The sequence below is a fragment of the Citrus sinensis genome, chromosome 2, assembly GCF_022201045.2.
Source record: "Citrus sinensis cultivar Valencia sweet orange chromosome 2, DVS_A1.0, whole genome shotgun sequence".
Taxonomy (NCBI): domain Eukaryota; kingdom Viridiplantae; phylum Streptophyta; class Magnoliopsida; order Sapindales; family Rutaceae; genus Citrus; species Citrus sinensis.
Window position 1 is genome coordinate 16,475,222 of NC_068557.1, and position 144,179 is coordinate 16,619,400.

Below are 144,179 nucleotides of genomic sequence, written 5' to 3' on the forward strand. Positions count from 1 at the left end.
AAGATTCATACCGAGGCCTCGGCGGTGGCTCTCGCTGATCCGGTGGTGGCGATCTTGGAGGTTGGGGTACCCTTGAGGCACCCTGAGGGTTATACCCTCGTCCCCGCAAGGCAGCCCGTGGAGGGTTCCGTGCTCGGGGTACCCGCGGTATTGGGGCCTCCACCCTCTTGCGCTTCTCCTTGTTCTTTGTAACATCGGCCTTATCTTCTTGGCGCTTCAATTGGCATTTTTCGTCCATCTCCACTTGTTGCAACGCCCGAGAACGGGCTTCCCCATATGAAAGTGGACGCTTCTTTTGAAAAGAACACCATAACTTGCCCAACCACAAATTTTTCTCAAAATGGGTCAATGTGTATTGGTTTCCAAATGCTCCGGTTCGCAGCACCTCTTGGTGGAAACGACTTACATACTCCGCCAAAGGCTCGGCTTCCCCTTGCTTGACAAAGGCAAGTTTGGAGGCTACCCTATCTTGAGTAGAAGCATAGGAAAACTCTTTAGTAAATTCAGATAACAATTGGTGTAAGGAAGATATGCTACCCGCTTTCAAAGAGCGAAACCATGACTTCGCGGGGCCCGTGAGTGTGTGTGTAAACATCCTACACATGGCGCTCTCATCTACACCCTTAATAAGCATTTGGTCACGATATAGCTCAGCATGCTCTGAGGGATCAGTGGTACCCGAGTATTGGGGTATCTGAGGCATAGCGAACGCCTCGGGGAGAACTGCTGTCCTAATCTCCATAGTGAATGGCGATTGGTAGGTCATTGGCGTTGGTACAGCTGTGATGTTTTGCTTCTCGGAGAGGAGCTTCACTTGGGCTTCCAGGTTCTCCATCTTTTCCACAAGTTCGAGGGGTACCCTCGGTGTACCTGATGATGTTGCCGCCATTTGAGAAGCCCTTTTGGCGTTTAACTTCTCACGGAGATCCTCGTGGGTACGCTTTGCACGCCTCGTACCCTGGCTACTGCGGTAATTGCAAGAGGCGGTGGAACGCTCGTCGCGGGAGCCCATGGTTTGAAACTTAGAACGGGTACCTGATGGCCTAGGCTGTGGCTTGCTGGCCTCAGGTACCCCTCTTCTGACCATAGCTTGGTCATCCGTTTGAGGTGGTGGAGCATCTAGCGTCACTAGTGGAAGTGAACTTTCGGGTGCTCGAGATCCGACCGCCCTAAGTATTGCGTGGGCAAGATCCTCAAAACGCTTGTGCGAAATAGGTTCTTCTTCTTGGCGAACACCCGTCGATTGCTTGACACCCTTGCCCTTACTGATGCGGGCTACCCTTCTCGCGGGATCACTACCTTCACTGTTGTTGTCCTCTCTCATCCTTGTAGGATCCCCCATTAAACCTTCGGGAGGTACGTCGGGTGCCATGTATTGGAGTACACACAACAACTAGTTTGGTAACCGTGGAGGAGGCTTTTTGTGCGTCTCCCCACAGACGGCGCCAATTGTTTTCAACTGATTTTGGGGTAGGAAAATCCAAAATCAATCTAGAATAATAAATTTATATTTTTGGGGGAGATGGAGTACCTCACTAGTTTATTTTGTGCGGTGCGGTGTATCTGAAATTCGGGGGAGGTGAGAAGGAGAGAGAGAGTGGTAACAATGGTGAAAGGTCAGAAACGAGAGAGGTGTCCTTCCAAATGAGTTTCACGCCTGCAAAACAGTGAAATAGAGGTTAGAGGTGAAGCCGGGGTACCCCGGCGTTCACACTCCGACGCTCAAGTTAGCAAACTCAAGCTTTAATGGTAAAGAGAGCTGGCCAGTCCTCTGTAAATTTAGGGTTTAAGGTTGAAGAAAACCTATTTTTTGGAGTGTGAGTGTTAATGGTAAGTGAGAGCATGGTGGAGAGTGAAACCTAAGCGCCTTTATATATGGAGTACCTTAGCTGCCACGTGGCGTACCCCTTTTTGGCTAATGTCCTTTTACCTCTTTATAATTTTTTGGGCCGTTATCTGCATGTTCGCGGCATATCTCATCTTTTGAAAACGTGGCGCGCTGGAGAGTGGTCCGGGGTACCTCTGCAGTAGCTGTCGGGTAGGCGGCTGGGGACTACTGTCCTTGGGACAGTGTCCTTCACTTTTGGCAGAGGTAGCAGGCGGCTGTCCCCCCCCTTTTGATACGACGTTCTTGATTCCTAATTCTGACAAAATCAGATAATATCTTTTAGGAGGCGGAGACGTTTCTCATGGCGGATATTTTCGGCGGATTCTCTTACATCCGCTTTGCCGGGTACCTCAAGTTACGTGGGGTACCCCCTATTACGCGGGGTACCCCTATTTGTATAGGGTACCTCATATTATATGGGGTATCTCTATTTGTGTGGGATACCTCTAATTGTACAGGGTACCTCTATTTATACGGGGTACCTCAAGTCATGCCGGGCACCTCGGATTATGCAGGGTACCTCCGATTGTGCTGAAATCATTCCATTGGCTGACACGTGGCGCTCTATTACCTTTCCTATTTTCCCTCAAACAGAAAACATAAGTAGTTACTATGAGTTTCGGATATTCTCTCTACTCCAAATTCGTGATGATTACTTGCATTTTCAATATTTTTGAGATGGCTGGGAGATAATTTCGCTATTGTATAACCAATAGTTGTTGTCTTGTTGATGGGTGTATTAAAAGGTTAATAAGTAAATTCTGAGGGAAAAATTGAGAAACAAATTGGGTATCGTTGAGAAGATGGCTGGGAGATAATTTCGCTACATGTCAAAATGGGCCGCCTCTCAGCCCAATGGCGTCTTTTATATTTGGGGCGATGCCAGCTGCTTAACTTGATATGATTCACAAACTTTTTTTTTTCTAATTGTTATTGACCCAACTACTACCCACCAAAATATATTGTTTAAAAAAAATAGGGGAAAATAAAGAAAATCACAATTACACATAAAGCATACAATATCACCAAAATTCCTAATTTCTTCTTATGGTAACTATCTTTTGAGAAAAATTTTCTTTATGTCAGAGGCAGTATAACCAACCAATGACAATATAATAATAAATTTACTAAAATCGTTAAATATGTACAAACACTTATGCATGACATTATTGAGTACGAACATATCTAATGTACATAATATTTTCTCCCTTGTTAAATATTTAGATAAATTACATATATTATTGTTAAGTGAAAGCAAGAGCTCTAAGATTCTAAGAGCTCAATTTCACTATAATGAAATTGAGAGGAAATTGTTCTTTATTATTAAAATTACAGTGTGAATTACAAGGCTAGAGTGCCTACACTTTATAGTGCAAGCTAAAGGTAAATGTTCGTTTAATCTCTATATTTCTAGTTAAGTATCCGTTTAGTCCTTATATCTATTTTTAAAAAATTACTTTAAGAAACCCATGTTGTTGATTATGTTACACTCCTACCCTTATTTTTTGTTTCCTCTTATAATAATACCCTTATAACAATATTATTGGGGATATTAATGAAAATAAAAAATAATAATTGATCAAATTAACCTTCAAACTAACATAAAAATTTGCTCTACTTTTAAATTATTACTTCACTTTTAAAATTAGTTTATAATTATTTTTTTATACAATAATTATTAGTAAGATGTTGTAAGAAATATATAAACATTGCTTTAACTTGGCTTATATGAATTTATTTATAAATGATTATTAGTAAGATTGTTTCAAAAGTATAGAAAATACTAGTTCTTTCACATTGATATTTATTAGTTAATTTGCTCATAAATTATTGTTGGTTAATTTGTTGATTAATTCTTTTATAAATAAATTAATTAATGTCAAAAATATTGTTGGAAGGGTATTATTATAAAAGAAAAGAAAAATTAAGTGTAAGATTGTAACATATTTAATTGTAGTGTTGTTTTGAGGTATTTTTTTAAAAAAAAAGACTAAATGGGCATTTAAGTTAAAACATAAAGACTAAACGAGTATTTATCTTAGAAGCTAATGATTCTACGATAAATATAAATAAGTTGGAAACAATCAAGCTAACTGAGGAAAATTGATTCCCATTCCCTTGATTGACGATTTCAGGCTGCTCTTCCACAACTGCATGGCAAGGCAAGTTGTCTTTCCTTCACAAAATACTGAGAGCAATGACCTTCTTGGCAAATCTTCCCAATTAATTACTGAATTACACAGGTAAGATTTTTGCCTTGGAGGGTCTAGAGAATCCTTAACAATGTTACTGAATCCATGCTTTTCAATTCGATCTCTACTAAAACAGTTGGATGAATCAGCTTCAGTATTAAGTTGATCTAAGTTTATTATTTATCAATTCAAACAACTCAAAGCATTTGAAAAACACGACCTTTATTCCATCATCATATAAACGTGTATCGAGAGTTACAAAGCACAAGCCCACTGACACCAGCATGTCTAACAACACCATCTCTACGTGTAAAATTGCAATGCATAACATTCACTTCATCCCCAATGCCACGCCACGTGTCAGCCATTGTGGTTACATAATCCAACAACTGACAGGATTTGAGGCAGATTCATTTTCTCCACAATATAATATAAGTTACTTCTGCATGTTGCAGAATTTCATACTCCAGATTTTAGATACGATATCTGCCTACGTCGCTTAAAATAATGTGCATGCAATGCATTAGAAATTAGGGTTTTCAAATCTTAGCTTTCATCACTTTCTACTTATAAACCCCTTTATAAAATAATATATGTGAACTCAATTAGAATTCAGAATGGTACCTTGCAAAGATTAAACAAAACTCATGAATATTCAAAGTTTGTTGGAGCTCTCAGACATATCCCAACCAGAATTTAACAACATTTTATAACTACTGTGGCTCTATAAAAAAAATATTTATCCCAAGTCAACTCCTTAGACGTCGATGACTATATTCGGTAAGCCATGCACAAGTAGATGCCCTAGAATTGCGACAAGTAATTTCATAGACTATGTAAGCACATATATAAAATTATGAACCAAAGGAACTAAAGATTATACGGCAACCACGTAATCGAGAAAATTGAGGATCATAATCTGCATGATCAGAATCATGAACCATTTTATTAATAACAATGTCGTCACGGTAAAAAAGATAAAAATAAAAAATAAAAAATAAATTTCCAAATCCTTATCTCAATCTATAATTTATATTTAGATGATGAAATGTCTCGAGATACCAAACAAGGGGACAACCGATCAAGAGATTATGAGCTTGGTTTAATATAATCTCTTGTATTGTAAATATTATTAATCAGTAGAAACACTTATAGAAACAAATGTAAATCATTCATATGTAATACTGTGGTTTAGGGTAATAATAATAAAAGCCATTGACACTAGTCGCATTTCTTGGATTGCACGTAGCCACGTACGATAAAAGAATAAAGGTGGAAATGTACCACAAGCAAGAAGCAAGGTGAAAGAAATAGTATTGTTGACATTATTAAATCAAATAAATTCGGTTGATAAATATAAAAGCTTTTGACGAGTGACTCAAATTGTTAGATAGAGTTGGATGAAACAAGCACCAGAATTTCAATGGACTTTGAATTGAGTTCTCAGTTTCCCCGTATCGAAAGATAGATGGCCCTTATATGTTTTTCCAGAAATAAAGCAATTGTCAAAGCAACACATCATCGTAGATCAGAGAGCAGAGGATGGTTGACTTTGTTGTTGGAGGTAGAGAGGACACCTGGCGTTGCGTGCTACGTGGTGTGATTGCAGTGGTTAGAACTGTAATAACTGTTCCAGATTGGATCATTGGCTTCTATTTATGGAAAAGCACGTGTTCCCCGGAAGCTGACGCGCCTGAATTAAAATACAGCATCGTTAAGACGTTCGATAAAATTGTAGAATCAGTATCATATGCTATAATCATTTTTGGCATCATTAAGTTTATAAATGCATGTGAATGTGAGAATATGTAATATGTTAAAGATTTCTCAGATAAAATCCTAATTAAAAGTATGATTGGGATTGCTTTGAATGGTCAAATAATCACTTATTTGATATTTTAACATTCAAAAAAGTGTTTGCCAAATAAATAATAGTTTACTTACTTTAGTATTTGTTCAATATGTAATTTAATGACATTCTTACTTTGTTAAAGTGATGTTGTCCTCGTTAGAAAAGATATACACACACATATATAAAATGAAAGATGCCACTAAAATATTAAAGAATAAACATATTTTAACATATTAAAGTTTTATTTTATTGTTTAGCATATGGAAATTTGTGTTTTTTGTCTATTAATGACATCCTTATTTTAACAAAGTAATAATGTCCTCATTAAGTAAATTTTATTTCTTTTTATAAATAACAAAATTGGTACATTTTAATCATTTTGTATGAATCCCATAATTTTAGGATTAATTTACCAAACATATATAACTAATTATTTTAGAAGTGATTGTCTAATAATCTAAATATATTAAACATGTTATGAAATTATTTTCAAAGTTGATTATTTCAAAATTTAATGTGGATGTGATTTCTTGAGAATCCATGCAATCTCAAACATACCCAAACTATGTTATAAACCCATAATTAATCAGGCTCGTTATGCCAATGTCTGTGGAGAATTTCGGATCCTGATGTCGTTTTTAAGTAGAGCTGGTGATGACAGCTAAGATTGCAGATAATTTCAATTTTCAAAATTTGGGAGAAACGACATGAATCAAAAACAAGATTTGGGAAAAGTTTGTCCTACGTTACCGTCCAATCATTCTCATTTTGGAAGATTTGCGGTTAAAAGTCAACCCCAAGGGCATCACTTTTTTGGTCAACCCAATAGTGTGAATTCGCTACTTTTATGATGAAGTTATGGCCTTTTGAGTCTCAAAAAATGGTTATATAACCAATCCATTAAAATATATATATATATTTTCAGATCGAAACTACAGATCTCATTTAAATAGAGGTGGGTAAAATTAAATCAATGTTTTAATCTTGAATTTTAAAAATTTAAATTTGAGTGGCCCTTCAAAGAAATATATATACTTAAAATCAATCAGTTAAATTCATAAGAGAATCATAATAATATTTTTATTTATAATTTTTTAATATCTACCTTCCCATAATTTAAACATGGATGATTAGCTAAAGAGAATTAAAAAAAAAATCACCTTAAATAGTCTCTCTCTTTTAAAACACCTTGGCTAGTACATGTATGTAGCCCTGCAATTTCATAACTCGTATTTAATTATAAATTTTCCCCAATGAAAGAATCTAATAGAAACATAACGATATCAAGTCATCTACACTACAGTACACGAGCTAATCGTAATAAACCCAGGCCGCAATTTATTTTACGTTATTTGATGAGATATTTGGGCATAATTGACTTGTGAAATAACAAGATTAGAAAGAGAAACTGATAATAATTTTTTACAGAAAATCATTTTTATTTAACACAGGTGAACATTTCAGTAACGCGTGGCTTTCTAATTCTACACGTCCCTTCTTATATTATAAATAATTACAGTTATAAACCAAAAAAAATAAAATGCATGTACAGCAACTACAAATACGTATTAGACGCCCGCATTATTATTAATATTTTAATGGGGGAAAAAATGACATGCAGAGAAGAGGACACTTGTACATGAGGGTGAGGCCGGCGCCAAATACTTTTGACTTGAAAACAAATCTGGTGCTTTCTTTCTCAGCTGTATATATATAGATCGAGTTACCGTCCCCAATATCATCCACAAGTACACTTTTCTGTTTGATTTTCAGAGCCCACAATTACTTCTATAAAGTCTTTCACAAACTCCATTTTCGCGTACCATCTTTTGAGTCTCAAATTTAATAATAATAAACAGAATGGGAAGAGCTCCCTGCTGTGATAAAAATGGACTCAAAAAAGGTCCTTGGACTCCTGAGGAAGACCACAAGCTCATCAGCTATATCCAACTGCATGGACCTGGCAACTGGCGCAACCTCCCAAAGAACGCCGGTAAACTAAGCATTAATCTTTATTAATAATTTCACTATATATATCCCAAATGATTTTTTTCTTTTTCTTCTTTTGTTTTCTGTTCTAATTAATTCTTTAATTCAATGGTCTAGGGCTTCAAAGATGCGGCAAGAGTTGCCGTCTCCGGTGGACTAATTACCTGAGACCTGATATCAAGAGAGGAAGATTTTCTTTTGAAGAAGAAGAAACGATAATTCAACTGCACAGTATTCTCGGAAACAAGTATGGCTCTAGCTTCTTATATTAATATTTCAAATCATCTATGTATAGTTGGTTAGCAAATTGAATTTGTTGGTTTTGGATATGAATTAGGTGGTCGGCTATTGCTGCTCGGCTGCCGGGACGTACCGACAATGAAATCAAGAACTACTGGAACACTCACATCAGAAAAAGGCTTCTTAGAAACGGAATTGATCCTGTGACTCACGCTCCTCGCCTCGATCTTCTTGATCTTTCCGCCATTCTCAGGTCGACTCTCTGCGGTTCATCGGCGTCACTTCTCAATATGTCAAGCCTTTTAGGCGGCAGCACTCATCAGGCTCTTCTAAATCCTGAACTCTTGAGGCTTGCTTCCACACTCTTGTCACTCAAACAAGACAACCCGGAAATGCTTTTGCAGTATCTTCAGCAGAACCAGCAGCTCTGCAATTCTCAAATGCAAAACCAGATCCCAACGATGTCGAATCTAAATCAGTTTCATCAAGCTCCGCTTTCTGACCAAAGTCCAACTTGCACCACATCCGCTGCTGCTTGCACCTCACTTCCAGATCAATCACAACTCACGCAAGCTGACTTGGATGGTTTGTTATCAAACTTGACGAACTTCAACAGCCAAAATTTATCCCAAGAGAATCTGATACCTCCAAGCTTCGATGAAAATTTTGCTTCACAGCCGCTGCCGAATCAAATGTACAACCGCAGCTCCAATGGGAATCAACATTTTCGCTTTGATTCTGTAATGTCGTCGACGCCATTATCAAGCCCGACTCCGTTGAATTCATCGTCTACATTCATCAACAGCAGCACCGAAGATGAGAGGGAAAGCTACTGCAGTAGCTTGTTGAAGTTTGAAATTCCTGAGAGTTTGGATATTAATGATTTTATGTAAATTAATTATGTTTTTTTTTAATGCATGAGAGTTGTAATAAACTATATCTGTGTTAATTAATTGGTTTTGTAGTTGTTGGTATACATATAAACGTATTTAAATATGGGATTCTTTTTGTTATTTTTTTTTAATCTCCTGCAGTTCCGAGCATTCCTTTAATTAATTGTGATGCATAATCTCGTTTTGATCCCACAGATGGAAAAGTGATGCTTCAGCTATGCATTAATTAATTAATGATAATTTTCTGTGTTTTTTTTCCAAAACTGTGTAGATTCAGGTCCTTATTCATTTAGTGTTTGTCATGTGGGTTCGCATACTATCATAATTAGTTAAAACATACATATGATAAAGAATAAAAAAAAAATTGTGCTGTAAGAGCAATTAAAACTTTTTTAGATCAAGGATCTTGACATGCTATTGTTAACAGAAATTATTAAGACATTTATTGCCATCAGTTTCACTGAGCAAATAACATAGTGCATCAATAAGAACCCTAATGTAATATTGTATGAATCTGATAGAAAATATAATAAGATGAAAAAAGTAGTTGTGATCTCTCTCTCTCTCTCTCTTTTTCCTTTAATGGGACATTTGCTTTTTCTAATTTTGTTTAATAATGATCAATGGTCTAATTAATGGACAAAAATTGGCTTGGAATATATTCAATTTAATTTTGAAGGACCACAAAAAGGGACTTAATTAAATCTAGTGCTGAGTTGACCTATGCTCAACTCTTCATAATTTTCTATCACAAATGCATGGATAACAATATTCAATTAAAATTTAATAATTCTGTTGAAGCTATGAGCATATATATGTAGGGGACTGATCATTAATTTAGAAAAAAATAGTGTGCATTCTAAATTTTCTATAACCATTTTAATTTGTTTTCAAATATCAAATCACGCGGTCGATAACTTTTTAGTCCTTTAGACCAGAGTTCCACACGTTGTATAATTTGGAGGTGTTCCTATATGGCGGTGTATAAATTCTAAGCAACAGTACATTAATGTTAATATTGGATTTTATGAGATGAAGACATTTGCACCTAAGAATTAATTCTCATTAGATTTATTTTTTCATTAACTTTAAATAGAGGTCACTTGAGTTTAGCAATGAGAGACCACTCTTCAGGGTGAAGGAAGTCCAAAAAATCCATTTGTTTATTAGATTAATTTCTCTTTAGTCAAATCAAAAGTACTGCATAAATTTGATTCATGAACAAAATCCAATCATATTTATTTTTTTTAACTACGCTAATCACATTTATTGAAAATCCTTAATTGGATTAATTTTAAGAAAACTCGTTATGGTCAATTTGATAAACAACATATATATGATGCTATACCTCAACTTGTTCACCAAATGGCACAATTACTTCCATTATCAGAAGAAGAAGAAGAAGAAGAAGAAGAATAGTAATAGAGTATTCAACGAGGCAAGTATATATTGTCGGTGTTATGGTTACTTTAGATAATTGAAATATTATTTTGAACATAGACAGACCCAAACATGTACTAATTAATAGCAAAGTAATTAACTTTTTATGGGCAGTTCACTTTGGTTACGCAAATTTATCATCATCATTTCGTCATTATCAAAATAATTTCTTCTTCTTCTTCTATATTAGTTACTTTCATTATAGTCGCCACCGCCCACCCAACAAATCAAAAGGAAATGTGAGCCACAAACAGCTTTTGCTGCGGAAGTGTTATCCATTATATCCTATAATTTCAAAGCACGAAAGTGTTTTGTTGTCCTTACATGCGTTAATAATAATAGCAAATAGCTGCTGAGTGTATTGAAAGAAATTGAGTAGTGGGAATCTATATGCTTTTACATTGTACGTTTACAAAGACAAATTCATCACATGTCTATAAATATGAGGCTGCTTTTGTGGGGACTTGGCATTGTCTCTTACACTAATACACTTTGGCCTTGGCCACCATATGCTAAAAGGGAACAATGAGCTTGACCACGATATACCAATTATTCATGGTCTTGGCCATGATTTCAAACAATGAGCTTTTAAATCAAAGAAAGAATGCTAAAAGGGAACGAGCCAAAGGGGGGAAAAAAATAAATAAAAGGGCTTTTAGGTTATTACGACTAGGATTGTGTCGGAATCAGTCTTAATAAGCACAACGATGATTATGATGGGAGAAAATTAACTATAACATCGGAGCTTAGAAATCCTGCAGATATATATACTTATAATAAAATTAAAAAAATTATTGGAACAACTAAAATCAAGTCTATTATGATATAATTTACATTTCTATCCTCATAAATATTATGTGAAATTTGAGAAGGCAACTATTCTTACCTAATTTTAAAATTAGGAGCAAATAAAGTCTCGTCATATGATGAGACTTTTCTATTATGATATAATCTAAATTTTTATCCTCACAATGAAATTTAAAGAGACAATTATTTCTATCTAATTCTAAAATTAAGAGGAGAATAAAGTGGCTTCGCTTGGTATAGTTTTTCATTTAGAGCTTATTTAAGTACAACTTTTATTAGTATAATTTTTATAAGTAGAGTTTTTACACACAAAAAAAAAATTAATTATTTAGCTATCAATAAGAGATTTTATTAAAAATCATAAAATTAATTTAATAGACAAGTTTTTTTTAAATTATGTTATGAAAAGAATAAAATGAGATTGTTTAATAAGAGAAAAATATTTTAGATATTTTAACATTTAAAAAAATTAATCTCTACTCACAAAAAGTTTCAAATTTAAGTTTTTACTATTAAAGACAAAATAATTTATTTAATCTTCAAACAAATGCAAAAATTCTATACGAGTTTTAGGATTAAATAAATATTTATAATTATTAGATAAGTCATACTAAACAAGCTATTAGAATATATTTAAACTCAGGGTAAAACTATAGTATTATTGTAGTACCATACCACAGTTGGATCCAGCCCACAATTATCACCATAATTAAATTTAATGGTTAGATTCAAATATGGTATGGTACAATATAATACCATAACTGGACCCATAAACTCAAACATTGAGGAAAATAAAGTTTCGGTATATGTTCAGACTCAAACCGACACACTCGAAGTGGGATACGTACAACGGTGCAAGTAACCCATTGGCATGTTTACTTACAGGACTTTGCTAGCTTAAAATTGAGTACAGTACGTTTAGAAAACTTGGAACTTGCAATCGTCATCATATGTTATAACTTATAAAACAGCCTTTCCATTCTACTCGTCGCAGTTATTTTTCTTCCATTTCAGATGCTCACGCCGCCGCCAGTCAAAAAACCTAAAAGAAGCTTTTATTTGGGAAATGCCAAAAGCCAAAAAGTGCCCAATTTCATATTTATGGACCACCAAACGGCGACGCATGTCAATGGATGATTGCTAGAGAGAGATTTACGAGTCCATTTTATATTAACTTATTTATGAACCAAAATCCCACGTTTGTAAAGCTAATTGCTTGTACTGAACGTCAAGAAGATCATTTAATCTTCATCATTGCCCACGAGACTGCAACTAGACCAGCAGCAGCACTATAGTCCTACAAAAAGAAGACACAAGGTATACGTTCAAAAGCAAGAGAAAACTCCCAGGCAAAACTTGGAAGTTGGAAATTATTGATTGAAACCGAAGATGGAAAAGTTTAATGGAGTCTATTTTGGGTCAAAAAGCGCCATTTTTATTTATTTCCATTAGCTGTTAATTTCTTTATGGTTGGACATGTATTTTGTGATGGCTTAATTATGAATTTTTCAGTTTCCAGGTCAAAATAGAAATAATGGGTGATCCGTAAATGAAGCAAGTGAAGTGATGGTGACATTCTCATTGCCTTACTCGGAAGCATTGAGACTTTCAGACTGATGCATTTTCAAAGCAAAATCAAATTTCTAGATGAAATTAATCAAAAGTCATGAGCGATGACGTTCAAATCCACATTTTTTTTTATCTCATTAGACTCTTATTAGAATTTTAAATTTTATTTTGTATGCAATTAAAATTATTAAAAAGGATTTTTCCTCAACTCCCTTTGTAAATTTACAGACTTGAAGTTCCATGAGAATCGAAGATATATTTAAAGGCAACCTTAATGAAGTTTCATGATATAAATTCGAAGTGATTCCTAGAATTAGATTTACAAATATATGTTAAAAAATAGATTTTTTTAACAAGAAAAATGGCTGAACAAAATTCAACCATGGGTAAAAAAATAAAAAAAATAAAAAATTATGTTCACAGTTGTTCTTTCACGTGTCTATTACTGCAAGCACCTAAAATTCATGTATTCGTGGTATGAGAAAGTTGATGCGAAAGGCTCTGAGGCTGACTTCAGAGTGAATTGAGGAGTAACTAATTCATGTATTTCTTGACTTTAATTTTAGTGCATATGTTCAATCTCCATGCATGGATAAATCTGCAAATTACATGCAGAGAAATGGAAGAAGAAGAAGTGAAGAAGTAGGGAGATGCTGGGTTAGAGTATTCTAAGATAAGACGCTGAAGGACAAATTGGAAATTATATGGGGTATGCAGAGAAATTAGATTAATTTAAAATTTTTAATAAATTTTTTAAAAATAGGGTCAGATGAGATAAATAGAGGAGGTTTTTGTTGTTGTTTGATTATTTTTTTAATATAGTTTTTGTATACTAAATAAGTTATTTTGTCTCTATTAACTAGTAACTAAACTCAAATTTTGAACTTTTCAGAGTAGAGATTTAGAAACTTTTCTAAAACATTAAAATATTTAAAATATCTTTTACTTATTTCATTATTCTCATAACATAATTTTAAAAATCTTCCATGTTTAAGTAATTTTAAAATTTTTAATAAAATTTCTTATTGACAACTAAATAATTAATTTTCTTTTATAAAAACTCTATTAACAATAACTCTACTTAAATAAATTTTACTTTAATAGTTATTCTAAATAGAACCTTAATACCACCGAGTAAAGTCATAACTTACTCCAATTTGAATTAAATAGCCCATGTTTCGGCCCATAACCCATACTAAAGCATATGTTAAATGGACTGCTACTAACTTGGGCCCGCCAATATAGTGCATTAAGCCGATTTTCAAAAATTACATTATATGTATCTTGAGTTTCACATCTCGTATTAAATAAATTACTAAATGATTATATCATCTAAAGGAGTCTTAAAGGAGTACATCATCACTTAAAATCTAAACTTTTCTTTTGCTTTTTCTTCAAATTACATGCATTGTTTCCTTTAACTTGAAAACAAAATGTTATTATCCTTTTCATGATTATTACTTTCACCCTTGTGCCCTTAGGCTTTTGAAAATTGCCTTTCCTTTCTCTTGAAATTTAGTAGCATTACGTAAGTAGTAGTGTTACTTGGATGTTAGGATCTCCTCTTCATAGGAATTAGTCTCTGTTGCCTTTCCAGTTTGATTCAAGACCGTTTGGTATAAAGATGTTATAGTTTTTAAGCCATAGTTTCGATAGAAAAAAAAAAAAAAAAACAAAGTGTAACTATAAAATAAAAGTTGATAATGTATAATAAATATGATTTTTAAATAATAATTTTTATAAAAAAATAGTAAATATATTGTAGGATTTTCACCATATAATTGTGAAAATCAAATTAACCTATCTTTTAAGTCATAGCAGTTGATGTTTACCAAACATTTAAGTGTTGGACCTGCCTATCCTCAATACTAAACAAGCCATTAGTAAATTGTACACTAACTATTATTTGTTGAGATTGCCTTCTTTAAAACTTTAGTGCAATTTGCAATGTAAATTTAATCATTAAGTAATTTATGATCGTGGATTAGGATTAATTAATCATATAAAAAATCCAAACACCAAGTCAAAATATTTTTTTTTATAATGTTTACGAGATCCAAATGTTTCATATAGAATTATAAATCATTCGATAATGTTGTTTCCTTCTAGAGAACTTTTGAAAGTAATTTATAAACCCTAATGGAGCACATAATCGCACGAGTGTGTAGTTAGTTGATCCCAAAAGGATTTGCATCTATAATTAATCTAAGAAAAAGTGTCTCCAAAATAATATTTTTGCCTTCATTAATAATCCACATTCTCTTTTTTTTTTTTTAACATTTCAAAATTAAAAAAAAAAATTGAAAAGTTTGCTAGTTGCGTACATAATGAATTGGAGTGGTTGAAAGCAGCTGCTTTAATTTGTTTAATCTTGGCATGCCTTGAAAAGTTAGTAACTAAAGGAAAGCCACTTTGATAACTTTCCTCCTATAATTTCTAAATTATTTTTACTTTGAGCATGATTGATGTCTTAACTTTGTCAAAATTATTTTGATAAAACGACCTGAAAATTATTACTTATTCTTCTACTCTACCATAATACACACTTACCTGTGACTTCTCAATTCCTTCTTCTTCTTTTTTCCTTTTGGTTGCTGCAATTATGCAGATGTTGAAGCTTTCAGTTTCAGCCTTAGGTTGTTACACTGTTCTTTTCATTCTTGGTGTGGACTCTTTTTGGAAAGATAAGACAGGAATTCATCATAAGTTAAAAAGACAACTTACATAAAGCCATAAATGATATTAACATGGACCACTCGCTTTCTTTCAGTTGTCTTATGGTAAAATTGCCTTTTTATTCAAAGTTATTTTCCCAAATAATTGATCAACTTTATCTTCCCAAATAATTGATCAACTTTGCCAGAAGATATATCAGCTCTTTCTGTTTTTTATTTTTTTTTGAAAAAACACTGATGATAATACTGACAATCATGGTGCTATATTGGGGCTAAGGTACATGTAAACTTAAGATCCATCTTAAGGTGATTTTCAGTTAAACATAATGTATTATTAAGTTAAAACATAAATTAATTTGTAAATATAACTAGAAAACAGAGAATGTAATAAAAGGATTTCTGATTAATGCAATGCAAAACTCTTCTCTTCCTCCCTACTCCTCTCTCTTGCTCTTGTGTCTCAGAAATTTTCTCATTCAACCCATTTCCTTGCTTAGAAAACCGCTCTCTCTTGTTTGTCTTGTTCTGTTTTGTATGTTATAGTTTGATTTTCTTTCACTTTACAAGTTAGATATGTGATTTTCTTCCATGATAAAAGAATCGAGGGAATATCTTCTAGAGCTCAAATTGGATATGTGCACTATGCACAACAATTATTGGTGTTGCACAAAATCGAGATCTTCAGTGTGAAAATATTATGATTTGATCAACTGATCATTGAAATATTAGATTATCTATAAACTGGTCTTGTCCATCTATGGGTCAGTTTGGTAATTACGCAGTTTTTAAAATAATTAATGTCAATTGTACTATAAAAATAATTAGTTGTGAAGACAATTAGTTAAACGTTTAGTAAAATTTATTGTTAAAAGTGTTATGAGTTTTAAAAATAGTTGCATGTATTTAATAAATTTTATTGTTAACTTGTTGTAGGAATGTAAATGATTGAATTAGACATAATGTCAAATAAAATTTATTTACAAATTTATAAACATGTAAATAGAATAGTTTTTATCGTGTATATAAAATAATTGATAATAGAAATAAAGATTTTTTATTATTTTTTTATTTTTTTATTTCAATATAATAATAATAATAATAATCCTTTAAATTTTGTTTCTTTATTAATAAGAATAATCTCATATTTGTATAATACGTAGAAGAAAATAAATGGAAATATATTAAGTAGAAAATTGATTCTCAAAAATAAATTTTAAAAAATTACTTTTTTTCCTACTTTTTAAAATCTACTATAGAATGGAGTAATTTTTCTAAAAGTAATTTTTATAAAAAAATTACTAAATATTAAAATTACTTTTAAGCTTTCTAAAAATAATCCCAAATAAACCTTAAATCTTATTGTAAAGTGACGTAATATGTTTTCATGTGTTTAAAAAATATGTTGTATCCTGTAAAAGAACTCTTTTTTTTTTTTAAATTATTTCTGTTGTAAATTTGTAATCCAAGAAGAAAGCAGCCGATATTGGATCCTCGCTCCAATAATTCAAAAAATGGGCAACAATAACAAAAGAAAAACTTTGGCAGCCGAAATGTCTGAAAAGTAGGCAAAGAAACTGGGGGTCTACAGGCTCATACTCACCAGTCACTACTGAGCTGTCACAATTTACAATTTACAATTTCTTTTCAGGGCTAACCAAAGTGACCCGGCAATCGTACAAACATGGAAGATTTATCATGGGTCCGTTTACTCTCTAATTCACAACTCCATCGTTTATTTGTTTTTTTTTTTAATTGAAAAAATAAACTTTTCAAGCTCAATTACCAATGTCTGTATAAAACATCACTCTCTCTTTTGATTTCCTTTCCATCCTTTCTCATTTTGATGCTCCATCGTCACTCCCTTCCTTTAATAATAAAAAAATTTGACTTAATAAGTAACTTTGATATATATATATATATATATATATATATATATATATATATATATATTACAATTAAACTTCTACTAATATTTATAATTAAAAATCGGTCAAATTTTTTCTTAATAATTCTATTATAACACAGTCTAAAATTCGACCATTACTTAATACTGGAAGAATATCTAATATAATTTAAATGATGGGGAGACGAGTAAACACCTAATTAATTTTATTTGGAGGAGAATCGAGTCCCAACTTTAGTGCATGGGTTGCCAATAGGTTACAAGTCCATTGGCAACTTAATAAGTGACTCTAAGTGTAAGCAAATAAGGTGATTGCGTAAGATTTCATATTTTAGGAAGACCTTTTTTTTTTTAGTATTTTTTAAAAACAATTATTTAGTTAATAGAGACTTTTTCAAATTTCGTATTTTGGAAAAACTATTAGATATCTCTTTAATTAATAATTACACTTCAATTAAGAATTTTTTTATATAGAAAATATATATTTAGTAACCTTAATTTAAAAGAAAAAAAATCTTAATATTAAAGAGATATAATTAATAATATTTTCTAACCATTAATTTATTTATTATTATTCTTTCACAGAAAAAATTAAATTCTTTACATTTTCAGTTTCCTAAAGAATTTAATTATTTAACGTTGGAATCTTTAACTTTTAGTATTCCTTTTGATTTCTGTTACAAACCCAATAATGTTAAAAAATTCGGTAGACAAAAAAATTTCTTACTACCTTCTCTACAAAGAAAATTAAAAAAATTTATTGGTTCATTTAAAAAGATAATTTCTTAAAACACAAAATCCATATTCATTATATGATTATCAATTTATCATCTCAACTTTCTATGTGCTACAATTCAAATTATTTTATTTGAAAATAGTAGTGATCTTATTTATTTGTTCGTTTATTTTTGTAATGGTTTTAATAAAAGTCAAAAGGATATCTTCTTAACTAATGCTTTTTAGATTTTGCTTTTGAATTCTTTTAAGATTTTCTTATTATTATTGAAATTCAATAATTAAAGATGAAATATTTTTTTTGAGTTATTTTATGTTTCTTTAAATATTAAAGTTACAGAATAAAAAGAAACGTCATAGAAAAAATTCATTTAAGACCCTAAATATTCAAAAGCAGACTCTAAATGTAACAAAAAAAAAAGCTAGGAGCTTGAAGAGCTTCCTTTTTCCTGTAATATTTACTGAAGGTAAGGGACCAAGCCCAGAACCCCAAGATAAAAAAGTTGACATATAAAAAGAGAAAGAAAATTGGATATGGGTATTCGAGATTGTAGAGCTTTATGTAAAGGTGCTTTTTGCCGGAATAATTTTGCTTGATTGACGCTTTATGTTTGTCATTAAACTAAGACCCCTCTTTCCTCTGGTGACCATTTCTTTAGAATTTATGTGTTTCTTCTCTTCTGTAATGGAAGCTCCTTCTGTGTGTGTTATTTTGTCTTTTGCACAATTGGAATATGCGAAGAGAATCAAGATTCAAGATTTGCTTGAAAATCGAAGACATTGGTAGTGGGCTTGGGCTCTTAAATAATAAAAAATTGTGAAATTTGCATAAGTCGCTATTCCATGTGGATTCAAGGTTCAAAATTTATCAGCATTATATTATATTATATGTGTAGGCATTAATATAATATCCCATTATAATAGTTTTATATTATCTGTAAAAGCTAGCCATTTGGTACGAAGATAAAAAAAAACGAAAAAAACACAAAAAAAAAAAAAAACGAAACAAAAGGTTGGTGCTTTGGATTGGCTGTCACGCACGAATCGTGTCCGAGGGCTTAGGCATTACAGTATTCACTTTGGTTTCATGCAGAAATGAGACAATGACAATGCGTTTAAAAGAAATGTGTGAAATACCCATAATGCCCTTTTAAATTCTATTAAAGATAATTAATACATTTCATTTCACTTTCACTGCAATTTAAGTTTCACTAAACGATAATGCTAGAATTTCATAGTTGGAATACATGAATTATATTCCAACCTATGTGTCACCAGATATGAATTTATGACTTGGTTATCTTTTAGGAGTTAATGGAAGGATAAAGTGATTTTACCATAAATAATTTTTTAAAATTTACTAAATTAAAATTAACTTTTAATTAGAATTACTTTGAGTTGTATGACAGCAGTTCCAAATGTATTCCTTAATGAAAAAATAATTTTAACTACTAAAGAAAAAAACTATTCATTACACACATTCTCAAAATGATAGTACAATTACATAGGGCCAGCTTGGAATTAATTTTGAAAGGTAAAACTTAATTTTGATGTTTGATAAATATTTTTAGAAGCCACTTTTGGCAAAATCATCCCATCATACAACATAAATTAAAAAGTAAGGAAAGAGTAGATTTTCAAAATCTGATTTTGAGAATTAGTTTTATACTTAAAATAATTATATATATATATATATATATATATTCATATATTTTATAAAAATTTAAAATTACCCTTATTAATTAAGAAACAAAATTATTAGCTTTAAATAGATTATAATTGTTATTACCAATTATATTGAGATAAAAAAATAAAATTAATAATATAAAATATTTATTTTAGTTATCAATTATTATATATACACCATAAAAAAATATTTTATATACATATTTATAAATGTGTAATTAAATTTTATTTATATTATGTCTAATTCAGTTATTTATACTCTTACAACATTTTAACAATAAAACTTACTAAGCACATATGAATGTTTTTAAAACTCATAATACTTTTAAAAATAAATTGTACCAAATACTTTATTAATTCTTGTATCAGTTGATTATTTGTACAGTACAACTAATAATAATTATTTTAAAAATTATATCATTACCAAAATTACTGGTATAAGATTTCTTACAATGTAACAACTAGCAAGAGATAACCAATCTCAAAAGAGATTATAAAATTAAAAAAAAAAGGATAAGGAAGTAATTTCGGATAAAATTAAAGCGTATAAATTTTTTTTTTTGTTAATAGATTTGCATCAATTATCAAATTATACAAGGGTGTTATTGGTTCCTAGAAAAATAAGAGGATGAAAAGGTTCTCTCAATGTGGGAAGTGGAAAATCTAGTCACCTAATGATAGAGTAGTACACGTGCCCAGGGAAGAGTGGTGGACCAGTCTTAATTGGACTGTCGTATCATCTCATATACATATGTGATTAAAGAATGGTCCCAGTTTGCTTTCTGCTCTGTGATTCATGCATCCACAAGATTTTGTTACCGCAGTACAAGCGAACCGTGCGATTTGTGCTGATTTTGATGAACGTTATCACGCCTTTTTTCTTTGCCCACCTAAAAGATGAGAAAATAACAGGAAAAAGGCATAAAAAAAGTTTTAATTTTATCAAAGGGGAAAATCTTTAAAACGTTTTTGAGATAGAAAATTGTAGAGCGCCTCTCAAATATCCTCTGAAAATCCACTTTTCAGATATATTTCATTTAATTTCAAAAATATCCTTTTAATTAACATTCCTAATATCATTTCAAATCTTTTTAAGTGGGGTTTTCACCCTTAAAATTCATGCTCTCCTATTTATTTCTTTTGCAGCATTCAACAAAAAGTTCTTTTATTTATATCTTGATAATTATGGTTTGAAAATAGTTTCCAGTATAGAAATAGGGATCTAGCTACGTCCAGAGAAATAGTTAATCTACAATCAAAAGAAAATAAATTTGAGAAAAAAATTATTTTAGATTTAGGCAAATAAATTAGATACTTGAGAGGTCATGTCTCAACCCACAAAAAAAAAAGGGGGAAAAAAAAAGCGAGAGAAAGATGGACGATGAATCAGTTGGCAAAAAGTTTTGTATAACAAGTTTCTCTGGCTTTAAAGAGTTAGAAAAATAAAATAAAATATTCATTTGTTTAATTGAATTTAGGTTTGTCTTTAAATGTAATTTCAATAAACGAGGGGTTTTATTATAATATCGAATGGGTGCTAATAGCTCCACTCAATTGTAAAAGAAATTTACTTATTTAGGTTTAAAGTAAAAATTTTAACATTTAAATTATAGTTCTATTTTTGTAAAAAATTAATTTAAGGGTAAACTTCGTTTTACCCATTCTGAAAGAATGGCAATCAATTTATTCTGAAAAGTGTGAAAACATAATTTTTTAATTATTAAAAAGCGTTCTTCATTTATCCTCTTCTTTCGAACGAAAATGAAGTAAAATTAAAAATTTTCATATTATTTGGGGAAATTGAAAATTATCCTTTTATTTATGGGTAAATTAAAATTTAGCCTTTCTACATTGGTGCTTCCTTTTTTCAAATCATGAGTTTCTTGCTCAAACTATATCCATAGAACATGAACTGAACATACACTAGTGAACCAACAGCTTGTTGTATGGAAAATTATAAATCTCTAATAATTGGCATTTTGCCGTCTGCACTTGCGGGTATAATATTGACGGATCTTTTGATTCTCTTTTTCTTGCCGTTATTTATTTGTTTGTTTGTTTTTGGTTCCATATCTTAAAGGCTGAGGTATTATTGTAGCTGTCAATTTTATCATTTTATGCGCAGAGACAAATTACCAAACAGATTTCGTTTTTAAGAAAGCAAAAACGACGAGCGAGTATGAGTTGTAACCAAACACTACCAAGTAACCAAAATACAAAAGTAAATAAATAAAAATAAAACACGCAAAAAGAGAAACTTTGCATATCATATCATACACTGTGACGGTAGGAGAAGATAAAGAATGAAAAAGAAAAGGACGCCACCAGAAGCTGCCAAATCCTCAGAAAGCTTTTCCTGTCAAAACGCAAGCCCCTTGCCTTGCCCCTCGTCTTGTGCTTCTTTCATTTCTGATTCCCTCTCTTTATCACTCGAGTCTCAACCTAACGAATCTCTCTTCATGGACCCCTTCGCCCGTCTCTCTAACCCCCACCAGGGCCACCACCCCTCCTTTTAAAATTATTATATAAAAATTAGTGAATGATGATTACTCGGCTTTATGAACTTGGAGCATCTCCGAACTCCGATCCAATCCACTCATTTTATTGAGAAAATTAACGAAACACTTTCTCGTTTAGACGATCAATGCTTAAACACTTGTTCCCCTTTCCATTTTCTGCATAGGCGCTTGGTTTCTAGATTACTACAAAACCCTTTTGAAAAAAAAAACAAAATATAAAAGCTAGAAAATACTGCTACTTTGAATATCTCCTGTATCTGCTGTCTGAAAAAAAAAATCATTTTGGAAGCAGATTCACAAAAAGCAAAAAACCAAACGTCAACGTTAACGTTCAAAACCCAGTAGAAAAAAAACCCACTTCTTTTGCTTTCACTTGAAAATGCCACCTTTCACCTTTATTTTCACGTTAGTGATTCTGGTATCCGCTTTTCATCTCTCATTTGCCGGTTTACTTGCCGAACCGGCATCCGGTCACGACCAACCGTTGAAACCTGGAGAGTACGCGTCCACCAACACGGTCCCAGCGTTCCCGGCCCAGACCCAGGCAGCCACCTGCCGGCTCGACCTCTCCGCCGAGCTTTTCGGCGGGGTTAATGAAGCATGCGGCCGTGACCTTGACCGGAGCCGGTGCTGTCCCGTACTAGCGGCTTGGCTGTTCGCGGCTCACTCCCGGTACGCTCTCCAGGTCCCGGCGGCGGCTCCAGCCGCTGAGCCGGACCAACCCATGATGCCTGATGACTCGCAGAAGTGCGTCAACTCGCTGCAAAGCGCTTTGGTGAGCAAGAACGTGAAGATTCCGCAACCCAATGCGAGTTGCGATGCGATTCTGTGTTTTTGTGGGATTAGGCTTCATCAAATCAGCTCGCTTAGCTGCCCGGCTGCGTTTAATGTGACTGCCGGCTTTCGAAATGTGACGCCCACTGCTGCTGTTAAAAATCTGGAGAAGAATTGCAGAAATTCTTCGTACTCAGGCTGTACTAAATGCCTTGGTGCACTTCAAAAGGTAGGTTTTTCCTTCATGTGGGTTTGCATTTATTAGCTTATTTTTTGTGTGATCTAAAATTCATAAAATAAAAGTAATTCATTTCAAAGTACTTATTTTATTTTACTGGTATTTTTATGTTCTGTGGAAGCTGAGCAATAATGAAAATGTGGGTATTGAGTGTTTGTGTGATTTCTAAATCATTGGCTTTTAATGACAAAAGATGAAATAGGGGGTGGGCTCTTGCCTTGAGATTATTCTTTTGCAAATCAACCTCATACAAAATTATTTGAAGGATATTGTTATGACTAATTTCATTTTATTTTTCCTATTTTTATGGCCAAATCCAGATGAAACCAAGCGATTGAGAGATTTTTAAACTTGTTCAGAGATTTTTTTTTTTTTTCAATCCAATTTTACAAAATGGTTTAAGCGGTTTTGCTGAATTTTGAAACCTTATCGTGTATTTGTTCATTAATTTTTTTTTTCAAAGAAAAAATATTAGTGGAGAACAATAATTAGTTAATGACTCTTACTTAGGACAAAACACTTTCACTTGTCTTTTTGATATCTGGTGGGGAACTCTTTGTTACCAAATTAAAGCTTCTCTTTGTTAACAAATAAAAAAGAAATTTCAAAATTATATAGAATAAAGATGAGTTCTCGTTAGCTTTTAATAATCCTGTTCTATGTGTATTTAAGTAATATTATATAAATATAATTTTATTTTTTTATTTTTTTTATTTATTAACTATTAATCACCCATGCATATTTAAGATAGGAAATCATAATCCATTTATATGAGCATTAGCATAGTATTTACCTACTACTGATAATGGCTGGCACATAGATAGCTAGATAGACATAGCCGCGAAAAGTGAAGTTGACGCTTAAGGGTGGCACTTTAGGGCTGTGTTTTTGCGGTTTTTTGAAATTAACCAAATACGTTATGCTATATAGACCGTAGAAAACGACGTCGCCATGTGCATTTTGCGCTTTTACATTGGACGCAATTTGACCAGTTTGTCACAAATTTATTTCTTGGTCCGAAATGTCCTTTCATGTGCTCGATAAAATTATTACAGCTAAAAGGCGGGAGCAAGAACGGAACAGCAGAACACGAAGACAACAGGGCAAGCAAGATGTTCAGCAGGGACTGCCAGCTGATGGGGCTGACGTGGCTCCTGGCGCGCAACAAAACGGCGTACATCCCCACCGTTTCAGCGGTGTTGCGGGCCATAATGTACAGCTCGCACCCACCTCACGAGTCCAAGTGCAGCCCTGATCAAGAGAACATGCCCTTGGCCGTTGATTCTCTTCAGTTCGAAAAAACCCAATCTTCATCGTCTTCACCATCACGGCCGCAAAATGTTCGTGCTGTTTTAGTTCCATTTTTATCCCTAATCATTTTGTTTTCTCTGCTGGTCTAGCGGGGTCAACGGCAGCGGTGGCCTCTGGCCTGGCTGGCATCTGTGTATTTTTTTGTTAATTTTTGGGTTTCTGTTGAGGTCACGTGAAGCTGGGAGACAAAGTCTTTTTCGTCATTTTGGCCACTGTAAATTTCAGACTCCTTCTCAGCTTTCTTTTAACCTGTAGTACGAGGACAACGAGTAGTTTACCCCAGTTACCCTTCCCATTTATATTTATTTTTGCTAGGTATATATATATATGAGTCCACATATATATATAAATATTATATATCGTTGTCATATGCTTATCCTTTTTACTGGAAATTTTCTCATGTGCCTATTTTTGTTAAGGCAAAACTTTATGGGTCGAGATTTATTTGAAATTTAAATAAATTCATTGAAATTAGTTAGTTCCAATGGGCTTTGCCAGTTTGTCGTGAAACGAATCCCTAAGACTGAGTATGTTGGTCGCATGGAAATGGGTAATTGTAAAAAAGAATCTATTTCATTTGGTTAAAGCAACAAGCATAAAATATGCTACAAATTAGATTAAAAAAAAGAGCTTTTTCATTGGAAGTCTTCATGTTAACGAATTTCAAAAAAAAAAAGAAAACTTGTATGATTTTCACATGATCAAGGGAGAGAATCGCGGTTGAATGTTTGTCGTTTATCCCCATTTTTCACGTGAATGGGCCGCCGTTCCTCCTCGAGAAAATGAGACTTAAGAGGACAAAATTGAATTAGTAAAACGTACACAAATCTCTTTCTCAATTCACTTCAAAACATATGACCCTGACTTTGCTTCTTTGGGCCTTATATTTTTTCGCCAGTACTTTAAAAACTGTACAATTTCTACCAAGAGTTGGAAAGAATAGCTGATACTACTAATTTTTAGATACTTTCAACAGTTAAATCTTCTTTCAATTTAAAATGTAACGGCTTCCTAGCTTGAAATCGTCCAAAATCAAACCTTACCATCCTTTGCCGATAAGCCACAGCCAGTCAAGTGTAGCACCAGCGAAGATACCACCTAATAGAAACAACACAAGCAAATTTCCCAGTGCATTTTGCTCTGGTCCCTACAAACAAATGAAAGCCAATGGTATTTATTAACCGCCATGGTTTAAAAAACTCCCACGATATGGATACTTTCAAGTGAATGTGTATTGGACAAACCTTGTAGCCTTTTGGTGCAGCAGTGAGTACACAAACAGTGAGGTAACCGTTGCTTAAACCCAGAAAAGATGTTAGCATTATCATCCATCCCTGGTCACCATATTTGGCCGTGAAATAAAATGCTGGTACTAGTAAGAAACGAGAAAGAGTTGCAGCCGTGATATATTTTCTTGATTCTAACTTGAAGAATTTCAAAAGTGGAATGTATCTCCCAATTAGATCCCCTACATTATACATTGCTATCAAAACAACTGCATACCTGAGATTCCACACATTATGTCAGAATATCACTCTAATAGATGTTCACACATTCACTAATGAATGGATATTGAAAAAATTATGTGTGGTAACAACAGATACCACTACAGAACAACAAACTATTTCCTTAAGTCATTTACCATCCACCCAAACTGTGTGATCCAGTATCTTCAGATAAGAATCCAGGAAAGATAGATAATGTCAGTGTATAAATGACAAACATATCAATTGCATAGTCAATATTCTGAAGCAATAGTTGTTTGTTGCTAAAGCGCTCAGAGCATTTCTCAACCTGTATAAAATGGCAGACAATAAAAAAAATTAGTAATTGTGCCTTACAAGGAGCTAGTTGCCTATCAGTAAAGAGGAAAATACTTCTTCTTTGGATAACGTTTGGATGCCACCAGCAGCAAGGTCTGCTGCAACTGTTTTGGATCCTTCTGAGGCTGCCTTATTGCGATAATACTTCACGATGGGTATTTTAGGAAACACAAACGCATAGAGAATAACACAAAGAAACTCAAAAAATGATGAGATGGCAAAGAATAAAACTGCAAAAAACAGTGAAGTCATCAGTATTAACCAAATTGATAACAAATAAAAGCTGTCTTTTTTTTTTTCCCCCTTCCTGAGAGAACAAATTAACAAAAAGAATTCGAACTTACGGGCACCCTTGCGAAGACCATCCTTTGAGTTCTCAAAAGCTGCTTTTGTGATTAGCCTCAAAGCAGAGGTTATAGCCCCTGATGCAGCCAAACCAGCTAGGAAAGACTGAAGAATGGAGAACAAGAGAGAACATTACAAATTTAAAATCAAAATATTAGAATGTCAGAACAGATAAATCATTGGAATATAGCAATAATAACAACGTATACCGACTTGAATTAATTCAGACGTCATGAAGGAAAGGTCTCCAACCATTCCTCCTTGTACATTAGCATCTGCAACTCCAAAAGCACCACTAATGACACAAATTCCAATGAAAGTTCCAAGTCCTCCTTTTCCAGATGTAGCTAAATCCAGCTAACACAGAATAATGAAGTACAATGATCAGGGATAATGAATTAAGCTAGTGGAAGATATCCAATAAATGTTCAAGTGTACACTAGATAGTATAATTTCAGAAAGGATGGATGGTACTTACAACTAAAACTAACAAAGAACTTGCAAAAAACAAAATATATCCAAAGATAATCCTTCTTCTAGTATCGATTTTTGCCTCATGGTATGCCAGAATTGCAAGTGTTATAAGGGCAAATGGCTGATAGACAAGTGTGAGGATTCTTGACGGGTGGTATTGCTGCAAAAATAAATTAAAACTCAAATCAATCTCTTGCTAAAGTAGTAATCAGAGCAAACATCACAACAATTTGTAACAACACTTTAGGATACAATATAAAACAAAGTTAGGATGTGATAATAGATCCTGAAATTCAGAATCCCATAGCTGAATAATGTATTTAATGCATCTTAAGAAAAATTCAAAAGTGAATTTTGGTTGAAGCAAAATGATGCCTATTAAATTAAAAACAAACACCTAAATATGAAACAGAACAAAACCAGATGTATGTGAGGCAGAAGTTAAAAAAAAAAAAGGGTAGAGAAAATGAAGATCATTTGAGAAATGATAGGCTTTGCATTTGAATGAGTGGGTTTCTATTTTATGAAAATGCTTACAAAGGGAACTTTACAACACACTTGAGTATCAAATCCATGCTCATTTTGTGCGGCACTTGTTGAAAACACTCTTTATTTCACTGGCCTTTTTTGCCCTATAGATTGCTATCAAATGGCAAAAAAGTGCAGAAGTCGAAATAAACTATTTTCTCAATGGTCGAATTCAACCTGTCATATACAAATGATCAATAACATGATCTAATTCGCTTATATCCTAGAAAAGTAAAGCAGAGTACTAAAAGAACCATTTTAAAGCCAATCTCCAGGTTTTATATTACGGCAAAATCAGTTCACATTACATATTGTATATGAGATTCAGGGGTCATTACGATAGTTACAAGTCATACTATGAGTGAAACCAGGGGATGTGATGTGAAAATTACCGGGAACAAAAACACATAGTAATCTACGACTGTTAGCATACTGTTCCATGAAAAGAGGCACCCGTTTCCGAGAAGCCAGCACACAGCCATAGCAGCATACTTTCCCTGAATTGCAGCAAAAGTACATCAAATATAACAAAATTTTCGTTTCCTAGTCAAGAATCAAAAGGGTTTAATGGCTAACCTCAAGCCTATCTGGAGCCCGATCAGGTGAAACCATAATTACTTTCTTCAAGGACCCTAAAAAGACAATTGCAAATGAGAACAACTATATAGCTCAATCCTGTAGAGAAACAGAGAATAGAACATAAGAGTTCCGGTCTCTCTATGCACTTTTAATAAGATATCTGAACCGAAGAATCTCATACAATAAAGGACAAAACAATTGTAAAATCCTTTAATATTATGATTTTATGATGATGGTTTTTGTTACCGTTGTTTCACCATTACACCCGTTAATCATTTTCCTTTGAAAAAAAAATTGTTAAAAAAAAAGAAAGAAAAAAAAAAGAGAAACTTTGAAGTATTAATTTATTAAACTAAACTCACTTTAATCATTGCCAGCACAGAATTTCGGCAACCAAAAGGCTGGACGATCATTACTTATTTACACTTATTAAGAAGCACTCTTCGAAATGACAATGCATTGCACATGGGCAATTAAAAAGCCGTACGAATTCAATCTATGAGTACCTTTTACTAAGTGGGAAGCTACGTACGCGAGGGATTCTTCAACTTTTCTTTTTTTTTTTTTTGTGTAGAATCTGGGAAGCAAGTGAAACGAGAAGAGTATGAATAAAAAACGACTCTTAATTTTTTTAGTTAAATCAGAATCGTAGAAGAGAATATTTTATGCCTATAAGCTTGTGCCAGACATTAGGTTTAGTTTAGTGTGAACACTCTTTCTGCCTTGTTTTCACACCCGCCCATTAATTCTATTAAATTATTATAAATGTATAAAGATAGTGTCACTGTTACCACTCTAATTATATATATATATATATATATATATATATATATATATATATATATATATATATATATATATATTTTATATACTGAGATATTACAAATCAAAATTCTACTAATAATTTTCACTCTAGTAATTTTATTATAATACAATCTAAAAACCGACCTTGACTAAATAATATAAGGAGTCTCTTTTATCCTAAATAGAGATTAGAGAGAGACAGATAAACTCCTACTAAAAAGACAATTTGAGACTCAAACCTGTACGCCCAAAGTTTTGTGGGCGCATCCGCGCATGGAACGCGAATGGGGTACGGCACTCTAAAAAGTTTTTGAATTTGACTAGCATACAATATAATGTTTAGGGGTGGGCACGGTTCGGTTCGGTTCGGTTCGGTTCGAAATTAAGTAGAACCGATTTAAATCGGTTATTTTATAAAAAGAACCGAATAAGAACCGAACTCAATAAGAACCGAACTCAAACGGTTCTTTTCGGATCGGTTCGGTTCGGTTCGGTTTTTTCGGTTCTTGGCCTATTGAGCTTATTTTGAATTTTTAATTTTTTAGTCCATTGGGCCTCATGAATGTAATAATTTTTTTCAACAATTAATTTATCCTAATTTTATTACAAATATTAACAATAAATACAAAGTATTCAAAACACATTTTATCACTAATATCTTACTAACTATTAATAAGATACTCCCAAAATATGAAATATTAAAATTTCAAAATACATAAACAAACTCCAATACTCCATCTATATAAACATAATCATAATGTTATAAAGAGAAATAACACATGTTTGATTTGAATAAAATCATGTTTGATTTGAATAAAATTATTAACACATGTTTGATTTGAATAAAATAAAAAAATAATTCGGTTTTTCGGTTCGGTTTTTCGGTTCAGCTAAGTGAACCGAATACCGAACCGACATTTCGGTTTTTTTTACAAACGGTATATTCGGTTTTTTTAAAAAATAAAAACCGAACCGAATTAGAAAAAACCGTCGGTTCGGTTCGGTTTTTTTAACACTACGGTTTTTTTGCCCACCCCTAATAATGTTGGCTTAGGAGATTTGCAAAAACAAACAAAATATTATAGAATTTAATTGCAAAATGTAATAACATTGAATGTTGCAGCACCAGTGGTCTAGTGGTAGAATAGTACCCTGCCACGGTACAGACCCGGGTTCGATTCCCGGCTGGTGCACACTATTTTTTATTTGTTTTTATTTTTAAATATTTTTGATAATGATGTGAGCAAATAATAATAATAATAATAATAATAATAATTATTATTATTATTATTAATTCTCCTACAACCCTTACCTGTTGGAAATTAAAGTCCTAACAACTCTTACCAATAGGAATATTGAAAAGAGCCTTCTTCCATTTTTGTAAACGAGCAGGCTTAATGGAACTAATGACATTGAATATTTCAAGAAATCCTTCTCACTGGTCGCATATCACAAATCACCTTCTCACCGGTCACAATGACAAATCACCTGTCAGACGCGGGGCCTGGCTTGACAAAGCTCGAGCTTGTCTTTTGTTGGACCAGACTTTTTTTGGGCCAAGCCAGAAAGCCCAAATTTGATATTCTATATTGTTTTAAAAAAATTAATTATATTTACAAATTTATAGTTTACAAAATTTTGTTTTATTTTATTAAACTTTAGAATTTGGGCTTCAAGTACTTTCCACTTTAAATATAAGTTATGAATGGGTTTAATGAATATTAAAATATGTATTCTAATTAAAATAATTTTTTTTAAAAACTTATTTATTGAGTTTTTGGACTAGGCAAAACCGAAGCCCGATTTGAGTGCTGAAAAAGTCACGCCCAAATCAGGACAAATCAAGGCCCAAGAACACCGGACTCCCGTCGAGGGCATTTCTTCCCTAGAAGATAATCTGTACTTCACCTTGTGTCGGCTTCTTTAATGTTGAGATCACTTTTTGAAGGCCCATTCTAATGTTTGGGCTTTTGAATGGACGACTCCAAGCCCTTCTTATGTAGAGGAGCTGTTAGTAGGAGTGGCAAAAAAAGCCCGGCCCTCAAGGTGTTGGCCTGGATATGGGCCCAAAAATTGCAAAGTCCACATATGTTGGGCCTGGACAAGGGCTTAGCAAAAATGTCCGGACTTGGCCCGGACTTTTTAAATTTATAAATAACAAATAAATTTAATTTAAATAAAAAAGAAAAAAACTCAAAATATTAAATTAGTTTAATTTTTTATATTAGCATTTGTTATTTTATTATGTTGTATTACTAATATTTTATGTATTGGACTATTATTATATTATATATTTTATGATTATCTTTAATTTAAATATTTTTTCTTAATTAAACAATATTTTATAATTAATTTAAAAAGCCCAGGCCCAGCCCGAGCCCAGCCCGTCCAAATTTGGACAAGCTTTTGAAGGGCCTGAACTTTATTTGAATGATGTGGGCTTGGACTTCAAAAAGCCCGGCCCAAGCCCGCAAATTGCCATACCTAGCTGTTAGCACGCCGCTTTATTTTTCTCATTATAACTTCACTTCTGCATTTACGATATTATCCCTGAATTTAAATTGCATAACATGATAATCAACATTATTATAGCGACGCTTATTATTTTCTATTGTCACTCCATTATCATATAATGGTCGCCGTAAAATATTTTAGGAGAACACATTGGACTATTTGATATCTTATGCGCGTGATCACGCACATTATAATGTGTGACGGCACGTGTGTCAAAAATTTATTTATATATTTTATAAATATTATTTTCACAAGTTACATAAAATACATCAATATCAATCATTTTCAGTTTCTTCGTTTGACTGAATTGTAAAAGAAAAAAAAAACTGAGTAGGTTGGAATGTTGGACTTGTGGCTGTGCAGATGACAAATTAACGTATTAGTTAATGTATATCATTTTGATTTTGATTTTGATTTTCATCGCTGACGCAAAACACATTTTTGTATGTTCACAATGACAGGGCCGCCAGACCGGAAATTTATTAAGTCTCCTTTATCATGTATATGAATAAGTCCATATTATTGTTTTTTTTTTCTTTTAATCTTAAAATTATATTACTGTCTACTGATATTACAAACAATCTAGCAGTTATGGGAACCTAAGTTGATATAACTATAGTATGGTCAGAGAATTTATTGATTATAGATTTTAAATCTAGAATAATAAAATGGATGAGTATCTTATATATAAAATTCTTCACAAAAAAAAAATTAATGTTCCTTTTAAAAAAAATGACTTCATGATTAAATTTTTTTATTAAATTAAAAAAAAGACTTAATTAATTGAAATTAAGTCAATTTAGATTTAATATGTATTCGCGATTGAAAATTCAAAATATTTTTCTCGTACAAGAAAAAAATAAAATAAAATAAAATAATTTTATTATAAATGTGAATAACATTAATTAATTAGTTGACTAGATTTTAGGAGACTTGCTCTTTTGACGGATGGGATGGTCTTGGTTGATGATACGTATGTGGTGACGTAATTGGTCTGACAGGTCGGCACGCCATTTAATTTTTTGTACGTGTTTTTGTTTCTTTTAATCTGTGGTTTATAAACGGAGAAGAAGACAAATAAGCAGTGTGATTCAGATTGCACAGAGCGAGGACCAGACTGGTAAATTGTTGGTTTGTTTGTTTACTTTTGAGAAAGTTGAAGTGATGATAATCAAACTCCTCCAACTTTAGCTAAAATGACTTTGCGGAGTACAATGCTCAAACTTATCCCTTATATTTAAAAGTCCATTAAAAAGTTCTCTTGGTCTTTGCTATTTTATCCCCAATGTGGCCAAACCTGCCATTCATCCAAAAAAAGAAAAAAAAAATTTCTAGAGTTAAAATTGTAAAAGCAATAATAAAAAATACGAATTATTTTATTTCATTTTTTTAAACAAGAAAAAATGTTTTGAATTTTCAATCTTGGGTACATATGAATCCTTACCGTATTAAAACGACTCCCTATTAATTGTATCACATCAGTATCTAGCAATTCATACATATTAAATCTTATAGTTGAAAACTGGATCCATTGAAATACTTTAATTTAATTAACTGATTTTTCTATCTATCAAGATTTTCTAAAATCCAAAACGTGATTGCCGCTATTTACATTATTAAAAAAAAAATAGATTTCTCCATATGACATTTCGATTCTTTGAAATGAAATAAATTAGCATGACATTTAATGGGGTTTTTTTAACTTAATGACCGAATCGACTTAATTTTAATTAGTTAAGTCTGTTTTTTAACTTAATAAAAAATTTTAGTCATGAAGTCTTTTTTTTAATTTGTTGTTTTATTTGAAAAGTATAAAATATTGACTTGCTAAAAGATATTCTCTAAAGTATCTCTATTTAATTAATTAATTTTTATCTATACTCAAATAAAACTTACTAATTAGCATTTCTATTCATCTACATAATTTGTGGTTACTGGTTACGTAGTAGTACATTATTACTATTTTTACTTTTGATCCTCTTGAAATTTGCATTATTTATCTTTACAAGTTTTTTTTTATGAAAAATTTTCATATAATATATCATAAATTGCAATATAATTGATTGACGCGTTCTATTTTAGAATATCAAAGGATTGTACTAATTTGAACATGATTTATATCATGATAAAATATTTATCTTATTTATATTGGTTGAGATGTTTGTTATATACTTATCCTTTAAGATTTATAAAGGCAAAAATGTGAAAGTGCTGGTTTTAAGACTTTTTAAGTTTAAAAAAAACAACTTAATATTTGTTATAACAGATGAAGACAAAAAAAAAACTTATCATTCAAATTTGAATATTTAATTCAATTAAAAATTCAGATTAATTTAAATTTATTTAGAATTCAAACCAAAAAAAATAAATAAATAAATACCACCTTAGAGAGGATTCCCCTATCTTACAACTAATGTAAGATACACCCCTCACATGAACAATGAATAGGTCTCACACATATACTTTTCATGTAAGAAGAATGTATCTTACATTAATTGTAAGATAATGTTTGCCCCATAAAAAATAAAATATTTTCAAGAATAAGCAAATGCCAATCATAATGATTTCGGTTTCTGTTAACCTACAAAAGATATTCTTTTATGATTTTTAAATGTTTGAAAGATGGGGGCAACAATATATGGTACTTCTCGACAGGCCGCCACCTCTTTGAAAGCATGGTGCCATGGCTTTCGAGTACTCGAATGGTTAATTCACTCGAGACGACCTGTTCTAATGCGCTCCTCTAATTATACTTTCTTCCAGTCCAAGTTACCATAATTTTTTCTAAGTATCTTGATTCCAATTCTAAGTTCACTATCGAAAATATTTAGAAATTTTTAAGCTGGCTAGCAGGGTCAATGTATATTTACGTATACACTCCAAATTAGTCTTTAATTGTACCATCTTTTTTTCTCATGGTTCATATCTGGCTGAGATTTCCACGTTAATTAACCCATTTGAAAGCGATATTTAGAAATATTTGTCCCGAACTTAGATGCCGACTAAGATCACTTTGTCTTGTCATCCTCGTTCATTATTAATAGGAATCTTACTACCTTAAAGTTTTCTATAAGGTACAGCCTGGGAAATGATAAGATAGCCACTAATAATTTGATACATGGATTTAACATTAAGTTAATATCAACGACTTGACTGGTTGGAGTCGGTTGCAAAATTAGTTTTCCACTGTTTCTTATTCGTTCTCGCAAATCTTCTCCTCTGCATCCTTGCTCCTGTTGTTCTTATTCTCCCAATATAAACTCCTAATTAAATATAATAACTTAAAGTAATCGAACACTTATATATATATATATATATATAGAGAGAGAGAGAGAGAGAGAGGTGCGGACACCAACATTTTTTTAATATAGACACACTTTAAATTGTGCAGTTTAAAAATTTTAATTATTGAATGAACTATAAAACCATACAGTTTTAAAGAGTTAAAAACTAACTCTCTTAAATCTCGCGGTTTTAAAATGTGTCTGTATGAAAAATAAATGAGGGTGTCAATACTAAAAAAAATATATATATATATGATCTCCAACTTTTCTTTGTATTTGATTTTAAAGTTTAATTAATTATTTTTGAATATTAATATTGGATAAGAGCTCTTGTATCTTGTTTGTTAATTAATTTTTACAGTACGAGGTCCGCACAATTTGATGGACGAAATTAGGTTTAGAGTAATTAATTAATTTAATGACACTTTGTAAGAAAAGTTAAAAAACTAGAACAATAAAATATTATCGAGAAAAATCACTATAAATTTAATCAATCATGCCCTTTTTCATAGTAGAATTAGCGGAAATATGAAGCAATGTAATTTGTTTAGGCAATATTTGCCATCACATGTGCATCACATGTGCATATGTTATTTTCTGCATTAATTTGCTTTAAGCCTTTGAGAAAATCAGGAATTTAGTTATTTATTTACGTAAGGGATGATGAAAAGGGAAAATTCGATGCAGCTGAGATCAAATGTATCTGATCAGCAGAAGCTAAGGTGGCGAGTATTTGCGGCCATGAAGCAGCGGCTTCGGGTGATTGGCGATTTTAGTGGTTCAACTGGTTGCCCATCACTTTAAAACTAAAAATGATTTCAACCGGCCTGCCCTCTTGTTACTTATTTACGTTATATTCTGTGTAAACCGTTGGATTAGATTATTCTAAATCAAACGCTCGCGATTGGCTAAACTGTAAGTAACAGAAAATGTAACTTAGGCGGAGCCTATTAATAGATACGGATCAAAATCAGTCAGTCCTCTTTATCTTCTTTTATTTTATTTTTTTCTTTTTAAATCGGGGCATCAAGTCGTTTGCGCCATAACTTTCAAATGCTTACCTATAGTCACCAAAATATGAGGACTCGTATCTCTTTTCCGATTAATGGGTAATTTTTAAAAATCTCTCCTGATGTTTGGGCTTGTTGCAAGTAGATGGTGAGAATTGATTTATTTGTAAAAAATCCCCTACCGTCAGTTAATTTTAACATTGACAGTTAATTGACTGTGCAAAGACAATATTACCCTTAACAATAATTTGTAGACGGAAATAACTAAAAAAAATTAAAATTATTAGTTATTTTACCCTCTTTAAATTATTGATATTTTCTTAAAGTTCCTACAAGAAAGATAAAATTAAAATTTTAAAAAATTCTCTTTAAATTATTGATATTTTCTTAAAATTTCTACAAAAAAGATAAAATTAAAAACTTGAAAATAAAATAGTTATAATCTTTACCTATGATATTGTAAATTTTTGGAATTGACAAGGATAAAATTGTCAAAAAATAGGGTTTGTGCTTTTCGCGCCAACAATTTTAATTTTTTTTTTAGTTATTTCCGTCTACAAATTGTTGTTGAGGGTAATATTGTCTTTGCACAGTCAACTAACGGTCAATGTTAAAGTTAACTGACGGTAGGGGGTTTTTTTACAAATAAACAGATTCTCGCCATCTACTTGCAACAAGTCCAAACCTCAGGGGAGGTTTTTAAAAATTATCCTCCGATTAATATGCTATCAAATTAAGACTCGTAATTTTCAAATGCTTACTTGTATATATGTATGTACGTATGTATGTAATCTTTCTCTAATGTGTGTATTTTTTTTTTATGTGAGCATTTTATTAAGTTATATGACTTAATAAAAATTTTTCAAACACGCTATTAAACTGTATAATTTTACAGTGAATATTAAACAGTAGTTCTATTAAATTATATGACTTATTGTGTGTTCACATAAAAAATAATGAAGATGTTCATATCTAAATAGATTCAAGAAACACAAATATAAACGCAATTTTTACAATAATTTTGAATCATTAAATTTAGGATTTCTTTGCCTTACATTTAATGTAAGATACATCCTTCATAAATTGAGTTATGAATCTCACTCAAACCCAGAACTAATAAACAAATATGTATCTTAAATATAAGGTATCAACTCCCTTAAATTTAACAAAAAATGAACGAGTGAAGATAAAATGACATGCTTTTATTAGTTTCATTAATATTTTTTTCTCTCTGTCCTCATTAATAGTTTCATTAATATTTTTTTCTCCCTATCCTCATTAATGCTCTATTCTCCCTTATCCTTCTACCGAATTTGTTTTCTCTCTCTCCTAGTTCTTCACTTATCGAAAACAAATCACTTTTCCTTTCCGAATGACAAATCTTTTTGTCCAAAGAACTCTTTCATGGCACACAACTCTTTTGCAAATAGAATTCCTTCACTGATTAATTTGACCATCAAAATCCGAGGCACACGGAAACCATGAGTAAAGAAAATAGCCAAACAATCTGTGGACGCTTCTTCATAAATCCCATTCTTATATATTATGACCATTAACGTGACTAGAAAATCAGTATTGGCTTTGCTGTTGCTTTTTCTAACTAGTCAACTTGGTATGATTTTAAGATTTTGAATTAAAATCTGTAATTATTTTGAGTGATATCATCTATATTGCTATACAAGAAATATATGAGTAGATTTCGATTGAATAATAGAGAAAAAAAAAATAGAGAGATGAGAAATTCTGTGGAAGGAGGAGAGAGAATAGAGCATTAGCAAGGAAAAAGAGAAAAAAAATATTAATGAAATTAATAAATTCATGTCATATAATCTTTACATCTATTTTTGATAAATCCAATGATTCGAAATTATTATAAAAACTTGTGTTTACATTTGTGTCCTCCACCTATACATACGTATAACGTTTGTCTTTCCTAATTTTTGAATACCGTAATTGTTCCCTACAACATAAAATTATATATATATGATCGGGTAAATGCTCATTTAGTCCTTATATTTTAAGATTAGTGTCCGTTTAGTCCCTGTATTTTTAAAAATGTCTCGAAACATTCCTACCGTTAAAGTATTGATACCTCTACCGTTACTTTTTATTTCTTTTAGTTTACTTTTACAATATTACCCTTTTATAATTTTTTTTGTTTGGACATTAATAAAAAGAAAATAATTGAATTACCAATTTCACCCTAGAAAATAAAAAAAATCATATTAATTTTTTTGCAAGCAACATTTGCACACTTGGTAGTTTGCATACAGTTTTTGACAATTAAAAATTAATATATTTTTATTTTTATTTTTTAGGGTTAAATTGATAATTTAATTATTTTATTTTTATTAATGTCCAAACAAAAAAATTATTGTAAAAGGGTAATATTATAAAAGTAAGCCAAAAGAAATAAAAAGTAACAATTTAATTTTTGACAATTAAAAATTAATATAATTTTTTAGGATTAAATTGGTAATTTAATTATTTTCTTTTTATTAATGTCCAAACAAAATTTTTTTATAAAAGGGTAATATTGTAAAAGTAAGCAAAAAAAAAAAAATTAAAGTAACGGTAGGAGTATCGATACTTTAACGACATGGATGTTTTGAACTATTTTTAAAAATATATGGAGTAAATGGATACTAATATTAAAATACAAGGATTAAATGGACTTTTACCCTATATGATCCACCAAAAAAAAGATAAAAATAAAAGTAAATAAATAAGGTTTTATTTTAATTAGCCAACTGACGATTTGTTATATTACAATTTCAGCCTTTTAAAACGTTACAGCTATATCCTTTGGTTGGCTGGAAGTCGACAAATTATTATTTTGTATTTTTAACGGATGGGAATCCTTTACTCTTACTCGTTTGTGCCGAACAAAAGTTCTCCCAATTATTAAAAAATTAAAATGAAAAGGTATATATGGCAAAAATATATGTTGTATGAGATTAAAGAAATTTACCTTCACATAGTACAATCAGAGAACGAGAGAAAAATATTAAAGAAAATATAAATATTTAGAGACTTTTAAGATGACTTTATTATTAACAATAGTATATAGATATATGCACTAATTTTTTGATATATTGAGCTTGACATGTCTCATTAGTAAATTATTAATGGAGTGCATACTTTATCTCTATATCCTTGCACTAAAGATAACTAAGTTAAAGCAATAATTTTTCGTAAGCATACTTCTATTAAGTTATAACATCTTCATAATAATAAATTAGTTTTGTCCTAATATTATAACTATATAGAGGTTTCACTACAATTAAGTCCTTTAAAAAATTAAATAAATAAATTATTTTAAACGAAATATGTATATTTACGGAATTAAATAATTGCATATGTTAGCTAGATGGATAATTTTGGGTAAATGTTCATGTAGTCTCTAGATTTGGGGTCAATTACTTTGTAATCTCTTGAATTTTTTAAAATTAATTACCTAACTATTATTTTTCCCTTGTCGTTATTTTCGTAATTGTTGGATCAAAGTTTTTCAAATATAAATAGTGTTTATATTAGTATAACCTAAAACTCAAGTAAATTTGACATGTACCAAGTGAAAAATAAAGAATAACTAATATATATACAATGTAGACCTTTTGAGTGATTTTTATATTATTTAGACTAATTGAATAATCGGCTCAAATGAGAAGAAGCCAAGAAGCATTTACACATCATGTTCTTTCTGAGTTATTTCTGTTTGAGTAAAAAGTAGTTGATTACTCTCTCTATTATTCTATTCCATACATGCACCAAACAAAGGAATCCAATGTCAAAATCTATTCCGATTCTTTTTCGTCAATATTTTTTTTTTTAAATACTAGTTGAATATTACCGGCCAAGAATGTCATTTTTGTAGGTATTTTCAATACACATAAAATGTGGGCACGATCTAATAAAGCGACTGTTTATAACACCTATCAACAACTTTGCTTTGAAAGTCTTTTAGTTGTCACTTTATATCATCTTAATTAGTTTAAAGTCTTATATATTTCTCAATAAACAACGATCAATATTATTAAATGACGATTCATCTTTAGCTAGCGTTTTGTTATGATAGTCTTACAAGAATTTCAACAAACGTGTGCACATTTTTTGTACATATGGAATGGGGATGTCATAGTTTCATCTTTTTCTTTAAGCTTGTTTGTTTGTTTTAAATTTGACACTAAGATAAAGTTCACTCGACCACATATATATCATTAGAGAGTCAAATTATTAGCACTCCTTCAAAATCCTATTAAAATCCCTTTTTCAATTATATTTCATTTAATGCCAAAAATACCTTCTTCTTTTTTTTTCTTTTTTTTTTCTAAATGAACACTCTTTGCATTTATGAATTTTTTAGTTTCTAATATTTTTCTCACTCTTTCAGTTTTAATATTGGTATTCCTCTCTTCAAACCTTATTTATTATTTAATTTTTAAAGAAAAATCTAAAAAAAAAAGTAAGAAATAATTATACTTAGAAAACAATGAATATTTTATGGGTCTAATATAATTTTATTCCACTTATAAATTTTTGTTTAGCAATTAGTTTGAGAATCCTTAAAAAAATATTTACAGTGGGATAAAATTTTATTTAACTTATTTTTTCACTGTATTGTATTTTAATTAATTTGTTATGTTTATTATAAGAATTTTGTTTTAAATTAGAGGATTACTTCTTAAATTCATATTATTTTATTGATAATAAAAGATATTTATATTGTGCAAGCAAAATAAAATTGAAGAGAGAAAGAAAATATAAATAATTTTATTTTATTTATATTTATCTTTAAATATAATTGTAATATAATAGGGGTTTTATAAGATTAATGAAAGAGTGTCTATATAGTCTAACTTATCATTAGAAAGACAAATCCAAACATTTATTTGCAGACATCCTGGTCAAATCGTACTATGATTACATGGACGAATATTCCATAAGCCATAACGTATAATAGATACCTTTTCAAGATATCTCTATCCAGATATCTTTTTAGTTTACCTTTTACATTAGATTTGGCTCTACCCAAAAATCAAAATTTTCGGCTTGAAATTTTTCAAATTAAGTGCATGTTTGAGATTATAGTGAATTGTCAAATAATCACTCATTGATTATTTACTCTTTAACTTATTTTCAGTAATTTGATAAATGATGATTATTAGTAAATTAGGGTCCAAATGAACAAGAACAACCCAAATCAGCTATACTTGGTAAAATAATTTGACAATTTAAACATAATTTGAGTGTTAGAATCTCAAGTAAGTGATTGTTTAAAATTTGATAATCCACAATAATTCCAAACATGCACTGAATCTAGAATTTGAAATTTCTAAATGTAAAAGATAAGTCATCATAATATAATCAGCAGGACTCTCAAATTAATGCACCTCGTGTTTAAATCCTAGGTCAAAAAAAAAAAAAAAAAAAAAACACCATCAATTATAGATCTAGATAATATTAACATTCCCGTTTGAAGAAAACGAGAAGTAAAAACAAACTTTAAAATCAAACAAAAATTCCAGCGGAAAGAGGTGGGAAGGAGCTGTTAGATTGTTTTCATGTTTAGCTAATTTTATCTACACCTAATTATTTATTCAATGCAATTTAACACTAGTTATTTTATTTGGGGAATTCTCCTTTAGTTTGCATGGCTTGAAATAATTATCCAGCTGTCTTTATATTTTCAAAAATTACCCAAAATATCATTGTCTTAATTTTTATAACTGTTGGATCTAATGTTTAACATTGAAATAGTTTTTTTTTTTTTTTTGGATATAAGAAATTCAATTTTTTTAAAAAATTTACTACATTTAAATAATTTCTTAAAATACATAAATTAACCGGATAAATTACTTAAAACTTTTAAGACTAAAAGAAGCATTTACAATATTTTAAAAAATCACCATACCGCTGGAAGAGCTCTAACAATAGTTTCTATGTTATATATATATATATGATGTTGGCATGGACAACGTTTTCATCGTGGCTGCGGCGCATCGAGTGGAAGTTTTTAAACCGATGACCAAATCCAAATGTCCCGTGAAAGCATGAAAATCCATAAAAACATCATTAGATTTTAGATTCAATACTCCTAATTAATACGGAAGTTCAGTTCGCAAATTATTCATTGGTTCGCAGAGTTTTCAAATGTCTTATATCTGGATTTCAAACCCCAGAATAATTAGTGCCCACATCATAAATAAATAATAATAATTAAATAAATTTATCTAATGGAAAAAGAAGAATAATTTTAATAAATAATGGAATTAAACGAATCAATAACTTCTGATATAAGCAATCCAAGTCACGTTTTTTTGAAGTACTGCTACTTATTCATTCAGTATTTATCTGTATTCATATTATCATGACTGATTAAAATATATGCGGAACAAAAAATAATTAGAAAAGAAATAGTGCTCCACGAGCATCCAAAACCTTTTTCTTTCAAACACTTTGGAATGCGCTTGGCCCATGCCTCCTTTGCATGGCACTTGATGCCCTAGTAGATAGGACTTGAATCTAGTAATTAAGTATTAATAAGAATTCGTGAGTGGATTTGGAAGTCACTTAGCCCATGCCTTATTTGCATGACATGAACATTAAATGTCTTGTAAATAACACTTGGATTCCGTGCTAAGCTTACCTGTGCTAACTCTTTAAATTCTTTTGCTATATGTGCGTGTGTAATAATATGAAATTATAATTAAAATTTAATTAATTTTATATTCTTATTCCATAATTACCAATTACATCTCTGTCTAAAAAATGAGTGAAAATGCGAATCCTAGCAAATAATGTCATGGGAAAAGGCTCGTCAAATCAAGCACATGGTCAGTAAATTTAGCGACGTGAGTGTTCGCAGCACTCAATTCAGATCCTAAGAAATAATGTCAACAAAAAAGGTTTGTGATATCAAGCACATGGTCAGCAAATTCATGATTGTTCCCCGTAAGCAATCGGAGGTAGCCACGTTTTCAACAAACAAGCATTAATAAAATATTGAGGAGGGGACGGGGCTCAGGCAATTCAATTGCTTCACTTGGCAAGCCCTAGTACCAGCACTACTTCAGAAACAACGCCGGCAATGTATAGTGCAAGAAAAATGAGCATGACTTAGATGATTACCCTCTTACAAGTAAGCGAAACTTTGTATTTGAAGACGGAGAACACGAATAATAGAAAGAAGTGAATGTACGGCATACTTTTATAAAATTAATTTTTCATTATATATATTCAAAGACGGAGAACACTATTCATCAAATAATGATAAAGAGGTGAACGAAGGGCGAAGGCAAACTTCGATAAATTCAAATATACACAATCCAATCATAACAAAAATACAAAAAATATCTTAATCTAATTTATATGCTCAAATGGTATAATTTATGATTACAATATGTTGTCATACAACTTCTACAACTTTCTTTAGTAATTAAATTGAATGTTTGATTTGTAAAATGTTATAGATATAAGTTTCGTTTGGGATTGAGGTTGGACGGTTATTACTTAAAAGTTATAATATTAAAATATTTGCTAAACATAACTACTATAACTTAAAAATTAAGTCGATTTAATTTTACATTTATATGATGAAAAATCTATTATATTTTTATTAATTTTTTTCAAAATTATATTTATTATATAATATTAACTTTTATTTTATATCTATAGCAATTTTAATTCAAAAACTTAATCATCTTAATACTAAACTTGGCCATAGTTTAGAAAGTGATGCGGCACTTTACGGCCTTTTACCATGACTACAGTGAAGAGATGGCTGACTCGCGTATGCGTAACAAAATTTGGTTAGCCTATTTATGACTGGCTTCCTACACACTTTTCAAAATGAGGGAATAGGGCATAAATTTTCAAAATGGTTGGCCAGGTCATTTGATCCTTAATAACAAACGGCTAGGTTTTATTGAACCACGGTTTTTTTTTTTTTTGGCTTGCTTCATTTTTCCACGAATTTTTTCAATCAGCTCGCCAATATCAAAGACAATATTTTTGACTTAATGACAACATTGTTTTAGTAAAGGAGCACGTATTTCAGTGCACAATTAAAACACGAAGGGTGTGATTATCGTGAATCAGCTGCGGCTCTGCGCGACACACCCGCAATCTTAATTATAAATTTTTATACAAACTAATATGATATCATAATTTTAATCAGATACCAACAAACGCGTAGATGAAACTGTTCTATCTTAATCAAAGTTTTCGATTCGAGTCTTGAAAATATAATTGTGTTAAATACTTATTGGGAGAGCTTTGCCACCCTAGTGGTCCTACTCGGCTCGAATCTGAATTACTCGAGGCCTAATATAATTTTCAGATATTAAATAATTTAATACACTAAAAAAATAATTCTAATCGAATGAATTTAATATTTCGTGATCATATATTTATTTTTATTATTTTATATTTTTATTTAATTAATAAATTTATATCACGTCAGCTTATAATAATAATTTATAGCTCTATCAATACTTTTGTTTTTTCAATTGATAACAATGTTTTCATAATTGATAATAACTTATCTATGGTACGTATATTTATATTTTCTTTAGCATTTATATTAAAAAATTAATAACAATAATTAATCCAATGACTGTAAATTAATATTTTATTAAGGACAATGAAAACCCTAGGTACCGCGGCACAGTATGCGCCGTGACAAGACCGTTGCTTTAAATTTACGAAACCACCAATTTTCTTCGATTTGTTTGACGGCTGGGTTGATTTATTTTCAGCGGTCCAAAATAAATACGACTTATTCATACAGTGCAATTAACTCACGTCTAAAATCTGACTTCACCCATGCCAAGTTCTGGTTTAATAATCGTAATAATGTGTTGTCAGTGATTGGTTTGCAAGTTTAAATATAAAGATAAATATTAATTTTACAGCAGAGGAGGACTCTGATAAATCATAAATGCCGGATCTAACTCATAGCCCAAAAATACACTATTTCTAGAATAATGATATTTGGGTTTTTTTTCTAAAAAAAGGGGCACAGCCACAGATAATACTAAGGACAGAGTTTCTTTTGTCTTCTACTTTTCTTTTTTTTTTTTTTTTTTGGTTGTTGTCTGTTGTGAAATAGATTTTATCTTTTAAGGATTATATATTATTTTTTTAGTACTATTTTTCATACCCATATGACCACCCAATTTTTTTTTTTATTTCTAAGAATCTGTTTAATAATGCTATCACATAATTAATTTGAATTATTTGAGTAGATTCATATTTGTAATGTAATTTTTTTTTTTAAAAAAAAATTGTTATGATTCAAGCAAGAGTCCTACTATTTTGCAACTGGTGTTTGGTACCCCTATTTTATCATTTAGTGATTTAATCATTAAATCTAACTAAAGAGTTGCATGGCCGTGTAGATGGGTTTGTATGGTTATTAACATTGTCATCCCTGATGTTTTCTGAAAAATTAGAAAAGTTAAAATTTTCTAAATGTTGACATATATGTCCAGATTGTTTCAAATTTTTTTACAATTAAATCTATTGACCTAGTTTGACTATTTGCACGAGTATAGTGTATGGACAATAATGTAATCTCATGTAAAAATTTTAAAATACATGAAAAATTAACACGCCTTAATAAATATTTTGTTAACATAATATCTATTTAATATACAATAATTATTTGAATATGTCAATTAAAAAAGAATACATGATAAAAATATATTAATTTATTAACAATAATAATATATGACCATAACAAACATGCACATGCCTAAATTAAATGTTTCCAATAATATTATTAATGAACAAGTTGCGTAATTCGTAATGTATATTTAATTAAATATTTTTTTATTTTGATATTATTATCTTCTTTGTGTACAAAAACTGAATTTCATTTATTTCTTTCTTTATTCCTAATTAGCAGTTTAGCACCCATGAACTCTATCCTCTATTTTTGTTTCTTTCTTCTAACTTAATAAAATAGTTTTAATTAAAACCATCATATTTTAGAAGTAGAGTTTTTGATCGACAAAAGTCATACTATTGATTCTTTGGTCTATGCAGTAGTGTGATTTAAAAGAAGGGTCCAGCTACTGTGCACTTGGTGCATGGTACCCCACATTTTGTCCATATATGAGTTGCCCATTAGATCTAACGCAAAATTTACTTCGACAACATGGATGTATTCTATTTGATTTTTAACATTAACAGCTCTATTGTTTTTCAAAAAAGTAAAATAATCAAAAGTTTGACAAATAATTTTGGATAATTTTTAAATTTTATATTTTGATCAATTGATCTTTTTTTTTGAAAATAATATAATATTAATTTAATCTGTAATAAATAATTTAAATATATAATAAAATATATTAATTTATTAATAATATTAAACAGTTTTTATAAACAATATAAAATATATTTAATCAATAATAAATAATTTAAATATGCAATTAAATTTTAATTTATCAATAATAATATGACCAATGTTAAAAAATTTCATAATAATCAATTATGGTTTAGTATTCAAATATAAATAATAGAAATATACTCTTAAGTGTAAATAGTAGAAATATGTTGGACTTACATATTAAAATTTTAAAACTTCTAATTTTTTCACTTTTCAGCAAATATGAGGGACTGCACAGTAATTTACCAAAAACAAGCGTACCATGACCCGGGGCACTGTAGCTTCGTCCGCAAAAAAAATATTACTCCCGAGGACTCAACTGACATGATAATTAAATACGATATGGATTTGTTTAAATTAGGGGTGGGCAAAAAAATCGTAGTGTTAAAAAAATCGAACCGAACCGACGGTTTTTTTTAATTCGGTTTGGTTTTTATTTTTTAAAAAAACCGAATATACCGTTTGTAAAAAAAACCGAAATGTCGGTTCGGTATTCGGTTCACTTAGCTGAACTGAAAAACCGAACCAAAAAACCGAATTATTTTTTTATTTTATTCAAATCAAACATGTGTTAATAATTTTATTCAAATCAAACATGATTTTATTCAAATCAAACATGTGTTATTTCTCTTTATAACATTATGATTATGTTTATATAGATGGAGTATTGGAGTTTGGTTATGTATTTTGAAATTTTAATATTTCATATTTTGGGAGTATCTTATTAATAGTTAGTAAGATATTAGTGATAAAATGTGTTTTGAATATTTTGTATTTATTGTTAATATTTGTAATAAAATTAGGATAAATTAATTGTTGAAAAAAATTATTACATTCATGAGGCCCAATGGACTAAAAAATTAAAAATTCAAAATAAGCTCAATAGGCCAAGAACCGAAAAAACCGAACCGAACCGAACCGATCCGAAAAGAATCGTTTGAGTTCGGTTCTTATTGAGTTCGGTTCTTATTCGGTTCTTTTTATAAAATAACCGATTTAAATCGGTTCTACTTAATTTCGAACCGAACCGAACCGAACCGAACCGTGCCCACCCCTAGTTTAAATACGACCCATTGTGCAATCTAGTTGAAAAAGATCCATGATAATTAATAATGCAGACGGTGGCTAGCAGCCAGCCAGTAAATTATTTCTAGGGATGGAATTTATATTACGCACATGACATAATTAATTTGAATGGTTTGAATATATTTTTTATCCGTAAGATAATTTTTAAAAAAGGAAAAAAAAAAAGGCTATGATCCATGCAATATTACTCTCGAAGTCCCCAGCTAACACGTCAATAAATCTTTGTCCGGCGTGCACCTCTCTCCCCTTCACCTCTATATATATACACACACACACACACACTGATACAAACGTTCATACGTTTAGCTTCAACAATCCTCTTACACCACCACTACCAACTCTTAGTATTTTCATCGGTCGTTAATATTAAAGTAAAAAAAGAAAAAAACAAACTTGAATTTATGGGTAGCCTTGATTCAAACATGGCGGAGTCTGTCCAGTTCAAGCCTTTAGATGCTCAAGAATTCAGAAAACAAGCACACCAAATGGTTGATTTCATTGCTGACTATTACCAAAACATTGAATCATACCCGGTTCTCACCCAAGTCGAACCCGGGTTCCTCCGTTCTGCCTTACCCGACTCCGCCCCGCACCGCCCCGAATCATTTGAAACGATCCTGAAAGACGTTCAGGAAAAGATAATCCCGGGTATCACTCATTGGCTGAGCCCAAACTTCTTTGCATTCTTTCCCGCCACCGTGAGCACGGCGGGTTTTCTCGGAGAAATGCTGTGCGCTTGCTTTAACTCAGTTGGCTTCAACTGGCTTGCCTCCCCGGCTTCCACTGAGCTCGAGATTGTTGTCATGGACTGGCTTGCCACCATGCTCAAGCTACCCAAAACCTTCATGTTTTCAGGCACCGGTGGTGGCGTTATTCAAAACACCACCAGCGACTCCATTCTCGTCACCCTCATTGCGGCCAGAGACCGAGCTCTTGACGCCGTTGGTGCTGAAAACATGCACAAGCTTGTCGTTTATGGCTCCGATCAAACCCATTCTACCTTCGCTAAAGTTTGTAAATTAGCCGGCGTTTCTCCAGCCAACATACGCGCCCTTCCCACTAGCGTTGATGCAAATTTTTCTCTGTCTCCTCAACTTCTCCGTAGGGCTGTGGAGGCTGACGTGGAGGCCGGGCTGGTCCCACTTTTCCTTTGTGCAACTGTGGGGACCACGTCAACCACAGCTGTTGACAATGTTGAGCCGCTTGCTGAGGTGGCCAACGAGTACGGCATTTGGGTCCACGTGGACGCTGCCTATGCTGGCAGCGCATGTATTTGTCCCGAGTTTAGGCACTACTTGAATGGCATTGAAAGAGTCGACTCCTTCAGCTTCAGTCCGCATAAGTGGCTGCTCAGTTACTTGGACTGTTGCTGCTTGTGGGTCAAACAACCGGGTCTACTAGTCAAAGCTCTGAGTACTGACCCGGAGTACTTGAAAAATAAACCGAGTGAGTCGAATTCGGTTGTGGATTTTAAAGACTGGCAAGTTGGTACGGGTCGAAGATTCAAGTCGCTCAGGCTATGGATGGTCCTACGCAGCTACGGTGTGTTCAACCTCCAAAGTCACATCCGGTCTGACATAAGGCTGGCCAAAATGTTTGAGGGGTTTGTAAAGTCGGACCCCCGATTCGAAATCGTGGTTCCCAGACACTTTGCTCTGGTGTGTTTCCGGTTAAACCCGTATCCGCATTCTGGTTCGGCTGACACCGAGATGTTGAACCGGAAATTACTTGACTGGGTCAACTCAACGGGGCGGGTTTATCTGACCCACACTATAGTGGGTGGGTTATACATGCTGAGGTTTGCAGTGGGCGCTTCTCTCACAGATGAGCGCCACGTGGTGGCCGCGTGGGAGTTAATTATGGAGGGGGCTGATAGGTTGTTTAAAGGCTCCGCTTTCTAGTTAGATGGTCATTGACGAAAGTTGGAAATTGAGGAATAAAAAAGTTAGAGCTTTGTAAAAGACTCTTCTAATTTAATTTTTTAGATATTTATTTATTTATGTGATAAATAAAAGAGTGAAAAAATAAATTATTTTTTAAAAATTTCTGTAAATAAAAATAAATTATATTATTTTGATCAAACTTTTTCCTTAACTAAAAAATAGTAATTATAACATCTTTCTCTTTGCAAGCATAATGAAATAAAAAATAATATAGTACTAAATTAAAGACTTAAGATTACGTTTGACATGCCGAATTGGATTAAACTAAATTATTATGATTGGATTAGATTAAGTTGGATTATATTATATAGTCTTATGTTTGGTACGGTACCGGATTGGACCTATGTTAAATTATATTTAAATAATATAAAATAGCATTTAAGTTGGTATTTTAATATAAATATCAATTATCCATGAAATTTTATAATTATAATTAAAATAAATTTAAAAAGCAATTACTAGGAAAATTAAATATATTGCAAATAAATTATTGGATAGTCATAATATAATAAACAAATTAAATATTTAATTACTTTTTATCAAATATTTAAAAATATTATATAAAATTAATTATTTAATGGTATTATTAATTTTCAGGATTATTTTTAATATCATATTAGTGATTTTTAAATTTAATACAATCAAATAATGCAATAAATAATTAAACATTTAGTTTTATCAATTAATTATTAAATATACAAGTAATGAAAATTTAATCTCAAGAGTTGGTACAAGTAAAAGTACCAATTTAATTAGACCATAGATAATAAATAAAAATAAATTTTAAGTAAATCATAATAAAAAATTAATTAATTAATTAATCAATCAATATTAGGTGTAAATAAAAAAAAATCTCATAAATGAATAACTTTTTTTTTAAAATCTTATCCCAACTAAAACCATGTGTAAATTAGGACTATTAATCTCATGATTTTAGGATTAAATTCAAATTTAGTCCCCCTTAATCCAATCCAACTAAGCTTGCCAAACATAGGATAAAAATTTAATTCCAAAATTAATCCAATCCCATACTTAATCCCAGCATCCAAACATGGGCTAAAAGAGTCTTCATATGACACTCATTTAAAAAATTCTTTTAGAACTCTTTTCGTTGACGTGACTATTTATATTAGTAGTAAAGTCCCATTTGAAAATTTTTTTTTGTGATGCTTGGCTTTGAATTATTATGCTCAGCTCATATTATATTATTATTATTATTATTATATATTTGCTTGGCTTTGAATTGGTCATATATTGAACTATTATCAGGTGTTTTGGTACTTTGCTCATGCTGTATTTGTACGACTGACAAAATAGGTGTGTCACATTATGTTGTGAGATTATTTGAATATTTTTTTCCCCTTCTTTTGGTCATTTAGTAGTAGAAATACAAATATATGTAATAACTATGCCCAATAGTTATTATAGGTGGCTCTAATGGTTTGTGCATTATAGTTTTCGATAGCTTGGGGTGGGCGCCTGTCGTGGGTTTGTCAATAAATCGCCTGAGAGAGTGGTTTGCTATGGTTTTTCCTTTTAGCATTTTGTTGTCTTGATAATATCTCTGGATTTTAATTCAGATTCAGCCATTCAGGGGTTTTATTATGTTAAATTATGTTGTATTGTTTTTGAAGTAGCAATTGTGGGTGCAGTTGTAATTGTCATGAGTACTATTGTGTCTTTTTTTTTTTTTTAAAAAAAAAATTGGAATGTGGATTCACCTTTTAAATTTGAGCTGGGTAGCCCAAGCCCCGTAAAAAGCTCTCCAGTGCCTCGTTAGACTTAATGTGTAAAACTACTCTCTAATTCGATTATAAAGGAAAAATCTGTAGTGAACAAGACTTGATGCTTAGGTTATCCTATGTATTATATTTGAGCTTATGCTAGCATTGCATTTAGTCCGCAATGCAAGATTTATTTTCCTATGAAAAAAAGAAAAAAAAAATACTACGCCCTCACAAGTGGAATTGTCATAATGATATAAAGAAATTGATTGATTGTATAAGAGATCTTGTAACACGGTAAGGGAATAAATTAGACCACCCGTAAAGTATTCTTGAAAACTGTAATACATATACAAAATTGGATGACAATATGCCGCACATCAGGTTTCACATGACGTGTCATTCAATAGTGCATACTAATTCAGTGGCATGTTATTGATGAGATAATAGAATTAATTTTTACTTAATAAATGATAAAAACTTATATCCAACGTTGAAGCTGTAGCATTACATTGTTGAGCGTATGAATTTTTGAGATACAAAGAATGAATGGATAAGAGAAAATTGTCAAGATTGCCAAGATTACAAGATAGCATGATTCAAGCCAAGTAGCTTTACATGTTGTAAGCTTCATTCTGATAAAGCATGTTCCGTTACAGTATGTTTATGCAGTACGGCAAAGCAAACCGACCGGCCAAAACTTGAATATTGAAAGCACAGGCACCGGAACAAGTTTAAGCCCACCATGGAGCTTCACCAGTTCTGAAATCTGTTTCCGTCCATGGAACGAAGACTACCTTACCATTTTCAATGTTGGCATGAGCCAATGCCAATGACTGTACCAAAAAAGTAGAATGGAAGTTCATTATTATCATCAGTTCTGCTATTATGAAATAGAATATATGCCATACTTGATTGCCAACATAACTTGGAAAGAAATAAAAAACCATGAAAGCTAGCTAAAAATCCATGACAATAATCTAGTCAAAAGCAAATTCAGACCAAGCCAAAAATGAGGGGATTCTAGTCAGTTCTTGTCAGTCAAGTGACGACCTTGTTAATTCCTTGTTTTCTCATCATTTCTAGTAATTCTCTAAGTGACAAGAGTCTATTGTCATAAACAAGATTCAAATAGAAACAAGAAGAAAAGATAAAAGCTAACTTAAAAAAATAAAAAAACGGTGACAACAACCTCATTACAAGCAAAATTCACACCACAGCAACATGAAATGAATATTATATTTGCTAAGCGTTTCTGAAGCATTGTAGAATACTAAAACTCGAAGGGTGCATTTCCTTGTCTATATGACTCCCCCAAAAATGAAATAAGCGAGGAGGGGCACTTCTAATAATGTTCCGTACGAAGAATGGCTCTCAGGTCTTTGTAAGCATCAAAATAATTATCATTTCAATAGCATATTCATATGATCCTCTAACAAAAAAAGTTAAGGGGATTCCATCTTGCTAGAACATACAAGTTCTAACCCGTTCTCCCTTATAAAAAGTGGACCACATAAAATTTCAGGACGTTGCTTTCAACAGTACATGAAAGAAATACACAAAAACTCCCAGTTACCATCACAAGTAATTTCACCAATGAATGTGCATCACTCATGACATAATTGTCTTCTGAAGAGAGACAACTGATATAACCAAGTATAACGGACCCAAGTTATGTATTACTCACCAATGGAGCAGGCCCTCTCACAACTCTTCCTTGGTTATTGTATTGGGATCCGTGGCAGGGACAGATGAACTTGTTCTCAGCTGAATTCCATGGCACCACACATCCAAGGTGAGTGCAGACAGCATTGATTCCATATGATGCAAGTGTTTTGTCTTTTTCCACAACAAGGTAGGTTGGATCTCCCTGAAATTCATAATCAAATTCAAATAAGCTTTCATAATTCTGGTTCATGATCTCACAATAACATAATATTGAATGGCAAGAAGAAAAAATGTTTTGAGTTCGTATTTTTTTAAAACCTATGAATCTACTTGTAGAGCGACCTTTCACGTACGAGAAAACTCCATGCATCAAGGGAATGAGTTCACAATATGAGCTACAGAATAAGTTGCAAATGTGAGAAATCCTGCTTCACGTGTAAACACAACCAAAAATTGAGGTTCATGGCAATTGCAGATTATCTCATGACAATTTATTAAGTTTTTTAGAACCAAGAGTCAAGTTTGCAATGAACTAAGCAATAATTTTCAAAGAAATTGATTTGTACCTTCAATCCTTCGGTGAGGGTTCGGTCCCCAGGGCCGTGCGTGTTAAGCCAATCAGCGGCAATGATGTCATTGCCAATGGCATCCTTGGCAGTAGTACCACCACCAGCACTTCCTAAACTGTTATCATATTTTAACAGGAGTGGGTTAAATCAATAAAACAGAACTTTTCCACAGCAAGAAAAGCAGCATATTAATGATCGATAAATGATGGCAAACTATTTGAAGCCTAATAAACATCCAAGGCTTGGGATCATTGCCAACTATAGAAGAATACAAGAAACCAGTGACAAGATAAACCAAAATTGAGTCTAAATTATTAAGGCAATCAAAGAGTATATTCTAATATTCAATCTGTTTCATCTCCCCCCTGTTGTATCTAAACCAATTCTACACATAAATAAGATACTTCACCAAATTTTACTAAGAAAATCATTGTGTCATCTCTTTTAAAATAGATGAATTTTATGAGCTCCAAGGACCAAGATCAAAGTAATCTAGTCTTCTTCTTAATATAATAGAAAACTTTCCAAAACAATTGGAGGCAGTAAGAAAAATATATAATCCAGCCGGTCCCCCCAACAGACACACACACACACACACACAAAATAAAAATAAAAATAAAAATTCTTTCCAAGCCAATATTGATAAAATTGAATTGTGTTATTTGCCCACAAAAAAATTGAAGGGGGGGGGGGGGGGGGTTTTTTACATTGTCCCTGCCAGTTAAAGCTTAAACATAGTTTCCAAGAAAAATTGGGAATACATTTTCTCCAAGTTCATAGAAATCTTGGGTTAGTTTCCTACTTACACAAAAATATTTGAAATAAAAAGGAAACTAAGAAACATATTCACCATACCACTTGTAATTCAGTTAATGTTACAGTGTAGCTTTTTGAGCAATGATCAAAATCAGCTAAGAGGTATAAGCTTTGATAATTGTCATGAACCATAAATCATAACTCACCCAGGTGGGGCAAAGAAGGTCGCATAAGGAACCAACATAAATCCAGTGGGAAGAGAAACAGCACCCAAGAGAAGCAAATTCATGAGCTGCCTCTTGCCCATATCAGGCACTCTATCAGCTGGAATACTTGTAGCCTGGCACTTGATCTTCATTCCCATTGGATTCTTTGTCACCATCTGGGTCCTTGCTGGTTTCACAAGAAAAGCTCTCGATGGACAGAACATACCACTCTTGCTTGAGCATAGCTATTTCAAGAAGCTTGGTAAAATTAGTATCAAAAAACGCTAGGCACATTGTTTATAATTCAAGAAAATTTATTTTCTTTTTTTCTTTAATGGGAACTTACCTGAGAAGGAGTTGCTGAGGAGAGAGAAGAGGAGGAAGCCATTGTGGAGAATTATTGGAGGCAACCGAGTGAGACTTTGTATTTCAGTTGATATCATGAATATGATTCGAGTAATAACGGCCACAACAAGGAAATGGATAAGGCCATCTACCCCTTCGCGCCACATAGCCACAGGTTTTAAGCGATTGTGATTTTATTTCTCTTCCACACGTGGCTCCTCCCTCATCCCAATGCTTGGGCCCGCTCATAATTTCCAGAGCCTGCTAATATTCAATACAACTACAAATCAATTGGGCCTTTGAAGAAAAGCGCTGTAATCTAAGAGTGATACTATTAGCACCCTCAAAAATCCCTTGTAAAGCCCTTTCATAGAGTTCAATTTTATTCCTGTTTAAAATAACATAAAAGGACGTCAATGAGCTCTTGGCAAACCCTGTGCTCCGAGTCCCACTTTAAATCTTTATAGATCCTTAACTATATCATGATTCATGCATATAGCTTGATATTAACAACTTATTTTATTTTGAATGGACCTCAACAAAAGTCAAATTAAAACGAAAATAAAAAACTTGAATTAAAATTTAGAAGAGCAAACAAATAATTAGATGAAAAAAATGCAAACCCATTATTTCTTCTTTCTTTCATTTTTCTTCTCATTATTTATGTTACATGTTATATTATTGTTAAAACTAAATAAAAAATAATTATTAGATTCCTTACAATCAAATTCAACATGTTGAGATATTATGATAAGCTGGTTGTGTCAGCTAAGCTGGTTTTACAAGCTTGATTCAGCTGCTAACTACATTGAAGAATGTTGATCAAATGATGATGATTTGTGTGTACAAATTGTGAGAATTTGAGTACCTAGCTTATAATATCTGATGTAGCTTAGAGTATATAGTATAAATGAATGACAACTGGCAATTCGTAATTGGTTAAAATGATTCAGTTAGTTCAGATTTTGTTATTATATCAAAGTTAGTTACAACTGGAGTGTATATAAATAGAGCTGTACCAATCAGTTTGCATGCTTGATTCTTATTCAATAAAATTTCCAGATTAATTTGGATTCTTCTTATTCATTTTCTCTCCTTCCAAATAGACTAACAATTCTAATATGGTATCAAAGCATGCAAATATGAGTGATCTAAACAATAAGCTTTGTCCTCAATCTCTATAAACTTCATTCAACTTGTAAAACTCGATCGATTGAATTATCTCGTGTGGAAAGCTCAAGTTTGTGCTTCAATTATAGCTAATGGACTTGAAGGTCTCATTACTAGTGAAAGTGTTTGTCCCAATCGTTATCTTACTTAAACAGAAGGAGGTTCTACCAGGTCTGCAGCTTAAAGTTCACAGAGGCAGTAGAATTTAGAATATATCTCCTAGATGAAAATAAATAAGCTTTTATTGAGTTGGATGCTCTCATCAATGGTGGATAATGTATTGATTATGGTGATCCATTGTGAATCTTCATTTGAGTAGTGGGAGATGCTTGCTCAGATCTTCATGTCACAGTTAAAGGCAATGTACATCCTCTGAAGATGCAGATCTAGTCTATTAAGAAGGATCTCTATTTGTTGGTGATTACTTTAACAAAATGAAAAAGATAGTTGATAGTTTGACCATTGGTGGTAAGCACTTCTTTCTAATGAACTGATCATGCATTTACTTACTAGACTAGATGATAGCTATGAGTCTCTTAGGACAAATATACTCAATAGGCTTGAAAAAGAACAACTCATTGTTGAAAAAGTATATTCAATGATGCTTAGTCATGAAAATAAACTTGAGATGAGTAAAGGAAAATTTAGCATGAAATCTTGCATGATATATCTGCTAATTTTGCTAACAAAGGATATAATTTTAATAAAAATGGCTATTGAAATTGAAGGACACTAATTCTGGAAATGTTGGAGGATATGATGGTAATAATAACCCTTATGGTGTTGATTTTATTATGGAAAAGAACTCATCTGTCAAATATGCTTCATTCTTAAGCATGGATCATATAAATGTAGAAACATGTTCAATCAAGGCCTTGTTCCTAGAAACAGAGCCTTTGGTGGATTTAGGGCTAAAAGAGGTCAAAATTATAGAGCATTTGGTTTATGGTCAGACTAATTTTGTTAGAAGTTTTGGTTATCTAATGCTGTTGGTTTAGGATCTGTGTTTCCTACATAGAGTGGACTATTATTTCATAGCTATGTGGCATATCAGGCTCCAAATTTTATTCATCCTCAGGATGTTCTAGAGTTTCAAGGAGTTAATGGCAACTATAGTAGTGGTGTTTTTCATGGACTTGAAGCTACTAATATGTTTGCAAGGAATGTCAATGTTCCTAACAACATTTCTGCACCATTAGCAAATTATAATATTGTTGATGATTCAACACGGTATCTTGACTCTGGTGCAACTAATCATGTAACTTAGGATACAAGTATATTCATTTCTTGCTTAGCTTATATTGGTACTGAAAAGTTACGTATGGGAAATGGCATCGGGCTGTCTATTCATAGTATTGGCTATGCTATTATTCAAACTCTATTTGCGTCATTTTGTTTATCAGCATAACATATTACATGTCCTTACTATTATAAAAAATCTTCTTAGTGTTTCAAAACTACTTCTGACAACAATGCTTTTATTGAATTCTATGACATTGTTTGTTTTGTCAAGGCCAAGAATACATGAATCATATTGCTTAAAGGGATTGTTAGAGGAGGATTGTATCAGGTTAATAATCTAATTTCAGTTTGTGATGATTAAAAGTTTCATGCTTCTATGTCAAATTTGTTTAAACCAATTTCAGTTTCAAAAATAGATTTAGTGTCCATGAGTTTATTGTCTATGTTTACTCAATTTAATTCATCTAGAAAATTGTCTTAGTCTCCAAAGTTTGTAAACAACTTGGAATTCAATAAAACGACCTCTATGACTTTTGTTGCTTCAAATAACAAATCAGTCGATTATAATTTACTACCTAAAAGAATCGGACATCCCACTGTGCATGCACTAAAACATATCATGAGATGTTAGGTTCTATCTTAGTATTGATCAAGTTGTTCCACTTGAGTTTTGAGATGCTTGTCAATTTGGAAAGTGTCATATGCAGTACTTTCCTTCTATAGAAACTTCAACCACACAACTTCTTGAACTTCTCCATGCTGATCTTTGAGGTCAAGCTCTAATTCTATCTTCTCAAGGCTATTATTACTATTTGTTTATCTTAAATGATTATAAAAGGTTTACATAGATCTTTCCTCTCATGGTTAAATCACACACCTTGTTAGTATTCATGAATTTAAAAAATATGATTGAAAATAATCTTAACAAAAAAAATAATAATAAAGTGTCTACAAACAGATTGGAGTGGTGAGTTTAGGTCATTTACATTTTATCTCCCAAAACAAGAGATTTATTTCAGGTATCCATGTCCTTATATACATCACTAAAATGGGAAAATAGAAAGAAAATATAGGCATATAGTTGAAACTGAGATAACCCTCTTCGATGAGGCTTATCTTCCTTTGAAGTTTTAGTGGAATGCCTTTCACACTGCCATATATCTCATTAATAGACTTCCCACACCTGTCTTAGATGATAAGTCTTCTTTTAAGATGTTTTTTTATAAGATCCCTAATTATATGACAATGAGGGTGTTTGATTGGTCTTGTTATACATACGTTAGACCTTATAATCATCACAAACTTGCATTTAGAAGTGAAAGATGCATATTTCTTGGCCACAACTCACTCTACAAGGGTTATCAACGTCTTTATTCTTTAGGAAAAGTCTACATTAATAAGTATGTAATTTTTTATGAAACATTTGCTTCCTTTTAAGTCTGGTGTTGATTATTTCTCATCTTTAAATTCTTGGTCATCATTATATTCGTGTCCTATCAGTTCTTCTTTTACTTTCTCTTTCACATAGCCTGCAGTTCAACTTGATGATTCTCTATCTCAATCTTTAGCAGCATTTGATTCACCTTTACCCTCACCCCATTTACCTTCTCCAGAACCAAATACACATATTCAGACACTTAATCAATCATTTCCAGTCCATTATCTATCTCCACTTGCTCCACTTATTATAAGTCATCCTATGATAACTAGATCCAAAGCAAGTATCTTCAAACCCAAAAGAGCTTATATAATAACTTGTTCACTTAAACCAACTAAGTCTTATTCAATTTCAAACATTGTTGGACAATCACACCTGGACTCTGGCTCAACCTACATAAAATGTTGAAGTTGTAGGAAGCAAATAGGTTTTCAGAGTCAAATACAACTTTGATGACAGTGTTTCTAGGTATAAGGCTAGACTAATAGCCAAATGGTTCCATTAAACTCAAGGAATTGACTATAATGAGACCTTTAATCTAGTGGTTAAGGCATCCACTGTCAAAGTCGTTCTAAGCCTAACTATTATGAATGAATGTTCCCTAAGGCAAATTGACATTAACAATGCTTTTGTTAATGATTTTCTGATAGAAGAAGTTTATATGTGTCAGCCCAAAGGCTCTATGGATCAATCTAAGCCTAATCACGTATACAAGCTTCAGAAGGCATTGTATGACCTTTAATAGGCTCCTAGAGCTTGGTTTGACAAACTTAAGCAAGTCTTGAAATTTCAATGGGGTTTTCAAAACTCCAAGTTAGATATTTCTTTCTTTTTTAAGAGGGTTAAAGGTCAATTCTTGCTTATTCTTGTGTATGTAGATGACATCATTGTGATAGGCTCCGGTTTTTATTTGACACAGCAGTTTATCTTTGAACTTCAATCCACTTTTGCTCTCGGACCTTGGAGAGCTGAACTACTTAGGATTTAAGTTACTAAAAACAAGTCTGGTCTCCATCTATCACAAACCAAATGCATAGTTGATTTTCTTCATAAGGTCAACATGCAAGATCATACTCCTTGTTCAACTCTTGTGGTGGTAGGTATTCCTCTCACTAAAACTGATAGCAAAACTTTTGATGATGTTACTCTATGTAGAAGCATTATTAGTGCTTTGCAACATGCAACTTTAACAAGGTTAGAGATAATTTTCCTAGTAAATAAATTGAGTCAGTTCTTAGCTGCTCCAACCATCAATTATTGGCAGGCATGTTAAAAAATCCTCAAATATTTGAAAGGTACTTCACATATAGGCTTACATTTCCACAATCATGATATGTTGCATATTGATTGCTTTAATGATGCAGATTAGGCAAGTGAAAGAGATGATAGAAAATCTATAACTGGATATTCTGTTTTCTTTAGTCCTAATATGGTTTCATGGTGTTTTAAGAAGCAAACAGTGGTCTCTAGGTTTAGTACTGAGTCAGAGTATAGGGCCCTAGCAACGGCTGCCTCCTAGGTTATATGGATCAAATCCTTACTCATTAAACTAGGTATTTCCCTTAATTACAACCCTTATTATCTAGTGTGACAATCAGACAATCATAATGCAGATGTTTTATCCAGCAATCCCAAGTTTCATTCTTGTACCAAACATATTGCACTTGATGTTCATTTTCTAAGGGAAAAAATTACTAATCAGAGTTTTCAGGTGTGCTACGTTCCTAGCTCTGACAATACATCTGACATTCTAACATTTTGAGCTTGTGAGGAGATGTTGGGCTGTTATGACAAGCTGGTTGTGCCAACTAAACTAGTTTTACAAGCTTGATTCAGTTCCTGATTATACTGAAGCATGCTGACCAAATGATGATGATTTGTGTGTTTACGAGTTGTGAGAATTAGAGTAACTAGTTTATAGTATATGATATAGCTTAGAGGATATAGTATAACTGAATGATAGCTAGCAATTTATAATTGGTTAGAAGGATTCAGCTTGTCTAAATTCTATTAGTATACCAAAGTTAGTTGCAATTGTGAGTGTATATAAATAGAGCTGTACCAATCAATTTGCATGCTAGATTCTTATTCAATAAAATTTCTAGATTCTTCTTATTCATATTTTCTTTTCATTTTTCTCTTCATTTTCTATCATTCCAAACAGACTAACAATTCTAATACAACATAAGAATGGAACAATAATAATACAATATTTTTAAAGTAATATTATTAAGCATAAGTCTATTTGGTCATGTTTGATTCTTTTCAAGTCTTAAAATTATTTATTCAACTTCAACAAAGTTACGTTTTTTTCTTTTTCCCTAAGAAAATGTTAGTTCTCAAGAAGGTGTAATATATATATATATATATTACGCTTCCATATTTCAATGCTATTTTAGGGTTTGTTCGGTATTGTTTTTGAATTGGTATTTTCTGAAAATAAAAATAAGAATAGTGTTTTGCAATTGATATATTTTGAATTTAAGTATGCTTCTGGTATCTTTGGTTATATCCAATATTTTAAAAATGAAAAAAGTAATATATGTTTGGTAGACTCAATTCAGTAGGATAAAAATAGTAAAGATATATATTCGGTGATACAATTTTCAAAAATAGTTTTTACCAAACATTTAAGTCATACTTATAGTTAAAAAATAATTGTTTAACTAATACACATACATACATACCATAAATAATTTAGTATTAGCATTAATGAAAAAGGTTTTACATTGTCATTGCTTTTACACTATAATTAAGATATACATTACAATACATATAATTCAAATAAAAATAATTATAAAAAATTAAATCATAGACATCATGCATTACATGTATAATTATGCTATATGGAGGTTGTAATTCTATCACTCATGGCATTTATCTCTAGAGCACTTACTAGACATAAATCAATACTAATAAGTGACATACGAGTATCTCCTTTTGTAGATCCATATCTTGTTACTAAAAGTTGAAAAAAATAATATATATCAAATTTTAATCAAATTAAAGAAACTGCTTTTGGAGTTAATCAAATTCAACATAGCATGAAAGTCATTTCAACAACGTGTCATAGATTAAATGTTGAATACATCAAAATTAAATTTAGAACATTCTATTACAAATTGACCAATTCCAACTAATCTTTTGCTGAAATGTTTTTGACTCATTCTTTCACAGCAAAACAAAAATCTAACAAATAGAGGTGGAGCATTAACCACAGTAGTGGAGACAAAGCAAAGATAGAGTGGCAGCAACAACAGAGACAGAGCAGCAACAGCAACAAAGACGGACCAGTTGCAGTAGTAGAGACAGACTAGTAACAATAGTAGAGACGAATGAATAGCAGGGAAGAGAATATGTATAACATGAGCCGATTTTACCCATGGAAAGAGAGAGCTGTGATAGTGAATTGTTGTTGAAAGACATGTGTAACAGCTATAAAGAAAGAGAGAGAGAAAGCTATGAGTTTAAATCACAATAAAGAGATAAGATTTTAGGAGATAGAAGAAAGATTGTTTGGATTTTGTTTTGTGATTTATTTTAGAGTCTAGTTTGGAATTCACTAAGAACGTGTTAAACACATTCTCGATTTTATAACTATAAAAGAGAATATGTATATTTATTTATGAACGTGTTAAGCACATGTTGCCGTTTCCTGTCCTCTCTCTCTTCAGTTTCCTGCATGCGTGAATTCAGTCATGGGCCCACAATTAATTTAAAAAATAAATTTAACATGGCGCGTGAGCCAATATCTGCATTTAACAATCAATTTTTTTAATTTTTTTCTGCATTTAACAGTCAGTTTCTTGTCCTCTCTCTCTCTCTTTGCATCTCTCGTATGTCTTTTAATTGTGCATTTAACGTGAGCAAATATCTGCATTTAACAATAAATTTCCTGTCTTCATTCTCTCTGCATCTTGCATCTCTTTTAGCTGTTTATCACACAACCAATATCTGCATTTCCAACCCTACGTTTGCTCGATTTTAGCAACAACAAAAAAAAGCGTCCATAAGGAAAAATGAAAAAAATTTGGTGCATTTCAAAGCCAAAAATTATCACAAATACAATATTTCCCAAATCAACTTATCACATAGAAATTATCACAAATCACGTTATTAATTTTTTTTTTTTACAGAATTATCATTATTCCTATCACAAAAAATATATTTTTAATTATTTGACAAAAAATGATACAAATTATTGATTATGTACGAATGAGAGATAGAGAGAGTTAAACGAGACTTTAACGATGATTCAAACAGAGGGGACGTTTGTTCGTTTCCGGTTGTTCTGCGGGTGGCAGCTCCATTGTAGATCGATCGTTAGCAGGTGTTGGGGACGAGTTCTGTTACCGCCTACAGCATTGGATGGTGATAGGGATGAGTGGAGAAAGGAACACGTGAAGAATAAAGGGGACAAAGTAAGGAATGCGTGAAGAACGGAGGGGACGAAGTTTTGAAAACGAGAACAAGTGGAGGGGATTAAACAAATCTGGAGAACGAGTGGCTGGGGAGGGGGGAGAATAAGTGGATAATGTTTCAAAAGAGGAAAATGATAAACGAAGATATTTGAGCTGCTTTTTTCCATTTTTATTCTTTATTTTATTATTTATTATCGGTCCCACAAATAAAAAAATTGGACTAAGGGAACGTGTGAAACGACAGCCCACGCTACTGTTTCTGTCGTCCTTTAGTCTTGCATTCGTTCGTTAATCATTTTCCTATTTTTCCTATTTATTCTAAAGAGTACGTCAGCAAGAGAGAGAAAAATATAGAGATTTTTGTTCAACTATGGAATGACAAATAGAAACAGTGAGTGATTAATGATGGTAAGCAAATGATTTAAACAGTGATCGGTTGCTTCTGAACAAAAAGAAAGAGGTGAGATGCAAATGAAGGGCATTTTTGGAATCAAAATATGACGGCTTAAAGATAATATTATTTGTTTAGTTGTTTAGTAGAGTATTTGAAGTGAAGGGGGTAATAAGGACAGTTGATGGGTGCTAATAATTCTACTCATAAACTAAATAGTGGCTCAGTTACATGTTAAAACGATAGCATATATGTAAGTTTTATTTTGGGCCAACTCGAGTATTGTTGATAAAGTTCATATTTTTTTAATCTAAAATCTAAAAAGACCAAAATTTGATTGAAATCTAAATAGATATCTAAATATGCATGAACAATATTTTTTTTCTTTTTTTTGCTTTTTATATCTCTAAGACTTCGCCAAATTGATTTATCTAATATGCATAAATGTTTGCTTACATACATGGAAAAGATTTTCTTCAAAATATGTCTTTGAAGGTAAATTTAGTTCATTCTTGATTCATATACTTAGGATGTGATATTTGTATATTTAGATAGGGTCTCGTTAAATTTTCAATTACAAATATAAAAAAAGGAAGTGGGGTAAGTCCAAATCAATTTTTTTTAAAATTTTTATCCCCTAATTTCTTTTAAGATTTGAATTAGATAGTTAACTAAATAAAACAACTTTAAAACAACTCTGCCTATCCTTTTCAAAATCAATATTGGAATCAAAACAGTCTCATATGTTTTCTAACCTGATTTGTTAATCGCCATGAAATGAACGGATTCCATTAGACAACGCTATTAGCTTCTTTGTATGTGCTTGGGAAACAAAGTGTAATTTTTAGCCCCAAGCAGGTAAGTCCTAAGCTAGGACCTAGTACAGGTACCTTGATTTGTAGCCCAATACTGAAGCTATATGGAAGTAAGAAGGGGAACAATTGACAAACAAGACCAATTCAGTGATAATTAATTTGTTTCCCGGCCGTAATCACGATTCAAAACCCCAAAATATGCATCAATCATATGCCATAGAAAATAATGGTATAATCATCTAACGATTAAACATGGGAATTGCATAGTACTTTTCTCGGCTGAATTGGCACAAGAAAAGAAACCACCAAGTACCCCAGTACACAGGATCTCAGATTGGGTTATTCGATGCTCAAATTGTAGCTGCAGTTAAAAAACACATCCTTGTGAATTGTGATCGAGAGTCATACAATATATATGGATAAAAATAATAATACACGCAATGTTTCTCTTTCTCTCTGGCTCTCTGCTATATAGCTGGCAAGTACCAAAAAGACAGCCATTGCCTTGTAAAGAACATAAATAATAATGATGTAGGTTTTTATTTTGTCTCAAAGTAGCGAAAGCCCCACTAGCTATTGCTTGTCTACATTCTATTATAAACTGAAATGTACAATCATTTTGTTATCTGCATGGGTGTATGGCATCAAACATGCACTTATCATCATGTGCTTCATTTATATCATATCTCTCCAAGCGTGCAGGGTGCAAACTAGCCCTCTGAATCTTATCAATTCCCCTTAATCTATTTGTGTAAGCAAGTTATAATATAAAGAAAAACTTAATTTAGGCTTTCTCTTGCACCAATGCAGAGAAAGAAAGAGAATCCATTATCACCAAAGAAGGGAAGACACCCAACAACAAAAGTGAAGGGAGAAAAATTAAATAAGTTGCATAGTCTATTGAGAAATAAATGAATTAAGAGTACGAGATGAAGCAATACTTTGAATTTGAAGCAAAAGCCCTTAAATATATATATATATATATATATACGTTCTTCAAAGGCACTTCGAAATGATGTAAAATTTAAAGCTGTTTGGCTTCTTCTGATATCTCTAGCGAAGCTTTTTGTCTCCCCACAACTCATTTCTAAGTATTTTATATAAACTTCCCAATATTCAAGTACTGAATCGGACTATAATTTATTCATCACAAGTAAGGAAGTTGACTCTCTCACTTATTAGAATCCTATGGAGGTACCGTTTGTTTTATTTTATTATTCATATCGTAATTCTTGTAAATTATATATATCTATGATGCTGTTTCGATTTGATTGTGCATGCTTTTTTCTCGACAACAAAATTATTTTAGTAATAGTAGTAAAGGGAAATATATCTACATCCGGCTACATGTCGTGAATACTTTCTGCAAAGATAATACTCTGTTAAAGAAGAAAAAAAGGAACCTAGCTCCATGTGGGTTTGGAGCACTAAAGCAAATAGCTTAGGTCAAAGAATTCAATCGATTGGTGAATAATTTCAAAAGTAGATGTACTCAAGAGTGTTATGTTGGGGTGCCTTTTGCACTTAAATTGACCGCACATATGATTGTTTTGGCTTACAAAGTGGTGAGAATTCTGCTGTGTGTTTCCATTAACTTTATTAACTTAGACAAATATATAGACATTGAAATTGTGAACGAAAGAGACTAAGTTTATTTTTGTTTTATTATTTACCGGCATCAAGATAGTTGAAGCTTTTATTTAGAAAGTTCTACAATTTTTTTTTGTTAATATAATTAAATTGTAATTTTTTGGCTGTGTCTGTCCTTTGAACCGCAGGTTTAGTTTGCCAAATCGAACTTTTTTTGGCACTTCGTCATCCATCTGAAGCTTTATTCATCATGCATACAACATGAGATTCATAGTTTCTTCTACATTCATATACATACGTGTATATATTCCATTTGACGAACATATACATAAATGCATAGACTTTATGCGCAAGTGCTAAAGCTATGTATATGGACGTATGTGTTGTATTATATTGCGCATGGATGTGTACTTATTGTAATATCCCTTGTGAAATTTTGGTAAATTTCTCAAACTGGTCCCATTTCAGACTATAATGAGGCAAATTTTGAAGGAAGCAGTTCCACTCAACTCCAATCCTTAATAAATGGCTGCTCTATCAACGACAAATATTTGGTTGTTTAGGTCCACAAACAATTAATTCTCATAAAGATATATTTTATTCAATTATAAGACTAATAATATACTTGAATTTATATGTGTATCCACCAATATAACATTAAATTTTCACTCTTTGAAGTGAGTAATTAATTAAGAAAATAATTTCATCATTGACTCAATTTTTGAAGAAATACATAGAGATGGCAAATAAATTTAGATCCAACTTGCATTAGCAAAGATTTAGAAGATATAGATTTGTGAAAAAAATCTAGATTTGCATAATAGAAAAGGGATCCGGATGTAAAAATTGAGGAGCTGCATGGATCTAAACTTGCATCCGAAAAATCGAATATCCAGTTTACATATTTTTTGAAAATAAATTTAATCAAAAATAAAATTTATATAAGAACACACAAACCCTAGGCTAAAACACATTACATATAAACATTATAATACGCCTAAATACCCGTGAATATTATTTTAGATTTATTTATATTGGATGATTATTTTTATTTTTTAATAATTAAAATACTGTAAATTTATAAATACATATTTTAATTGTACAGATTTAAATATTCAGAATATCCGTTGTGGACATTATCCTCATCCATAATCCGGATTTCAAAATCTCAGTGCAAATCCAAATCCGAATGCGCCTAAGAATACAATTGGTGTCACTCAGTCAACATTATACCGTATACTAAATTCAATTTAATGCATCACCATTCACATGCAGAATTGCAAATGTTTTGTCTTATCGATAGTCTTTTCCATTTTGCAAGGAGAGAAGCTTTAATTCAATGAAAGGACGTGAACACAAGCTGTCATTCTGCCACAATTTGAAAAAGAAAAAAAAAATAATGCTGATCAGATTGTAATATTTGGAGGCTTTTAATTCTTAAATAAAGAATGATGGGAGTGGATCTTGGATGATGAAGACTTTCAGTAGGAGTAGTTACATGGTTTGGTGTGAAGAAGGCAACAATTCAAACTTGTCATTGTCCCTGTTCTTGTCGAATGATATTGTCTATATATATGTATATATAATGTGAGTGAAGGATTTTGGCCCACTTAAGGTCGTCCGTCTTTGATATTTCTATGTGATGTGGGCAGAATTTAAAGTAATTTATTTGTAACAAGAAAGTTTCTCGTCATGTATACAATTATCGCGGCTTAATTGGAGGAAGCAATTGATTCTATCAATTTTTTTAAGAGAAAAAGTCATTTCTATCCCTAACTTTTATTTAAATAGTTAAATAAACTTCCTTAATTTTATGAATAGTCACACAGATTCTATAATAAGATCCTATGACAACTCAAAAAATTAACCTTAAATAAGATCCTATAATAAATATGAAATATCATATTGAAAATAATATAAAATATGTAAATTTTATAAATTATTTTGAATAGCAAACAAATAATTTAATAGTATTAATGTGTAATATATGTTTTAATATTAATAAAAATCTATTTCGCAGATTGATAATACTAAAATAATTGTGTTTAACATTAAGAATAATTTACAAAATCTATATTTTATACTTTATCTATAATTTTTTTATTACTTTTTATGGTATGTCCACATCATCATAAATTTTATAAGTTAAGTTTTGAATTAATGGATTTAAGTACTAATTAAATCTTTCAAGACTTATTAATAATAGCTTAATATCAAAAATAATTTGCAGGAGATACATATATTCTTTTATTGATTATAATAGTTTGTTTACTTGTATTTATATGATATGTTTTTTATTATAAAAAAAATCAAGCTTGCCTTCCTTTTTTATCATTTTGATAGAGTGGGATTTCAAATTTATATTTATTATAAAATCTTTTAGTATAATTAAACGGTAAAATAGTAAACATATGTGACTATTTCTAAAATTAAAAGAGTTTATGTGACCAATTAAGTAAACCTTAGGAGTGTAGGCGGTTTTTTCTCCTTTTTCGATAAATAATCCATGTTAGAGAAATGCTTTATCTTTTTATTTTCTTTTTACCTTTTTAACTATGGCATTACAAATGTATCATATTTATGCAGAAAATCATGAAAATTTCTTAGACAGTTATAATATTGTGCAGTTCAGATAGATGTCAAACGGGCTAGAACCATTATCAAACATACAAAAAAAAAAAAAAAAAAATTCCTCGCTAATATACGCACTAATTAACACAGTTAAACTTATATTCATTTTTACAGATTAAATACAAACTGAGTCACCATACAACTAATAGATCAGTATGCAAATAATTTTCTCATTAATTAGTATGTATAAATGCCTCTCTTATTAGGTTGATGTTTATAGAGATAATTAAAGAAATTGTCTTTGATTCACAGTAAACAATGATTTTCATATGGATTAAAATCCTTTTCTAATTTAATCACTCTTGAACTCTTAACGATCTTATATTATGTATTATATAATAATAGTATATAAATAAAAATTTATTTTTTATATTTTAAATTTATTAACCACCAAACAACATGTGATTTTTTAAAACGGATAAATTCAAATGAAGAGAGATCTTAATCCCTCACGTATACTTAAATTGTTTGACTATTCAAACTTGATATCACTTTTAAGATGCCACATGGACAGACATCCGCTTTCTGGTGCATGTGGCAGGAACAATAAACTCCACGTAAAATAAACATACAATGTTCATCGGAGCTGATAGGCATATATCGATTCGATTACGAGTACTCTGAGAAATAATAAATTCTCAGTGAGTCCTGGAAGTAATACGTTGCAAAATGTCATTGGCTTGACCTGGAAAAAGTCTAGCAGTTAAAATTGAACTGACAAATTTTCATTTTTAATCTTAAACCAATCTCTTTCGACCTCACAAATGGCATTGACCCTATCTGATTAAAGCCCCCTTGCTTCGTTCCCAATAAAAGAGAGCATATGTCAATGCAGAGCACTGCTTTAAGACTAAAGAAACAAGTAACAACAGCTGCCCCCTGCCTGCGGCATTTGCCATGGAGTGAAGTCAAGTCTCCAACACCACCACCACCACCACCACAACATCCTCATCGTTTAAAAAATTAAAAAGATAAATCACTCCCAGCGTCTCTCTTTAATTTCTCTTTGTCTATTTGCTTATGTACATGTTGCTTTCTCTACTGACCTGTTGAAACTCGATAAAAATTGTTCAATGGATTTCAGTCTTGAAAACCCTTTTACGAATTTCCATGAATTGTTCAATGATGATGATGAGGATAGCACTGAAACAATACTAGAGTCCCTCTTCCTCGTTGAATCTGACCACATGCCTTCAAAGAGCTACATAAAGACTCTCAAAGGCAGAGACCTTGATAATTCTCTTCGGAGTCGAGCTGTCTCTTCAATCTTACAAGTAAATTTAGCACTGATGCTAGCACTTTCTTTAAGCATTCTCTTGTTTTTGTGGGTTCTGATTGATTTTATTTTTAATGTGTTGCTTCAGTTTTCCTGCAAGTTTGATCCCTTTTTATCGTATCTTGCTGTCAGTTATATGGATCGGTACTTATCAAGCCAAGAAATGCCGGTAAAAATAAAAATCAAAATATCCTGAACCATGATATATGTCTTTTGGGTAATTTATATTGTGAGATCTGACTCCATGTATTGAATATTGATAATGATAATTAGCAGCCAAAACCATGGAAGCTTAGGCTTCTTGCAGTCTCTTGCTTTTCCTTAGCAGCCAAGATGAGGCAAATTGAATTCTCTTATACTCAGTTTCAGGTGAAGTTCAATTCTTGTTGACGCAACACACAATTCTCAATATTTGTTTTCAGTATATGTGTGTGTGTGTGTGTGTGTGTGTGTATAAAGTAACCTTGTCTGAAATCTTTCGTTTAGGCTGATGGGGGCCTGATATTTGACACACAAACAATACAAAGAATGGAGTGTCTAATCTTGGGAGCTTTGAAATGGAGAATGCGGTCAATCACTCCCTTCACTTTTCTCTCCTTTTTCATTTCTCTGTTCAAGCTTAAGGACCTAACAGTGCAAAGAGCTCTCAAAACTCGGGCCAGTGAAGTCATTTTCCAAGCTCAAATTGGTAATTTAATTACATCATTGCGCATGTTTTCAAATCTCATATCACTCTTCACAATTAATCTTTTCTCGAACATATATCATTTACGTACGTGCAGATATTAAGCTTATAGAGTTCAAGCCATCGATAATTGCCGCATCAGCTCTCCTCTTTGCCTCTCGTGAACTATTTCCCTTGCAATTCCATTGTTTCAGAAAAGCAATTTCCAACTGTCCATATGTAAATAAGGTAGTTATAATTTCCCATCTAGTAATTAGAATATGTTAATGCCTTCAATCTTCATGGTAGGTTATGGTAACTTTGAAATTATGGGTCTCCCTAAGCTACATATAATGTAATTTACAATAAATCCGAATATAATTATCCATGACCTCTCATTTCTTTTATATGCTCTTGTATTTAATGACTATTTATATGCTAATATTCTCTTGTATTGGATGATTATTTTTGGGTTATAAGTTACATATAATGCAACTTAATATTTTGCAGGAAAATTTGTTGCGATGCTATAACGCGATGCAAGACACATCGATGGACGATGAATACGAGTCAGAAATTGATTTGGTGTCAAGCTCATACACGCCAGTCAATGTATTGGATTGTCGAGTTTCAAGCTCAGAAAGTGATAAGACCAATGTCACCACCACCGATACGAAGGCTACTAGTAGTAGTAGTGACAGTAGTACAACCTCTACTGAGCTTAGCCCTGAGAGAGATACAAAAAGAAGAAAATTGAGTAGCTACCGTAACAATCACAGCATCCAGCTTTCTCAGACCCAACAGTGCTGATGACACTGCTGTGCAGAACAATTTGAGAGTTGCTCTTGATAGCTGTACCTTCAATTAATCAAGTTGGAAATGATATTGTTATTATTAATTTTTGAAAAAAAAAAGAAAAAGAAAAAGAAATGGAAAAGAAAATGGGCAAGAAGTTGATGGGTCTGTGGACAAAAAACAATCACTGCTACAGGAACTCAGTACGGCCCATTTACTGTGTCTTAGCTTAAATTGAAGGTTAAGAAATGAAAAAGTGAACTAGAATCCACTTTATTTGTTTTTTTCAGGAGTCAAGCAGTAGCAGCAAAGCCAAAAGAGCAAACAAAGACAAAACATAACTTTAAAATGGAATACTAGAAAAGCTCTTTTGTGTTTGCTGCTACTGCCAAATAAATCCACTTTATTTGTTTCTCTTTTGGTCTTAGTGTGGTTGTGTCTCTTAGTTTCTAGTAGAGCAATAATGAAATACTAATACTAGTATTAATAACAAAAAATGGAAAACTAGTTATATGTTTCTTGGAAAATGAAATTGTATTGTAACCCCAAAATACTTTCTAGGAATCTTTTTTTTTTTTTCAATTTGACTGTTACTGGAGGAATATTTAGAGGCGGAATATTGTTTGTAGTACTGTGTTTGTGCTTCAGGATTTTGCTATAAACATGTCGGGACTAGAACTGTTATAAATAAATAGGATTATTCTTTCAGTGATTATTTTGTTGAAACAAGAGGTTATAGCAAGTGATAGTTTACAGTTTTGTTAACCGTTTGATGGTCCTGATATGAGATATTGGCTGGGCCCATCTTGAGATCTCTGTTGCTAGATAATGATAGCTTTGCATATTAGGACCACTGGATAAAATCATTCCACTTTCGTATGTGGACTAAGAACATCACACCATATCTACATTTGTTCATTTTTTTTAATGCTATTTTTATATTTTTATTATTAAATTACAAATTTACTGAATTAAAGTTATCTCTCAATAGGACAGATATGGGTTGATCCAGATCCAGTCTTGTTGTAGATTTAAATTCATGATAAAAATTGACATCCATTTCTGTTGCAGATCTATTATGGGTTTATATATATATATATATATATATATATATATATATATATATATATATATATATATTTTCATCTGAATCCAAAATAAAAAAAAGAATTCACACGTACTCCAAACTTATCATGCATTTATCAATTTTACATTTTTACCAAGTAAGTTTTAAAATTTTTACAGATTATAAGAGAGCAACAAATATTTGATAAAAATGTATTGCTATCAACTGAAAAAGTCGAATACATAATTCATCTTAAACAAAATTAAGAAGAAACTTTGAATTTCATATAAAACTAATAAATATTTTATTTTATAAGTGTGACATTGATTTTAGTGAGCTAGGTATAAGTTTAATTTGGTTGTAAAAGTAGTCAGCCATTGATAGTTAATATATTTTTAAAAATTAAATTAAATTAAAATACTTCTAAATGGATATGGATATGAATTCATAATTTAAGTTAGATCTGTACAAACTCTAAATTTGTCTTGAATCTATTAATTTAGATCCAAATCCACTTTATTTTAGACTAATGCAAACCTACCCCATTACATACCTAATCTTCATAAAAACTTATGACATGTCTAAACTCTAAATGAGTCAGATCCATTTTCAATATTTAAAAGAATAATTAAACGACCAGAAGAACTTTGTATGAAATAAATAAATAAATAGATAAAAAGTATACAATGTGATACGACATGAAGAGATTGGTTAAAAACATGTACAAATTAATGAAACTAATTATAAGAGTTATATACAGTTTTAATCCAATCAATATTTTCGTCATACGTTAATTTCTACATATTTATTTGTACAAGGTCTTTATGATTGTATCATTATTCTTTAAAAATCTATCAACTTTGTTATGCAGCACATGAGCACACTTAATCTCTACCTATCTATAAAGAAGAAGTGATATTAAGTTTAATAGATTGATATTTTGTGTTCTTGAGAATTTCTACAATGATAAATTCTTGACATCATTGTGTACATAGTTGAAATAAGCTTTAGTACATATAGCTTCCAAGGGCTTGGTTAAGTGGTTCTCAAGTAACTTTATTCGATTTGCCACCTAAGTTCGATCCTAGAGAGATAGGGGAAAATTGATTTGAATTTTATTATATTAGTTAAGCTGTAGTACATTACTTTGTATTAAATTGTAAACTGTAATGCAATTCTATATATAGTGTTGTACGAATTGCGTTAGATAACATACTACTTTTATTTCAATATTTTTATCAAATTAATAATATTTAGATTCATTTATATTTTACTATTATATATTAAAATATTAATTAAAGTTTATTAATTAAAATAAATAATTTTCACCATTGACCATTTCTTGCCACCGCATGTTGCCATACTTTAGTGTCTTTTGAACTATATTTTGGTATTATTAGAATTCTTACCATACGCAATGCTATGTGTATCATCGAAAAATGAAATTTTATTCGTTGTAGATCTACGGTTAAAATTTTAATTAACGAAATTTTGACTATATATTTATGGCGAATGGAAACTCCTTGGCCAATAATAGTTATACTATTCCGTAATTCCGACAATGAAGATGCTAATAGTACCAAATTTTAGAGCAAAAGATGTTAGTAAAAAAACCCACTGGAAAATCATTTTGTCAATTTTCTAAGGACAATTTCATCTAATTACTTGACATATAGGCCTTTTTTATATTTAATTATATTAAATAAAATTTTCAATATCCAAATTTAATAAATATTGTGAAAGTCTAGTAAACTCATTCCACGTGTTTATCCAACACAAAACACCAAATCTGTTTTGCCAAATTGAATCCAAAATCTCAATACAAATGTTTTGTATTTCTAAAACGCTCTTCTTGAATCTCAAAATGGACGGTGGCTTTTCGGCTATAAATTTGAGCATTCCTTTTATGAATTGAAATCAATGAACACGAGCTTTGAGCCTTTGAAGCGTTCGTGGTGAATAAATTCCTTCTACTCTTTCATGTTTCACGTTTGCTTGGCGTGTGGGACGGTGGGGCCCAGGCTTGGCTAAGCCTGGCTGTCCTCATACAAATGAGAAAATTACGCTCTAATTCGATACATTTGAGACGCAAAAAAACAGAACTTAATATAAGCCACTCATATTTTTTGTTTGACTCGACAGAAAAGTGATAAAGGTGATTCGTGTGAGTAAGCGGAGGCTGAGTCCGTGAGTAAGCAGATTAGGTAATTTTTATTTTTCACGACTCGCTGATCAATGTGATAAATTGAGGTGGTCAACAAACTGACACGAACCATCAAATAATTAAATGATCCCTCAAATCATTTCCTACAGCTGACTAATTAAAAGCGTACATGAATTAAATAGTGGAAGGGAAAAAAAAAAAAAAAAACAGTAGCAAGTTCATAAGGAAAAGACGCTTTTGTTGGTTTTTTTTCACGGAACCCAAAAATAAAGATTGATAAAAGATAAGAACCGAAACGTAAGGTTGATAAAAAATAGAAAAATATAAAATTTTAAAAATCTGAAATTTTATTAATAAATATTGAATAATAAGGTTAGAGTTTTAAGATTCCTATATAATAATATTAAATAACGTGAATTTATTAGAAAAGCCAAATTCAAATGACTATTACGTAATAAAAGTTTACCAACTAAAATAAAGAACAAAAGTAAAAAAAAAAATGGAAGAGCACTTAAATTGAATGTCTAGAAAAAAGACAAAAATCTTAGAAGCATTAGAAAAATTAGGAAAATAACTAACACTTACCAAACTATTATGAAAGAAATGAAATTTTCAGCTGAACCACAAATTCAATAGGATGTCATGGTATTGAGTTAGATTCATCTCACGGCAAACTTTAAAATAGTATATTAAAATCCCAAACGGACACCTATAACTCAAATTAACCTTAAAAAAATACCCTACTTATCCTATACAATTATCCTACATCAATTTTGTCTATCCAGTTGTCTTGGCTAATGCACTGCAGTGTTTACTTTTTTATGAATGCAATATACCACAGAAGTCACGTGCATGTAGACTTTTGGTAGACAGCTTTAAATTAAGCTCGCCCATGTGGATGGTTTTTCTAGCACATATTTATGTAAAGAAGTTAGTGTTTGTGTTCATACACATACATACATATATATATATATATATATATATATACATACATATATATGTAGGCGTGTGTATATAATCATTCTCAGTAGGTAGTTTTTCTGGCACATATTTGTGTAAACGAGTTAATGTGTGTGTAATCATTCTCAGGTATAGGCGTCGTCATTTTTTTTAGTACGGATACACTGTTAAGCTGCGGTTTAATAGAGTTAATTTTCAATACACTATAAAATCGTACAATTTAATAACATTAAAAACTAACTTTTAAAAATGCATGGTTTAACTGTGTGTCCGTACGAGAAAAAATAAGAACTGTTGCACAAGAGAAGGAGTGCGCGCGCACACACACACACACTAAAAGATAGAAAACAAAGCATTACAATCCATGTATGCCTTGTCTTTTAGCTTTATTTGTATTTTGATTTTGTGTAAACATCCGCATGTAAGTACCATTGTGTGTGTGTGATTTTTTTTTCTAGTATGGGCATCCTCACTTTGTTAAAGAACATTAAAGTGAGGATGCATACTAAAATATAAAAAAAATACAGTTTTCGATACATTGAAAATTATCTTTTTGTGTGTTAGTGAATTAAGATCTGTTAAAATGGAGGTGTCCTTACTAAAAAATAATTATCATTATCATTATAATCATTATATATATGTGTGTGCAGTCATTCTCTAATGCAAATGTTCTCATTTTTTTTATACGAATATATTTTTAAATTATTAGTTTAAAAAAATTAATTTTTATTCTTTAAAACTGTATGATTTAATAATGTGTCCGTATTATAAAAAATGTGAGCGATTCACCACTGAATGTATATACACACACGCGTACTCGTAAACAATGGTGTCGACCAGGTGACATCAGCATGGTAACAATTGAAGGGCAAATTCAGCTTACACACTTCATCTTCTTGTACGTTGCTTGAGAATTAAGATAAGGCCTGGCTGCTGCCACGTAATTAAAATGTCCTACAATGCATAATCCTCTGCTTGAGACGATAACAGACAAACAGTTACGTACAACTCTCTCTCTTCCGACACAAGCGCATACATTATGCATACATTATGCATAGAAGAATTAAAATTTTAGGTGTGATTTATGCACTTATCTAATAACATCATAATACATTTATACTTACGTACTTACATTTTAAAGTTCACTAGCTATAATAGAAAGAAAAATAGAAATCAGGAACTTATGATCAGAATTTATTGGATGGTATATTTCTCAATACATAAACAGATAAAGTAATAAATATATACAAGTGAAGGAGCTTGATCTAATCGGTGCCGTCGTGCACCGGAGCTTTGCTGTGGTTTTCTTAAATTAGTTTATTTTTTAAGTTAATTATTAAATATGTAATTTCTTAGATGTTAATTTTTGGATAAGATTATGATAAAGAATGATTTTTTTTTTTGGTTAATTGGGTAATTTTTGGATTGGATTTGAGAACGAATAGATATACATAATTAAGGTGTATAACCTAACTAAACCTGAATCATAAATCCGAGTCAATTCGATCTGAATTTAATTAATGAGTTGGAATAATAAATCCAAACCAATGAAATTATAATCTAAACCAAAACTCAAAACAACTTGGACAAATACCCATTTTTCTACCCCAATAATATTAATACCTGTGAAGCTCAGCTCTGCCTTTAGTCGGCCCTTTTCTAAATGTAGATGATATCGCGTAAGTCACATCACTATCACATTAACAAAATCTTGTTAGAATAAAATAATATTTTGTTTCAATTTGTAAATTAATGAGATTTTATAAGTTTTGAAGTGATATAAAATTATAAAAACTCATTCCTGTGATTTACCCGAAACAACTAAATACACGTTTCTGATGCCCGGGCTGGAGTCCCACATGAAATGAATGTATTAGGTAGGACAGGTGTAATTTGTTAGATAATATGAACTAGGTGACTAGGAGTTCTCCCTCTTTGCGGCGTGCTTTCAGACTTGAATGCAATTGCTCATATTTTAGGAACAAATCTTATTACACATCCTAGTAATTTTTCTTAAAAAATTTCACGTGCGAATTGTAAAAGTTCCAAGTCTTACTCTTATCTGATGACCGAATAAGGATGGCAAAATTTGTGCACATCCGGATTTTGGTGAATTTAAGTCTGCTTCATCATTTGAAATACAATTTAATTTAGAGATATTGAGCAATCAGTGGGGTAAAATTATGGATGTTAGTAAAATTATTGAATGATTAATCTTAAAAGACAAAAAGACATCCAAGTCCTTAAATTTGCCTAATGTGCAAGTAGGTCTTTGACGTTGAGTAATGCTACACATCTCAAATTTATTATCCAAAAAAGTTATCCTAAATGATGTGTTATTTATTAATTGGTTGGTGAGATAATACAATTAATTCACTTGGATCTTATAAAGAATTATCAACTACTCAATTAATGACATATCATTTGAGATAATTTTTTGAGATAAAAAATTTGAGATGTGTAACACTACTGCTTTGACGTTTTAAAAATTTCATGCATACCTCATTTTGTTATTAATGTTATTATTATGTTTGGATATATTGAGCGTACCTTTGGATTTTATAATTGAAATCTTGCGACGATCAGATCAATTTTACAATAGAAGGTCGGACGCTTGGTATTAACTATGACAGCCCAAATCGTTCAAGAATGTATGTATACATTCTTGAATCACTGAAAATTTACCATACGATCACGCAAATTTTAAAGGCTTCGGTGTCACTTTCTTAATCTCATAACTAGTTCTGTCCGACGAATTTAATTGTATACGATTAGTGGCAAGTATATGGTCCATATAAAATATAAAGAATAAATAATTATAAAATTTTACTTTACTACTTTTTTTTAATCTTATTAGTATTCCTTCTTACTCCTCTTAAGAAACTAAAGTTTTAAGAGAATGCATGTGTTGTGCAAATTTTAATGTACTCGCAAGCGCACGAATCTATTGTAGTGTAGATCAATGGTGATGAGTGTCGATCCCACGAGGAGGTGGATTTTAATTAGATGTAGAATTAATTTTGTAAATAGGTGGTTGGAATTGTGGTGGAAGTGATTTAAATTATTCTAAAATTGGAATTGAAATGGCGATAATAAATTCTAAAATTGCACTTGCAATGGCGAGAATAAATTGAAGATAATTCTATTGAAATGACGTACTTGGGTATTCGGATCCGTATCAATATGCATCATGGGCTAAATATTCCTTATTAATGCCAATTAAATCATGAGGGGGGAATCCACACCTCATGAACCACGCTCTAATCAATATGGTGCTAAGGGCTTATCGTGCCAAATAATAATAACCTTGTACTAGAGGGCCGGTGAAACCAAGGCGGTACTAGACAAGATTAGTATTATTTGTCGACGAGAAGTCAAAACATCCACAAAAACTAGAGGGGAAGAGAAAATAAATTTACCAAATTAAGCCCATGACACATGTTGAGACTTCACCTTCAACCCAAGCTTGAAAGAAAATTAGCCACTCATAATTGAAGTAGGGGCAAAATGGGAATTTATTAAAAGACGAAGAAAATACAAGATGGAGAGGGAATTACAGAAAACAGAGTCCAAAACTGGATTCAGAGCTATCAAATTAGAGGGGAGAGGCCCCCTTTTTATAGATACATGGAGTAAATCATGGCCATCGGATTAAAAACAGTTTGGATGCTCAGGATTGCGCCACGTCATCAGTCAACAGTCCACGGTTTGACCACGCGGATGAACAGTAACACGGTTTGACCCGACTTTGAACAGTAACGCGGTTTGACCCGGATGAACAGTAATGCGGTTTGGTTGAAAATAATCCTGTGTGATGCATGCACCGTATGCGAGATTTTTCGTCCACTGATATGATGTGAACAGTGCCATTTTTCCTTTTATGCTCCTCCTAAGGTTTTTGACCGTCCTGAGTTCAAAAGTGATGTCCGTTTTGCCATCTGATTTCTCGTTTATTGTGAAATGACTATAATGCCCCTAAAATACATAAAATACTTAATTAAAATAAAACACATGTAATTAAATCACAAGAAGGTTAAATACATAAAAGTAAGGGTTGTTAGTAAGACTTGAAATGTAAAATGACGGTTTTCTCTTTTATAAATATGCATTTTCTAACACTCAACACACCCCCCAACCAGCTTATTACTAGTCCCTAGCAAATAAAGCGAAAACAAAATTCAAATTCAAAATGATTTTTTTTTTTTTAGAAACACTCGTGTTTATTCAATCAGATTAATGATAGCAATCAAATAAAAGTATAAGCATTATCTCCAGTCTAAAGCAACATCACACCCACATCAACCATCCACATGAATTAGCCCAGTAGACTTTGTTATAGCTACTTTCAAGAATGACATGTCAAACCCCAAAATCTCACTGGAAGTAGTGACACTCTCACAAATAAATTAAACCCAATAAAAATAGTCACTCCAATGAATGGTAATTGAGAGAGAAAATAATAAAGAAGTGATATCACATGCTCTCACCAAGATGAAATAAATATGCCATCAGCTTAAAAATAATACGATCTCAAGTCAAATAAAATGTAAGTCAACCCACTTTATTTATCTTTTTTTTTTAATTATGCATCACTACATCTTTTTAGCCCATATAACTAGCTTCTACTTCAAACTATAGTTTCCTAAAATCAAGAAGGACTTTTATTAGGACGTAACGTAGGCTAGGGACATGGCTAACAAAGAAGGGAAATAAGGAAAACAAAGTGTATGTTTGAGAAAAATGCAGAGAATTTTTTTTTTTTGGAAGTTGCAAGGTGGATTTCACCTATTATTTTTATTTTTATTCTTTTGAAACAACAACTTTTGTTTTTTTTTTTTCTCTTTTTTTTTTGGCATAACTTCACTGAACAAAATAATTATTTATATTTTTCTCAAACATAAATAGGTGATAGAACTTATAAGATATCGGGTAATACTCCAAATCGGAGTGGGTCAAGATGATAAGTTGACAAAGAAAAGGTTTTTTTTTTTTTTTTAAAGGCTCAAAAGGGGTAACTATGGATATTTAATAAAAGGGATGGCTAGAAAGGCTCAAACGGATCAAAGATGGCATTTCCATCGTCTTTTAGGGCTCTAAATAATTATCCATGTCTACTAGTTAGATGGACCTCCTAATGTAGCAACACATTTTTTTTTCTCTTTTTTTTTATTTTACAATTTTTTTTTTTTAGGGTTAACTCAAAAGAAATTTAGAGATCGTGTATAAAATAATAAACTGCTAAGCTGTATAGAGAATGGGCAAAATGGTTACTCTCTAAGAAAGTGATAGGCTCAACAACTCATTTGACATTTATTTATGACATGTTCATTCCTTCAAGCAACTCATATTTGTCTCCGACATCAACATGTAAAGTAACAAACATAGCGTAACATCACTTAAGACCAAAGATAATACAAATACTAAAATTTGAAATTAATCATGTCATCCAATGTTAAAAAAAATCACACAATTTTTTTTTTAAGCAACATTCTACCCCCCAACTTGTTCTAAACATGAAAGGAAAATATGTATGCAGAGATATGAAAATGATGCATAAAAACTAATTAGAAAAGTTACACTTAAAATGATAGAAAACGAAAATGGTTTTTTTTTTTTTTAACTTAGAAGATGCGTTTCTAGAGGCACTACTCTCCATATTCAGCCATCTTCGACTCAAAAGTTGGAAAATGTATATTTATAGAGGAGAAAATAAAAAAGAAGAAGAAAAATGAACATCAAAACTTAATAAAGAAAAAATTTTTTTTTTCGAACAATGAAGATGCATTTCTAGAGTAACTACACTCCATATTCAGCCATCTTCAATACAAAAAGTTAGCAACAGTTAGTTTCTACAACAAAAAATTAGTAAAAACTTAACCAAGATTCCACAATTGTCAACTATCCCCTCTCCCCAACCAGAACGAAACATTGTCCTCAATGTTGTAAAGGAAAGAAGTAGAGTTTAGAAGACATCACCTGGGTGGTGCAACACAGAAGAAAATATTTACAGGCGGAGAGTTAAATCTAATTTGTACTTCTTACTGCGGCTACTGTTACCATCATTATTTGGTCGCTCCAACACAAAGGTCCAGGGGTCTGGCTCCGGTTTATAAGCTTGTAACATATCAAGTAGCTCAGTAGCAGTGTGAGCACAAATAAAGAGTTTTTTCACATTAGAAGGAATGAAATAGTTTTTTATTGCATGGTTAAGAAATGCGATAAAGCCATCATAAAAGTTATTGACATTTAACAAACCGATGGGTTTCTGGTGAATGTGTAGATGGGCCCAAGATGCTAGTGTCATAAGTGCCTCTAGTGTTGCAAGATCTCCTGGAAGGAAAATAAAAGCATCAGCATAATTAAGCATTTCAGTTATTCTTTCTTACATACCTGAGACGACTAACTCTTCTCCAGTTGATGAGTCAGACGAACTGCCCAATGGTTTTAGTACTCTTGGGATGATGCCTAACACTTGACTTCCTCTGATAAAAGCTGCTTCAGAGACCATTTTTGATAACCCTCGGTTACCTCCTCCATACACCAAGTGTAATTTTCTCTCTGCTATACTTCGACCAAGATCGATGGCTGCCTCAACGAACTCTTTATGTTTGCCATAGGTAAATCCAGAAAGCACACAAATGTTCTTGAATTGTCTATTTGGAGTAGCTGCCATTGTGATACTTCTCGAAAAATAATTTGTGAGTGCTTGACAAAAGATATCACTTTTAAGAGTCTTGGGGATAGTGGGTCATGGTTGTGTATGAGGTAATATGTCAGTGTCAAATAACGCTTAAAGCAAGTGGCTCGCAAGTCAAAAAGAAAACAGTAAAAAGGAAAAAGCAAACAGTAATAAGAAAAAAAGAAAACAGTAATAAAATTATTAAGGACAATAATACACACAATAAAACAATAGTGAAATAAAATAACAGTAAAGTGAAAGGATATTTACAGGTAGTTGCGACTGTGGCTCACATCTTCCTCTGGTTTTACGTCCAGAAACAGCTTGAACGCCCTTTATGGGTCGAGGATAGGCTTCCCATCCAGTTTTCTTATAAACTGGCAAACATGGTCATTTATAGTCAGATTCCCGAGACTATATCGTGCATGCTCTTTCTGGAATAATGGCCATAACTGGAGAATCGCTCCTTGCATATATCCACTGGGATGCGTTTCAAGAGACAGAAGGATATCATCCAATAACTCCTTATTCAAGCCATCCATAATGAATTGAATCTTATCTTCCCTGTTATCAGACACCATTCCTACAGAACATGGGTTTTTATTGCAACTTATTCTGGCACACTTATGACAAGTAACAGAAATTCTTCGAGCTCGTCGTTTTCTTGCATAATTTCCTTTACCACAACCAGGCATGTATGCAATAAATTTTGGAGGTAACTCACCTGCCGATCGTACTTTAGCCTCGATTAACCAACGGATGTCAGCAAGTATGTTATTCCTCATGAGTAATCGCATGCGTTCAGACCGAGCTTTATAGATCGTAAGGAGGGCATTCTGAGGAAGTGAAGGGAATCGCTTGTGAAGCTTCGCTAGAATCTCGTTTCTGTCTATACCTTCGCCTCAGAATATCAGTTATTATGGGAAACTGATGTAACCGACTTGATTGTCACGGAGTACCGTTATCCGCCACTTCACCGGGGTAACAAACTAAAGCACACAAACAGAAAAACAAATTAAAACACACAAAGAAAATTAAAATCGTCCTCTTATTGAATTTACCTCAAGCTTCAACTGGATGTCGTAAACACTTCTCTCAATGTCTCTGAGTTGGCTTTCTAAACCCTCAACATAGGCTACTAACTCTGGTGGCTGTAGAGCCCAAATGCGATGTGTTTTACAAAATTGAATCTGCCTTTTGAGATGAGTTTTGACACGTTGAAGTGGTTTAAGAATGTTCAGGAGGAACGGTCTAAGTAAGGTACTCATGATTAAAAACGATAAAAGAAAACTTAATAATTAAACAAACACACTTATGCAAAAAATAATTTCAATTAGCAGAAGAATAATATAAAGAAAGAAAAAAAATCAAATCAACGAAAAGAAGAGAAAAAAAAAATCAATTCAAATCTGGTGGGTCACTCAAATTTATTTCGGTGTCTTCTCCATGTGGTTGGTATTCTAGATATGGCTTTAATCTTTGACCATTAACTTTAAACGTGACACCGTTCTTTGTGTCCTTAATTTCAATTGCCCCATGTGGAAAAACAGTATGAACAATAAATGGGCCAGACCAACGAGAGCGTAACTTACCTGGGAATAGGTGCAAGCGAGAATTGAATAAAAGCACTTTCTGATATGGAGTGAATGATTTTCTCATAATTTACTTATCATGGAAGACTTTCATTCGTTGCTTGTAAATCTTGGCATTTTCGTATGCATCATTGCGAATTTCTTCAAGTTCTGCCAGCTGTAATCTTCTTTCTGAGCTGGCTTGCTGCATGTCAAAATTGAATTTCTTGATGGCCCAATATGCACGATGCTCGAGTTCCACAGGTAGGTGGCAAGCTTTTTCATATACTAGCCTGTAGGGTGACATCCCAATCGGGGTCTTGAAAGCCGTTCTATATGCCCATAATGCATCATCAAGTCTTAATGACCAATCTTTTCTGTCTGGCTTCACCGTCTTTTCTAATATGTGCTTTATTTCTCGATTGGAAATCTCAACTTGGCCACTGGTTTGCGGATGAGACGGGGTCGCCACTTTGTGTGTGATTGAATACTTTGTCAAAAGAGCTTTGAATGCTTTGTTACAAAAGTGGGCACCACCATCACTGATTATTGCTCGAGGAAATTCAAAGCGCGAGACAATGTTGCTTTTCAAAAATACTATCACCACTTTGTGATCATTAGTTCTGCATGAAATTGCTTCTACCCATTTGGATACGTAGTCAACAGCAACCAATATGTATTGATGGCCAAAAGACGGGGGAAAGGGTCCCATGAAGTCGATACCCCATACGTCAAAAATCTCAACCACTAAAATTGGATTTAGTGGCATCATGTTCCTTCGCATAATGCTCCCCATTCGTTGACACCTATCACATGAAGAACAGAAAGTGTAAGCATCTCGAAATATAGTTGGCCAATAAAAACCACATTGTAAAACTTTAGTCGCGGTTTTCTTAGCACTGAAATGGCCTCCACAAGCTTGTTCATGGCAGAATGAAAGGATATTCTGAATTTCACTTTCTGGGACACATCGTCTAACAATTTGGTCTGCACAATACTTGAACAAATACGGGTCATCCCAAAAGAAATTCTTTATCTCTGCAAAGAATTTAGCCTTATCTTGCTTGGTCCAATGCTCTGGAAGTTTACCTGTAACAAGATAATTAACTATATCAGCATACCAAGGTAATACTTCCACATTCATTAATTGTTCATCTGGAAATGACTCATTCAATGGTAATGATTCTATAATTATGTCAAAATGGAGACGAGAGAGGTGGTCCGCCACAACATTTTCTGTCCCTTTTTTATCTTTGAATTCCAAGTCAAATTCCTGCAAAAGTAACACCCAACGAATTAGTCTAGCTTTTGCATCTTTCTTTGTGAGAAGATATTTAAGAGCAGCATGATCTGTGAACACGATTATTTTACAACCAATGAGATAAGATCGAAATCTCTCTAATGCAAACACTACTGCTAGCATTTCTTTTTCAGTAGTTGAATAGTTCAACTGTGCATCATTCAATGTCATACTAGCATAGTAAATAACGTGGGAAATTCGATCAACTCTTTGTCCTAATACTGCTCCTACTGCATAATCAGATGCATTACACATTAGCTCAAATGGTAAGCTTCAGTTTGGGGCCTGAATGATGGGTGATGATGTCAAAAACTGTTTTAATTTTTCAAACGCCATAAGACATGAATCATTAAAGATAAAAGGTACATCCTTAGCAAGTAAATTGCATAAGGGTCTAGAAGCTTTGCTAAAATCTTTAATGAAACGTCTATAGAAACCAGCATGCCCAAGGAAAGATCTTACTTCTCTGACTGTTTTGGGTGGAGGAAGATTAGAAATGAGATTCACCTTGGCTTTGTCAACCTCAATACCTTTGCTTGAAATGATGTGACCGAGAACAATACCTTGTTTTACCATAAAATGGCATTTCTCCCAATTTAAGATCAAGTTCTTCTCAATACATCTCTGCAGAACTAGTGTTAGATGATGTAAACATTGATCAAACGAATCACCAAAGATAGAAAAGTCATCCATAAAGACTTCAAGGAATCGTTCAACCATATCAGAAAAAATGCTTAACATGCATCGTTGAAATGTAGCAGGTGCATTACATAATCCAAATGACATTCTCCTATATGCAAATGTGCCAAAAGGGCAAGTGAAAGTAGTTTTCTCTTGATCTTTTGGTGCTATGGGAATCTGATTATATCCTGAGTAGCCATCTAGAAAGCAATAAAATTCATGGCCTGCTAATCTATCAAGCATTTGATCGATAAATGGTAAAGGAAAATGGTCTTTACGTGTGACAGAATTCAACTTTCTATAATCAATGCATACACGCCATCCTGTAGTTACTCTAGTGGGTATCAATTCATTATCAGCATTCATAACTACTGTGACTCCTGACTTTTTGGGGACAACTTGTACAGGACTGACCCATGAACTATCAAAAATGGGGTAAATGATATATGCGTCTAATAGCTTAAGAACTTCTGTTCTAACAACTTCTTTCATGTTAGGATTTAACCGACGTTGCATCTCCCTAGTAGTTTTAGCATTTTCATCAAGGTGAATGTAATGCATGCAGTCTACTGGGTTTATACATTTTATGTCTGCTATGGTCCATCCTAATGCCCCTTTGTGCTCTTTCAAAATATCTAACAACTTACCTTTTTGTTTGTCATTGAGGGATGATGAGATGATTACCGGCAGAGTACTTTCTTCTTCCAAAAATGCATATTCCAGAGTGTTGGGTAATGGTTTGAGCTCGAGTTTTGGTGATGATTCTGATGATGGGATGAGTTTCTTCTCTGATGGTGCTAGTTGTTCAACTCTTGACTTCCATTTATTAGTGTCCATGGATGGTGCTGAGTCAAGCAGGGCGTTGACCTCATCGACCGATCTGTCAATATCAAAATTCAAACCAAAATGAGTTAAACATGTTTGTAAAGGATCATCACTAAGGTTTGAAACAAAAGTATCATCAACTAATGCTTCAATTAAATCCACATCAATAATTCCATCATCTGCACTGTGAGGTTGTTTGGCAATGTCGAAGATATTCAGCTCCATAGTCATGTTGCCGAAGGACAACTGCATATTTCCAGTCCTGCATTGAATGTGAGCATCCGCAGTTGCCAAGAAAGGTCGGCCTAGAATAATAGGGATGTGCTTCCTCGAGTCCTGTATTGGTTGAGTGTCAATTACAATGAAATCAACAGGAAAATAAAACTTGTCTACCTGGATAAGCACGTCCTCCACAATACCACGAGGTATTTTTGTGAACCGATCTGCAAGTTGTAACACCACTGGAGTTGGGTGTAATTCTCCAAGTCCAAGTTTCACGAATACTGAATAAGGCAACAGATTTACATTAGCTCTTAAATCCAACAAAGCATTCTCAATTGTGTGGTTCCCTATACTACATGAGATAGTGGGGGAGCCTGGGTCTTTGCATTTTAAAGGAATTTTATGTTGGAGTATAGAACTAACGTTTTCTGTTAAAAATGCCATCTTTTGAACATGCATATTTCTCTTTTTAGTACAAAGGTCTTTAAGAAACTTGGCATAAGATGAAACTTGTTTAATAGCATCAAGCAAAGGGATGTTAACACTTACCTGTTTGAAGATTTCAAGAATCTCACCTGTGGATTTTCCCTTCTTGCCTTTCGCTAACCTCTGAGGAAATGGAGCTTTCGGAACGTATTCTCGTGGGTTGGTTTCTTCTTTCTCCTCCGGTGATGATTCCTCAACATTCACAGGTACAATTTGATTTTCTTTTTTCACCGGCATCTCCACTTTGTTGTCGACTTCTTTTCCTTTTCGCAAGGTCATTACTGCTTTGACCTCTCCATGCTGCTGTGGTGAACTGGTACTTGCTTCATGTACTCTTTTAGGATTAGGCACTGGTTGACTTGGAAACTTACCTTTCTCAACAGTCATTGCCAAGGCCTGAACTGAAGAAGCAAGTTGTCCCACCATCTTCTCGAGGCTTGAAATTGATTGGGCTTGTAAATTGAAGCCTGCTCTCAACTCATTTCGTAGTCCATCAATGGTGCGGTTTTGTTGCTCAATTGTGGAGTGAGTAACATTCTTGAAATTTTGGAATGCATCCTCCCATGGTCTGGGTTGAGAGTAGTTCTGGTTCTGATTGTATAGTCTAAATGGGGGCTGAGAGGCTTGAGGATTTTGAGGAATTTGTTGCATTGGTGGAGCTGGAGCTGTTGGTCCATTCTGTTAGAGTCCTTGAGACAATGAAAAATTGGGGTGGTCTCTCCATCCAGGGTTATATGTGTTGGAGTATGGGTTGTAATTAGATGGTTTTCTCATTACACCTATGGCATTGGCTTGATCTGAGTATGAGTCATGGTCATGTGATTCTGTTGATTTAGCAGTCGATAACGATGCTATTTGTCGAGCAAGACCTTCAACCATCTCCTTAACTTCTTTGATTCCTGAAGTTGATTCGCCAATTTGAACCTCATTCACTCCTTTAATTCTTCTAGTAGTCCTGAGTGATCGACTCCGTTGTTGGGAATTATCCGCTTGTCGTTGGAAGAATTCCCAAATCTCTGATGCACTTTTTGACATTAGCTCTCCTCCACTTGTTGCCATTAGCCATTCTTGCACATTCGGCAATAATCCCTCCAAAAAGTATTGGCATTAGTGCCATTTCTCATACCCATGATGTGGACACTTCAAAAGTAGCCCATTGAATCGCTCCCATGTTTCAAAAAACTCTTCGTCTTCTCTCTGAGTAAACTCTGAGATTTCCCTGCGAATAGCATTGGTTTTATGCACTGGAAAATATTTATTCAAAAATTTTGTTACCATTTGTTCCCATGATGCAATGCTATTGGCAGGCAATGTATTAAGCCATGAACGAGCTCTATCCTTTAAAGAAAATGGGAATAATCTAAGTTTAACATAATCATCTGAAAAGTTTTCATATTTAAAAGTTTGACAAATGGCATGAAAATCATTCAGATGATTATATGGATCCTCATTTTCTAGGCCATAAAATGTGGGGAGACAATTTAGCACACTAGGTTTTAGTTCAAAGCTCCTAGCAGCTACATTAGGGTATCTTATGCATGATGTGCTCAAATTAGCTAAAGGACTAAAGTAGTCCTTAAATGGCCTCTCTTGTGGTTGCAAATCCATTTTATTTTTAATATGTTTGTGTGTGCGAAGTGTTTTCTCAAGTTCAAGGTCTATAGGTTCAAGATTGGGTAATAATGACCTACGACCATGCATGCAAGACAAATAAAATAAAAATAAAGATGGGAACAAATAAAATAAAAATAAAGAAGAGGGAGAAATTACGATACTAACCTTATTGCGCTATTACAACCTTTCTATAAAAATACACAAAAATAAATACGTGAAATAAATTAACTAAAAATTAAATTAATAAAATAAAATAAAAATTACAAAGAAAAATAAATTAAAAATTAAATTACAAAATGTTAAAGAAGAGAAAAAGAAAAGAAATACTAACCTTTATATGTAGATTCACTTTTTTTTTCTTTTTTTTAATTAAAAAAATACAAGAAAACAAATAAAATAAATTATTCAAAAAAAATTAATTCTATGAATTAAAATTATTTACCTCCCCGGCAACGGTGCCAAAAACTTGTTGTGCAAATTTTAATGTACTCGCAAGCGCACGAATCTATTGTAGTGTAGATCAATGGTGACGAGTGTCGATCCCACGAGGAGGTGGATTTTAATTAGATGTAGAATTAATTTTGTAAATAGGTGGTTGGAATTGTGGTGGAAGTGATTTAAATTATTCTAAAATTGGAATTGAAATGACGATAATAAATTCTAAAATTGCACTTGCAATGGCGAGAATAAATTGAAGATAATTCTATTGAAATGACGTACTTGGGTATTTGGATCCGTATCAACATGCATCATGGGCTAAATATTCCTTATTAATGCCAATTAAATCATGAGGGGGGAATCCACACCTCATGAACCACGCTCTAATCAATATGGTGCTAAGGGCTTATCGTGCCAAATAATAATAACTTTGTACTAGAGGGCCGGTGAAACCAAGGCGGTACTAGACAAGATTAGTATTATTTGTCGACGAGAAGTCAAAACATCCACAAAAACTAGAGGGGAAGAGAAAATAAATTTACCAAATTAAGCCCATGACACATGTTGAGACTTCACCTTCAACCCAAGCTTGAAAGAAAATTTGCCACTCATAATTGAAGTAGGGGCAAAATGAGAATTTATTAAAATACGAAGAAAATACAAGATGGAGAGGGAATTATAGAAAACAGAGTCCAAAAATGGATTCAGAGCTATCAAATTAGGGGGGAGAGGCCCCCTTTTTATAGATACATGGAGTAAATCATGGCCATCGGATTAAAAACAGTTTGGATGCTCAGGATTGCGCCACGTCATCAGTCAACAGTCCACGGTTTGACCACGCGGATGAACAGTAACATGGTTTGACCCGACTTTGAACAGTAACCCGGTTTGACCCGGATGAACAGTAACGCGGTTTGGTTGAAAATAATCCTGTGTGATGCATGCACCGTATGCGAGATTTTTCGTCCACTGATATGATGTGAATAGTGCCATTTTTCCTTTTATGCTCCTCTTAAGGTTTTTGACCGTCCTGAGTTCAAAAGTGATGTCCGTTTTGCCATTTGATTTCTCGTTTATTGTGAAATGACTATAATGCCCCTAAAATACATAAAATACTTAATTAAAATAAAACACATGTAATTAAATCACAAGAAAGTTAAATACATAAAAGTAAGGGTTGTTAGTAAGACTTGAAATGTAAAATGACGGTTTTCTCTTTTATAAATATGCATTTTCTAACACTCAACAGCATGCAAATCGTGAATATTGAAGAGCAAGTATATGGTATTAGATATTTTTATTTTATTTTAAGATAAAAGATTTAGTTTTGATGGATTTTTAATAATAGAGTAATATTAAGGATCTCAAAAGTTGAATCCTAACTTGAATCCCAACTATTCTGTATCATTTATCTATTGAATAATAAACTTCGTAACCAATAAAATTAATTTTTTTATCATTCAATAGATGAATACAATATCAGTTGGAACTTAATTGTTAAGATCCTTAAATAGTATACTTAATTTTAAGCTGGGCATTTGACTAAATCAGATCAAACATCATAGTAGACATTAGGCTTCATTTTTAAAGGATACAATTGGGTTTTGGACATTTAAATTATGCAATAGGAGTAATAAATTATAAATGGATGAGCTTTGTTTAATTTTAAAATAAATTTTACATGAATTTGGTGTATTTAATCAATTTAAGGAGTAAATTTGTGAATTCAGGTAAAGTACTAGAAAAGTCGTCTGAAAATTTTGGATAAAGCGAGGCAGCTGCCCGCACTCGTTCCTTAGTAGCTCCTCACTGCGTACGATGAAGGGCGCTTGGTGGCCGGAGCTAAAGACTCAGCACGAATAATACTTAGGTTGGAAAATATCATGTAGTTTTCGAATAAGGTTAGCATATGACCGGGCAGATTATATTAAAGAAATGTATCTTTCAACTAAGGTTGGCATATGATAAGGTAATTAATAGTAGGTGCAGTGTAATTAGTTAATTAATGAAGTAATGATAAGACTGATAATCATCAAAATATGCATTGATTTATGTCACATTAATTTGTATGTATAATTTTATTGGTTGGGGAAAAAAAAGGCTTTTAACCAACATTGCAAACCCTAAAGGTCAAAACTTGCATTATTTCATACGACTAAGGAGACATCTGTCTTTTGGCATTAACATATAGGCTATCATTTATTTATTTTTTAAGTGATCCTCTCAATAGATTAGTCCTTACGTTATTGTCATTCAATAAAAAGTTTTGTATGTGATTAAGTAACTGATGCAAAGCAAAAGTTTAAAGTCGGCAGTTCGAAGATAGAGGAATAGAAGGCATCCAATAAATTAACTGTAATTTCATGTGTTATATTATTATTATCCTTTTAATAAAAAAAAAGGTAGAGGGATAATTTCTTGTGTTATGGAGTAAAAATTAAGTTGCTGCATTTCATTATTGGAGCAGAAACGAAATACAAATTGACATGAAGCGAGGAGGTACCAGGTCACCAGGAAAAATCAACATCGAATTCCTGCAGTTCTTGCAGCGCTTGGTAGAATTGATCTATGCTATCCTCATAACACGAATCGTAGGACAATGATGAGTAATGATTATTTTGGTTATAGTTGTTATCTGATAGAAATGGCTGGGTCCAAAAATCTCCATTGATATCTTCAAACAGATTCTTAGCGCCAGATGCAACTGCATGACGATGATGATGATCAGATGAGCTCGTTGTTGATGGGGATATTGGAGAGCTCTCTAGTACGGCTAATGGTGTATGATCAGCAAGATTAAGTCTTTCGCTTTCTGCTTGATCACTCTGTGAGGTTTCTTCATTATTATAAGAATGCTCTTGAGTACTACTTGATGATGCTGGATCTTTGTTCTTGCGCTTCTTCAAGTGTGTGTGCCAATAGTTTTTTATTTCATTGTCTGTTCTTCCTGGTAATTTTGCAGCAATCAAGGACCATCTGCAAGTAAAACAAGATAAGTTACTTAGGTTTAAGCAGCAAGGTCGATTTTCAAGAAGCTAAAAGGAAAAAAAAGAAAAAAAAAGCATATATATATATATGTACTTATTGCCATGTTGTTGGCGTAATCTGATGATAGTATCCTCTTCTTCTTTGGTGTAGCTCCCGTGTTTTATGTCTGGCCTCAGGTAGTTCATCCATCGCAGCCTGCAGCTCTTGCCACACCTTGACAGACCTGTAAACAATTAACAACAAACAAAAATTAATAAGATATTCAAATGGGTACTTAGGACTATATTTAATTTGAGTTAAAACACTTATGATATATGAATATTTGGATCTCTCAAATTAAGTAACTAATGTGCTTAATTACTTACCAGCAAACTTGGGAATTTCACGCCAATTCCAGTGGCCATATTTCAGAATATAAGCTCTTAACTTATCATCTTCTTCTTTACTCCACGCACCTTTCTTCATTCCATTTTCATCATATGTTGGGGCTCTCACCATTTTTGATACTCACTCACCTCTCTCTCTCTGTCTCTCTGTCTCTCTCTGTCTCTCTCTCTCTCTCTCTGTGCGTGTGTTCAAATCATTTTATATTGTTTGCTCATACCCATTTCTAGAATGACATATCGATCCTTTTATACTTTCGAATATAAAATACCAGCGTGTTAAAATTAATTTAGTCATCACATCAATTCTCATCCCTTCAAAGAAAGATCCATTTTACATATTTTAACGCTCGTCTCAGTTTATTTTAATAATTTTTCCTTGCCTGCAAGGATCATTCAGAACAACAAAATAAAAATAATAGTAATAAAAAAGAAAAATGGTATATTGAGTGGTCCTAAGGATGATGCAATAATTATTATGTCTTTCTTACGTATTTCATAATAAAATATTTAGAAGTGCATTGAACAAGGAATTTTATCTCCTTAAGTTTCGCACGTGATGAAATGAAAAGGTGTGAGTATTAATTTCTTAGTAATGATATTTAGATAGAAAAATCTAATAGAATCTGACGGAAACAAAGTAAAATTAAGTTCGGTATTCCTTATTAATTGAAAAATTATTGAAAATAAAAATAAATCAGTTCTAATCTTACCTTAATTCTATTAGTAGTCTGAAAACTTTCGGTCTCTTTAATACACACATATGTATGTATGTATGTATGTATGTATGTATGTATGTATGTATGTATGTATGTATGTATGTATATTTAAATTTATTATGGTGTATATATATATATATATTTTAAATTTTTTATGGTCAAGCACATCATGCTACATATGATACTTCGATTAATTTCTGCATCATCCGCCAAGAATTGTGATCAAGGTTTCTATATGTCGTGGCTCTTGCGCTTATCCAACGGTTGATATTCAAGCAAGGGTTTGCATACGTCCAACAATTTTGATCAAGGTTTCTATACGTTGTGGCTCTTGCGCTTATCCAACGGTTGATATTCAAGCAAGGATTTGCATACGTCAATGAAAATCTGGAACTGACGTTGCACAATGATTGTTGTCAAAGTGTTAGATAGCTATTGGTTTACGCAAAAAGTACTGCTTCAGTTTTTGTTTACACCGGCAGGTTTTGATCTCATTGTCTCGCTTCACAAAAGACAAATTGTTTCCGGCATTCACATTCCTGCTTACTAACACATTTTATTCACGAGGGGAATCAGAGTTTTGATGCTTAGGCTATATAAGTTAATAAAACTCTGATTAATTTAGTGAAAGAATTTTTAGGCTTCCATAATAGAATTGACAGTGTATAACAAAGATCCACTCATCAACAATATGCGTGCGTAGATTGTATCATAGAATAATTAAGGAACAAAAGGGGACAACAACAGAAGTATATGATAACCTATTTGATCTAAAAGTAAGAGACGAGTTATTGAAGCAAATATTTGGCATATGGAACCCCTTCATTAATCTTATAAAACTCCTGTTATATTATAATTATATTTAAGAATAAATATAAATAAAATTAAGTCATTTATATTCGCTTATTCTTTTCAATTTCATTTTACTTGCACAATATAAATACATTTTATTATCATTAAAATAATATGAATTTAAGAAGTAATCCTCTAAGCTAAAACAAAATTCTTGTAATAAACATAACAACTTAATTAAGATACAATACCGTGGAAAAATAAGTAAAATAAAATTTTATCCTACTGCAAATAATTTTTTAAGAATTCTCAAACTAATTACCAAAAAAATTATAAGTAGGATAAAATTGTATTAGACCCATAAAATATTTATTATTTTCTAAGTATAATGTTTTTCTTTTTTAATTTTTTTAAAAATTAATTAATAAAGAAAGTTTGAAGAGAGGAATACAAATATTAAGGCTAAAAGAGTGAAAAAAATATTAGAACTGAAAAATTCATAAATAAAAAAAGTGTTCATTTAGAAAAAAAGATATTTTTAGTATTAAATGGAATATAATTGAAAAATGAATTTCAATAGGATTTTGGAGGAGTGCTAATAATCCGACTCATTTTACTAGTAATTCTTTCTAGGAAAACGACGAGAATGCTAATGATGATGATCATTTATGAACATATCAACCCCTCTGCCTCCGCGTTTGACACCTACGCAGTTCTAGTACTGCAGTGTGATCCAAAACTCAACCAACAAATAATAGTATAAACGATACAACTGGATCATTAAAAATATGAAAAGAAAAATATTTATATTTTGTGTCTGCCACCTGTCCCAGCAGGTAATGGTAAAAGGGAAAAGAGTCTACTAACAAATGCGTAAATCAGCTGACATGAGGTTGTTCTAGCATAACCAAGGTACTCGGTTCGAGACTTGGGAATGAAGTTACGTTAAATACTTGTTGGGAGAGCTTTGCCGTCCTAGTGGTCCTGCCCGACTCGAATCTGAATTAATTGGGGTCCAATGTGATATTTGGATAACAGATGATTTAATAAAAAAAAAAAAGTCTTGGTGGGTAAGTAGAAAAATATAAATTATTCGTTGGGCGCAGGATAGCAGTTCAGGAAAGTTCCGTGGACATGATTTTTCTTTAAATCCGAATATGAACTCCATCGCTATCTAGTTAGAAATATTACCGGTATAAGTTCTCAATATCTGACTTTTCTCTTTGTCTTTTCATACTCAAATGGGTTTTCATTGTAGCTAAGAATTATCGGCCCCATTTTGTTCACATGATTGACATCTTTTTCTTCATTTAGAAACATATTGTTCTTTTAAGTGATACGAATATACGATCAAAGGGCTCACAATACGATTAAAAGAAACAAAATAGATTTTAGATAATATTGCTGTTTTTTTTGAAGGCTTGGGAGATGATAAATCTTATTCATTAAAGATCAACTTTTGCCTTTTATATTGCTCATCCCGCTAATAACTCTTTCATGGCTAGTTGAGCTACTGGTCATCAGATAAAATAGTCATCAAATAATATAGATTGCTAAGATATGTCTTTAATATTGTTGCTAGCTCTTATTTATCACTTTAAATATTTATGGTTAAAATAATTTTTTTTAATATGGAATCAGAGTTAAATCTTGTGATTGATTTTCCTTGCGTACAAACTTTATTTTTAATTTATATTCTTAACTCTTGTCTCTCGTCCTACTACCTCGATCCCTCTGGGTTCATTAGACCTCAAAATCAGATTATTTACATTTCATGTGAATGGACTTGTTAAGACTTATTTTTTAATACTATTGCTGAACCCTTAACCATAAACTAAAGTTTTTCAGTCAGAGTATTTTTCTAACAAAAATGATTGCATGAGAGTATAAATAAATTAGCTAGTATTTTTCTCGATAGTACTAAAAAATTATAAAATTCGTAGAGCCTCCTTTATCACTTATCACTAAATACTAATTACCATAGAGATGAAAATTCTAGTTGATCAAACTTCTTTACTGTCTAAAACAAGCAACTAATTATTGTAAAAGCGATAAATCCTTTGTGATGATGGCCTTGGATTCCAAAAAATAGAATGCAAAGATCATGAACATCGTGGTTATAGAAGCATGGGTGGAGGCGTGGAGCTAAGGGCGCCAAATTACATTGTATATTTAATTTATTTTTTGGCAGTGCCCAGTTGGCAATGGGCAGTGTCATCTTGAAGTCTATAAACCTAACTCATATAGGGATGACAAAATTCGGATTCGGATCCGAATTTTCATTGAACTTTTGGCATCTAAATCCACAAAAAAAATATGCGGATCTAAATACGGGAAATATTCGCACAGATTATGGTTGGATTTTCTGAATATCCAGATCCGCATAATAATAAATTTAAATTTAATAATTTACCTAATAATATCAAATAAAATTCAATTATAATTTAACAATCAACAATTCAACATCAATTCAATATAAATAACGTACAACAACATCATAAATTCACAAACAACAATTTCACAACATAAATCAAACATAAAAAAAATAAAAAATCTAAAATAAACCGGTTTATTACAATATTCTCTAATTATTATTATTATTATTTTTAGTTTTTAACATATTTTTCATAGTCAATGAAGATTATAGAATTAGTTATGCTTATACATATTAAATAAATAATTTAATTTATATATTTTAATTGAAATTTAATTAAATAAATAATTTAATTATAAAATAATGCGGATCTGGATATCCAATTTTTCGTATGCACTTGCATATGAATCTGCATGGATCTTGGTTTTTGAAATTCGGATCCATATTTTTTAACACGCGGATCTGAATTTTTCCAGATCTGGATCTTTCGGATCTGGAGTTTATTGCCATCCCTAAACTCATAGTTGATAATTATATCATGTTTATATTATTAACTAGTAACAATTTTCAGTTAGTATTGTGAGTTATTTTCTATATCACTCCCATTACATTTTAGCCCAGTTTTTCATTCGATGTGTGCTGTTTTTGTATAACCATTATGAGCAAGTAAGTCTTTTTATTTTTATAATTGTCATATGATAAGGTAGTGGGAACTCAAGTAATAGTGCCGTTCTATAATTCATACCATTTTATATTTATATCTATTCGTGGATAACGTCATTGTCGTTTGTGCTATTAAACAAGATGGATATTGCATTAGATATTGAAAGCCCATTTCAGTTTTGAATTTGGAATTTTTGTTTCGTTGTTAAGGTTTTGCATTTGGATTTATGGTGCTAACATCTGAAAACTCTTACCACAATTACCATAATATTCAACAACCGAGATTTTATCTTGTTTTAGTAATGACATATTTCTAGTTTTTTTTTTACAAATTGATATGACATTACATAAATAATTTTTTTATATTTTTATTTAATTAATTATGTAATGTTATATCAATTTATGTAAAAATAAGTTGTACGAGAGTTTATAATTATAACATTCCTTTTTAGATTTAAAAAATATCAATGTGGAAGCTGGACAACCCCAAACACTTCACATTTAATTATCATGTCATAATTAGAAGCATTTAAAAATACATATATGTTATTATGTCTACTCAATTTATTTTCACGTTATGTGAGACAATTCACTATTTATTTGGGAATTACTTTGAAGAATTACTTAAATCATACGAGTTTCTCTAAAAATTTAGTTTTCATTTGTTTTACAACTTTTATTAACAAGTATAATTTATAAAATCATATAAATTTATTATTTCTCACCTTTATCATGATACGACGAGTCCAGGTTGCCGGAAGGCAACTTTATTGTTTTTATTTATTTATTTAATATTCAGTGGATTAATAGCAAAGAACTTAACTCGGAATCTAGAAATCTCGTGCTTTATATATAAAATTCATTTTTAGAAGACTTCGCCCTTGACTTGCTGAACGACAAAATTTGGAGTAAATGATTACCACAAAGTAAGATAATTCACACCACCAAAAAGTTTGAAAAAAGGGGTATTAAATCACGTGTGATAATGGTCAAAAGTATTCAATTAACTTGGTGATTTAATTAAAAGCATGATATTACGTGTCTCCGAATGATGCTACATGTGCTTAACTTATTTCTTGACCCTGTCTCTTTCCCGTTGCCCGTAGGAAGAATCATAGCTGTGAAAATTCGTTGCTTTTACATTGGGAAGCAACTAGCTAGCATATGGAATCATCTTATTTATTTAAAGACTCATTATCTTCTGGATCTTTAAGGCGATAAAGTTTGATTTATATATTGTTTAGCATTAAGATATTGTAGATTAAAGTTATACTTATTGTAAAAAAAAATTATAACTGTAATATGAAATTTGATAATATCTAATAAATATGAATTTTCAACAAAAATAATAAATATAGCACGTGTTTTCCATCATACATATTACTGCATTGTGAAATTAAATTAACTTAATTTTTAAATTATAAAATTAATTATTTATCAAACATTTTAGTATTGTAATTTTTAAACTATAATTCACCTTACCACACTACCAAATAAAGTCTTAATGCCTCTTACTAAATCAAAAAATAAATGTTTCTTTTATAATAACATATGATTAATTTATGGCATTTAATCGTTGATTCTCTCAATATTTACATAAAGAACACGTGTTCTAATTATGCACTGAGAACCAGAATTATCTACAAAGATATTGACTTAAATAATAAGGATGAAGTTATCGTATATTATTAAATGAGACTATTAAATGAGACTTATTGTTGTTATTATTAAATGAAGTTATAACAAAGATCGAAAGGAGACAAGACTTCTCGATTCATTACTATAAAATAGTTTTAAAAATAATCTCTATATTAATAAAATCTCACGAAAATATAGAAGCAATTTTAATTATTATTATTATTTTTAAAATCAATTTAAAGGTTGTTACTAAAACTTAAATAATAAATTAAGAGTCATTATCTTCTAATTTAATCTTTTAGATTTAAGTTGCAACTTAAATGACAGTAAAGCAAGTTTAAAGGTACAGTCCAAAACCCCTTTCGGAAATTTTAATTAAATTTCAGTTCACATCACGCCGCTATTCTTGGTGATAAGGGGGCGATTTTGTTGGCTACAGTGGTTGCTTTGGGGTTCCAAGAAGATTTTGCAATAGTATTTGTATGCTGAGGCTGTGGCATTTTGCTTTGGGTTGTCTGTTGCTCTCGAGGTTAATTTTTGAATGATTCAAGACTTTTGGGTTAGTCATGTTTGAGATTAGTTCGGATTTTTTTTTAAAATATGAATTTCCTTTAAAATTTTAAAAAAATATTAACTTACACTGAATTAACAATTTTGCACTGTTTGATTTTATTCCACATTTTTTTCTTCTGCATCCGTCTATGGTCCAACTCATATTCAATGCAAAATAAATGCTGTCCGATGTGAAATAATTTTCTTAACACATGCTTCACGTCATACCGAACTTTTTCCCTTGTCTTTATCACATGATGGGGTAGTGCACAATGCATAAGTTTAGGTCTAACACCATTAGCACTGTAAGGGTGGGCATGGGTTGGGTAGGTTTAAGTTGATACTCAACCCAACCCACCCCTTTAACGTGTGGGTTGAGAAAAATCGTAAAATTTATAAAAATAATTATACAAATTTAGAATTTTTTAAATTTAATCCCTCTAACTTTTTCTTATTTTAACTAGTAAATATTAGTTTTTTGGACCAAATAATCCTCATTACTTTTAACAAATTAACAAACAAATGCCACTTTAAAAAAATCTGGGAAAAATCAATACTCTCAACAAATCATCAAATCTCATCAAATAAGTATCGTATAACTAGAGATATAATCATCAGCTAGAGAGCTTCTTAAAGTTAATGTACGCTCTTACACAATATCGACTTTTAATGTATTAAATTTAGGGTTTAGGTTCGAAATTGAATGGGTTTTGTTGTAAGTATTGTTATTTTCCATTTATGAAATAATGTGATTTCTTAAAGTATTTAGTTTGATTGAGAAACCAAAAAAAGAAAAAAGAAAAAAAGCATTGAAACAATAGAAATTTGAGGTAAAAACAAAACCCAGATTATGTGCGACAGACTGATTTATTTGCGATAGCCATGTAAAAACGCGCCAGATACTTTTCAGAGGTCGTAACTTACACTATACGTGTATGTTTTAGATGTATAATATATTGTTTCGAAACTTGCAACGAGAAGAATTAAAAGGTATTAGAGTGACATGCACCTATAGCCCCAAGAGACAGTCACATTGAAAATGTCTTCGGTACGATAGGTGCCTGTTGCATTAAAAGACAGTGACATCGAAACTTTCTTGTAGTGCGACATGCACAAGTTGCACTAATATACTTTATTCTGTCTTATCGCAACCTTCAAAATAGTAAATCATACGCCCAACACGAATAAATGTAGTCTAAATTATGATCTTAAAAAAGTACTAGACACATTTTACATGGTTATCGCACATGATCACAGTATGTGCGACAACCATATAAAGATCACATATTATATTTTGTAATGTGTAATCATATTTATTTTTTAAAATATTTTTTAGGCTTAATTGATTTAGTTGTGTTACGATTGTCAGTGGGAAACGTTGGCAGATGGCAATATGGAGTACGTGAATGTTAATGATACAACTTTTTTGGTTTAAAAAGATTGTGCTTTTGATTAGTTTCTGGCAAAAGTGCATAAGGTTTTTCAGATAAATCTTAATGAATATAGTATCACGATGAAGACAGCTTTAAAGTCTAGTAACACAATCTATCATGCAAATTCACTACCTATGGACATATTTAATGATGAAATGGTTAATGTTGTGTTATATATCGCCTCTGATATGGTCAATTATGGATGCATCCCTATATTTGTTATCAAATTTTCTTGAGTTCCGAACCAAGATCTTGTGTCACTTACAAAAACTCAAACTTCTTTTAAAAGCAAACATCTTTGTCCCTAATATTGAAGAAGAAATGGTTCCACAAATGATGTTGTTGCAGCAACATTACTCTCTACTTCGTAACAATAATGACACCATTTAGACAATAACATTATGTTAGCCACATTTGAAGAAGAGGTGTTACCACTAACAAAGTCGTTGGAATAATATTACTCTTAATTCCACAATGATTTCCGTGACAAGGATGATCCTATTGATGACGACAACAACATAGAGGTGGATAATGTTAACATATATGTTTCCATAATGTTGATTTTGATGATAACAAACAAAATTAAGAATAATTAATCTTTTAAGCTCAAATTATTTTCTTTTTAAATAAATCATTATTTTCACATTTTAAAGGTTTTATATTTAATGGAAAAATAATTTTATGAAATTATTTGTTCTTTTAAGTTTATGGTTTAATTGAAAGAATTTTGAAAACTTTGAAATCAACAAGTATTGCTTGAAATTTTGGAGAAGAACTTATTTGAAAAGTGTCATAGCATTTTGGGCTACATCATAATTTCAGAAAGTTTTGGGATTAACAAAGCATTACATAGAAATTCTAAAATTGGACCTATTTGCAAAGTTTCATAACATTTTGGGCCGTAATACAATTTTATAAAGTTTTGGGATCAAACTATAAATTTAGGAAATAATTTCACTGTAGCAAACGGCTAACTGTTTATTTAAAACGGCTAACCGATAATTTCCAGAAAGTATGTTCTACAAAGTATTGTTAAAATGATGATTCTGGAACATAACGGTGAACCGTTTACTGAAAACGGTTAACCGATTATTTCCAGATTGCTAACCTTGAACCGTTTAGTAAGAACGGTTAAACTAAATTTATTTTGCAGGTCTCTGGAATTTAACGGCGAAAGGATAATCCTAAACGGCAAACCGTTTATTTAAAAATTGGCCCAACGGTAACTTTGACCGGCCTAAATGGTTAACCGTTAATGGTTAACGGTGAACCGTTTTCGAGCAGACAGTCTATAACGGCTAGTTTTTCAGCTCGAACTATAAATAAGCTCAATCCAATTCAAACAAAAAGAATTCCAACGATCATCATTGAGCAAAATATTGAGAATACAACTTTCATTGAGTTTTAAATTCTTGTATTCATCTCATTCGTTCATACATTGAGCTTTCACTTGTGATCAAACACATTGTGTGAGAGAGATTCATTTGTAATCTTTTTTGTAAAATCAAGTTAAAAGATTGTAAGTGTTGGGATACACTTGGGTTAAGAGATTGGGGATAATCTCTTGTTGTGAAGGTCCATTGATACCTTGGAAGTCAATTGTAAGCATTTGAAGCCTTGGAGGCTTGCTTAGTGAAATCCTCAAGCCCTGTGAGCTTGGAGGCGTGGGCGTAGGCGGGGTTTGCCGAACCACGTAAAAATTATTGTGTTTGTTTTCTCTTCCCTTAATCTTTTTATTGTGCTTGATTGATTTATTTGTTATTGCTTTAAATTCGTCTTAGATTTGCATTGAGTTTTTTTTTAAAATTGAATAATTTTTAATATCCCAATTCACCCCCCATCTTGGGTTGCATACTTGTATTTCAATTGGTATCAGAGCAATGTGCTTTTGTGTAGACTTAACCGTCTAGAGTTAAAGATCCATAGCAACCCAAATGAGCTCAATCATAATGGAAGGCCAATCTAACACTAGACCTCCATTTTTCGATGGAAATGATTATCCTTATTGGAAAACTAGGATGAGAATTTATTTACAAGCTTTAGATTATGAAATTTGGGAAGTTGTTTGTGATGATTTATTCATTCCTAGAAAGAATGCTTTAAGTGAGTTGGATAAGAAAAAGATATCTTTAAATTCCAAGGCTATGAATGCTTTATTTTGTGCCTTAGATAAAAAGGAATTTCATAGAGTTTCAAATTGTTCTAATGCTTATGAAATTTGGAGAAAACTTGAAATTGTATATGAGGAGACTACAAACGAGGAAGAATTTCATGAAGTGTCGAATTTGGCACTTATGGCAATTGGAGATGACTCGGATGATGAACTTGATGAGGTAAATGATCTTCCTACTTATGATGAATTACATGATGCGTTTAAAGAATTGTATGATGAGTGGATGAAAATTGGTAAAAAGAATGCATGTTTTAAAAAGAAAATGGTAGAGCTCACAAATGAAAATGAAACTCTAAGTGCAAAGATTACATGCCTAGAATTAGAGAATAAAACATTGCATGATAGAGTTGCATTATCAAATGAGAAACCTAGCACTTCACATGAGCATATAGAATCATATGTAGATGACTTGAAAAATGAAAAGGATGCTTTACAACAATGCAATGATTCATTAAATGAAAAGATTAAAGGACTAGAGTTAGATAATAAAATGTTGCACGATAGAATTGCATCATTTAAAGGTAAACAAAGTATTTCATATGAGCATGAAAAATCACATGTTGACGAGTTGATGAAAGAAAATTAAGTGCTTAAGAAAAAGAGTAATGAGCTTAATGAAATTGTGTTAAAATTCACAAGTGGTCAAAAGAACTTAGAAAAATTACTAAACACTCAAAAATGTGTGTTTGAGAAAGGAGGACTTGGGTATAAGCCTAACTTGAAACAAAAATATTATAAAAATGATTTTGTTAAGGCTACCTCCACAAGTGATCATAAGATTGTTTGTCATTATTGTAATGGAAATGGTCATATAAGTTTTAGATGTCCAATTAAGAGAAATATATATTATGGAGTCAAGCGTATTTGGGTTCCAAAAAGAACCAAATCTAACACTCAAGGACCCAAGAGTATTTGGGTACCAAAATGCATAACTTGAATGTTTTCTTTGTAGGTACCACAATCAAGGAATGATAGAGAGTTCCTTGATAAAAGCTTATGAGGATAATCACTTGATCATAGTCTAAGCAAAAGTAATGAGGCAAGATGATTTAATTGTTTTGGTAACAATTCTTGCCATGTTAATTTTGTTGAATGAATCATGAAAAATGAATTTGCGAAAGTATGCTTGTATGTTTACATGATCAATTTATCGTTGTGTATAACGTTGAATGCTTTATCATGATGCATGGTTATATATAAGTATGATGATAGCTTGTCAACTCATCATGATGGATTTGTTTTGATTTTAATGATTATGTAATGCCTAAGCATGATAAATAAGTGATATGATTTAATTCTCAATCTTTGAATACTTACATATTTCATGATTGTGTGATGTATATGCATGATAGATGAGTTGTATGTTATTTCTTGTATTAGAAGTGATCATGGTGGATAATTCGAAAATCATGCATTTGAGATTTTTTGTAATGATTTTGCCATTGTGCATAAATTTTCATCACCTAGGACTCCACAACAAAATGGAGTTGTAGAGAGTAAGAATAGGTCTATTAAAAAAATGGTTAGGACGACATTGATTAGACATCATCTCAATAATACTCTCTATGAGCTTTCGAAATATAGAAAACTCAACATTAGTTATTGCAAAGTTTTTGGATGCAACTGTTTTATTTTGAACACAAAAGATAATCTTAGAAAATTTGATCCAAAATTTGATGTTGGTATTTTTCTTGGCTATTCAAACATAAGCAAAACTTATAGAGTATATAACAAACGAACTTTGATTGTGGAAGAATTTATACATGTTATATTTGATGAGTCTAATTCTTCCTCTATGGAGAAAGTTGTTGTTGATGATAATGTAGATGAAAAGCTACAAGAAGATTACCAAATGATAGCCAAAAGAATGCACCACTTGAAAATCAAGAGGAGCAACATGAAGAAACAAATGCGGAGTAAAATGAAAGTACTTCTCAAACACTCCCTAAAGAGTGGAGGTATGTTTCTTCTCACCTTAAGATCTTAATTTTGGAATATCCACCACAAAGTGTAACTACTAGATCATCACTTAAAAAATATATGTGACCATTTGTAATAATGGATTTGATCACTTGTTCTTTAACTCATAATGATGGCTTATCTTAATAGCTATGTTGATTTCGATGCTATATATATTGTCATTATGTACTTATGCTTTGCTTAAGTTTTGATGATAAAGAATGTGCTTTGATGATTACATTGTATTTGATGAAGTTTGATTTTATGCAATTTATGATTGGTGAATAGATGCATTTTTTTGCACTTTATCGATGTATTGTTGAATATGCATTACTTGTTGTAAATAATATAAAAAAAAAATACATATACTTCGAGAATTTTAAGCGTATGAGATTTTTTTTAAGTTATATTGAAATGTCACATTAGATCCTAAATGTGTTTAATTTTTAATGTGATTAATAATTATGAAGTTTGGATAGTTGATAATATATTCTTATAACTTTTGCATGCCAATTTGGTAAACAAATCAAAACCTTTTGTGAAGAATAATTTTCAAAAATTCGGCATGAACTTAGGATGATGAAATTTATTAATATCTCTAATCATGTTATTAATACTATTAAAATTGATTTCTTGATGATTATATGTGTGTTTCTTGATGAATTGGTAAAGTTATTGGTTTGTTATAATTGTTGAAGATTATATTTTTTTAATCATGTTGTGTATTTGAGAATTTGTTCATTTTTAAGGGGAGATTTTGTCGAAATCTTTGCTCGCACTAAGTGGGTAATATCTTCATTGAATTATTTTTTATGATCTTATTTTGATTGCATCTATCTATCTTTTCTTTTTTACAATGAAGAGGGAGATAAATATGATATGTTTTTGGATAAAATCATTTCGGTTAAAATTTTAAATTGACCATATATTTAGGGGGAGCATATAATATAATTTTGGATAATATGCATCTTAAACTTTTTTGTTGTTCAAATGGGGAGATAAAGTAATATATCATTTTGATGTTATCAAAAAGAGAAGAATAATATGCACTTTGGGTATTGATTTGATGGTTGATATGTGATTATGGTGATGATTTGATTACATGGTGTGTATGAGGATTTATGATAATTTGGGAGTGATATTACAAAACTTGTATTTGAAGTGATGCTTATTGTTAGGGGGAGATTCTATCGAAATTTCTACTTAAACAATATGGGTAACAACGTTTCCACTTTTTTTTTTCTTTTCCACTAAATTTTCTTTTTGATGATGAGGGGGAGAAGAATACATGTATTTAAATTTGTTAATTTAGCTAAATTGTAAGAGAAGCTTACATTTAGGGGGAGCAATTTGTGCGATCAATTTTTAAATACATAAAACGTTTGTCATCATAAAAAATGAGGAGATTGTTAACATATATGTTTCCATAATATTGATTTTGATGATAACAAACAAGAAGAGGAAGAAATTTGTCGAATCATTCTTTAAATACATAAAATGTTTGTCATCATCAAAAAGAGGGAGATTGTTAACATATATGTTTCCATAATGTTGATTTTGATGATAACAAACAAGATTAAGAATAATTAATCTTTTAAGCTCAAATTATTTTCTTTTTAAATAAATCATTATTTTCACATTTTAAAGGTTTTATATTTAATGGAAAAATGATTTTATGAAATTATTTGTTCTTTCAAGTTTATGGTTTAATTGAAAGAATTTTGAAAACTTTGAAATCAACAAGTATTGCTTGAAATTTTGGAGAAGAACTTATTTGAAAAGTGTCATAACATTTTGGGCTACATCATAATTTCAAAAAGTTTTGGGATTAACAAAGCATTACATAGCAATTCTGAAATTGGACCTATTTGCAAAGTTTCATAACATTTTGGGCCGTAATATAGTTTTATAAAGTTTTGGGGTCAAACTATAAATTTAGGAAATAATTTCATTGTAGCAATCGCTGTAGCAAACGCCTAACCGTTTATTTAAACGGCTAACCAATAATTTCCAGAAAGTATGTTCTACAAAGTATTGTTAAAATGATGATTCTGGAACATAACGGTGAACCGTTTACTGAAAACGGTTAACCGATTATTTTCAGATTGCTAACCTTGAACCGTTTAGTAAGAACGGTTAAACCAAATTTTTTTTGCAGGTCTCTGGAATTTAACGGCGAAAGGATAATCCTAAACGGCAAACCGTTTATTTAAAAATTGGCCCAACGGTAACTTTGACCAGCCTAAATGGTTAACCGTTAATGGTTAACGGCGAACCAGTTTCGAGCAGACAGTCTATAACGACTAATTTTTCAGCTCCAACTATAAATAAGCTCAATCCAATTCAAACAAAAAGAATTCCAACGATCATCATTGAGCAAAATATTGAGAATACAACTTTCATTGAGTTTTAAATTCTTGTATTCATCTCATTCGTTCACACATTGAGCTTTCACTTGTGATCAAACACATTGTATGAGAGAGATTCATTTGTAATTTTTTTTGTAAAATCAAGTTAAAAGATTGTAAGTGTTGGGATACACTTGGGTTAAGAGATTGGGGATAATCTCTTGTTGTGAAGGTCCATTGACACCTTGGAAGTCAATTGTAAGCATTTGAAGCCTTGGAGGCTTGCTTAGTGAAATCCTCAAGCCCGGTGAGCTTGGAGGCGTGGACGTAGGCGGGGATTGTCGAACCACGTAAAAATCATTGTGTTTGTTTTCTCTTCCCTTAATCTTTTTATTGTGCTTGATTGATTTATTTGTTATTGCTTTAAATTCGTCTTAGATTTGCATTGAGTTTTTTTTTAAAAATTGAATAATTTTTAATATCCCAATTCACCCCCCTCTTGGGTTGCATACTTGTATTTCAGATAATGTTTGTGTGGAACTACAAAATTGTACCACAGACATTCGTTTCAATAGTCATGTTGATGATGTGGGCATCAGTCATTTTGATATTCTTATTAATGATGAGGATGAGGGTCAATACGATATTCCTATTAATAACAGAGACAACCAACCTATTTCGCCAATGACCCATTGAGGAGGAGGATAGTAGTTAGTCTTCTCATAAGTCTTGCTCCAGTTTTACCTTCAAACTTAATTGCTCTATACTTGGTTAGAAGTTGTAAATCATTTCAGTAGCTAGTTAATTTATTGTCTTGGACTAAATTTTATTTAACTAATTTTGTCTTCTTCGGCAAAAATGAAGAAACAAGTGATGCTTTTGTTCTTTTTTATTTTTAGTCGCGATTCAATCTCTTAAGTTGTTAGTAGCTCTATGATTCTTTGAACAAATAACGAAAGGTACAATATTCTCTATTAAGGCTCAAATTTTTTTATAATTTTTTTTCTAACTCTTTCTTCGTTTGCTAATAGTTGTTATTGGATCTTACATGTGATCGACCTGCCATTAATGGTTGTTCATTATTTGAATTCAGCAAGAAATGAAATCAATAATGACATAAAAAGATAAGTTTGTTCAAGATATTTAGCAATAAGTATACTACTAGTTTTTGCAATATATATTTAGCCTAGCATGCTAGTTAAGCAATATTTAATTTGATTATCATTATTTGCACAGAAAATAAAAGTGAAGCACCTTCGAGATTTGGTTAATTTGTTGTGGCTAATTTAAATTGAAAGATATACTATACAATTGGGGTAAATTTGTATGGCTTATCACTAAGGCAAGATTTTGGCCCTGGCCCTTATTTTTTTACATTTTTTTTTTGCATTTCTATCTCTCTATTTAGATGCTCTGTACTCTAGTTTACTATTCAAAATTTTCAGTCTCTCATATCTTATCATCTTATTTATATAGATAGGTTGTCATGAAAACATTTGAGATCAATGGTGGAAGGCTAACTAAGGATTAAATTATACTAATTGTTGCTGCTGACTTGGGTATTGCTTTTGGTGTTGAAGATTTATTGGTAATAATTCTACCGCAAAGTGTAGAGTGAATATGAATGTATAGTTTCAAAAACTAGATCTTATTTTTTATTTATACATTTCGAACATTTAAAGTTTGTCCCTGTATAGTTTAGATAAATATATAGTCTCACACTAGATATTAAAAATAATGTGAGACTATATTGCTTGTCATTTAAAACGAAAGTAATCGTCGTGAAATAACATTTTTTGAATAAAAAATTTTTGGTCACTAGATATCAATTTATTTTTTGAATAAAAATTTTTTGGTCACTAGATATCAATTTATTTTTTGAATAAAATTTTTTTTGTCACTAGATATCAATTTATGTGACTAGAATATGTCGTTGTGGATGTTTTCTTTTAATGCCAATTGGAAGTAGTCATTTCAACTTTTTTGGTGCGATATAAATAGTTATCAAATAATAAATTATATTGTAATTACAAATAATGTGAGACTATATTACGTATATTTTATGATGAAAGAATCCGCCACAACATGTTAATTTTTCTGGCCAGATGTTGTAGTTGTGAATGCTTACATTTTATGACAAGAGATAATGGTCACTTAAAATGTTTTGATACAATTTAATTAGTCATGAAATAGCAAAATAAATTGTCTTTAAAACAAATTTGAGGCTAAATTAATTACTAATTGTATTTATAGAAATTGTCACAAATAACAACTTCTTGGGATGATTATGTAACTTCGTAATATGTAAACTTCAACAACAAAAGAAATAGCGTTTGTAATTGAATTTTCGAACCTCTAAAATGACGATTTTTAGTAATTATTGTGGCTATATTTACACAATCTTAAGAAAAATATTATAGTCACTATAAATCACATATTGTGACAAATATTAAGTGTCATTGATTGCATTTCTTGAATCTCTAATTTGATCATTGTGAATACCATTTGTGACAGTTTGAAGTTAATTTTAAGACAATTATATTTGTCACAAAAACATATTTTTAACATATGAAAATAATTTTCGTTATGCTGAGAGAGAGAATATAGTGTAGATGAGGAATTATTTCTTTTTCATCTTTTTCTTCTTTTGTTGTGTAATCAATTTCCTTATAATATATTTCAAAAGTTTGTCAAATAAAAAGTGTGTTTTGTTTTCTTTTAATATAAGTGACTAATTTTATTAAGCTAATGTGAAGAGTGAAGCTCAAGGTTTTAAATTATTAAATTTATTACTGTCTCAAGTGAGTTTTTTTAGTTTATTTTATTCTTTTCTGGTAATTTTTATGTCATGTTAATTTATCGATTTTTTTTGGATCTGTATGGTATTTTGACATAATGTTGACACATTAATATAGTGTGGCACATTAGGTACTTGATTCCATGCTTATTCACACACATAGTTAGTCAAGAATTAAAAGATATAATAATTAATTGGTAAAAGTGAGTAAAATATAAAAATGAGAAAGTATTAAAATTATAGGTTGAATACTGAGAGTGGATCCCATAACCTTAGCATATTTTTAAATTGTTTTCTAATGATTTCTTTTCCCGCAATTAATTTTCTTTATTTTAAATTGACTACTAGATTTAAACATTCCCTATGGTTTGACCCGGACTCACTGGATTATATTATAACTAGACACTCTTATACTTGGGAGTAATAACACTTTTGAGTCGTGTCAGTTGCCTTGTGGTCTTCATCAAGTAAGGAGCCGAGTTGTTGATTATATTATCATAAACAAATTTATCCAAGAAAAATATATATATACTCCAAATGACATTAGAGCATACATATAGCATGAATAAGGTATCCAATTAATATACCAGTAGACATTGGGTCAAAGAAGTTAGCCTTAAACTTATATGAGGGAACCTTATAGAGTCATACAACTTACTTCCCAAATACTTTCATATTTTAGCCAAAGCAAATGAGGGTATAAATACTAACCTCGAATGGGACGGAATGATCATTATGATTACCAATATTAATATACACTCCATGGTCATCCTAAGCCCGTCGTTTAACTAAGATGAATATATTAAACTCATGTCGAATTAAAAGGTAAAAGAACACAAATGTTAAATCTTTAACTTGCTCACGGTATATGAGTGTCCAATCGGGGAACTATATGACTACTTGAATCTACTATCATTATCCAAATTGATAAACCCTAGGACAACTTGTCTAAAATCTTTTTGTTGTTTGTGCTTTGTTCCATTTCCCATATAATGTCATCCATCCTCTTATCCATTGTTGACTTCAGTTTAGAAATGGATCGATCAATCTTGCTCATCCATTGAATGACATGATCATAACAGAACTATATCCTCGACCGCTATTAGGAAACGAAAATATAACAAGACAAAGTTTAATTTGGTTTTTAGCAATAGAAATGATCATTAATGAGATTGTAAGCTCTAAATCCTGTGTATCATCGGAATCCTGTGAGTGGTTGTTATGTTCAGCTGCAACATGCTCATCCTGAACAAAGTTCTACTGCTGTGTTGCACTCATGGTGTCATGATGCTTCTCTACTTCCTCTCGAATAAGCAACTCTCGAATGGGCAGCGTGTTGATTGTAAGTTGATACTGCACAAAATACATAATAAAAAAGGATTAAGGTTAGCAAAATTATCGAGTTTCAAAGATGTTTTAAATTATGTATATAATATACTCAATGATACTTACATTACGAGCCCGTCTTGGGATATATGATATGTACTCCTCTACAATTTTTCAATAATTTTGATCTTCTCGTTTGCATCTAGCTCGATGCTTTTGTAACATTCTCCTACCATAGAGTAGACCAAATTCTATGTTGGAATAATTATAAACTACTTAGTAAATATTGATAGTTATTTTATGTAAATAATGCTTACTATATGAGTACTATCAGTAAAAAATGTTACACCACATCATAAGTTACTTTTAAAGAAGCAAATGCCTTCCACTTTAAGATGCTGGAAATCTTTTTGTTTGTTTTCATGGCCCACTGTGATGGCAGTCCCTTGATCACTTTAAAAAGCCAAGCTGCAAGAAACAAATTTACAAAATCATAAAAAATAACTTCGTGAATTATTGATAAGTACCAAACTTACAAACTTAAATTTTTTTATGAGAAGGATTTCCACTTGATAATTTTTTTTTATCGATAGCTGAACCCACAAAGGTTATATTTCTCAATATTATGAGAATGATTGTTTAAGCAATCCTTCTTAAATTTCTCAGCTTTTTGGTTTAATGCATTGTCAATACTGTTGTATACTGTTTGCCATGATAAACGACCCCATGGACAACTTTGAAAAGGATCGATATCATCAACATAATTTATCAAGTGGAAATCAACTTGACTTTAATCTTTTCTCCCGTTTATCACTCCATTCACAAAGTAATATAACGCGATTTTCAGCGCATAACTATCATTTATAGCATGAAAGTTTGAAGTGGCAAATCTAGCATCCGATGGTTTGATATCCAAGTCTTTCTACCATTGAAGTACTTATTAAGTAACCTATAGTGCATTTTATATCTTTTAGTGGGATATCCATACCAACGTAAAGCCCCTAATTAGGCATCACTCTCCAATCGATAAATGTTTCAAATGCTTTCCAAATTTTTATCGATCTCTTCATATGCCACTTGCCTATGAATGCATAACACCACAAAAAGAATAACTATCCAAATCCATAAAGTGCCCCAAAAAATGACTCTAAGACAACAACAACTATTTGCATATTAACTTGCACCAGAAAGCTTCGACGAATATTTTAAATTTTGATGTCTTTTAATATGGCCTAGGAAATTATCATTAAAGCATAACTTCATCATGCCCAGCGTTTTCCTCAGTTTGGGTGGATTACACTTTGTCAATTTAATTTTAGCCATGTATCTATAGGAAAATTCAATTTCTATTCATTGTTAACATTTATAAAATCATTATAGTAATAATATACGGCAGCAACCCATTGCACAAAAACAATAATTTACGTAAGAGATACAATCTATACACAATATGTGTTTTTGTGCCAAAAAATGGTGAGAAGTACAACCTAATACACCAACAATTTTGCGGTGGGCACCCATTGTATACTCTCAAACAATCCCTACACACTCCCAAACAACCACCACTATTATTCTTAAACTACTACTACCATTATTCTCAAATTTCATTCTTAATTAATGAAATGTAAAGAAAATAGCTAGCCTAGGTTTTATTGAAGTTGAACAATTGATCTTGGTGGTTTTCTCTGCCAATGAATGTGGGTTAGCCGCCAATGATGGGTGAATTATGCTGCAGTGAGAGAGATTTAGGTGAGAAGAATGATTTTGGCAAGAGATTTGATAACAAGCCACCGAAAATAGGTGGACGTTGTGGTGAGAGAGATTTGGGTTAGAAAAATGATTTGAGTGAGAGATATGACAAGAGTACTTTGGTTTAAGAATTTGGGTTTGGCTAGTTATGATAGAAAAAATTAGAGGGGTCAAATTTAAAAAATTTTAAAGTTTAGTGGTTATTTTTCATAAATTTTCTAGAAAGTCAAACCAATTCATTTTAAATTCCAACTTATACCCAACTCAACTTAATCTATGTAAGTGTAAGTTGGTTAGGTTGGGCTTATTCCAAAGCCTATTATCATTAAAAGATTTACTTTTATAGATTTCTCACTTTAACTAAATGTTAATTAAACTATTGTAATAAGGATATAAAATTTATGAAAAAATGAAGAACACATGAGGATTTTTACATAATCTAGAGGGCAAATTCTTACATCTACGGAGGCACATTGATAGGTCCCAGTTAGAATTAGTAGAGATAACAAGTAAATAATATGTTCTTCTTAGGGTGAGAACTACCATAATTGTTAGCAGCGTTTGGATAAAAGTCTGATCCCCCTTTATTGAGATATTGGAGCTTATTTATAGTTTCATACATAACGAACTACTTTGCTTTGTAACCGAGAAAGAAGGCTTAAACAAAGCTAATGAGATAAAGTAGCTAATATCAAATAAACTACTTAGCTATAAATTCAAAGCAAATAACAATCTTAAAGGAAACATCTTTAAACAAGAATTCTCCACTAAATCAGTAACGGCTTGATGTGGTAAACCACCCGTTGCATCCTTGAAGAAGTCAGCTCCAATATTCTCACTTAAACGACACACTTCCACGTGATGCATGCTTCATGCATGATATGCATGGCTTCTTGCATGTGCCTATGCATATTCCTCATACTTGCTGTTAGGTTTAGGTGCTCACTTAGACCTGCGTAGCTCGTTATCATCACCCCCCTCGAAGAGAACCCTTGTCCCTAAGGGTTAGTGTAGGAAACCGTTGACTGATCACGGCTGTATCTTCCTAAGTAGCTTCCTCCAACGGAAGCTTCTTCCAAATAAAGATCAAACTTTGTTCGATGATGGTACCCCACGTTTAAGCCAACGAGTTTCCACAACTGAATCAGGTTCTCACTCTATCACACCTTCATCATCAATTGGAGGCAATTCGGTGATACTCTTAGGCAAGTCACCTACAACTTTTTTGAGCAAAGATACATGGAAGATGAGATGAATCCAAGCCTTTTCTGGTAGCTGAAGTTTGTAGGCGACAAGATTAATTTTTGAGAGGACTTGATACAGCCTAAAGAATTGCTGGCCAGCTTCTGGTGTGCATGCTTGAAGACCTAAGATTGCTTGTATGGATGCAGCTTTAAATACACCATATCACCTGCTTGGAATTCGACTTCTCTCCGGTTCTTGTCATTGGTTTGTTTCATTCTATTAGCTGCGCTGCCATATTTGTTTTTAATTGAATCAACAATTCATCATGAGTCTTCAATGCTTGGTCTACTTTATAAACATGTGAAGACCTAATTGGATACATGGGGACATGAGGAGGTGGCCGGTCATATATAGCTTGGAGTGAGTCATTCCAGTTGAAATATGAAAGGTGGTATTATACCAAAATTCTGACCATGGTAAATACGAATTCCACTTTCACAGCCATTGATGAACATAGCTCCTCAGATACTATTCTACGCACTGATTAACGACCTTCGTTTGTCCATCTGTTTGGGGGTGATATGGTGAATTGATTTTCAATTTGGTTCTTGACATTGTAAAGAATTCTTGCCAGAATTTACTAACAAATATGGGATCCCGATCACTTACAATTGTTTTAGGCATGCCATGCAACTTTACAACTCCTTCAAAAAAATTTTCGGCAACTGATTTTACTATAAACGGGTGAGATAAGGACATGAAGTGTGCATACCTACTGAGCCTGTCGACTACCGCCAATATCGTATCTCGGCCTTGTGAATTTGGGAGTCCTTTAATGAAATCTAAAGTGATGTCTTCCTATACTTGGCAAGGGATTGGCAGCGGCTGAAGAAGTCCCGCTGGTTGAAGTGTTTCAACTTTAGTCTTTTGGCACGTTTCACATTTGCGGACATACTCCTGAACTGAGTAAAACATTGAGGGCCAATAAAATTATTGCGCCAAGCATTTGTAAGTGTGAAGAACTCCCGAGTGTCCACCCATCTTGGTGTCGTGGGCCTCAAATAATAATAACTCTCGTAATTGCCATGGAATTACTACGCTGCCTTTAAAAAATATCAATCCATTAAGTGATGTGTAAGGGCTATCAGGTTGAGTTGCAGCTAGCTGTGTGATTTTTGTCATTTAATCATCTTCAAGTGCAGCCTTTTTAATCTCCCCCTCATAATGCTACCTGCGGCATAAATAGATGGTTAAGAGTTGGACTATCCGGTTGTCATAACAGGGCATCAGCAACATCATTTTCTTTGCCGGGATGAAACTGAATTTCGTAGTCGTAACCCATTAATTTAACCATCCATTGTTGCCGTTCTGGCATTGCTATTTTTTGCTCTAAGAGATACTTTAAACTACACTGATCTGTCTGAATCATGAACCGCTACCCCAATAAATAGGGTCTCCTCATTCGCACGGCCTTTACCATTGCCAACATTTCCTTCGCATATGTCGACTAGGCCTTTTTTGAGACACCCAAAGCTCAGCTCATGAAGGTTATGAGATTTCCTTTTTGCTGTAGTACTGTCCCAATGCCATCTCCTGACGCATCTGTTTCTATGATAAAAATATCATCAAAATTTAGCATGGAAAGACTGGTGTCTTGGTCATGGCTTGCTTGAGTTTTACAAAGGTTTCTTCTGCATCCTTGTTCCAGCCGAACTGCCCTTTCTTAAGGAGGTTGGTTAGGGGCCTTGCTAATAAGCCATAGCTGCGTACGAACTTGCGGTAATATCCGATTAAGCCCAAAAATCCCCTCAGCTCTGAAATATTATGTGGTTGTGGCCATGATACCATTGCTGGAATTTTCTTTTCAACCATCTTCACACCATGACAAGTGACGAAGTGCCCCAAATATTCTAGCTCCTGTTGGCCGAAATTGCATTTGCTGGCTTTGACAAAAAATTGATGTTGCTTGAGGATCTCCAATGTTTGTCTAACATGCTTAAGATGACAACTCCAAGTAGGGTTATAGATTAAAATATCGTCAAAGAAAACAAGTATAAATTTTCTAAGATGAGGTCTAAAAATTACGTTCATTATTGCCTGAAAAGTGGAGGGTGCATTGCATAATCCGAACGGCATCACCAAATATTCATAATGGCCGTTGTGTGTGTGGAAGGCCATTTTATGAATATCTTATGGATGTACCCGTACCTGGTGATACCCGACCTTGTTGTCAAGTTTGGTGAAGTAAGTAGCTCCGTGTAATTCGTCTAACATATCTTCGACCGTGGGAATTAGAAATTTGTCTTTCACCGTTACTTTATTGAGTAATCGGTACAAAACCTCCAACTGCCATTTTTTTTAACAAGCAATACCGGTGAAGAAAAAGGACTGGTGCTTGACCGAATAAGCCTAGAATTCAACATCTCATATACTTGTTTTTCCATCTCTGCCTTTTGAAAATAAGCATATCGGTATAGTCTTACATTGATTGGTTCTGCCCTTTCTTTAAGTGTAATGCGATTGTCAATTTCTTGCGTTGGTGGCAGTTGCTTGCGTTCTTGAAAGAATTCGGCATATTCCTCCAACAGTTTTTGCATACTGCTCGGCGCTACATTAAAGGAATCTTTCTTGTTTATCTGAAGGCATATTACGAAGACAGAATGCCCTTACTTCATCTCCTTCGTGATTTCTATCAAGGAAGTGGCTTGAATTGTTTGTGGTCCCATCCTTTGCAGTTGTTGTTTTTTATTGTTCCATTTGAAATCTATTGTTAAGGTTTTCCAATTGCAAACAACTGATCCCAAATTTTCAAGCCACTGAACGCCGAGTACCATATCTAGTCCTGTAATAGGCAGTGAGTAAAGGGTAAGTTCAAAAGGAACATCCTAGATTAAGACCTGTACCTTTTCATGTTTCCCTTAACATGTAACTTTTTCTCTGTTTGCCACTTTTACTAAGAACGCAGCTGTAGGTTGAATCAGTAGTTGGAGCATATTGGCTAATCAAGTATTGATAAAATTGTGTGTAGAGCCACTGTCAATCAACACCACAATTTCCTATGACCCAATTTTAGCCATCACTCGCATAGTTTGTGGAGCAGCCCCACCTGTTTAAGCATACAAGGTAATTTTAGGGTCAACATACGCCTCTTGCTCATTCCTACGCGGCGCTGCCTCTATACTTTCTCCGTAAGGGTTCTCATCAACGTCGACCTCACTTTCTAGAATCAACAGTTGAGCCTTGGAATACTTGTGCTCGACGGTAAACTTTTCGTTACAATTGAAACAAAGTCCTTGCGCCATTCATCTTTAAATCTCCTCCCAAGAAAGTTTTTTAAATGGTATTGCTGGTGAAGCGTGGTTGTTGAAGATTTGTGGTGGTGGTGAACGGCTGAAAATCAATGATCTCATCAACCTCTTTTGTCACTGTAATTGTTTATCTCTTATTCTCACCAAACTGATCGCTTTCTTAAGAGTTCTTGGCCTGAACAGCTAGATTTCCTCAGATATCTCGGGTATTAGTCCATCCATAAATGTGCCGACAAAAGCCTTTTGAGTCCACCCTTGAACCCGGTTGCCAAGCCTCTCAAATTCTTTCTGGTAATCTCGAAGAGTGCCGGTTTGGTTGACCCTTGATAGCGCCTCGTCGAAGTCCTCACAATCTATTCGCTCAAACCTTACCCATAGCTCCTCCATGAAGATTTTCTATGTCAAGACTGGTTCTTCCTCTTGATAAGATCTCCTAAGCCACTGCCACCATTGGTTAGCTTCTCCCTCTATGTGGAGTGAAGCCAAGACAACTTTTTGGTCTTCTGTTGACTCTTGATATTCAAAGAACTGATTGACATGATTGAACTACTCGATGGGGTCGTCACCGACATAGTGTGGAAACTTCATGTTTTCCACTTTTGGTTGAAACTGCTGTCATCTACCCTCATTGTCTTCTCGATTTGGTTGTGATGTTGCTATGTTGTTGTTGATGCGTGGTGCGTCTTTGGATGTGTTGAAGGACTGTGCAAGTTTGCTTAAGATTTCCTTAATGTGAGCCAACTTGTTGTTAATTCCCAATTCCATGTGCTGCATATTATCTTGCATCTCTCTGAGCTCCGTTTCCACTCGTTCAATGCATTCCTTGTTGGTTGTCATCCTTGCCTAGTTCTGATACCACTAATAGGTCCCAGTCAGAATTAGTAGAGATAACATATAAATAATATGTTCTTCTTAGGGTGAGAACTACCACAATTGCTAGCAGTGTTTGGATAAAAGTCTGATCCCCCTTCATTGAGATATTGGAGCTTATTTATAGTTTTATACATAACGAACTACTTTGCTTTGTAACCGTAAAAGAAGGCTTAAACAAAGCTAATTAGATAAAGTAGCTAATATCAAATAAACTACTTAACTATAAATTTGAAGCAAATAACAATCTTAAAGGAAACATCTTTAAACAAGAATTCTCCACTAAATCAGTAACGACTTGATGTGGTAAACCACCTGTTGCATCCTTGAAGAAGTCAGCTCTAATATTCTCACTTAAATAGCGCACTTCCACGCGATGCATACCTCATGCATGATTTGCATGGCCCATACATATTCCTCATACTTGCTGTTGGGTTTAGGTGCTCACTTGGACCTACGTAGCTCCTTATCACACACTTAAAATTGAATTATTCACTAAAAAATATATGTATATAACCTATTAGATACTTATGTAATTTTTAGACTAAGGACAAAATTAGGTTTCGATTCAAGTTTTTGAGTTTTGGTTTAGGTTATTACCCAATCGATTTGAAGAATTCAACCAAATTAAGTTTGAAGTATAAACCTAAATCTAATCCAACTAAATTGATTGGTTTAGTTCAGATTATAAATTCATTCTATTAGATATTTTACAATGTTTATAATAAGAGTGCATTTTTTAGGTTTCAGTTTAGGTTAGGGTTACTATTAATTCAATTTAGAGAAATTCAACCCAATTATATTTGAAATTTTAACCTAAACAAACCAAATTGAATTGAAGAAGAAGAAGAAGAAGAAGAAATGAGTAGAAAAAGAAAGGATTAAAGGAGAAGATAGAAAAGGAAGGAGGAGAAGAAAAAGAAGAAAAAAGAGAAGGAGCTACAAATGGAGGAGAAAGAGAAGAACAATGAGCAAGATGAGGAGGAAGAAGAAATGAAGGATTAGGAAGAAGAGGAAAAAAATGCGGAGAACCAAAAAAGAAGGGAAAGAAAAAGGAGAGGGAGAAGGAGAAAATGGAGAAAAAAGAGGAGAATAGGAAAAAAAAGAAAGAGGGAGAATAAAATAAAAGAAAGAAGAAAAAGAAGGAAAAAAAGAAGGAGAAAGAGAAAAAGGAGAAAAAGCAAAAATAAGAGAAAAAAGATGAGAATGAGGATAAAAAAGAGGAGAAGAAAATTGAAAGAGGTGAAGTAGAAGAAGAAGGAATGAAGAAAATGGGAAGAAGAAATAAGAAGGGAAAGTGTAGTAGAAAGAGAAAAAAGAAAGGAGAAGAAAGAGAATGAGAAGAAGAAGAAGATGAGAAGGAGAAGCCCAAAAAGAAGGAGAAAAAGAAACAAAAACAGAAGTTGAAGTAAGAGAAAAAGAAGAAGAAAGAAAAAGAGAAGGGAAAGGAGAAAGGAAAGGAAAAAGAGAATGAGGAAATATGAGAAGAAGAAGGAGGAGGAAGAAGAGGAGAATGAGAAGAAGGATAAAAAAGAAGAAAGAACGAAAGAAGAAGAAGAAAGAGGGGAAAGATGAGTAGAAAAAAAGGAGAAGCTGAAGAATGAGAATGAGGAGAATAAGAAGACAAAGAAGAAGAAAAAGAAGGATAAAAAGAGAAAAATGAAAAGGAGAATAAGTAAAAGGAAAGTGAATAAGTAAAAGAAGAAGAAAAAAGAGGATAAAAAAGAAAAAAAGTTTAAAAATTAACTTAATAACATCTAAGTACAGAGAGATAAGAAAAAGGCGACTTCAAGAAGAAGAAGAAGTTCTAAAAATTAACTAATTAAAATCTAGGTATAGGGAGATAAGAATAAGATGACTTCTAGAAGAAGAATAAGATCAAAAAAATTAACTAGTTAGCATATGTACATGGAGATTCACTACAATAAAACTGATAATAAATGATTGTGATTTTATAACAAAAATTATTTTATTATATAAGTATGATGGAGTTGTGATAGAATTTTGGTCTATCAAACAATTAATGATGCACATGTGATAGAATATTAGTCTATCAAGAGTTTATGACATGCATGTGATAGAAATTACCTTAGTCACAAGCATTGTAATATAAATTTTATATTGACCTTTTTTGACCAAATTTAAAAGTAATATTTTATTTTTTTTAAAATCCAAAATGCACTTCTCAAAAACAAAAATCCAAAATGCAGCATTTAGATTGAAAAAAGATTTTTGAAATAAAAAAGTAAATAAAACAAATGGTGCATTTAAACTAAATATAAATAAAGCAAAAAGTTTTCTAAGTCCTAAACTCAAAACTCAACACTCTACACTCACCACACTCATAATCACTTTCACTCTCACAAACATCACTCAACCCTAGCCACACTCATTGTCACACTTCAATTAATCAGCCATTATCACCACCCAAACTCTAATAGACCAATAGTTCCTTACCCTTAGTTCTCCAAACACAATCAACCACTACCACCACTGATCGAATGACAAAGCAACACTTAAATCATAGATCCATTGATCAAATTTGAACTGGCCACCACAACCTTGAATGGTGATGGTGCGAGCCGACGCGAATCATCCATCTCCTTGATGTTGTCACATGACCTTTAATTTTAGGTTTGTTCTTTTTCTTCAAGTAAATTTATTTAAGTCCCCAAGTGGTTGAGCGAAAGTTTGTATTTTAGAGATTTTTTGGGCAAATGATTGAATGACTGAGATGATGGGATTAGTTAAGAAGTTAGATTAGGAAATAGGGATAGAGAGTGTAAAGTTTTTTTTTTTTAAATTTGTGATGTAAAGGTTGAAGTTGATGGAGCTGGAGATGGACAGATAAAGTACAGATAAGTGTAAGATTGCTGATGAGGTTGGTCTTTGTCTGTATGTGTGATTTTTTTAGCTAGGAGGTAGGGGTTAAGGTAGTTGGCACCCATAAATGGCACAAAAATTGTACCAGAATACCATCTCTACCCATTCTAACTTTTCAAGATCTGCTTATATGAGAAACAAGATTGCTGGAATCCCTTTCTTGTTAACTTCCTAAAGGTTCTATATTTTTCTTTCTTGTTTGTTGCAATCTGTATCCTTTTTTACTTGTCTTCTTTCAAGGCATAAACCAAGGGAATACTTACAGTTTTTTATTGCATTTAGTTGTGTAAATTAGTAAGTTTACTAGTCAGTACAAGTAATATAATGTAGAGTAAAATATTATTCCACAGAGATTGTATATTCTATTAGTTAATAAAATAATTCTAACCCTAATTGTTTTTTCAACAATCGAATAAGAGAATTTAAATTAAAAATTAAAGTAAAATAAAGCAACTAAAAATTAAATAAGAATGCAAGCGATTATGAAATTACCAAGAGATTAAGACATTAGAACATTTGATTTCACCATAACCAATTAAAGTTAATCATCCATCTATGCTATTAAAGATTATTACGCATATTGACAGTTGAATAAACCTAATTCTTTTGATACTCTTTCTTAAGCAATATCAAATATATTCCCATATACTAATCCATTATATCTCTATGCGCATTACAATATATAAAAACTCATTAAGCTTTACAGTATTCTTAAATTAACTGCATGGATTAGGTTAGTACATCTCTATCTCCTATATAATTTATGGCATCCATTTTATAGAGCAAAAATACACAAATATCCTCTCAATTTCATTATGTACCCTCAAATCATTCATATATTAGCTAGGTATTTAAAAGCACTAAGCATAATAATAAGCACTTAATTTTGGAATAATAAACTAAAAAAATTAAGATTTATGGAATTAAATCTTTATAGTTAGGCTATATTGTAGCCCTAATAAAATAAATTAGTTCATGGAAATATAAAGAGAATCCATAAATATTGTAGAGAACATTCCACCAAGACGATTGGAAAATAGAAAAAAAAAACTTAATTTGAGCGTCTTCTTCCTCTAAATTGCTCTTGTTACTCTCAGGTTTTTCTTCTAATTAGTCGGCTGTAACTCTTTTTCTAATTCTCTCTTCTTCTGTGGCTTCTATTATTTTTCTTCTTATGCGGTTTTCATTGCTTCCGTTCGTGCCCCTTATAATGCTTTAATTAGTGGCCTTTATATAGTAATAGTGCTAGCCGCCTCTTTAATTCCTAAGCCAACAAGAATTTTGAAGCCTATCATGTTCATGTGCTAGCCAATTAATTTACCAAAGTGCTCTCCGCATGAATGACTTAAAGTTGGAAGTCATTACCCTTTTCGTCTTTTCCTTTATTCTTCACATTCATAAATCATAAGTGTTTGCCTTGTTGTAAAAAAAAAAAAACAATTTCCAATACTAATTCTTCTAATCTTCACATGGTTGCCACACTTAGTACCTATTTAATATGACTTATTTAATGATTATAAGTATTTATTAATCCTGTAAGTTCTTATCAAAAATTTTGTTATTGTTTCTTTTAATAGAGTTTTTAAAGATTAAATGAGCTATTTTACCTCTACTAGTAAAATTTTAAATTTTAGACTTTTGAGAGTCAAAATTGAAAAGTTTTTTTTGAATATTAAAATATCTCAAATATTCTCTATTTATTTAATAATCTTATATTATTTTTTTATAACATAATTTTAAAAAAAACTTGCCTATTAAAATAATTTTATAATTTTTAATGAAAGTTCTCATTGACAACTAAACAATTAAATGTTTTTAAGTAAAATCTCAACTTGTAAAAGTTTTATTGACAAAAACTCTACTCAATTATCCTCAACTTGAGAAGCTAGACCAAACGGACTAAACGGAGCCTTACACCTTAGCTTCTTCGATTTTCTTCCATTTTAACTCCCATTACTTTCCTTAAACTTCCAATTAATTTCTTCTTTAACCTATTCTTACTTGGATATTCCAAAATATGAGCCTACAATAAAAAAATAACAAAAATTAAGATAAAAATTTAAGTAAAAAATATAAATAAGCATATGTTAATTAAGGGAAGCAATAAAATAATATATAAAATAAAGGCAAATCACATTTTAATGTGCTAAGCAACCAAAAGTAAGTTTCAAATTAACTTCTAATTTGTAGTTGGTCACTTTAGAAGTTGAATAATATATGAAAACTGTCAACTATTATGCGTTTGCCAGATTTTTTTGCGTCTATGCAGTTTCATGATGTTTCTTGATATGACTTAACAGCTGCATTCTACGTATATTTCTTAAGTTTTTCTGCATCTTTATCTTGGCACAGGGACATGGTTTTTCAAATGATCTCTTCCAAATGCTTGCAGATATTAAACATCGATTCATCAAATTTCTAGATATATAGAATTTATTTGTGTTGGCAATTTTCTACTTTGGTGAGGTTTTCTATGAGGATTCCCTTGCTATGTTCTCATGCTGCTGAGATGCTGGGTTCATATTTGAATTTTCTACCTTTGGCTATATATCTGTTTAAATGGTGAACAGAAAGACCTCTATTAAATTTATAAATTTAATAGAATCTTCGCATTTGTTGATAAACTAATAAATTATTTATTCATCAAATTGTTTGTATTTTATAAATCATTCTGAATTTTAGTTTTCACTGAATTTGTTATTTTTGAATAGTCATTTTACCCTTATCATGCTTATGTTCTAAAAGCTTGTCCTTTAGAGTGATTTTTATTTTTCCCTCTTTCCTATGGCTTCAACTACCTTCCTCTCTATCCCTGATTATGCCTTTGATGCGCCTGATTTACACACTTGCCGTAACAGTGATGTCCATGCAAATAGTTTTTGTTTGTAATAAGTGATCCGTTATTTTAATAGATTAATAATCTATTTAGTATAAAAAAGTCAACTTTCTACTGTAATATAGTCAATATATTGTATATTTTTCTATAGCTGTACTAGCCTAATATGCACATCTGCTAGTGTTGGCAAAAGTCTGGGTCCGGTCCGAGTTTGGGGCTGCCCGGGACCTACCCGCAAGATACATATAGCTGCTTGAACCCAGACCGTGCCCAAATTTTTCATATGCGGGCCGGGCCAAGTCCGACACTATCCGGGCATGGGTTTTTTATCCGGGTTTTCTCTGCCTACATAAATTGAGTTAAAAGGGAAAAAATCTTGTAATAAATTGTTACAACATCTTAATTATTTCAATCTACTTTGTAAATTTTAAGTAAATAACAAATAAAAGTTATTTCAATCTACTACCTAAATTCATTTAATTTTTAAACTAACTTCATTCAATCTCTATCAAAAATTTAAATTTAACACGACAATAATCACCAAATAAATCTAAATCCAACATATTACATAATACATATCATAACTCCAATATCAATAATCAACATAACATATAAAAATCCCAAAATATCAAACACAAATAATTCATAAAATAGTCTAAAATATAGTAATGTAAAATATGTAAATAATAACTTCATGTCAAGCAGCTCGACGATTGTGCCCCATCATCATCATCTGAAATTACCTCCTCCCTAGCAAAAATCTCATTTTCCGGAACTCCACCTAATAACAAAAATAACATATTCAGAATTAAAAGCATTTTGAGAAAAAAAATAATACTATAACATAATTCAAATAACTTTATACCTTGAGAAGAAGCCCAAATCCAATTTTGAGCACATATCAATGATTCCAAAGTATTAGGATGAAGTTTACTACGATGCAAACTCAAAATTCTGCCCCCGGTATTAAAAACAGACTCAGATGCAATAATGGATATAGGAATGACTAAGATATCCTTAGTCAACTCATCCAAAATAGGATATTGGCCTGTGTGCATCTTCCAAAAAGTTAAAATATCAAAGTTCGGAGTAGTATCCAACAATTCATCATTTAAATACCTATCCAACTTCAACTTAGTCACATTAACATGCTTATTTCGACTTTGAAATGTTTCAAACTCATCTACATCCCAATACTTATTCGGATTCGAAGAAGATTCCAAATGAATATTTTCCAATCCAACATCTTGCCCATCACTCAAAACCATAGCATTCATTTCCTATTCTTTCACTAAATCATGACAAAACTCACGTGCATGCTCAGTATGCTCATCCGTTGTATCACCATAGATATTTGGGAAATAAAAATCAATCAACAACATCTTATATCTCGGGTAAAGTAATACATCCACAACTAATATTGGATGAATTTCATTCCAATATTTTTTAAATTTATTAGCCATAATTCTAATAGCAGGATTATTGGAGGTGCGCCACCAATTAATTGACATTTTCATTTTACATATCGATGGAAAGAACAAATTAGTAGTGGGGTATTTTGTACCCGAAAACATCTCCGTTAACATTTAAAATGATCTCAAATGCTGCACCATTGTGGCAGCTAAATCCCACTCACTACCACTAGCCAAGCTCTTATGTTGGGCTCACGCCGTTGTCACTAAGAAAAAAAAACTTCTATATATCAATGCTACATCAAGCATGGCATAAGTTGAATTCCAACGAGTTGGACAATCTAACTTCAATTTTTTTTTTTACAATTAAATTTCAATTGCCTAATAGCTAGCTTAAAATTTTCAAATATTTTTAGTGTTTGTGTCCAGTAACTCACACTCTCCCTAATTTTTCCAACCCTGTTTTCTATAACTTTAAACCCATCCCGCACAACCAAGTTCAATATATGAGCAGTACATCTCATATGAAAAAACTTACCATTGGAAATTAAGGTACCAGGATCAAACCTTAACAACAATTTCTCCACCATCGCGTCATTAGTTGTACAATTATCCATTGTCATTGAAGATAACTTTCTATCCATGTTCCAATCCAGCAGTCATTGCACTAACTCATTAGAAAGGGCCTCAACATAATGGGGGCTCGAAACATAAATAAACCTATTAAATATTCAAGTGATAGTATTAAACAAGCAAACTTAAAATGTTATAACAATTTAAACTTGAAAAGAAGTCAAATATAAATAATTAAAAAATTGCAAGAGAAATCAAGCAAATAAAAAGTTATAGACAAATTACCTTAAGATTCGACTATGCAAGTTCTAGGAGTTGTCAATGAAATGTGCTGTGACAACCATGTATCCCTTTTTCTAGTTCTTTGTTGTCCATAAATACGTAGTAACAACCACTCTACCATATTTTTTCCCCAACAAATGCAAAGTCTTAACCTTCTCAATATGATACAGTTTCAAAACCTCATTTTTTAATGTATTTCTGCTCATTGGCTTAACCACAGGGTTGGCATGTGCCATCATTTCTCTAAAGCCTTTATATTTCACAAATCAAGTGGAAGCTCATGCATTACCACCATTCTTGCAATCAAGCTCCGCAAAACATTTGGATCGAAACGGTCGTAGCCAATGTCACAAGTCCTATCTTCTCTTTTGAGCACTTTGAGACTTCCTTGAAGTGCTTCCTCTATTTTCGGTTGATTCTTCAAAAAATAAGATTTCACGTGTCTGTTCAAGCTCGTGGTCCTTGATGTGTATTTGACTTTTAAAATTGCATTATAGTGCATGCACTTTGCCTTTTGTTCTCCATTAATAGTTACTTTTGTAAAGTGATCCCAAGCTTTAGAGACTTTCTTTCCCTTCTTATCATTAACAATTGACAATGAAATTTTCTCAACCTCATTATCATTGCTATCTTCAACATTAGGGGATAAATTTGGACCATTTGTTGAATTGTTTTCTACATTGTCTGACTATGACATCGCACTGCTTTTTATTATAGAAAAATAATAAATAATTATAAATAATCATACAAACTACATAGTTATAATATTATGTAACAAAATTAACTTAAAAGCAACCTAAATGCTAAAATTAGCTCCTATTAATAAAAAATTATCATACAAATTACATAATTATGAATTTTATGCAACAAATTAACTTAGAGCAACCTAAATTCAGCTCCTATTAAAAGAAGATAATCATAAAAATTACATAATTACAAATATTATGTAATAAATTAACTTAAAAGCAACCTAAGCACTAAATCCAACTCCAATTAATAAACAAATACCATTATATCATACAAATTACATAATTATAAATATTAAGTAATTAAGTTAAAGCAACCTAAAATCTAAATTCAACTCCCATTAATTAAAAATAATCATACAACCATAGCATCCTAGAAAAACATTAAGCATATATATAACACCTAATAATAATGACGTCAATTAATACTCAATTTCATCCTTTTTTTAAAATAGCAAAAAAAAAGAAGATAATACCTCGTGGTTATGATGGCGGAGTTGCCGTTGATAAGGTGTAAAAATAATGGAGTGAGACCAGCTATGATGGCTGACGCCGTCACGCAGTGGCTGCCGGTGAGAAGATGACCAAACGGTGGAGAGACGATGGTTGTGACGGCTGTGCTTAGTGAGAAATGAGAAGAGCGGACTGAGGGAGGTAAGAGGTTCGTAGAGGGCTAAAGGCATGGTCAACACTGCATCGATGAGTGGTGGCTGCTGCTGGAGAGACAGAGGGAGGTATCGATTGCCGAGGTTCGGGGGGTTGCCCGTTGGTTGTAGCGAATTGTTTCAGTGTGTGTGTGTTGTGTTTACTCACGAGTGACGATTTACGGTTGGGGCAATTGGGAAAAATGTTTTTTTTCTTTTATATATATATATATATATATATATATATATATATATATATTTTTTTTTTACGTAATAAAAAATCGGGTATGGTCTGGGTTTTGGGTTCTTAGTGTTGTGACCGGACCTGTGCCTGGAAACAGCCGGGCATTGAAAATCAATGCCCGGATCCACTTTTTCCACACATCCTTGAACCGCATACGCCGGGTCCGGGGAGTGTCCGGTTCGAGTGGGCATTTTTGCCACCTCTAACATTTGCTATATTTGGCTCAAGTATTGGGAAATTTTAGTAAATATTAGGATTTCTAAAATTTTTAGCATATTTTATTAGATTGGTTCTATGCAGTCTTGCCCCTCTAGATATTCCTCCCTGTATGCATAAGCAATATATATACGTACATGGGTATGAATGTAAAATTTTTAATTTTTTCCTTGTTTGAACCTTCAGGATCTCCAACCTTAGCGATGCAGTTTCCAATTTTATTGCGTTAGGTGGTTGTTTTGTGGAAGATGAATGGTTAAGAAACAGATTTCGCTGAAAAGCAAGTAGTGGACCCGAGGAAAATAGACTGGAAGCTTTGGTGATATGGTTGATTTATTTACTTTCCTTGTGTTTTTCTTTTATTACAGGAATTAGCCATACTGATCAAGTCAATACTTCCATTGTCTTACCTTTTGTGCAAGTATTTGTGCAAATCTGCAGCCCATTTTTTACATGATCATTGGTCAAAGAACCATCTTTTCATTTGAAAACAAGAAAACAAGAGAAACTATCCTCTTTAATCTAATTTCCAAGAAAAAAAAATGGTTTGAGTTTTTTCTAATCCTTTTTGTCATCCCTATACACCAGAATATTTAACAAATCAATTCTCAATTTTAATGTAATATAGGAACTTGATTATTAAAGTCTCATTTTTATGTGGTATAATTATTTCATTCTTGTTTAGAAAAACATAGTTTCATATCTTGCTGTTAAAGGTGATACTTATTGTTAGGTCAGAGGTACAAATTCATAACAAAGCTTTTTTTTTTAAAAAAAAATTTATTTATTTATTTTTGTTGGAAGCCCTTGATGGTATTGAGTTTGCAAGAGGTGATCCAAACTCTACATGGGGTTCTACACTAACTGCAACGGGACATCCTGATCCTTTTGACTTTAGATATGTTGCTATTGGGAATGAAGATTGTGGGAGAAAGAATTACAGAGGTTTGCATACTGTTCTAATTCATTTATATTTTTTTGATCAAATAATCAATTATTATTTAACAATAATGAAGAAATATTTGCATCTTGAATATGTGAATGATAATTAAATGGCTGGAAAAATGATGATTAAATTTGTTTGTAATAAGTGATATAATTTGTGCAGGTAAAACAGATTACCTTAAGTAATGCTCTGTATCTATCACTTTAAGTCTTTAAGCCTAAAATAGAATATATTTATAATTGTCTTTTTGGTTTATAATTGTGTATAGACCCCTCAACAACCAGGAAATATGGAATATGACTATTATGTCTTGAGGTACATGAAGGACATTATAGCATACCTTAGTTTGCTAATGAATGATGTGAGTCAATGATTAATAACATCATAGGATTGGTTTATATTATATATATTGCATTGTTGTGGAAGTTTGACAATGTTGATTTTATGACTATCAATTTTATAGAAAGACTGTATACACTTAGGTTGAGATAGACGAAGTGCGTTTGGACTGGGCTAACATTGTTCTGAAATCATTAGCATAGCAAAAAATAGTTAGTATAAATTTGAAACTATACACAAACCTTTTTATTATTTCTTATATCTTACAATTGGTAAATTTTAAGTTGCATATGAAACTTGAAGGTTTACTTTAATAGATAAATCTTTATAATGATAGTATTGGGTATATTTGTTGCTGTTGCACATGCAGATTGAGTTTGAACTTATGATGATTTTGTTGCATCTAAAACTTAAGATTTTTATTTTAATAGTTAATTCTTTATAATGATAGTGTTGGGAATATTCAATTGGTGTTACACTTTCAGGTTGGAAGAAAGACTTGGGAGTTTTACTCGGTGTTTGCTAAGAATGGGAATTTATCTACTCGAATTTTACTGAGAATATGGGTGGAGCTTTATCACAACAAGATTTGAAATCCAAAATATTTACTCTTGGTTGTTGGAATTTGCCTTGTGAATTTCGAATTACTTTGGTTAGATATAATTGCTGGATACTAGTTAGATTTAGAGTTTGTTGTAGTTTATTAATGATATGATTTATATAACAGTAATAAAAAACTTGATCTACCTATAGAATTTGTTTTATATATTGTTATGTGGATTTTATTAAAACAAAGTGTTTTTGGACTAAATAAAATGTATAACTTAATTTTTGGTTCATATTGAATTTGTAATTGAATTTTAAATACAGGAATGCAGAAATTAAAATTAAAAAAATTATAATTCCTTTCAATTCACAAACAAAATACTTTTGTGATATAAAATATCAATTATAAATTCCATCACAAATAAAATAATTTATCCCCTAAAATTAACTGGATATTAAGTCAAATCAATTTCTTTGCCAAAATTTTAAATTAAAAAAATTCTTCTACTAAAAAATTAATTAAAACATTCATTTTGCATAGAATTTTCATTGTGTATAGAATTTTAGTATGATAGACATATAACTTATGAACACTATCATAAATTGATGACATACTTTTTCTATGTAAAAAAAGAGTGACTGGTACTTAGATGATGTATATACTTTGTCATCCATTCCCTTTTATAATAAATTTTTCCCATCATCTATATGTCAGTTTTCTTGCGGTGATCAAAAGAAGACGACTTCAAACTTTTGAACGTATAGAACTTCTCGTTTTATAGATGACACACATGACAAGGATCAAAATGTTTTTATCCGATCAGAACATTCATCGTCAATATTCAAATATTAACTGAACTCATTTAAACTTGCTTTTATTAGGAAGATGATCATCATCCAGTCATTGGAAAATCACGTCAATATGTATATCTTCTTCTCAATAAGCCTCACTTGGTCCCTACATCTAATGAACGGCCAATTCTTTTATTTGTTGCGGTCACCACTAGCTAGACAAATAAACTCCTCGTCCATGTCATGTGTTGCAGATTCCACCAATACTTAGTTCTTGAACCATTACTGTAGTTATACCAAACTATGTTAAAAGATTCAGTTACATCAAAATACAAGAATTAATATATGTAAACTCTAAATAGGACTAAGGGTGCATTTGGAATTGAGGTTGGGCAGCTGTACCTTAAAAGTTATAATAGTAAAGTATTTGGTAAATGTTGAGTGTTAGAAAATGCATATTTTTAAAGAAGAAAATCGTCATTTTACATTTTAAGCCTTACTAACAACCCTTACTTTTATGTATTTAAGCTTCTTGTAATTTAATTATGTGTGTTTTATTTTAATTAAGTATTTTATGTATTTTAGGGACATCATGGTTATTTCACAATAAACGAGAGATCAGACGGCAAAACGGCATCACTTTTGAACTTAGGATGGTCGAAAACCTTAGGAGGAGCATAAAAGGAAAAATGACACTGTTTACATGTACGGTACTATTCACGTATACGGTACTGCCAACGTTACTGTTCACGACACTGTTCACATAGACGGATCGATGACGTGGCATTGACCGATGATGTGGCATTGACTGATGAGGTGTCATGATCCTGTTGGACTAAAATTCTCATGTACTGTTGATGGTGACGTGGCAGCATATCAGTGGATGAAAAATTTCGCGTACGGTACATGCATCATGCAAGATTATTTTCAACCAAACCGTGTCACTGTTCAACCCGGGTCAAACCGTGTTACTATTCATCTGTGTGGTCAAACCGCGTACTGTTGACTGATGACGTGGCGCAATCCTGAGCGTCCAAACTGTTTTTAATCCGATGGCCATGATTTACTCTATGTATCTATAAAAAAAGGGCCTCTCCCCCCTAATTTGACATCTCTGAATCCATTTTTGGGATCCATTTTCTGTAATTCCTTCTTTATTTTGTATTTTCTACGTGTTTTAAAAAATTCCCATTATGCCCCTAGTTGAATTATGAGTGGCTAATTTTCTTTCAAGCTTGGGTTGAAGGTGAAGTCTCAACATGTGTCATGGGCTTTATCTGGTAAATTTATTTTCTTTTCCCCTCTAGTTTTTGTGGATGTTTTGACTTCTCGTCGACAAATAATAATAATCTTGTCTAGATACCGTCTTGGTTACACCGGCTCTCTAGTACAAGGTTATTATTATTTGGCACGATAAGCCCTTAGTACCATATTTATTAGAGCGTGGTTCATGAGGTGTGGATTCCCCCCTCATGATTTAATTGGCATTAATAAGGATTATTTAGCCCATGATGCATGTTGATACGGATCCAGATACCCAAGTACGTCATCTCAATAGATTTCTCTTCAATTTATTCTCGCCATTTCAATTCCAATTTTAAGATAATCCAAATCATTTTCACCACAAATCCAACCACCTATTTACAAAATTAATTCTACACACAATTAAAATCCACCTCCTCGTGGGATCGACACTCGTCACCATTAGTCTATATTACAATAGATTCGTGCACTTGCGAGTTCAATAAAATTTGCACAACAAGTTTTTGGCACCGTTGCTGGGGAGGTAAGTAATTTTAATTCATAGAATTAATTTTTGTGAATAATTTATTTTATTTGTGTTCTTGTATTTTTTTTAATTATTAAGAAAAAAAGAAAAAAAAAGTGAATATACATATAAAGGTTAGTATTTCTTTTCTTTTTCTCTTCTTTAAAATTCTGTAATTTAATTTTTAATTTATTTTTTTCTTTGTAAGTTTTGTTTATTTTATTAATTTAATTTTTAGTTAATTTATTTCATGTATTTGGTTTTGTGTATTTTTATAGAGAGGTTGTAATAGCGCAATAAGGTTAGTATAATAATTTCTCATTTTTTCCTTTATTTTTATTCGTTTTGTTCCCATTTATTTTTGTTCTTTGCATGCACGGTCGTAGGTCATTATTACCTAATCTTGAACCTATAGACCTTGAACTTGAGAAAACACTTCGCTCACACAAACAAGTTAAAAATAAAATGGATTTGCAACCACAGGAGAGGCCATTTAAGGACTATTTTAGTCCCTTAGCTAATTTGAGCACATTATGCATAAGAAACCCAAATGTAGCTGTTAGGAGTTTTGAACTAAAACCTAGTGTGCTAAATTGTCTCCCCACATTCTATGGCTTAGAAAATGAGGACCTATATAATCATCTGAATGATTTTCATGCTATTTGTCAAACATTTAAATATGAGAATTTTTCAAATGATGATGTAAAACTTAGACTATTCCCATTTTCTTTAAATGATCGAGCTCGTTCATGGCTTAATACATTGCCTGCTAATAGCATTACATCATGGGAACAAATGGTAACAAAATTTCTGAATAAATATTTTCCAGTGCATAAAACCAATGCTATTCGCAGGGAAATTTCAGAGTTTACACAGAGAGAAGACGAACAATTTTTTGAAACATGGGAGTGATTCAATGGGCTACTCTTGAAGTGTCCACATCATGGGTACGAGAAATGACACCAATGCCAATACTTTTTGGAGGGATTATTGCTGAATGTGCAAGAATGGCTAATGGCAACAAGTGGAGGAGAGCTAATGTCAAAAAGTGCATCAGAGATTTGGGAATTCTTCCAGCGACAAGCGGATAATTCCCAACAACGGAGTCGATCACTCAGGAACACTAAAAGAATTAAAGGAGTGAATGAGGTTCATATTGGCGAGTCAAATCGGGAATCAAAGAAGTCAAGGAGATGGTTGAAGGTCTTGCTCGACCAATAGCATCGTTATCGACTGCTAAATCAACAGAACCACATGACCATGACTCATACTCAGATCAAGCCAATGCCATTGGTGTAATGAGAAAGCCATCAAATTACAACCCATACTCCAACACATATAACCCTGGATGGAGAGACCACCCAAATTTTTCATGGTCTCAAGGATTTTAACAGAATGGACCAGCAGCTCCAGCTCCAGCTCCAGCTCCACCAATGCAATAAATTCCTCAAAATCCTCAAGCCTCTCAGCCACCATTTAGCCCATACAATTAGAACCAAAACTACTCTCAACCAAGACCATGGGAGGATTCATTCCAGAATCTCAAGAATCTCACTCACTCCACGATTGAGCAACAGAACCGCACCATTGATGGACTACGAAATGAGTTGAGAGCAGGCTTCAACTCACAAGCCCAATCAGTTTCAAGCCTCGAGAAGATGGTGGGACAACTTGCTTCTTCAGTTCAGACCTTGGCAATGACTGTTGAGAAAGGCAAGTTTTCAAGTCAACCAGTGCCTAACCCTAAAGGAGTGCATGAAACAAGTACCAGTTCACCACAGCAGCATGGAGAGGTCAAAGCCGTCATGACCTTACGAAAAGGAAAAGAAGTCAACAACAAAGTGGAGATGCCAGTGACAAAAGAAAATCAAATTGTACCTGTGAATGTTGAGGACTCATCACCGGAGGAGAAAGAAGAAACCAACCCACGAGAATACGTTCCTAAAGCTCCATTCCCCCAGAGGTTAGCTAAAGGCAAGAAGAGAAAATTCACAGGTGAGATTCTTGAAATCTTTAAACAGGTAAGTGTTAACATCCCTTTGCTTGATGCTATTAAACAAGTTCCATCTTATGCCAAGTTTCTTAAAGACCTTTGCACTAAAAAGAGAAACATTCATGTTCAAAAGAATGCATTTTTAACAGAAAACGTTAGTTCTATACTCCAACACAAAATTCCTCTAAAATGCAAAGACCCAGGTTCCCCCACTATCTCATGTAGTATAGGGAACTATACAATTGAGAATGTTTTGTTGGATTTAGGAGCTAGAGTAAATCTGTTGCTTTACTCAGTATTTTTGAAACTTGGACTTGGAGAATTACACCTAGCTCCAGTGGTGTTACAACTTGCAAATCGGTCCACGAAAATATCTCGTGGTATTGTGGAGGATGTGCTTATCCAGGTAGACAAGTTTTATTTTCCTATTGATTTCATTGTAATTGACACTCAACCAATACAGGATTCAAGGAAGCACATCCCCATTATCCTAGGCCGACCTTTCTTGGCAACTGCGGAAGCTCACATTCAATACAGGACTAGAAACATGCAGTTGTCCTTCGGCAACATGACTATGGAGCTGAACATCTTCAATATTGCCAAACAACCTCACAATGCAGATGATGGAATTGTTGATGTGGATTTAATAGAAACAATAGTTGATGACACTTTTCTTTCAAACCTTAGTGATGATCCTTTACAAACATGTTTAACTCACTTTGGTTTGGATTTTGATATTGATAGATCGGTCGATGAGGTCAACGCCCTACTTGACTCAACACCATCCATGGACACTAATAAATGGAAGTCAAGAGTTGAACAACTAGCACCATCAGAGGAGAAACTCATCCCATCATCAGAATCACCACAAAAACTTAAGCTCAAACTATTGCCCAACACATTGGAATATGCATTTTTGGGAGGAGAAAGCACTCTACCGGTAATCATCTCATCATCCTTAAATGACGAACAAAAAGGTAAGTTGTTGGATGTTTTAAACGAGCACAAAAGAGCATTATGATGGACCATAGAAGACATTAAAGGTATAAACCCAATAGACTGCATGCATTACATTCACCTTGATGAAAATGCTAAACCTACTAGGGAGATGCAACGTCGGTTAAATCCTAACATGAAAGAAGTTGTTAGAACAGAAGTCCTTAAGCTATTAAATGCATGTATCATTTACCCAATTTCTAATAATTCATGGGTCAATCATGTACAAGTTGTCCCTAAAAAGTCAGGAGTCACAGTAGTTACCAATGCTGATAATGAATTGATACCCACTAGAGTGACTACAGGAAGGCGTGGATGCATTGATTATAGAAAGTTAAATTCTGTCACACGTAAAGATCATTTTTCTTTACCATTTATTGATTAAATGCTTGATAGATTAGCAGACCATGAATTTTATTGCTTTCTAGATGGCTACTCAGGATATAATCAGATTCCCATAGCACCAAAAGATCAAGAGAAAACCATTTTCACTTGCCCTTTTGGCACTTTTGCATATAAGAGGATGCCATTTGGATTATGTAATGCACCTGCTACATTTCAACGATGCATGTTGAGCATTTTTTCTGATATGGTTGAACGATTCCTTGAAGTCTTTATGGATGATTTTTCTGTCTTTGGTGACTCATTTGATCAATGTTTACATCATCTAACACTAGTTCTGCAGAGATGTATCGAAAAGAACTTGGTCTTAAATTGAGAGAAGTGTCATTTTATGGTAAAACAAGGTATTGTTCTCGGCCACATCATTTCGAGCAAAGGTATTGAGGTTGACAAAGCCAAGGTGGATTTCATTTATAATCTTCCTCCACCCAAAATAGTCAGAGAAGTAAGATCTTTCCTTGGACATGCTGGTTTCTATCGACGTTTCATTAAAGATTTTAGTAAAGTTTCTAAACCCTTATGCAATTTACTTGCTAAGGATGTACCTTTTATCTTTGATGATTCATGTCTTATGGCATTTGAAAAACTAAAGCAGTTATTGACATCATCACCCATCATTCAGCCCCCAAATTGGAGCTTACCATTTGAGCTCATGTGTAATGCATCTGATTATGCAGTAGGAGCTGTATTAGGACAAAGAGTTGATCGAATTCCACATGTTATTTACTATGCTAGTATGACATTGAATGATGCACAGTTGAACTATTCAACTACTGAAAAAGAAATACTAGCAGTAGTGTTTGCATTGGAAAAATTTTGATCTTATCTCATTGGTTGTAAAATAATTATATTCACAGATCATGCTGCTCTTAAATATCTTCTCACAAAGAGAGATACAAAAGCTAGACTAATTCGTTGGGTGTTACTTTTGCAGGAATTTGACTTGGAATTCAAAGATAAGAAAGGCATAGAAAATGTTGTGGCGGACCACATCTCTCGTCTCCATTTTGATACAATTACAGAGCCATTAATATTGAATGAGTCATTTCCAGATGAACAATTGATGAGTGTGGAAGTATTATATGGTATGCTGACATCGTGAATTATCTTGTTACAAGTCAACTTCCAGAGCATTGGACCAAGCAAGATAAGGCTAAATTCTTTGCAGAAATAAAGAATTTCTTTTGGGATGACCCGTATTTGTTCAAGTATTATGCAGATCAAATTGTTAGACGATGTGTCCCAGAAAATGAAATTCAGAATATTCTTTCATTCTGCCATGAACAAGTTTGTGGAGGCCATTTCAGTGCTAAGAAAACAGCGACTAAAGTTTTACAATGTGGTTTCTATTGGCCAACTATATTTCGAGATGCTTACACTTTATGTTCTTCATGTGATAGGTGTCAACGAATGGGGAGCATTACACGAAGGAACATGATGCCACTAAATCCAATTTTAGTGGTTGAGATTTTTTATGTATGAGGTATCGACTTCATGGGTCCCTTTCCCCCTTCTTTTGGCCATCAATACATATTGGTTGCTGTTGACTACGTATCGAAATGGATAGAAGCAATTCCATGTCGAACCAATAATCACAAGGTGGTGATAGGATTTTTGAAAAGCAACATTGTTTCACGCTTTGGATTCCCTCGAGCAATAATCAGTGATGGTGGTGCCCACTTTTGTAACAAAGCATTCAAAGCTCTTTTGACAAAGTATTCAATCACTCACAAAGTGGCAACCCCATATCATCCGCAAACCAGTGGCTAAGTTGAGATCTCCAATCAAGAAATAAAGCATATATTAGAAAATACGGTGAGGCTAGACAGAAAAGATTGGTAATTAAGACTTGATGATGCCTTATGGGCATATAGAACGGCTTTCAAGACCCCGATTGGGATGTCACCTACAGGTTAGTGTATGGAAAAGCTTGCCCCCTACCTGTGGAACTCGAGCATCGTGCATATTGGGCCATCAAGAAATTTAACTTTGACATGCAGCAAGCCAGCTCAGAAAGAAGATTACAACTAGTAGAACTTGAAGAAATTCGCAATGATGCATATGAAAATGCCAAGATTTACAAGCAACGAATGAAAGTCTTCCATGACAAGCAAATTATAAGGAAATCTTTCACTCCAGGTCAGAAAGTGCTTTTATTCAATTCTCACTTGCACCTATTCCTAGGTAAGTTACACTCTTGTTGGTCTGGCCCATTTATTGTACATACTGTTTTTCCACATGGGGCAATTGAAATTAAGGACCCAAAGAGCTGTGTCACGTTTAAAGTTAATGGTCAAAGATTAAAGCCATATCTAGAGTACCAACCACATGGAGAAAACACCGAAATAAATTTGAGTGACCCATTAGATTTGAATTGATTTTTTTTTCTTTTCGTTGATTTGATTTTTCTTTCTTTCTTTTTATTATTCTTTTACTAATTGAAATTATTTTTGCATAAGTGTGTTTGTTTAACTATTAAGTTTTCTCTTATCATTTTTAATTATGAGTACCTTACTTAGACCGTTTCTCCTGAACATTCTTAAACCACTTCAACGTGTCAAAACTCATCTCAAAAGGCAGATTCAATTTTGTAAAACACATCGCATTTGAGCTCTACAGCCACCGGAGTTAGTAGCCTATGTTAAGGGTTTAGAAAGCCAACTCAGAGACATTGAGAGAAGTGTTTACGACATCCAGTTGGAGCTTGAGGTAAATTCAATAAGAGGACGATTTTAATTTTCTTTGTGTGTTTTAATTTGTTTTTTTGTTTGTGTGTTTTAGTTTGTTACCCCGATGAAGTGGCGGATAACGGTACTCCGTGACAATCAAGTCGGTTACTTCAGTTTCCCATAATAACTGATAATCTGAGGCGAAGGTATGGACAGAAATGAGATTCTAGCGAAGCTTCACAAGCGATTTCCTTCACTTCCTCAGAATACCCTCCTTACGATCTATAAAGCTCGGTCCGAACGCATGCAATTACTCATGAGGAATAACATACCTGCTGACATCCGTTGGTTAATTGAGGCTAAAGTATGATTGGCAGGTGAGTTACCTCCAAAATTTATTGCATACACGCCTGGTTGTGGTAAAGGAAATTATGCAAGAAAACGACGAGCTCGAAGAATTTCTGTTACTTGTCATAAGTGTGCCAGAATGAATTGCAATAAAAACCCATGTTCTTTAGAAATGGTGCCTGATAACATGGAAGATAAGATTCAATTCATTAGGGATGGCTTGAATAAGGAGTCATTGGATGATATCCTTTTGTCTCTTGAAACGCATCCTAGTGGATATGTGCAAGGAGCGATTCTCCAGTTATGGCCATTTTTCCAAAAAGAGCATGAACGATATAGTCTCGGGAATCTGACTATAAATGACCCTGTTTGCCAGTTTATAAGAAAACTGGATATGAAGCCTATCCTCGACCCATAGAAGGCGTTCAAGCCGTTTCTGGACGTAAAACCAGAGGAAGATGTGAGTCACAGTTGTAACTACTTGTAAATATCCTTTTACTTCACTGTTATTTTATTTCACTGTTATTTTATCTTTTGCATTATTGTCTTTAATAATTTTATTTTATCATTATTTCTTTTTCTTTTTACTGTTTCTTTTTTCACTCGCGAGCCATGTGCTTTATGCGTTATTTGACACTGACATGCCACCTCATACACAGTTGTGACCCACTATCACCAAGATTTTTAAATATAACTTTTTGTTAAGCACTCACAAATTATTTTTGAGAAATATTCCAATGGCAGCTACTCCCAATAGACAATTCAAGAACATTTGTGTGCTTTCTGGATTTACCTATGGCAAATGTAAAGATTTCGTTGAGGCAGCCATCGATCTTGGTCGAAGTATAGCAGAGAGAAAATTACACTTGGTGTATGGAGGAGGTAACCGAGGGTTATAAAAAATGGTCTCAGAAGCAGCTTTTGTCAGAAGAAGTCAAGCGTTAGGCATTATCCCAAGAGTCCTAAAACCATTGGGCAGTTCGTCTGACTCATCAACTGGAGAAGAGTTAGTTGTCTCAGGTATGCAAGAAAGAATAACTGAAATGCTTAATCACGCTGATACTTTTATTTTCCTTCCAGGAGATCTTGTAACACTAGAGGCACTTATCACACTAGCATCTTGGGCCCATTTGCACATCCACCAGAAACTCATTGGTTTGTTAAATGTCAATAACTTTTATGATGGCTTTATCGCATTTCTTAACCATGCAATAAAAAACTATTTCATTCCCTCTAATGCGAAAAAACTCTTTATTTGTGCTCACACTGCTAATGAGCTACTTGATCTGTTACAAGCTTATAGATCAGAGCTAGACCCTTAGACCTTTGTGTTGGAGCATCCAAATAATGATGGTAATAGTAGGCGCAGTAAGAAGTACAAATTAGATTTAACTCTCCGCCTGTAAATATTTTCTTCTGTGTTGCACCACCCATGTGATGTCTTCTAAACTCGACTTCTTTCTTTTAAAACATTGAGGACAATGTTTCATTCTGATTGGGGGCAGGGAATAGTCGACAATTGTAGAATCTTGGTTAAGTTTTTACTTATTTTTTGTTGTAGAAACTAACTGTTGCTAACGTTTTGTGTTGAAGATGGCTGAATATGGAGTGTAGTGACTCTAGAAACGCATCTTCATCGTTTGAAAAAAAAATAATAATAAAAAATAAAAAAAAGTAAAATAAAAAATTCAAACATTTTCTTTTTCCTTATTAAGTTTTTATGTTCATTTTTCTTCTTCTTTCTCCTCTATAAATATACATTTTCAAACTTTTGAGCCTTTCAAAAAAAAAATCCATTTTCGTTTTCTATTATTTTAAGTGTAACTTTTCTAATTAGTTTTTCTACATCATATTCGCATTTCTGCATGCATATTTTCCTTTCATGCTTAGAATAGGTTGGGGGGTAGAATGTTGTTTAAAAAAAAAATTTGTGTGATTTGTTTTAACATTGGATGACATGATTAATTTCAAATTTTAGTATTTGTATTATCTTTGGTCTTAAGTGATGTTACGCTATGTTTGCTACTTTACATGTTGATGTCGGAGACAAATATGAGTTGCTTAAAGGAATGAACATGTTATAAATAAGTGCCAAGTGAGTTGTTGAGCCTATTATTTTCTTGGAGAGTAACTCTTTTGTCCATTCTCTATACAGCTTAGCAGTTTATTATTTTATACAAGATCTCTAAATTTCTTTTGAGTTAACCCTAAAAAAAAAATTGTAAAATTAAAAAAAAGAAGAAAAAGAAAAAAAAATGTGTGTTGCTACATTGGGAGACCCATCTAACTAGTAGATATGAATGATTATTTAGAGCCCTAAAAGATGATGGAAATGCCATCTTTGATCCGTTTAAGCCTTTCTAGCTATCTCTTTTATTAAATATCTATAGTTAACCCTTTTGAGCCTTTAAAAAAAAAATATTTTCTTTGTTAACTTATCATCTTGACCCACTCCGATTTGGAGTATTACCCGATGTCTTATAAGTTCCATCACCTATTTATGTTTGAGAAAATGTAAATAATTATTTTGTTCAGTGAAATTATGCCAAATAAAAGCAAAAAATAAATAAAACAAAAGTTGTTGTTTCAAAAGAATAAAAATAACAATAATATGTGAAATCCACCTCGCAACTTCCAAAAAAAAAAAAATTCTCTGCATTTTTCTCAAACATATACTTTGTTTTCCTTATTTCCCTTCTTTGTTAGCCATGTCCCTAGCCTACGTTACGTCCTAATAAAATTCCTTCTTGATTTTAAGGAACTATAGTTTAAAGTAAAGCTAGTTATATGGGCTAAAAAGATGTAGTGATGCATAATAATAAAAAAAAGAGATAAATAAAATGGGTTGACTAGCATTTTTGTTTGACTTGAGATCGTATTATTTCTAAGCTGAGGGCATATTTCTTTCATCTTGGTGAGAGCATGTGATATCACTTCTTTATTATTTTCTCTCAATTACCATTCATTGGAGTGACTTTTTTTATTGGGTTTAATTTCTTTGTGAGAGTGTCACTACTTTCAATGAGATTTTGGGGTTTGACATGTCATTCTTGAAAGTAGCTATAACAAAGTCTATTGGGCTGATTCATGTGGGTGTGATGTTTCTTTAGACTGGAGATAATGCTTATACTTTTATTTGATTGCTATCATTAATCTGATTGAATAAACACGAGTGTTTCTATTAAAAAAAAAATCATTTTGGATTTGAATTTTGTTTTCGCTTTATTTGCTAGGGACTAGCAATAAGCTGGTTGTGGGGTGTGTTGAATGTTAGAAAATGCATATTTATAAAGGAGAAAATCATCATTTTACAATTCAAGTCTTACTAACAACCCTTACTTTTATGTATTTAAGCTTCTTGTAATTTAATTATGTGTGTTTTATTTTAATTAAGTATTTTATGTATTTTAGGGGCATCATGGTTATTTCACAATAAACGAGAGATCAGACGGTAAAACGGACATCACTTTTGAACTCAGGACGGTCGAAAACCTTAGGAGGAGCATAAAAGGAAAAATGACACTGTTTACATGTACGGTACTATTCACGTATACGATACTGACAACGTTACTGTTCATGACACTGTTCACATAGACGGATCGATGACGTGGCATTGACCGATGATGTGGCATTGACTGATGAGGCGTCATGATCCTATTGGACTAAAATTCTCATGTACTGTTGATGGTGACGTGACAGCATATCAGTGGACGAAAAATTTCGCGTACGGTACATGCATCACGTAAGATTATTTTCAACCAAACCGCGTCACTGTTCAACCCGGGTCAAACCGTGTTACTATTCATCTGCGTGGTCAAACCGCGTACTTTTGACTGATGACGTAGCGCAATCCTGAGCGTCCAAACTGTTTTTAATCCGATGGCCATGATTTACTCTATGTATCTATAAAAAGGGGGCCTCTCCCCCCTAATTTGACATCTCTGAATCCATTTTTGGGATCCATTTTCTGTAATTCCTTCTCTATTTTGTATTTTCTACGTGTTTTAATAAATTTTCATTTTGCCCCTAGTTGAATTATGAGTGGCTAATTTTCTTTCAAGCTTGGGTTGAAGGTGAAGTCTCAACATGTGTCATGGGCTTTATCTGGTAAATTTATTTTCTTTTCCCCTCTAGTTTTTGTGGATGTTTTGACTTCTCGTCGACAAATAATAATAATCTTGTCTAGATACCGCCTTGGTTACACCGGCTCTCTAGTACAAGGTTATTATTATTTGGCACGATAAGCTCTTAGCACCATATTTATTAGAGCGTGGTTCATGAGGTATGAATTCCCCCCTCATGATTTAATTGGCATTAATAAGGATTATTTAGCCCATGATGCATGTTGATACGGATCCAGATACCCAAATACGTCATCTCAATAGATTTCTCTTCAATTTATTCTCGCCATTTCAATTCCAATTTTAGAATTTATTCTCACCATTTCAATTCCAATTTTAGGATAATCCAAATCATTTTCACCACAAATCCAACCACCCATTTACAAAATTAATTCTACACACAATTAAAATCCACCTCCTCGTGGGATCGACACTCGTCACCATTAGTCTATACTACAATAGATTCTTGCACTTGCGAGTTCAATAAAATTTGCACAACAGTAAACATTAGTTGCTGTAGCCTTTTTTTTAGAAGGAAAGAAACAATTTCATAAATCAAAGAAGAGAACACATATTCGACTTCAACTGGCAATGGTTCCAACCATCCAACAATTTTATTGCTCCTTAAAGCTAACTTAGCTTAGCAATGGGCATGAGCATTGCATGATCTAGGGGTGTGATAGAAGCTGATATTCTGGAAATCTTTGCTAAGACTTTGAATTTCTAAAATCACCCACACAATCTTTGTTCTGCTACCCTTTTTGTTGTTTACTAACTTCACTACCTCTTGACAATCTGACTCCACCATTATGTATTGGAGGGCTGCACTTTTTGCCACCACTAACCCTCATTCAACAGCTTCAGTTTCTGGAATGTAAAGAGTGTGGATTTTATAGCAGCCACTATAACTTTGTTGCATGAGTCTTTAATGACAGTACCCAAGCCGACCATTTGCCTTTCAAAAT

General features: G+C 32.2%; 8 protein-coding genes and 3 non-coding genes across 17 annotated transcripts in view; 6 read left to right on the forward strand and 5 right to left on the reverse strand.

Moving 5' to 3' along the window:
- Positions 1 to 1,372, reverse strand: part of LOC127900298 (uncharacterized) — a 3,440-nt gene extending 2,068 nt beyond the window's left edge. Inside the window, exon 1 of the mRNA XM_052434924.1 lies at positions 1 to 1,372. This exon is cut by the window's left edge and continues 1,349 nt beyond it. Coding sequence (XP_052290884.1) covers positions 1 to 1,372 — 1,372 coding nt within the window.
- Positions 1,373 to 7,693: 6,321 nt separating this feature from the next.
- On the forward strand, positions 7,694 to 9,155 carry LOC102608092 (transcription factor MYB102). Its single transcript, XM_025094694.2, has 3 exons — positions 7,694 to 7,925; positions 8,039 to 8,168; positions 8,259 to 9,155. The coding sequence occupies exons 1-3, from the start codon at positions 7,793 to 7,795 to the stop codon at positions 9,052 to 9,054; spliced, it is 1,059 nt and encodes a 352-aa protein (XP_024950462.1). The 5' UTR covers positions 7,694 to 7,792; the 3' UTR covers positions 9,055 to 9,155.
- Positions 9,156 to 22,130: 12,975 nt separating this feature from the next.
- On the forward strand, positions 22,131 to 25,016 carry LOC102607797 (uncharacterized GPI-anchored protein At4g28100). The gene is made up of 2 exons (XM_006469755.4): positions 22,131 to 23,391; positions 24,456 to 25,016. Exons 1-2 carry the CDS (start codon positions 22,768 to 22,770, stop codon positions 24,798 to 24,800), a joined length of 969 nt encoding a protein of 322 aa, XP_006469818.1. The 5' UTR covers positions 22,131 to 22,767; the 3' UTR covers positions 24,801 to 25,016.
- Positions 25,017 to 25,530: 514 nt separating this feature from the next.
- On the reverse strand, positions 25,531 to 29,110 carry LOC102607316 (equilibrative nucleotide transporter 3-like). 5 transcript variants are annotated; one of them, XM_006469753.4, is made up of 9 exons: positions 28,967 to 29,110; positions 28,458 to 28,513; positions 28,274 to 28,378; positions 27,358 to 27,513; positions 27,093 to 27,236; positions 26,589 to 26,984; positions 26,354 to 26,505; positions 25,956 to 26,214; positions 25,531 to 25,858 (listed from the first exon to the last, which is right to left on the reverse strand). In XM_006469753.4, exons 2-9 carry the CDS (start codon positions 28,491 to 28,493, stop codon positions 25,751 to 25,753), a joined length of 1,356 nt encoding a protein of 451 aa, XP_006469816.1. In that variant the 5' UTR covers positions 28,494 to 28,513; positions 28,967 to 29,110; the 3' UTR covers positions 25,531 to 25,750. The 5 variants fall into 5 exon arrangements, with proteins under 5 accessions (XP_006469816.1, XP_052291031.1, XP_024950893.1 ...); XM_052435071.1 differs by having other exon boundaries at positions 28,458 to 28,556; positions 28,967 to 28,985; XM_025095125.2 differs by lacking the exon at positions 28,967 to 29,110 and adding an exon at positions 28,823 to 28,909.
- A 1,276-nt stretch (positions 29,111 to 30,386) lies between these two features.
- Positions 30,387 to 30,457, forward strand: TRNAG-GCC (transfer RNA glycine (anticodon GCC)). The gene has a single exon. It is a non-coding gene; the product is annotated as a tRNA-Gly (tRNA).
- Positions 30,458 to 47,815: 17,358 nt separating this feature from the next.
- On the forward strand, positions 47,816 to 49,622 carry LOC102607021 (tryptophan decarboxylase TDC2-like). Its single transcript, XM_006469752.4, has one exon. It carries the CDS (start codon positions 47,953 to 47,955, stop codon positions 49,450 to 49,452), a length of 1,500 nt encoding a protein of 499 aa, XP_006469815.1. The 5' UTR covers positions 47,816 to 47,952; the 3' UTR covers positions 49,453 to 49,622.
- A 2,040-nt stretch (positions 49,623 to 51,662) lies between these two features.
- LOC102606718 (cytochrome b6-f complex iron-sulfur subunit, chloroplastic) lies at positions 51,663 to 54,918 on the reverse strand. The gene is made up of 5 exons (XM_006469751.4): positions 54,764 to 54,918; positions 54,418 to 54,662; positions 53,453 to 53,570; positions 52,906 to 53,088; positions 51,663 to 52,054 (listed from the first exon to the last, which is right to left on the reverse strand). Exons 1-5 carry the CDS (start codon positions 54,803 to 54,805, stop codon positions 51,953 to 51,955), a joined length of 690 nt encoding a protein of 229 aa, XP_006469814.1. The 5' UTR covers positions 54,806 to 54,918; the 3' UTR covers positions 51,663 to 51,952.
- A 14,349-nt stretch (positions 54,919 to 69,267) lies between these two features.
- Positions 69,268 to 71,379, forward strand: LOC102631114 (putative cyclin-D6-1). 2 transcript variants are annotated; one of them, XM_006469750.4, is made up of 6 exons: positions 69,268 to 69,734; positions 69,825 to 69,905; positions 70,013 to 70,105; positions 70,223 to 70,424; positions 70,519 to 70,649; positions 70,911 to 71,379. In XM_006469750.4, exons 1-6 carry the CDS (start codon positions 69,534 to 69,536, stop codon positions 71,208 to 71,210), a joined length of 1,008 nt encoding a protein of 335 aa, XP_006469813.1. In that variant the 5' UTR covers positions 69,268 to 69,533; the 3' UTR covers positions 71,211 to 71,379. The 2 variants fall into 2 exon arrangements, with proteins under 2 accessions (XP_006469813.1, XP_006469812.1); XM_006469749.4 differs by having other exon boundaries at positions 69,269 to 69,734; positions 70,010 to 70,105.
- Positions 71,380 to 76,891: 5,512 nt separating this feature from the next.
- On the reverse strand, positions 76,892 to 92,754 carry LOC102630815 (transcription factor MYB10-like). 2 transcript variants are annotated; one of them, XM_052434198.1, is made up of 4 exons: positions 92,555 to 92,754; positions 92,283 to 92,412; positions 91,705 to 92,177; positions 76,892 to 77,077 (listed from the first exon to the last, which is right to left on the reverse strand). In XM_052434198.1, the coding sequence occupies exons 1-3, from the start codon at positions 92,685 to 92,687 to the stop codon at positions 91,709 to 91,711; spliced, it is 732 nt and encodes a 243-aa protein (XP_052290158.1). In that variant the 5' UTR covers positions 92,688 to 92,754; the 3' UTR covers positions 76,892 to 77,077; positions 91,705 to 91,708. The 2 variants fall into 2 exon arrangements, with proteins under 2 accessions (XP_052290158.1, XP_006469811.2); XM_006469748.4 differs by lacking the exon at positions 76,892 to 77,077 and having other exon boundaries at positions 91,541 to 92,177.
- Positions 88,273 to 88,376, forward strand: LOC127900520 (small nucleolar RNA R71). Its single transcript, XR_008052704.1, has one exon. It is a non-coding gene; the product is annotated as a small nucleolar RNA R71 (small nucleolar RNA).
- A 40,777-nt stretch (positions 92,755 to 133,531) lies between the features above and the next one.
- Positions 133,532 to 133,635, reverse strand: LOC127900513 (small nucleolar RNA R71). The gene has a single exon (XR_008052697.1). It is a non-coding gene; the product is annotated as a small nucleolar RNA R71 (small nucleolar RNA).
- Between the last annotated feature and the right edge of the window lie 10,544 nt (positions 133,636 to 144,179).

What these genes read in the sequence shown, in the direction of transcription:
- LOC102608092 (XM_025094694.2), top strand. Translation starts at nt 7,793, where the DNA reads ATGGGAAGAGCTCCCTGCTGTGATAAAAATGGACTCAAAAAAGGTCCT. An exon ending in CAACCTCCCAAAGAACGCCG is followed by an intron (nt 7,926 to 8,038) that starts GTAAACTAAGCA and finishes TCAATGGTCTAG; the next exon opens with GGCTTCAAAGATGCGGCAAG. An exon ending in CACAGTATTCTCGGAAACAA is followed by an intron (nt 8,169 to 8,258) that starts GTATGGCTCTAG and finishes GATATGAATTAG; the next exon opens with GTGGTCGGCTATTGCTGCTC.
- LOC102607797 (XM_006469755.4), top strand. Translation starts at nt 22,768, where the DNA reads ATGCCACCTTTCACCTTTATTTTCACGTTAGTGATTCTGGTATCCGCT. An exon ending in GCCTTGGTGCACTTCAAAAG is followed by an intron (nt 23,392 to 24,455) that starts GTAGGTTTTTCC and finishes AAATTATTACAG; the next exon opens with CTAAAAGGCGGGAGCAAGAA.
- LOC102607316 (XM_006469753.4), bottom strand. Translation starts at nt 28,493, where the DNA reads ATGGTTTCACCTGATCGGGCTCCAGATAGGCTTGAG. An exon ending in GTTCTTTGTTAGTTTTAGTT is followed by an intron (nt 27,237 to 27,357) that starts GTAAGTACCATC and finishes ATTCTGTGTTAG; the next exon opens with CTGGATTTAGCTACATCTGG. An exon ending in CTGCACCAAAAGGCTACAAG is followed by an intron (nt 25,859 to 25,955) that starts GTTTGTCCAATA and finishes ATTTGTTTGTAG; the next exon opens with GGACCAGAGCAAAATGCACT.
- LOC102607021 (XM_006469752.4), top strand. Translation starts at nt 47,953, where the DNA reads ATGGGTAGCCTTGATTCAAACATGGCGGAGTCTGTCCAGTTCAAGCCT.
- LOC102606718 (XM_006469751.4), bottom strand. Translation starts at nt 54,805, where the DNA reads ATGGCTTCCTCCTCTTCTCTCTCCTCAGCAACTCCTTCTCAG. An exon ending in CCTCAGCAACTCCTTCTCAG is followed by an intron (nt 54,663 to 54,763) that starts GTAAGTTCCCAT and finishes TTCTTGAAATAG; the next exon opens with CTATGCTCAAGCAAGAGTGG. An exon ending in ACCTTCTTTGCCCCACCTGG is followed by an intron (nt 53,571 to 54,417) that starts GTGAGTTATGAT and finishes ATATGATAACAG; the next exon opens with TTTAGGAAGTGCTGGTGGTG.
- LOC102631114 (XM_006469749.4), top strand. Translation starts at nt 69,534, where the DNA reads ATGGATTTCAGTCTTGAAAACCCTTTTACGAATTTCCATGAATTGTTC. An exon ending in TCTCTTATACTCAGTTTCAG is followed by an intron (nt 70,106 to 70,222) that starts GTGAAGTTCAAT and finishes TCTTTCGTTTAG; the next exon opens with GCTGATGGGGGCCTGATATT. An exon ending in ACTGTCCATATGTAAATAAG is followed by an intron (nt 70,650 to 70,910) that starts GTAGTTATAATT and finishes AATATTTTGCAG; the next exon opens with GAAAATTTGTTGCGATGCTA.
- LOC102630815 (XM_052434198.1), bottom strand. Translation starts at nt 92,687, where the DNA reads ATGGTGAGAGCCCCAACATATGATGAAAATGGAATGAAGAAAGGTGCG. An exon ending in TGAAATTCCCAAGTTTGCTG is followed by an intron (nt 92,413 to 92,554) that starts GTAAGTAATTAA and finishes AATTGTTTACAG; the next exon opens with GTCTGTCAAGGTGTGGCAAG. An exon ending in CGCCAACAACATGGCAATAA is followed by an intron (nt 92,178 to 92,282) that starts GTACATATATAT and finishes TTTTACTTGCAG; the next exon opens with ATGGTCCTTGATTGCTGCAA.